Here is a 144179-nt window from a genome sequence, read left to right as displayed (position 1 = left end):
GTGGAGTACATCAGGAGGACAGGCTGGAACACAAACAAAGATAAATTAACACCGCCAAACAACAAGTGTCCTCTCCCCTCTTTTCTTTGAGCTCACATGGCAAACAGGTATACTCTCGTCAATCAGCTACAGCTGCCAGGACTCCGGACCGAAGCCATGCCCACCATCGTCAGCCGCAACTCAGCACACCTGTAATGCCCAGAACACACAAACACACTACAAAGGAAAAATGGGGAGAAAGATAAATACGTCACACGTAACAGGGTCCCAAATGGAATAAGGTCCCAAATGGAATAGGGTCCCAAATGGCACCCTATTCCCTATATAGTGCACTGTCAAAAGTACTGCGCTAATAGGGTCTCATTTGGGACTCAGACTCACTCACAGAAAGCCAGCCTCAGGGAGATGTTGAGAGTGACTTATAGAACACACAGCACTCCAAAACACACGGCAGCCAGGCTGTAGAGTCTTGGTTTTCCATCTGCAGAGGAACACACACACACACACACACCATCATCTATAATGATTTAGATTAAAACAGAACACACATCATCCCACAAAACCTTAACTAATTCTGAGAACCTAACATTTCCAATGTGTCATTGGTTGGGAGCAACAGTTTGCTCAAGAGTGTGGTCATCTCAAATCTGATGAACAGGAAGCTACTGTATGAAGAAATTAACAAAATTACACAATATAGCTGTCTCATGATTTAAAGAGGCTATCTGCGATTGCTGCATACATTTTTAGGATTTTGAAATGTATGATATTTACCCATTCATTCTTGAAGTATGTAACTTATAAATGACCCCATCAGGACCCAAAATACACACTGAGTGGAGAAATGTCATCACTCTGAAATTCATAGACAGAGCTATGTATGCAAGGACTGCCCATCCATAAGCTCAAAATGATTGTTTTAACCATTTAAAGATGCTCTATGTAGAAATTGCTCCACCATTTCCTCGTTGCTAAAATTCTAATATGTTATGTGAAAAAACAAGCAGTCATTGTGTAAAATAAATATTGTATATTCAGCTGTTTGAAGTTGCTGTACAAAACCTAAAGTAAAAGACGCAAAAATGAAACTTCATAAAGGGAAGCATAGTATGGTATCTGAAGATTATGCCTTTGTTAAATGTTTTTCATGAAGAAATAGAATGTTGTTTATGGTAGTATCAAGGGGGAATGTTTTAGGTGTAATACCACATATCACAGACAGGGGCTGGGTTGGAGACAGGAAGTGTATTGTAAAACTGGCCAGAAGAGGGAGCCCATCTTGTTGCATTGGTTATAAATAGGGGTACACGAAGAAGATAGGGCAGAGCAGACATTAGAATGGGAGGACACTGCTCTCCGGATACGCGTGTCTGTAAACTCATGCTGAAGCTTTTGATCTGAATAAACCTTATGATCAATGTTCAGTATGAGCAGACTCCTTTTGTTCATAAGCCATGACGACCACCATTCATCATATACTACATAATGGCGAGCTTGCCAGGAGGGATGATGAAATCCTTCTTTGCTGCATTTGGAGTCATCAAGCTAACTCAGGCTGACTTTGGTCTGGAGTCATGACCCGACTAGACACAGCTAAGTTGTTGGTTTTGTTACTGCTTATGTACACTGGAGGAATGTACCCTTACGACCGTGTTTCGGGTGGCGTTATGGCTGTTAACTGGGAGTCTGAACGAAAATAGTCTAAATTTGGTTGATGTGTAAACGCTGTTTACAACAATGGATTGTACAAATGGATTGGTAGAGAATATGTTGGGAGATGTCTGCATAATTAGGGCACCGGGGGATCTGGAAAAGCCCTCGAGGAGGCGATTCTTTAGGAATGGGCTACAAATCCAGACTTAGTTAGTATTGGGTCAGGTTGATTCCTTAAGCGGGAATTATGAAGTGAATTGGTGTATTTATGTTATTCTCCTCCTCTGGCCGACGGGAAATTGGTTTGGGGGGTAACCTCTTGATATGAGATTCATCTTTCAAGGCAACACAAAGTTAGAAGGAGATATTATTGATAATCATGGAAAATGATTGGGCCACGGTGCAGGATATTGATTTGTGTAGTATATCGCAGTTGGCTAGAGGCTACAGCTCATTCTTCATTGTTTCAGGTCACGTGGTACATCGTGGCTAATGCTAACGGCTAATGCTAACGGCTAAATGTGTGTTGTGTCACCATGTACTTTAGGCTAAGCTAAATGCTAATGCTACAGGCTAATTGTGTTGTGTGCTACATGTTAACGTATCCTTAGAGATTCCGTTGCGACGGGTGAAAGTCTCTTAAACTTGTTTATGTGTTTGTAAGTCAGGTTATATGTTTTGTGAGCGCTGGTAAATGTTGTTTGACTATAAGGGGGAAATGGGGAATTACAGCTGGACTGGTATTCTGTTTGGAGAGAGAGTAGAGAATCTTCCTTTCACGGTGAAATTGTATTGAGGAATGATATTTGCGCATGCGTTTAATTTTGCGACACTACAGTACCAAACGTGGGAGTTGGAGTTTATGACACGAGATTAGGACACGTTTTGGTTTACGGCACTAAATCTACGACATGCGGTCGTGCTGAGGCGACGAAACAAAATGGTGGCTTAAGGTCGGAGGTCTTTGGGGTTTCTTGTAGGGTTTTTGCAGGGGTTTAATAGTTACCGAGAGGGAAGGTGGACATAAATCTTTTAAAATCGTTAAAGTAACTGTTGTTCGAACGGGAAACTATTTGGCGATATGTAGTAAAGTTATAAATCAAATATATGTTGACGGAGTATAATTAATTGAAGTAAATGACGATTAAAATTAAATGAAATGTTTTGGAGCGATCTATGTAATAAATGATATTTGCGCATGTGTGGGATTCTGCAAAACAACACATTGGTTAAACTGCAGGGGGAGACAGAGAAACACAGACGAGAGAACAAAGAGGAAAGATTTGAAAATGAATTAGATCTTCTAGTTGTTACATCGGCGGATGGTTAAAGATGAAACTTGTTTTGTGACCTATTGAATTGATAAATGAGAGAGATGTTGACGGATTATAATAAATTGAATTAGAAGACGATTAAAATTAAATAAAATGTTTTTGAGCGATCGATAATTATTCCTGAGTTAATTCTTAGAGCGAATGTAAAACGAAGGAATATTGAATATGGTTGAAATAACTCAGTGATTGCATTAACTGCTAAAATCTGTTTCTGTGTGTTTGTTCCCTTGTCATATGAGAGACGAGAGAGAGAGAGAGGAGATACAGGAAGTGCTGACGTGACATCACGTGACGCGGCAGAGGATCGGATCAGATATCAGGCTAGTTCACAAAATCTTCCCCATACAGGATATGTGATGTTATGACAATTTCGCATAAGCTTGGCAAACTGATTAATTAAAAATTGCATTTTGGAGGCTATGTGCATCACGGGGGTTTAATTACAGTTGGGTTGGGAATCAAGGACTGACATTATTCTTTAAATTTAAGATAATTAGGTGCTTATAGTGCAAGGGCCTATAGAGCAAGGGGGTTTATGGGGATTGTAGTATTGAAGGGTTAGAGGCTTTGTTTTTGGGATTGCTTTGGAGTTGACTAATTTACTTGCATTTGATGGGTTGTGGTAATATAGTCAACACTAATGGATAAATTAGGGACATAGGATATAGGAATACAAATTGGTTTTAATTATTTGGAGTTGTTTAGGTTATATTAATAATTAGAGGGGGGGAAGCCTTAAAATAAGCTAATTTAGAAAAACTAATGGCAGAAGTTAGTACACCTTTCTCACATACGGATTCAGAAAAAGACACCCACCTTATGAGAAGGAAGCTTACAATAATCATCCAGGAGTGATTATGGCATCAGAGATGAAAACGAATACGAGCAGAAACGACGATGAAGATGAATTCAAAACTCCAGAAGGAAGGAAAACCGGGATGTCTGGGAACTTAAGGAGATGAGGATGATGAAGATGAGAGTGATTGAGAGAGGTCATGGGTGGATATGACTCTGTGATCAGAAGGAAGTTGGCAAGAGAGAAACGAAGAAGGGTACAACGAGATTTGATCTCTGATGGAAGTTGAAGATGAAGAAAGTGATGAAGATTTGGAGATTAAAGGTGTTGTATGTTCAAGAGGATTTTATCCTACAATGACTGGCAAAGAAGAAATAGGAGATATAGACCGAGGCGTATCAGGCCTGGAGGAAGAGACGACTTTGGGAGAGGTAAGGGAGCTAGAGGAACAGCTCGAGACGCTGAAGATACAGAAGAGACAAGGAGAAAACCTGCGGAGAACATTTTTAATCCCAAGAATTGGAGGAGAAGAAGAATACATTGAGGCAAAGATGCTGAAGAAAAGTAAGAAGATGATGGAAGATGATATTTTGAGGACAGAACTTAGAACTAAGATTGAAGAATACTGATATGTCAATGACGAGAAGGAACAGGACCAAGAAAACTGCTGAGAGAATCCCAAGAACAGGAGAAAACAACAGAGGAAGATGAAGGAGCAAGTGAAGATCACCTGTTCTAGAGAAGATCCGGGAGGGGGGTGCATTGCTGAGAGCCTCGATTAGAGGAGAAGAGAAAATAGCTAACAGTTGAAACAACCGACCATTAGAAGTGATAGTGAATAGGGGAAAAACTTATCTGGGTTCAGCCTAAAGAGGTTAAACATATCACTCTGTAAAATAAACTAATTAGGTTAGGATAGGGATTTGAAGTAGTAAAACAGTTTACTCTTCGGGAATCAATTGAGCTCTGCTATAGAAGTCAAATAGGAATTACAATAGACATACTAATATTAGGACAATATATTAAGGATATTGTGGGAAGAGATGCATGGTTCAGAGGCACACTAAATGACTGACTGTCTGATAGAATATTTTAAGAAGTAGGGTTTTTGGGGAATCATTTGCTTAAAAGATAAATATCATAGGAAGGATGGGTTACATTCTTACACTAAGAGATTTGAGGTTAGGCTAAAAGGTGTTTAGTCGGTTTTGCCAAGTCTGTGTGTAATGAGTCAGAAGCAGGTGGGGAATTCCCAATCACGTATTCTAAAAATTGGTGGGGAAGGAATTTTGTCAATAAATCAGTGGGAAAAGGTTTTAAAGGTTAGGAGAAGATTCGATTAAAATAAGTTAGGAGAACTAGGGGTGAAGGAACTCTGAGACAGTGAGCTAAGTTCAAAGTTAGTAGTAAGAGAGAGAGAGAACAGTAATGAATGACACTTTAGAATAGGAAGATCAAGGTAATTGTGGGTACTTTTTGTTATAATCAAAAGGTTTAAAGTTTAGAGGTAGAACTGAAAGGGGGAAAAAGTGACACTAGTGGTGATGGATGGAAGTACAAGTAAAGAGTTCAGAGCTTTGGGATGAAGTAGTAACAATAATGACATCACCACGTGAGTCTATTAAAACAACAGTGAGAAGTAATTTAACTCTTTCAACATTGATAGTTATTAAAGCCATAAATATAGCGCATTTGATTATAAGGGTCCAGCACCAATTATAGGGGGAAAATACTGTTATTAGAGTTAGGATAATAATAATAATAATATGCCATTTAGGATGATGACGTTTCTTTCACAGAGAGAGAGAGATAATTAGGGAGAATAAGTATGGTTAGCAGGATCAGAAGTAGGAGCTGTTGCACCTACTCAAATAAGGGATTATTTTGTGTAAGGTTACAGATAAAGATCAGGGAGAATATGTGTACTTATCTAGTGAAAGCATTAAAATTTGTTTTGGTTAAGAATTATTGGTTAAAGGACTATGTAATTTGTAAGGTGATGCTTATAATGGAAGATTTGAAGTCTGTAAAACTTTCCACAGTCACAGAGGGAGTTAAGGATAAGTTTATTACAGTAGTCACTCCAACAGGGAATAATCGAATAGGATGTTGGTAGTTTCCCACTAGAGGGAATTAAGGGTTTTAATTCATCAACTAAATCAACAACGTTAATGGTAACTTTGGGAAGGGATTAATGATACGATGGTAATAGCAAATGTAGGAAGGATGACAACAACTTTTCTGAAGTTAAAGGAGGCAGCAAGAGAGACTCAGGGGTTTAGGTTATAGGTTGGAGGAGTGGTGCCTGGAGGCAACACTCAGATGCCATTGTTGACTGTTCCGGATCTGGACGAAGAGGGACAAGTGGCCTACTGATGGATAAATATCATTTTGGATTATTTGATGATTTTTCAAGTTGTTTTTTCAATATTAGTATGATTTTTAGTATGATTTATGAATCAAAGGGGGGGATAGGTTAATGTGATTCATACATCATTTATAGGTCTTAAATTGATGTTGAGGTTTAATTTGAAAATGTGGTTTTGCAAAATATACTGTTTGGTCGTTTATTTTCTTGTCATTCCAGAAGCATTTGGGAGAACATGTGGAGATTGGAATACTCAAACAAAGACAATATGAAGGGACAATATGACTGGAGGAGATGAAACAAGGAGGGTGTGGCTGATTCCATCATCAACAAGTCCATTGGAGGAGGAGACTACGGAGGAGATGAAGTGTAGTGGACTACATTCCAGTGTCTGCAATGAAATATAGACATATTTGATGTGTGATACATAATTGTGTCATATTCTTAGGTATTGATTTTAGTAGAATGATGTTTGATGTTATTGAATGCAGATGAGGATCTTAGATGCTTTTGTTTATTTCGATGGGGTTAGGGAAAGGACGGTTAGGTAGGGAGAGATTCCCTTTCAAGTTCTATGGGTTGACCAGCTTGAGAGTGGATGTTTCTGGATAGGATTTTGTTTGCAGGGGAAACATGTGTATTTAATGGCATCATAGTTTCAAATGTCTTTACATGATTTATGAGTTTATCTGGAGTACCGCGGTGGTTGCCTGGGGCAGAGGGACCGTGAGAGAATTTTACTGTCTTGATTGATGGATGGATTATGGCTGCCGGACAGTTTTTCGCTCTTACACTCCATAGAGATTTATTCATGATTCATAGTAATGTGTTAACATTTCATCAACAGTTATTCATATTTTATAAGAAAGGTATTTACACTCTAGAGGAGAATGGTTTGGTTTAAGGTTAAAGATATTCAATAAGATAAGTTGTTACTAGTCATAATCCTATTCTGTTTGGTTTCGAGACGTTTGGGTTGTCTCGAAAGGGGGGAATATGGTATCTGAAGATTATGCCTTTGTTAAATGTTTTTCATGAAGAAATAGAATGTTGTTTATGGTAGTATCAAGGGGGAATGTTTTAGGTGTAATACCACATATCACAGACAGGGGCTGGGTTGGAGACAGGAAGTGTATTGTAAAACTGGCCAGAAGAGGGAGCCCATCTTGTTGCATTGGTTATAAATAGGGGTACACGAAGAAGATAGGGCAGAGCAGACATTAGAATGGGAGGACACTGCTCTCCGGATACGCGTGTCTGTAAACTCATGCTGAAGCTTTTGATCTGAATAAACCTTATGATCAATGTTCAGTATGAGCAGACTCCTTTTGTTCATCAGCCATGACGACCACCATTCATCATATACTACAATAGAAATAGCACACATAGAACAGATCTACCACTTCTTAGACTTGCTTTGGATGGGGATGAAAGATCTATAACATTTAAGTGAATTTGGTCGGGTCGCCCCAAAAATGTACTGTAGCTTTAAGGCAATACAAAGTTTGTACAATTCCATAATTTACAATTCCAGAGTAAAACAAGCTGACACCGAGCATTCATAGCTCTGTCTATGAATTTGAGAGTGCTTACACAATAGATCATTCTTAGTTCTTACCTGAGCGAAGGGTCTCAGTCTTCACGCTCCTCATTGCTCTGTTCCGGTTTTCTTCATTAATATTGTTTAATTCAATAACTTGTTTGTTGACATAGTTGGCCATCTTAACTAACCGTGCCGAATATATCAATGATTACCCCAATCAATCAATTAATCAACTAATTCAGTATGTCTGACCTCTTATTGTAATATCTATGACTCTAACTTACTTTTACTTATAGTATTTACTTACTGTATGATTACCTTTCTAACTGACTGAGCAGTAGTTGGCCTGATGTGTCTAAACCCTGTACTTCTCTGTTCTCTGTCTGTGTCCAACAGCTGGATGATTCAAGGCTCTATCCACCAATAAGAAGGCTGTAGGTGTCAGGATGTTTCAAGGCTCTTCCACCAATAAGAAGGAGACTCTTGAGATGTATCTCAAATGGCACCCTAATCTCTATACAGTGCACTACATAGGGAAATAGGGTACCATTTGGGACACATCATTTTAGACCAGACAGTTTTTTGTAACACCCTGTTCATCCCCCTTGTTCATTCTGCTCTGTGGTACATTTTTTCCTCTTTATAAAGTGTTTTTTTTTTTTTTTTTCGATGTTAAGATTTATAATTCATTATGTAGCATTGCATCTATCATGGGAAACATATGTTAACATTGCCAAAGCAAGTGAAGTAGATAGTAAACACAAGTGAAATAAACAATAAATATTATATATTATCTCTCTCTCTCTCTCACTGCTGAGTTGTTAAGTGATGTTGTCACCTAGTGGTTAGAAAGAGAGATAGAGAGAGGGAATAGTAGTGGAGACTATATTAACAATGTTGTTTTCTGTCATAACAGACATTTATCAATGGGATTGAATCAGTCAGTTATGTCTGGATTGATCTGATTGACTCTGTTACTGAGGGTACCTAGAAATGGGTGGACGGCACCCCACTGACCACCCCAAGGTAATATACTACTGCTCTAATAACTCTGACCACAGTGTAAGGAGTAGGACGGATTCTCTGTGTTGTGGTCTGTCGTACGGCAATTTGGTAAAAAGCCAATTTGACATTTACTCAGTACATTGTTTTCACTGAGGAAATGTACGAGTCTGTTGTTAATGATAATGGAGAGGATTTTCCCAAGGTTGCTGTTGTCACACATCCCACGGTAGTTATTGGGGTCAAATTTGTCTCCACTTTTGTGGATTGGGGTGATCAGTCCTTGGCTCCAAATATTGGGAAAGATGCCAGAGCTGAGAATGATGTTAAAGAGTTCAAGTACAGCCAATTGGAATTTGTTGTCTATATATTTTATCATTTTATTTAGGATACCATCAAGACCACAGGCCTTTTTGGGTTGGATGGTTTGTATTTTGTGCTGTAGTTCATTCAATGTAATTGGAGAATCCAGTGGGTTCTGGTAGTCTTTAATAGCTGATTCTCTACACATATTTACTAGCTAAAACACCAGGTAAATAGGCCTAGTAACAGTGGCGGCTCCTGAAAAAATTCTCAGGGGGGGCAATTTTTCTGATGATTTAGGTGACCTACACACATTTAAAAAAAGATATGTCCAGCAACAACATGAAGACAGGGGCAGCATATAAGTCAATACTGATATACACATTACTTGCTTCAAAAAGGCCTCATGGTTGAATTGGAAATATGTGCACCTGAGCATAATTCACAACAAGCAAGCAGGAGCTTTTGATAGAGGCTACTGAAAACATTGATGCAAGTTATTGGTAATAAGAAATTTTTATAGACTTCCATATTCTGCCCTCTTGTATAGATTTGTGAAAATGAACAGTGATAGACATTTTGCCTGAAAACAGAATTTGAAAATAATTTCTAGAAAAGGTAAACACAGCTATCTGTATGGCTTTGTAAAAATGAACAACCATATTCTGGCCAATTGTATAGATTTGTAAATATGATGATGTCTCCTTTCATGCATACATTTTCAAATAAAGCTCTGCTTTGAGAAAGATCGAATGATATTGTTTCATCTTACCTTATGGCCTGCACACTGCTTGTGAAGCTGTCGAGGGCACGTTTGATGAAGACAGCATCGATGTCCTTCTTCTGTGCCCTTGAAAACTTTAGCATTTTTAAGATGGTCATCAAACACCTCATCTAATTGTGCCACAAAGTTGACAAGTCCAAGAAAAATACCAGGGTTGGTGGAGCCCTCCGTTTCATCTTTGCCTCGCAAAGCTAACTCAAACACTCCGCAAAACTTCACACACTGGATTAGCCGGCTGAGGATGTGGCGGTTCTTGCTAACCTCATCGTTGTGGCGGCGGACAGCTAGCCTGTATCCCTCATCCAGTTGAGTGACAATGTTCACTCTCCCCAAAGCAGACAATCTCAAACAGCTATCCATGTGGGTCTTTGACAGCTCATGTTTCTTAATCTTTTCTGAAAGATGGTGCATGTCGGTTACACCAGTCGCTGTCCAATCCGTGCTGTCTGCCGTGCCGCCTTCAGGGTGAAAGAGTAAGCAGGGGTAGCAGAAAACTGCATTAGCTACATCGCAGCCTGCTAGCCAGATTTCTCGTTCATACCAATTTTTGGAAAATCCTCGGGTGTAGGACTTTCCCCCTTTAGTAGAAACCTGTTGAATTATTAAATTTGGTCTGGGAGGTCCTAATTGTTTCGTTGCCAATTTATCTTGATTTGTTCGCCGACAAAAAGGAACTTCTTTCAAAGAGACAATCGAGTTGCACTGAAGGGTAGCCATGTTGACAGTAGTAATGAATTGATTGACGTGGCTACCCGCTCTTTTCTTAGTTACGTTCATGGTTATGTTACGTATGACGAAAGCGCGTAAGTGCAAGCCCTCAGAATCCCATAGAGATTGTATTGAAAGCTCTGATATTTGAAAAAAAAGGATTTTACATTAGAGGCTATGAGAGACTTCTGGGCGATTTTCAACCTGACTGAAATCGCCCCAAAACGGGCGGGGACATTTGAAGCACGACTTTAGCCTGATTGGACATTTAGTGGCAGATCAGACGTCTAGATTAGAACACTGATAACTACTGTTGCCGTGATATAATTGATTAGAAAAAAAATCCCTTCCTTTTCCCGTTTGGCAGTGCGTCGCCCATATCGCCCTAATGAACACACCGCCCCTGCCTAGTAACCAGCACTTCTTACAACTAGGTGATAAGCTAATTACCTGGACAGAAACTCACAGTAGACAGACAGGCCTATGATCCCAGCCAGTAGGAGAACACAGAGCAGCACCAGACACACTGCAGCAACTCTGGAGGATCTCTTCCCTGAAGAACATCTCTTCCCTGAGCTATCAGGCTCTGTGGACACATCAAATATACTTTTACGTGAGTCTATGTGCTGATGTGTGTCTTGCTGATGGTCTCACCGTCTCTCAGGGTGTCTGCACTTATGTAGATATCCACAATCCTCTCCTCAGCTTCACCTCTGTCAATCTTGAATGTATACAACAGTTACGATAACGGCTGAAAACTCCTTATGAGGGGTATCTTGTCTGAAAGCCATGTTTCTGAAAAAGCAGAGAATATTGCAGTTACCTGAGTCCCGTTCGTAGCAAATCCGCCATCGGTGGTCATCCATCTTATTATCAAGTGACTGAATGGAGGGAAGAGTTGGCCGGTTTTCCCTTCCCCTTAATCCCACCAGGACTCCCCCTCTCTTGCCTCTGTATCGCCGGCGTTTCCTCTTGGATATCCTGAAAGTTGGGTCGGAATTACATAAAGAGCCCAGGGCAGATGAGTCAAAGTTGAAAATGGAATTGAGGTTACTAACTCCCGATCTGATGTTCAAAAGTTATTGTCTATCATAAGAAACTATAGTGGATACATTTAGTGAAAATAAAGAATCACTAAACAGCAAAGTTGGGTCGGAGCTCACACAGTGTGTGTGTGTGAGTGTGCAATCTTATCTGAATGTTGAGCAACAACTCTATCTCTTGGACTGGGCTTGAAGGCTCTTACGTTGCCATATAATTGGCCATCAATGTCCGTGTTCTTCATTGCATTAGGTTTGTCGTCTTCAAATCCATCTGGGATTTCATAGACTCTTAACACACTTGTGCTCAAATACAGTAACTTCTACTTCTAACCTCAGCTCTAATGTACTTCTGTACCTGTGTCTTCTCCCTGCACTGTACTGCCTCTGTGTGATTTATGGTAGTGAAACTCTTTATCAGTCAACCACAGTGGATTAGAAACACTGGCCACCACGTGACTCCCACCAGCCTTAGTTTGATAATATAATACATGATATGACTCTATACCATGCTATATGATGTATATCTGAATTCAAAGGGTCCCAATTTTAGATCTGCTAACATAAATTGGGATTGACAAAAATGTTAATTGACATATAAACTACATATATCCTTACTGAGTTTACAGCACCACCAGCCTTGCGTCTATGTGACTTACTGTATTGACACTATTTTTTTTTGTCTTGGGTCAGTTTTGCATTTCCACCACAAATAGTTAAGGTTAAGATTGGGGGAGGGAAAGCTGATCCTAGATCTGTACCTAGGGGAAACGTCACCACACAGTGTGACCGGCCACCGATGACCACATAGATATTTTTTTGTATTGATGCTGTCTCTGAAGAGTTATTCAGAATGAAACTCTGGTGGTCAACTTGGTTTACAGGGGAATTTCACCAAAAGCAGAAGTACTAACAAGATCGCCATGGTTTCAGTTTGACAGATTTAAGAGAATAGAAAGAAGAATTAAAACCCTTCACATGTATTATGACAACAAGTTCATATTTCCACCCTGTCTTTTAGTACAACATCACCAGTGGAGGCTGGTGGGAAGAGTGATAGGAGGTTGGGCTCATTGTAATGGCTGCAATGGAATGAATGGAATAGTATCACATGCATCAAACATATGGAAACCACATGTTTGACTCCGTGCCTTTTAATGCCATTCCAGCCATTACAATGAGCCTGTCCTCCTATAGCTCCTCCCACCGGCTTAGACAGGTCTTAGACTGTACAAAAAATGAATCAACACTATTTCTACAGATCTTTCTGATATCTCTGACACTTCAGAACAAACTTTAGATTTGGGGACTATGTGTTGTTCCATGTAGTGAATCTGTTATTCAATGTATAGGCTAATAGCAGTAAGGCCAAAACACATTTTTTATGAAATATTTTTTACATTTTTTTTTTTATACTTCTAGGGGTCTGAAAATTCAAAGTCAAATATCCAAATGATTTTTGGTATGACCTTCTTTAAAGAAATTCCATATAGCTTAGTAGTCTGTCTGCTCTCCTCCCAGGTTTTAGTCTCCGTAGAGGGGAAGTAACAGCTGCAGTAAAGTTCTGCCAGCTGTTAGGACAAGGTTGTTCTGCAAGATGAACACATGAATTGCCTTCAACTTATCACACTGTACACTTAAAGAAAGAATACAGACTTATGATCAGGTGTGTGTGTGATTAATGACATCATCATTTATTCCTGTAGCTTTACTCACTGAGATTTGTAAGACTCCCACCCAGTAAAACACATATCAGCCCCATACAGACTGCAGCAACTAGGAAGGGTCTCTTCCCTGAGCTATCAGGCTCTGTGGACACATACACATACACTGCTCAAAAAAATAAAGGGAACACTAAAATAACACATCCTAGATCTGAATAAATGAAATAATCTTATGAAAGACTTTTTTCTTTACATAGTTGAATGTGCTGACAACAAAATCACACAAAAATTATCAATGGAAATCAAATTTATCAAACCATGGAGGTCTGGATTTGGAGTCACCCTCAAAATTAAAGTGGAAAACCACACTACAGGCTGATCCAACTTTGATGTAATGTCCTTAAAACAAGTCAAAATGAGGCTCAGTAGTGTGTGTGGCCTCCACGTGCCTGTATGACCTCCCTACAAAGCCTGGGCATGCTCCTGATGAGGTGGCGGATGGTTTCCTGAGGGATCTCCTCCCAGACCTGGACTAAAGCATCCGTCAACTCCTGGACAGTCTGTGGTGCAACGTGGCGTTGGTGGATGGAGCGAGACATGATGTCCCAGATGTGCTCAATTGGATTCAGGTCTGGGGAACGGGCGGGCCAGTCCATAGCATCAATGCCTTCCTCTTGCAGGAACTGCTGACACACTCCAGCCACATGAGGTCTAGCATTGTCTTGCATTAGGAGGAACCCAGGGCCAACCGCACCAGCATATGGTCTCACAAGGGGTCTGAGGATCTCATCTCGGTACCTAATGGCAGTCAGGCTACCTCTGGCGAGCACATGGAGGGCTGTGCGGCCCCCCAAAGAAATGCCACCCCACACCATGACTGACCCACCGCCAAACCGGTCATGCTGGAGGATGTTGCAGGCAGCAGAATATTCTCCACGGCGTCTCCAGACTCTGTCACGTCTGTCACGTGCTCAGTGTGAACCTACTTTCATCTGTGAAGAGCACAGGGCGCCAGTGGCGAATTTGCCAATCTTGGTGTTCTCTGGCAAATGCCAAACGTCCTGCACGGTGTTGGGCTGTAAGCACAACCCCCACCTGTGGACGTCGGGCCCTCACACCACCCTCATGGAGTCTGTTTCTGACCGTTTGAGCAGACACATGCACATTTGTGGCCTGCTGGAGGTCATTTTGAAGGGCTCTGGCAGTTCTCCTCCTGATCCTCCTTGCACAAAGGCGGAGGTAGCAGTCCTGCTGCTTGGTTGTTGCCCTCCTACGGCCTCCTCCACGTCTCCTGATGTACTGGCCTGTCTCCTGGTAGCGCATCCATGCTCTGGACACTACGCTGACAGACACAGCAAACCTTCTTGCCACAGCTCGCATTGATGTGCCATCCTGGATGAGCTGCACTACCTGAGCCACTTGTGTGGGTTGTAGACTCCGTCACATGCTACCACTAGAGTGAAAGCACCGCCAGCATTCAAAAGTGACCAAAACATCAGCCAGGAAGCATAGGAACTGAGAAGTGGTCTGTGGTCACCACCTGCAAACCAGTCCTTTATTGGGGGTGTCTTGCTAATTGCCTATAATTTCCACCTGTTGTCTATTCCATTTGCACAACAGCATGTGAAATGTATTGTCAATCAGTGTTGCTTCCTAAGTGGACAGTTTGATTTCACAGAAGTGTGATTGACTTGGAGTTACATTGTGTTGTTTAAGTGTTCCCTTTATTTTTTTGAGCAGTGTATGTGCATATAGTATTTCTGTGTGTGTTTGTGTTACCTGAGTGTTGGTCTCCTGGTCCATTATTAGGAGCAGTGTCTGCTGTCTCTTCTCTCTTGGTGCTGGTCAAACCGTCTCTCAGGGTGTTTGCAATATCAACAATTCTCTCCTCCATCTCACCTCTGTCAAACTTGACCTTCTTGGTCATATCTGGCTTGACATAGAAGGCTTCAGACATCTTCAACAATGTTTTCTGACTGTAGCTACGGTGCTTTAATGTACGCAAGACAAATCCACTGGTTCAGGAGAGTATCTCTGCCCTGTGTCTTTGTCCGAAGCTGACTGCTTTTGACCCTGTTGTAGGTGGGGGTTATCCCCAGCACACAGGAAGTATAAAATATCAAAAGAGGAAGATAACACCAACATTTACATGGATTTGTGGAACAGAAACATGTCCTGGCTGGTTTTAGTTGGGACACTTTCTTCTTCTTCTTTTCACCTTTTTATCTGATTCCTGAGTAACTTCCTGGTCTACTGGGGGAAGTTCCACCCACATACACCAGGTACACACACACTCTAATACTGTCTCTTGCTGCTCTATATCACTGATTAACATATTGGATGTATACTGTACATGGGAATTGATTTACCTTCTGTTTATCTTAATAATGCCTTGTTATTTGATGATTGTTTTTACTAATAAGCAGACTGTGGTTTAAACACTTTTTGAAATATGTCATGCTTTGAGCATTTGGGACTATTCTATTGGTTTCATTAAGCCAGGTAAGCTCAATCAAGCATAGCTAAAGTATTTTGGTCGTATTCATTAGGCACCAAACGGAAGAAACTAAAGTGAAACAGGGAGGGACTAACTATACCTGTCCAATAAGAATAACGTGTTTTCATTTTGTTGTAAAACATTTTGCTATGGTGTGCCCTAATGAATACGTGGCCCAGGTCTGCTACTAACCAGCAACCACTGACAGACATACAGACAGACAGACAGACAGGCAGGAAGCTGTTATTAAAGGAAGTCAGTGTTATGGCTAAATATGTGTTGGCACAGCAACGCATGCGTAAATCAACTGAAATTACAATTCAATAGGTGCTCCAGCAATAACTTCCCTAAACTTACTGTGTCCCAGATGGCACCCTATAGTGATCGGCCAAAGGTAGTGTACACTATGTAGGGAATAGGGTGCCATTTGAGACGTACGCTTAATGTCAATAGTTTACATTCTATGTAGGCCTTATGCACTCTACCTGTATTATAAACACAGGTCATTTTCCATCCATGGATATAAGGTTATCACAAATACAAGAGGACATTTATAAAGAGAAATCCTTATTTTGAAACTTGAAGAATATAATGTTATTTCATCATACATACATCACGAAGCTAGCTAGCTAAACCACTACCTGGACTAGCTAGGAATCCTCACCTCTCCCAAGTGGACATTCTCTATTTTTCCCCTAACCCATCTGTCTATCTCCTCATTTGAATTCCATGCTGTCACAGTCACTAGCCCATTTAAGCTTAATATCCTTGTCATCTATCGCCCTCCAGGTTCCCTTGGAGAGTTCATCAATGAGCTTGACGCCTTGATAAGTTCCTTTCCTGAGGATGGCTCACCCTTCACAGTTCTGGGGGATTTCAACCTCCCTACGTCTACATTTGACTCATTTCTCTCTGCCTCCTTCTTTCCACTCCTCTCCTCTTTTGACCTCACCATCTCACCGTCCCCCCCTACTCACAAGGCAGGCAATACGCTTGACTTCATCTTTACTAGATGTTGCTCTTCTACTAATCTCACTGCAACTCCCCTCCATGTCTCCGACCACTACTTTGTATCCTTTTCTCTCTCGCTCTCCTCCAACACTACTCACTCTGCCCCTACACAGATGGTAACGCGCCGCCGCAACCTTCTCTCTCTCTCCCACTACTCTCTCCTCTTCCATCCTATCATCTCTTCCCTCTGCTCAATCCTTCTCCCTCCAATCTCCTGATTCTGCCTCCTCAACCCTCCTCTCCTCCCTTTCTGCTTCCTTTGACTCCCTGTGTCCCCTATCCTCCCGGCCGGCTCGGTCCTCCCCTCCAGCTCCGTGGCTTGATGACTCATTGCGAGCTCACAGAACAGAGCTCCGGGCAGCTGAGCGGAAATGGAAGAAAACTAAACTCCCTGCCGACCTGGCATCTTTTCACTCCCTCCTCTCTACATTTTCTTCATCTGTTTCTGCTGCTAAGGCCACTTTCTACCACTCTAAATTCCAAGCATCTGCCTCTAACCCTAGGAAGCTCTTTGCCACATTCTCCTCACTGCTGAATCCCCCCCTCCTCCCTCTCTGTGGATGACTTCGTCAACCACTTTAAAAAGAAGGTTGACGACATCCGATCCTCGTTTGTTAAGTCTAATGTCACTGCTGGTCCTGCTCACACTGCCCTATCCTATGCTTTGACTTCTTTCTCCCCTCTCTCTCCAGATAAAATCTTGCGACTAGTGACTGCAGGCCGCCCAACAACCTGCCCGCTTGACCCCATCCCCTCCTCTCTTCTCCAGACCATCTCCGGTGACCTTCTCCCCTACCTCACCTCGCTGATCAACTCCTCCTTGACCGCTGGCTATGTCCCTTCCGTCTTCAAGAGAGCAAGAGTTGCACCCCTTCTCAAAAAACCAACACTCAATCCCACTGATGTCAACAACTACAGACCAGCATCCCTTCTTTCTTTTCTTTCCAAAACTATTGAGCGTGCCGTCTTTAGCCAACTCTCTTGCTATCTCTCTCAGAATGACCTTCTTGATCCAAACCAGTCAGGTTTCAGGACTGGTCATTCAACTGAGACTGCTCTTCTCTGTGTCACGGAGGCTCTCCGCACTGCTAAAGCTAACTCTCTCTCCTCTGCTCTTGTCCTTCTAGACCTGTCTGCTGCCTTTGATACTGTGAACCATCAGATCCTCCTCTCCACCCTCTCCGAGCTGGGCATCTCCGGCGCGGCTCACTCCTGGATTGCGTCCTACCTGACCGGTCGCTCCTACCAAGTGGCGTGGCGAGAAGCTGTCTCCGCACCATGTGCTCTCACCACTGGTGTCCCCCAGGGCTCAGTTCTAGGCCCTCTCCTTTTCTCCATATACACCAAGTCACTTGGCTCTGTCATATCCTCACATGGCCTCTCCTATCATTGCTACGCTGACGATACACAACTAATCTTCTCCTTTCCCCCTTCTGATAACCAGGTGGCGAATCGCATCTCTGCATGTCTGGCAGACATATCAGTATGGATGACGGATCACCACCTCAAGCTGAACGCTGGCAAGACGGAGCTGCTCTTCCTCCCGGGGAAAGACTGCCCGTTCCATGATCTCGCCATCACGGTTGACAACTCCGTTGTGTCCTCCTCCCAGAGTGCGAAGAGCCTTGGCGTGACCCTGGACAACACCCTGTCGTTCTCCGCTAACATCAAGGCGGTGACCCGATCCTGCAGGTTCATGCTCTACAACATTCGGAGAGTACGACCCTGCCTTACACAGGAAGCGGCACAGGTCCTAATCCAGGCACTTGTCATCTCCCGTCTGGATTACTGCAACTCGCTGTTGGCTGGGCTCCCTGCCTGTGCCATTAAACCCCTACAACTCATCCAGAATGCCGCAGCCCATCTGGTGTTCAACCTTCCCAAGTTCTCTCACGTCACCCCGCTCCTCCGCACACTCCACTGGCTTCCAGTTGAAGCTCGCATCCGTTACAAGACCATGGTGCTTGCTTATGGAACAGTGAGGGGAACGGCACCTCCGTACCTTCAGGCTCTGATCAGTCCCTACACCCAAACGAGGGCATTGCGTTCATCCACCTCTGGCCTGCTGGCTCCCCTTCCTCTGCGGAAGCATAGTTCCCGCAAAGCCCAGTCAAAACTGTTCGCTGCTCTGGCACCCCAATGGTGGAACAAGCTCCCTCACGACGCCAGGACAGCGGAGTCACTCACCACCTTCCGGAGACATTTGAAACCCCACCTCTTTAAGGAATACCTGGGATAGGATAAAGTAATCCTTCTACCCCCCCCCCCCCCCAAAAAAAAAAATAAAAAAATAAAAAAAAGGAAAGTGGTTATCCCACTGGCTCTAGGGTGAATGCACCAATTTGTAAGTCGCTCTGGATAAGAGCGTCTGCTAAATGACGTAAATGTGCCCTTGAGCAAGGCACTTAACCCTAATTGCTCCTGTAAGTCGCTCTGGATAAGAGCGTCTGCTAAATGACTAAAATGTAAAATGTAATTACAGTGAAATGCTTACTTACAGCCCTTAACCAACAGTGCATTTATTTTAAACAAAAAAAGTAAAAATAAAACAACAACAAAAAAAAGTGTTGAGAAAAAAAAGAGCAGAAGTAAAATAAAGTGACAGTAGGGAGGCTATTGTAGTGTATTAAGATTATGACTGTTTTAGAGGAACAAAGAGGGTATGTTTATCTTATTTCAAATGTAGCCACTTGTAGGGTGACGCCCCAGGGGAGTCGGGTGATTGGACAGCAGAGGGAGCCACCCATATCTTGGCATTGTTTATAAGTATGGTCTAGACAAAGCGGGGGTTAGAGCAGCCATTACAATTCGAGGACACTGCTCTCCGGTGTCATGACACCTGTAACTCATGCTGAAAGCTTGTGATAATGAATAAACTTATGATCACAGGTTCAGTATGAGCGGACTCCTTTGTTTATCAGCAATAATTGCCAGCATTTACTCGACACTACAAATGGCGTCACGAAAAGGGAAGGACTTCATCTATTCTTTGTTTCATTCAGCCGCCAAGCTAACTCCTTCTGAAGTCATGGCCAGAAAAGGGTGAGTTTTTTTCTCACAGCTTTGGGAGGTTGTTAGTTTGGATGCTGTTTGTGTACACTGGAGTGATGTACCGTTAGGACCGAAGTGTGCTTTGTGTTGCTTTATTGCTGAGAACTGGGAGTCTGGCTAACCATTCAAAAAAAAATTGCACTGGTAAACAGCGCAAAAGGGGGGGAGAGCCTATAGATTGGCTATAGAGATGTGTTGCTTGAATAGTAAGTCAAGAACAATCGATGAAAGTGAATAAGGCCAAGATATGTATACAAGTTAGGACATTGCAGGATTTGATAAGCCCTCGGAACAAACGAGGCGACCCCTATGGTGGGCCATAAATCCTAAAAACGCATTCGGTGTGATTAGGTGTGTTCTGGGAACACGGGGTTTTGGAATATACATTCTATTGATGTTATCTCTCAGCTGGTGGTTGACGAAGCATTTGTCTGACGTAACCTCTCATAGAATATTCATAACTCACGGCAGCCTAAAGTTATAGGAAAAAGGAAAAATTAATTAAAGACGCAATGTCGGGTGCATTGTTTTCATGCCACATGGTACTTACAGGCTAATGCTAAATGCTAAGGCTAAATGCTATCTGCTGCATGCGAACATGTGACCGTAGAGGTCCACTGCGATGGGATAAAGCCTCTTAAATTATGTCTGTGTGTGTAGAATTTCGGTACTATGCTCTGTGAGCTCTGTTAAATGTTGTTTGACAGCAGGACTGTTAAACTGTCTGTTTGGGTTTGGGGAGAGAGTAGAAAATCGCCCGTCCACGGTGAAATTGTATTTCTGAATGTAATGCGCATGCGTGTGATTTTACTAAACTACAATGCGTTTAATTTTACGACACTACACTACAAAACGGGGGAGTTTATGGCACGAGATTAGGACACGTTTTGTTTTACGGCACTAGACTACAACACGAGGGTATAGTAAAACTACAACACGGGATTGTGGGTAAATTGGTCATATTTCTGTTAGACTGGGCTGCAGGGGGAGACAGAGAAACACAGAAAAAGGGGAGATTTGGACACGAATCTTCTAGTTGTTAAAAGCAGCTGTGGTTTGAAAATGAAACTAGTTGTTAGGATGTAGTGAATTTATAAATTAGATATATGTTGACGGATTATAATAAATTGAATTAAATGACGGATTAAAATAAATAAAAATGTTATTGAGCTATTTAGTCCTGAGTTAAATCTTAGAGTGAATATGAGTGGGGGAATATTGAATATGGATAACTCATGACTGCTAAAATCTTTTTCTGTGTCTCTGTTCTTTTGTCATATGAGAGGAACAATAGGACGAGACGACAGGCGAGAGAGGGAGAAAGAAAGAGATACAGGAAGTGCTGATGTATACATCACGTGACGCGACAGAGGATCGAGTCAAGAGGTTTCTTTTGGTACTGTTCTGTTCACAAAATCTTCCCCTACAGGATATGTGATTTTATGACAATTTCGCAGAGGCTTGGCAAAATACTCATTCATTAAAATTTGCATTTGGGAGTTTCTGTGCATCACTTGGGTTGATTACAAAAGCAAGGGGGTTTTGAGGATTGTAGTCTAAAGTTGACTACTTGCATTTTCTTTCCTGATGGGTTGTGGTAAGATAGCCACTAATTGCTAAATTGGTAAGATAGGATAAGGAAATAAAAAATTGGTTTTAATTATTCATAATTTTAATTGATTTTTTTAATTGAATTAAATATATTTTTTAAATAAAATTTTGAATTGAATATTTTAATATTCATATTTTAGTTGATTGATTTAAAAAAAAAATTTTTTTTTTTTTTTTGGGTTGTTTAGTTTATATTAATAATTAAAGGGGGGAAGCCATAGGCTATATAGTCTAAAATAAGATAATTCACAATAAAGGAATATAAAAGAGTTGGTACAATGGGAAAAAGATATCAGGACTATGAAGGTGATTACACCTGTTGATATAGTACAAAATAATAATCCTTTAACTAAAGTATTGCTAGGTTATCCGGCAAATGAAACAAAAGTTGCCCTTCAATCTCAAACAAAAACTGATAAAAGATTCCAGCGATAAGATCAACAAAGGTATAAAGAAAATTGTGAAGGAAGAGAAGGCGACAGAAAAACTAATGGCAGAAGTTAGTACACCTTTCTCACATACGGATTCAGCAAAAAATCCGTCACCTTATGAGAGGGAAGTAGAGCTTAGGGATGTTTATCCTCAGCTTCCAGTGATCATCCAGCAGGGTGATTATTGCATCAGAGATGAAGATGAACAAATAATAGATAGACGACAAGCAGAAACGACAATGAAGATGAATCCAAAACTCCAGAAGTAAGAAAAAACCGAGATGTCTGGAAACTAAGAGAAGAATGAGGTTCGGAAAGATGAAGATAAAGATGAAGAGAAGAAAAAACTGCTGAGAAAAGGATCCCAAGAATTGGAGGAGAAGAATACAGTGAGGCCAAGGGAAAAGGCCACTAGTAAGAAGATGATGGAAGATGATATTTCGGGGACAGAACTTAGAATATAAGCTGTTGAAGAATACTGATATGTCAACAGCAAGAAAAAACAGGATCAAGAAACTCTCAGAAAACTCAATCAAATACAACTTACAACTGGTGGAGAAGAGGAGCTTTGGTTATGAAGAATCAGAGTGAACCAAATCAACAATCACTGCTACAGCTTCAACTGAACAATATCAAATGCAATTGTACCAGCCACCAAGGGCGGTACCAGGTGTTGCATATCCACAGCCAGTTTCTGGACAGACACAGAATTGGAGAGGAAGAGGACGAGAAGGCTTAGAAGGAGGAGGAAGATTCCAGCTACACTTCCAGCAACTTTCAGAAGAGTGTTATACTTATGGACAGGTGAACCCCTACAGGGGTCCAGAGCAAGGATTCTAGAGTGCCTAGAAGATACGAAGGGGGGTGTCAGCTGATAGCACCGATTAGAGAAGAAGGGAAAATATCCAACAATTGAAGTGAAAACAGAGGACTATGAGAAATGATGGTGAATAGTGGAAAAACTTTATCTGTGTTGAGCCTAAAGAGGTTAAACATCTCACTATGTAAAATGAACTAATTAGGATAGGGATTTGAGGGAGTAAAACAGCTAATTACTCTTAAGGAACCAATTGAGCTCTTCTATAAAAATCAAAGGCAAATTAAAATACCCATACTGGTATCAGAACATATACCTATTGCATTGTTGGGAAGAGATGCATGGTGTAAATTGAACTGTACAATAAGATGTACACTAAACGGCTGTCTGGTAGAATATCTTAAAGAATAGGGGTTTGGGAATCATATTTGCTTAAAAAGATAATATCATAGGAAGGATGATACTCTATTAGACTGCCTATTAGACAATCTGTCTGAAAAATAAAGTTAAAAGGGGTGACTTTTATTCTGGGTTACATTCCTACACCAAGAGATTTCAGGCTAGGCTAAAAGGTGTTTAGTCGTTTGCCAAGTCTGTGTGTGAAGAAGTCAGAAGCAGGTGTGGACTTCCCAATCACATATTCAAAAAATTGGTGGTAAAGGGATTTTGTGAATAAATCAGTGGAAAGGTTTTTAAAGGTTAGGAGAAAAGATTAGATTAAAAAAAAGTTAGGAGAACTAGGGTTGAAGGAACTCTAAGACAGTAAGCTAAGTTTCAATGGTAGTTAGTAGTAAGAGAGAGAGAACAGTGGTGAAGGACATTCTAGAGTTTAGTGGGAAGATAGATATGGTAGGAGTTTAGATCTGTTAGGAGCAGATGCATTGAGAAAGTATGCGTTGCTGAATGATAAGAGAAGATTGAGGGTGATTGAGTATCTATATTTACAGTTCCCAGCAGGAAGATCAAGGTAATTGTGGGTGTATTTTGTTATAATCAAAAGTTTGAAAGTGAGGGTTTAGAGTAGGAAGAGAGAGTGAATGTAAGTTACTTTACGTCATTTGACACTAGTGGTGATAGATGGAAGTACAAGCAAAGAGTTCAAAGCTTTGGGGAAACTAGATGAAGTAACAATAATGACATTAACACGTCAGTCTATTAAAACAACAGTGAGAAGCAATTTAACTCTTTCAACATTGATAGTTATTAAAGCCATAAATATATCGCATTTGATTATAAGGGAAGCAATAGCTCCAGCACCAATTTTAGGGGAACGCTGTTTTTATGATACGGATGGAGAGTGCTGTCAATGGTAGTAAGATAGGGTTAAAATAGGAGAGCAGATAGTGGTAGAGAACAATATAGATTCATCTGAAATAGTGAAGGATACTATCATGGAGGTACAGGATGAGGTCTTTGATTTTAATGACAGACAGGGAGAGGTATCTGATCAGTACCGCTCGTTAGGGAAGAGAGAAACTAAATGCATATGGGTTTGATTCTTCTGTTGTGAAATTAAAGATAGATGGGCAGGTAGGAATCTTTGGTTCCAGCAGCTAGCTCATTCTGTAAGATCAGTGAGGAATCTTGAGGGTCCATGTCTGTTGAGAATTCCAGCACCAAACATTTTAGAGACGGTCGCTCGACCTCTATCAAGTATGTATCAATCTTATGCTTTGTCATAGCTATTGTATCAACAACAATCATTAACAGATAAAGTAATGTCGTTGTCAAAACATTTGTTTAAGCCTAGGTTTAGGTGTTCTTTGTTAAATGAATTACCCTATGGGAATTTGTTAGATGGGAAGGAAAATCAGGTGACAGCGAACCCTGATGCATTGGAGGTGAAACCATTGAGGGTTAAAAGTTGTTTTTGTTCTAATAAAACATATGATGTAAGGGGTATGTTTATGGGAATATCAGATTGTGATGATTATATGATAACTTTGGGTATGCATGACCTTAAGGGTAGTAATGAGAAATACAATGTTACTTTTTATGTTCCAGTTAGTAAGAAGAGCAGGACTTTGATGGTTAAAAGATTAGCTTTTGACTGACAATGTGACTATTGGGAATTTTAGAGATATTTGGAGGGTTTGTGGTGATAAAGCGTATATATTCTTACCCTATGGATGGACAGGATGTTGTTACATGTCAACGTTGAAGTTTCCATATGAGGCTTTTACCATTAAAAGAGGGGTAGCACCGGACACAGATAAATCTAGATTTGGAAATAGGGTGAAAAGGGACATGGCGACATTTCATAGTCTTGAAGCATATCATTGGAGTATAAGTCTAAGAGAGAAGGGTGACTTTTTCCATGGTATGGTGTAATATTTGGGAAGATCATATTGATAATATTACATATACTTTGATTCCAGATAGTTATAGATGCATTGAAGAATATAAGGGATGCGTTTGGTAGATCTGAAGGAGCTGGATGGTCAGCGAAGACTTGGTTGCAAGATCAGTTAGGCCAGTAGGAGCAGTGATGGATTACATTTTAATAGCAGCTTTGATAGCACTGTGTGTGATGTTTGTAATTTGTTACTGACCTTTGAGAAAGCTATGATATTGAGATAGGTTGGAGTTGTGATGCCTGGAGACAACACTCAGATGCCGTTGTTGACTGTTCCTGATCTGGATGAAGATGGACAAGGGGGTCTGGATGGAGTATTAATGGATAAATATCCTTTTTGATTATTTGATCATTTTTCAAAAAAAAAATCAATATTAGTGTGATTTTAGTATGATTTTATGAATCAAAGGGGGGGATTGGATTAATGTGATTCATACATCATTTATATATAATTTGTATATTCTTAGTTGATCTTGATGTTTAATTTGAAAGTGTTGTTTTGCAAAAGATACTGTTTGGTCTTTTCTTTTCTTCCAGAAGCATTTGGGGGAAAATGTAGAGATTGAAATACTCAAACAAGGACAATATGAAGGGACAATATGAAAGGAGAATGACTGGAGGAGATGGAACAAGGAAGGTGTGGCCGATTCCATCATCAACGATGCATTGGATCGACACTGCTGAGGAGATGAAGTGTAGTGGACTACATTCCAGTGTCTGCAATGAAATATAGACATATTTGCATGTGTAAATACTTAATTTGTGTCATATTCTTAGGTATTACTTTTTGTAGAATGATATTTGATGTTATTGGATACATGTGGGGATCTTAGATGTTTTTGTTTATTTCGTGAATGCTTAGGGACATGGAGTCTAGGCAGGGATAGAGGTCCACTATGGGGTCCGATGGGTTGACCAGCCTTGGTGTGGACATTTTTTGGATAGTATTTTGTTTGCAGGGGCTTACATGTGTATTTAATTGCATCATAGTTTCAAATGCATTTATAGGGATTTATGAGTTTATCTGGAGTATCTAGGTGGTTGCCTGGGGCAGAGGGACCGTGAGAGAATTTTACTGTCTTGATTGATGGATGGATATCTGGAAAGATGGCTGCCAGACAGTTTTTCGCTCTCACACTCCATAAAGATTTGTTCATATTTCATAGTAATGTATTCACACTTCATAAACATTTGTTCATAGTTCATAGAAAGGTATTTACACTCTAGAGAATAATGTTTTTTTGGTTTAATGTTAAAGATACTCAATAAGATAAATTGTTACTTGTCATAATCCTGTTCTGTTTGTTTTCGAGACTTTTAGTTAGTCTAGAAGGGGGGAAATGTAGTGTATTAAGATTATGACTGTTTTAGAGGAACAAAGAGGGTATGTTTGTCTTATTTCAAATGTAGCCACTTGTAGGGTGACGCCCCAGGGGAGTCGGGTGATTGGACAGCAGAGGGAGCCACCCATATTTTGGCATTGTTTATAAGTATGGGCTAGACAAAGCGGAGGTTAGAGCAGCCATTACAATTCGAGGTCACTGCTCTCCGGTGTCATGACACCTGTAACTCATGCTGAAAGCTTGTGATAATGAATAAACTTATGATCACAGGTTCAGTATGAGCGGACTTCTTTGTTTATCAGCAATAATTGCCAGCATTTACTCGACACTACACTATATATACAGGGGGGTACCGTTGCAGAGTCAATGTGCGGGGGCACCGGCTAGTTGAGGTAGTTGAGGTAATATGTACATGTGGGTAGAGTTAAAGTGACTATGCATAAATAATTAACAGAGTAGCAGCAGCGTAAAAAGGATGGGGTGGGGGGGCAGTGCAAATAGTCCGGGTAGCCATGATTAGCTGTTCAGGGGTCTTATGGCTTGGGGGTAGAAGCTGTTGAGAAGTCTTTTGGACCTAGACTTGGCACTCCGGTACCGCTTGCCGTGCGGTAGTAGAGAGAATAGTCTATGACTAGGGTGGCTGGAGTCTTTGACAATTTTTAGGGCCTTCCTCTGACACCGCCTGGTATAGAGGTCCTGGATGGCAGGAAGCTTTGCCCCAGTGATGTACTGGGCCGTACGCATTACCCTCTGTAGTGCCTTGCGGTCGGAGGCCAAGCAGTTGCCATACCAGGCGGTGATGCAACCAGTCAGGATGCTCTCGATGGTGCAGCTGTATAATTTTTTGAGGATCTGAGGACCCATGCCAAATCTTTTCAATCTCCTGAGGGGGAATAGGCTTTGTCGTGCCCTCTTCACGACTGTCTTGGTGTGTATGGACCATGATAGTTCGTTGGTGATGTGGACACCAAGGAACTTGAAGCTCTCAACCTGTTCCACTACAGCCCCGTCGATGAGAATGGGGGCGTGCTCAGTCCTCTTTTTTTTCTTGTAGTCCACAATCATCTCCTTTGTCTTGGTCACGTTGAGGGAGAGGTTGTTGTCCTGGCACCACACGGCCAGATCTCTGACCTCCTCCCTATAGGCTGTCTCATCGTTCTCGGTGTTCAGGCCTACCACTGTTGTGTCGTCGGCAAACTTAATGATGGTGTTGGAGTCGTGCCTGGCCATGCAGTCATGGGTGAACAGAGAGTACAGGAGGGGACTGAGCACGCACCCCTGAGGGGCCCCCGTGTTGAGGATCAGTGTGGCAGATGTGTTGTTACCTACCCTTACCACCTGGGGGCGGCCCGTCAGGAAGTCCAGGATCCAGTTGCAGAGGGAGGTGTTTAGTCCCAGGATCCTTAGCTTAGTGATGAGCTTAGAGGGCACTATGGTGTTGAATGCTGAGCTGTAGTCAATGAATAGCATTCTCACGTAGGTGTTCCTCTTGTCCAGGTGGGAAAGGGCAGTGTGGAGTGCAATAGAGATTGCATCATCAGTTCTATATTCAGTTCTAATGTTGGCTTCCTAGTACACTCTGGAATGTTTCCTCCAATCTCCATGTCAAACATACAAAGAGAAGCTATTGAAGTGTAAAGGAGCTGTTGGCTTCCAGGCAAGTGTCTGAGGGAGAGCTGTCTGGCCCATTCGGCTGGACTAGATATTGCATGTATCCAACTCCAGCTCCCTCCAACTTATGCTGGGTGACAGAAAGAAAGCCTGAGAGTCTGATGCACCCATGCGTCAATCTAAGTAACGTAATACAAAAATCCCCATCAAAATCCATCAGTTTAACTTAGAGATTGGCTGCGTCTCAATCCACCGCATCCGCCTATGTCAGCCTTCCGCATCTGCGGTGGAAGGTGGCAGAGCTACAGTGGTGTTTGTCAGACCATGAGACATCCCGAAAATCGCTCTTCTTACGAAAACGTCTGTAGGGTCCGAACGGTTTGACCGACAAACTATTATGACCCAACTATGGAAAGGGGTATTCAAGGCTTGTATTCTCCAATGTATTTTGAGAAGGAGGCGAAGAGAGAGAGGATGCGAGGAGGAATTGAGGAAAGATGAATTGAGAAAGAGACCATTGGCGAGTCTTTAATAACCCTATTTAACCACTATGGTGAGTTCATCGCTCACTTTAACCACTACAGTGCCTTCAGAAAATATTCATACCCCTTGACTTATTAAAAATGCTGTTGTGTTACAGCCTGAATTTAAAATTGATTAAATTGATTTTTTTTTCTCTCACCCATCTACCCACAGTACCCCACAGTGACTAAGTGAAATAATGTTTTTAGGAATTTGAGCAAATTTTTTGAAAATGAAATATATATACGTATATCTAATTTACATAAATATTCACACCCCTGAGTTAATACTTTGTAGAAGGACTTTTGGCAGTGATTACAGCTGTTAGTCTTTCCACACCTGGATTGTGAAACATTTGTCCATTATTCTTTTCAAAATTCTTCAAGCTCTGTTAAATCGGTGGTTGATCATTGCTAGACAACCATTTTCAGGTCTTGCCATAGATGGTCAAGTAGATTTAAGTCAAAACTGTAACTCGGCCACTCAGGGACTGTCTTCTTGGTAAGCAACTCCAGTGTAGATTTGGCCTTGTGTTTTAGGTTATTTTCTTGCTGATAGGTGAATTCATCTCCCAGTGTCTGGTGCAACGGAGACTGAACCAGGTTTTCCTCTAGGATTTTTCCTGTGCTTAGCTCTATTCCGTTTATTTTTTATCCTGAAAAATTCCCCACTCCTTAACGATTACAAGCATACCCATAACATGATGCAGCCACCACTATGCTTGAAAATCTGGAGTTTGGTACTCTGTGATGTGTTGTATTGGATTTGGCCCAAACATAACAAACATAACACTTTGTATTCAGGACAAAAAGTGAATTGCTTTGCCACAGTTTTTGCAGTATTACTTTAGTGCCTTGTTACAAACAGGATGCGTGTTTTGAAATATTTGTTATTATGTACAGGCTTCCTTCTTTTCACTCTGTCAATCAGTTTAGTAACTACGATGTTGTTGATCCATCCTCAGTTTTCTCCTTTCACAGACATTCAACTCTGTAACTGTTTTAATGTCACCATTGGCCTCAGGGTTTTCTTCCTCTCCGGCAACTGAGTTAGGAAGGACACCTATATCTTTGTAGAGACTGTGGGTATTGATACACCATCCAAAGTGTAATTAATAACTTCACCATGCTCAAAGGGATATTTAATACCTGCTTTATTTTATTTTCTTACCCATCTACCAATCAATGCCCTTCTTTGCGAGGCATTGGAAAACCTCCCTGGTCTTTGTGGTTGAATCTGTGTTTGAAATTCACTGCTCGACAGAGGGACCTTACAGATAATCGTACATGTGGGGTACAGAGATTAGGTAGTCTTTCAAAAATGTTCATGTTAATTAAACACTAGTATTTAACACAGAGTTAGTCTATGCAACTTATTATGTGTCAAGGTTAAGCAAATTTTTTTCTCCTGAACTTATTTAGGCTTGCCATAACAAAGGGGTTGAATACTTACTGACTCAATACATTTCAGCTTGAAATCTTTTATTAATTTGTTTTAAAAAATTGAAAAACATATTTCCACTTTGACATTATGGGTTATTGTGTGTAGGCCAGTGACAATAAAATCTTAATTTAATCCATTTTAAATTAATGCTGTAACACAACAAAATGTGGAAAAGGTCAAGGGGTGTGAATACTTTCTGAAGGCACTGTAGTTGGCATCATGACGTTCAGCACGACCATCAACATGATAACTACGAGAGAGCGAGAGATAACTATATCTCACATATCCAGCATCTGTTATAGGAACATGGATAGTCCTGCCATGTTCCTTGGCCTGATGACCTGTGGCCAACACACAATTCTCACGTACACCACCACTAGGATCTCCTCTCTCCCAATACCTGCAGTAGAAACAACAGAGTTAGACTGGCCTCTCTCTCAGAACCTAGAGTATGAACAATGCAGAGAATCAGTCCTACTCCTTACACTGTGGTCAGCGTTATTAGAGCAGTAGTCTCTTGCCTTGGGGTGGTCAGTGTTATTAGAGCAGTAGTATATTACCTTGGGGTGGTCAGTGGTGTGCCGTCCACCCATTTCCAGGTCCCCTCAGTAACAGAGTCAGTCAGACCAATCCAGACATGACTGACTGTTTTAAGCCTATTGATTAATGTCTGTTGTTGTGATAGAAAACAACATTATTAATTATCTCTCTCTCTCTCTCTCTCTCTCTCTCTCTCTCTCTCTCTCTCTCTCTCTCTCTCTCTCTCTCTCTCTCTCTCTCTCTCTCTCTCTCTCTCTCTCTCTCTCTCTCTCTGTCTGTCTGTCTGTCTGTCTGTCTGTCTGTGTCTCTCTCTCTCTCTCTCTCTCTCTCTCTCTCTCTCTCTCTCTCTCTCTCGCTCTCTCTCTCTCTCTCTCTCTCTCTCTCTCTCTCTCTCTCTCTCTCTCTCTCTGTCTCTCTCTCTCTCTCTCTCTCTCTCTCTCTCTGTCTGTCTGTCTGTCTGTCTGTCTGTCTGTCTGTCTGTCTCTCTCTCTCTCTCTCTCTCTCTCTCTCTCTCTCTCTCTCTCTCTCTCTCTCTCTCTCTCTCTCTCTCTCTCTCTCTCTCTCTCTCTCTCTCTCTCTCTCTCTCTCTCTCTCTCTCTCTCTCTCTCTCTCTCTCTCTCTCTCTCTCTCTCTCTCTCTCTCTCTCTCTCTCACCTGTTCCTTATCACTGTTTATGATGACCAGGTCTGCTCCTCTCTCCAGACAGTCCTGTCTGCTCTCCCTCCAGGTTTTAGTCTCAGTAGAGATGAAGTACCAACTGGATCCAAACTTCTGCCAGCCTTCAGGATAGGTTTGTTCTACAAGACAAACACATGAATTTCCATCTTATTATTCTGCACCTATTATTGAAGAATACAAACACAAGTGAGACGTGATGTTATGATCATTTATTAGGTGAACTCACTCAGATTAGAGAACTTTCTCTTGAGATCATCTCTCTCCTTTTGTATCTGGTCTCTCTCTTTAGTCAGGTTGTTGTAACTGGTCTGTAGCTGGTCTCTCTCTTTAGTCAGGTTGTTGTAACTGGTCTGTAGCTGGTCTCTCTCTGCAGTCACTTTGGTGATGCCTCTGTTATCTAGAAAGGATTGATACATATACTGTAGCTACTGGTGAAAAGGCAATTTCTTACTTCTACTGTAATTGGCAGGTGTTAAAAACTGAAGGTCTATACAGTCTGCTAAAAGTGGACAGAATATCTGGGATGTGTTTTGTTAGTTCCTTGAACATGTCTAACAGAGGAGAAATTTAGTTACACAGATAACAACATTCATCTGAATTTGGGACCTTGTGAAAGTCTGATATAGTGTAATGATTAGATAACAATACACTCACAGACTGGTCTCAGGGAGATGTTGAGAGTGACTTGTAGAACACACAGCATCCCAAAACTCACAGCAACCATCCTGTAGAGTCTTCTCCCTGGATCCTCATGTCCTGAGGAAAGACACTCTAATGTGAGAACACACTTACACAACGTACCCATTCACACATACCCACACACGCACACTCACACACACAAACAAACACACGTAGAAGAGGGTGGGGTTTGTACATGACCAGCTACAAGAGGACTGTTTCTCAATGCTGTTTTAGAGGAGGTTACCATATCAGTATGACATGTTAGAAGCACATAATTACATTAATACATCAAAAACACTGAACACATACAGCTATTTGCATATTTACATTCAAGGTAAAATCATTATAAAAAACTTTCACGGGGACTTGCTATGAATTAGCATTTTTCAGTGTTTTTGTGTCATGTGTAAGTCTTTGTCTTTGTTTGTGTGTGTGTGTGTGTGTGTGTGTGTGTGCGTGTGTGTGTGTGTGTGTATGTGTCTGTATGTGTCAGACCTGAGATATCTATAGTTTTAATTATACTTTGTGGAAAGTAACTACAGTGAGGAAAAAAAGTATTTGATCCCCTGTTGGTTTTGTACGTTTGCCCACTGACAAAGACATGATCAGTCTATAATTTTAATGGTAGGTTTATTTGAACAGTGAGAGACAGAATAACAACAAAAAAATCCATAAAAACGCATGTCAAAAATGTTATAAATTGATTAGCATTTTAATGAGGGAAATAAGTATTTGACCCCTCTGCAAAACATGACTTAGTACTTGGTGGCAAAACCCTTGTTGGCAATCACAGAGGTCAGATGTTTCTTGTAGTTGGCCACCAGGTTTGCACACATCTCAGGAGGGATTTTGTTCCACTCCTCTTTGCAGATCTTCTCCAAGTCATTAAGGTTTCGAGGCTGACGTTTGGCAACTCAAACCTTCAGCTCCCTCCACAGATTTTCTATGGGATTAAGGTCTGGAGACTGGCCTGTCCACTCCAAGACCTTAATGTGCTTCTTCTTGAGCCACTCCTTTGTTGCCTTGGCCGTGTGTTTTGGGTCATTGTCATGCTGGAATACCCATCCACAACCCATTTTCAATGCCCTGGCTGAGTGAAGGAGGTTCTCACCCAAGATTTCACGGTACATTGCCCCGTCCATCGTCCCTTTGATGCGGTGAAGTTGTCCTGTCCCCTTAGCAGAAAAACACCCCCAAAGCACAATGTTTCCACCTCCATGTTTGACGGTGGGGATGGTGTTCTTGGGGGACCTTGCGGGCGCTGCAGGATTTCAGTCCTTCACGGCGTAGTGTTACCAAATGTTTTCTTGATGACTATGGTCCCAGCTGCCTTGAGATCCTCCCGTGTAGTTCTGGGCTGATTCCTCACCGTTCTCATGATCATTGCAACTCCACGACGTGAGATCTTGCATGGAGCCCCAGGCCGAGGGAGATTGACAGTTATTTTGTGTTTCTTCCATTTGCGAATAATCGCAACAACTGATGTTGTCAGGGTTGAGTGTAGAGGGAACGTGGAATCACACGCAGGACACAGAGATTCAAAAAACAGATGTCTTTAGTGAAGTCCGACAGTACAAGCCAACACGGCAACAGGCCACAGGCGAAACATACGCACACTGGAATATCCAAAGTAAAATGCGCACAACGTGCAGGACTCTCTCAAACAAAACGAAATACAGAGAGCACAGAACAGCGGACCAACATCTACACGTGACATCGAACAATTACACACAACACCTGACCAAACACAAGAGAACTAAATAGGATGCCTAATGAACACTTAACAATGAACAGGTGTAACAAACAGACAAAACCAATCAAACATTAAACATCGAACGCTGGCAGCTAGTACTCCGGAGACGACGACCGCCGAAGCCTGCCCGAACAAGGAGAAGGAGCCGCCTCGGCCGAAACCGTGACAGTACCCCCCCCCTTGACGCGCGGCTCCAGCCGTGCGCCGACCCCGGCCTCGGGGACGACCAGGAGGATGCGGAGCAGGGCGCGTAGGATGACCACGATGGAACTCGGTCAGAAGAGACGGGTCTAGGATGTCCCTCCTCGGCACCCAGCACTGCTCCTCCGGGCCGTACCCCTCCCACTCCACGAGATATTGGAGACCCCCCATCCGGCTTCTCGAATCAAGGATGGCCCGAACAGTGTACGCCGGAGCCCCCTCGATGTCCAACGGGGGCGGAGGAGTCTCTTCTATCTCAAAGTCCTGGAGTGGACCAGCTACCACCGGCCTGAGGAGAGACACATGGAACGAGGGGTTAATATTCTTGTAATCAATGGGCAGTTGTAACCTGTAACACACCTCGTTCAATCTCCTCAGGACTTTAAAAGGCCCCACAAACCGCCGACCCAGCTTCCGGCAGGGCAGGCGGAGGGGCAGGTTTCTGGTTGAGAGCCAGACTCGATCTCCAGGTGCGTACACTGGCCCCTCACTGCGGTGGAGATCGGCGCTCGTCTTCTGTCGACGGATGGCTCGCTGCAGATGGACGTGTGCAGCGTTCCACGTCTCCTCCGAGCGCCGCACCCACTCATCCACCGCAGGGGCCTCGATCTGGCTCTGATGCCAAGGTGCCAGAACCGGCTGGTACCCTAACACACACTGGAAAGGGGTTAGTTTAGTGGAGGAGTGGCAGAGAGAGTTCTGTGCCATCTCGGCCCAGGGCACATATCTCGCCCACTCCTCCGGCCGGCCCTGGCAATATGACCTCAGAAACCTACCCACATCCTGGTTGACACGTTCGACCTGCCCATTACTCTCCGGGTGGTAACCCGAGGTAAGGCTCACCGAAACCCCCAACCGTTCCATAAACTTTCTCCAGACTCTGGAGGTAAACTGGGGGCCTCGATCAGACACTATATCCTCGGGTACCCCGTAATGCCGGAAGACGTGAGTAAATAGAGCCTCAGCGGTCTGTAGGGCAGTAGGAAGACCCGGCATGGGAAGGAGACGACAGGCCTTCGAGAACCGATCCACAACGACCAGGATGGTGGTATTCCCCTGTGAGGAGGGAAGGTCGGTAACAAAATCCACCGAGAGGTGAGACCAGGGTCGTTGTGGAACAGGCAGGGGTTGTAACTTACCCCTGGGCAAGTGTCTGGGCGCCTTACACTGGGCACACACTGAGCAGGAGGAGACATAAATCCTCACATCCCTGGCTAACGTTGGCCACCAGTACTTTGTGCTAAGGCAGTGCACCGTCCGGCCAATACCTGGATGCCCAGAGGAGGGTGACGTGTGAGCCCAATAAATAAGCCGATCCCGGACCTCGAACGGGACGTACGTCCGACCCACCGGACACTGTGGAGGGCTAGGGTCGGTGCGTAATGCCCGCTCGATCTCCGCATCGACCTCCCATACCACCGGTGCAACCAGACAAGACTTAGGTAGTATGGGAGTGGGCTCCACGCACCTCTCCTCCGTGTCATACCACCGAGACAGGGCATCTGCCTTCCCGTTCTGGGACCCAGGGATGTAAGTGATCTTAAACACGAACCGGGCTAGAAACATAGTCCACCGAGCCTGGCGAGGATTCAGTCTCCTAGCTGCCGAATGTATTCCAGGTTACGGTGGTCAGTCAGAATGAGAAAAGGGTGTTGAGCCCCCTCAAGCCAATGCCTCCACACCTTTAGGGCCTGTACCACGGCTAACAGCTCCCTGTCCCCTACGTCATAATTATGCTCCGCCGGACTGAGCTTTTTCGAATAAAAGGCACAGAGGCGGAGTTTAGGTGGTGTGCCGGACCGTTGTGAGAGAACAGCCCCGATACCGGCTTCAGACGCGTCCACCTCCACTTGGAATGGTAAAGTGGGATCCGGGTGCGCCAGCACTGGAGCCGAGGTAAACAGGTCCTTCAGTCTCCCAAAAGGACTGTCCGCCTCAGCTGACCACCGCAAGCGCACTGGACCCCCCTTCAGAAGGGACGTTATGGGAGCTGCCACCTGTCCAAAACCCCGGATAAACCTCCGGTAGTAATTCGCAAAACCCAAGAACTGCTGCACCTCTTTAACCGTGGTTGGGGTTTGCCAATTACGCACGGCTGACACACGGTCAACCTCCATCCTCACCCCTGACGCAGACAACTGATAACCCAAAAAGGAGACCGACTCCTGGTAGAACAGACATTTCTCGGCTTTGACATACAGGTCATGCTCCAACAACCTCCTCAATACTCTGCACACCAGGGCTACATGTTCGGCCCGGGTAGAACTGTACACCAGAATATCGTCTATGTACACCACTACTCCCTGCCCCTGCATGTCCCGGAAAATCTCATCTACAAAGGATTGGAAGACTGATGGAGCATTCATTAACCCGTATGGCATGACGAGATACTCGTAATGACCGGAGGTAGTACTAAATGCTGTCTTCCATTCATCGCCCTCTCTAATGCGCACCAAGTTATATGCGCTCCTGAGGTCCAATTTTGTGAAGAACCGTGCACCGTGTAATGACGCCGTCATAGTCGCAATCAGCGGAAGTGGATAACTATATTTCAGAGTAACCTGATTTAGACCGCGGTAATCAATACACGGGCGCAAACCTCCATCCTTTTTCTTCACAAAAAAGAAGCTCGAGGACGCGGGTGAAGTGGAGGGCCGTATGTATCCCTGTCTCAGAGACTCGGCAATGTATGTCTCCATTGCCCTCTTCTCCTCCTGTGACAATGGATACACATGGCTCCGCGGGAGCGCAGCTCCTGCCTGGAGGTCTATCGCACAATCCCCCTGTCTATGAGGTGGCAACCGTGCCGCTCTTGTCTTGCTAAACACGAGTGCCAAATCCTCATACTCGGGGGGAATGTGCAATGCGGGCATCTGGTTCGGACTCTCCACCGAGGTCGCCCCTACGGAAACACCCAGACATAGCCCCTCACACTGAGCAGACCACCCTTTAAGAGCCCTCTCTCGCCACGAAATAGTAGGATCATGGGTAATCAACCAGGGAAGCCCCAGTACCACCGGATACGCAGGAGAGTCGATCAGATAGAGCTGAATCGTCTCCTCATGACCCCCCTGCATCTCCATCCTAAGTGGCGCTGTGACCTCCCTAGTCAACCCGGATCCTAACGGACGACTATCTAGGGCATGTACAGGGAAAGGATTATTTACCGGAAGGAGGGGAATCCCTAACTCTACACAGAATTTGCGATCTACAAAATTCCCAGCTGCGCCTGAATCTACTAGCGCCTTATGCTGGGAACAAGGTGCAACCTGTGGAAAACAAACAGGTATGGTTATGTGTACGACAGAAAGCTCTGGGTAAGTGGGGCGCCTACTCACCTGGGAGGACTCCCCAATGTGTGGCCTGCCTTCTCCTCCACCAGGGGACCCTCCCCAGCACCTAGCCGCGGTGTGCCCTCCACGGCCACAGTTGGTGCAGGGGACGGCCCCCCTCGGGCTCCTTCTTCTCCTTCCTCTAGCGCCAGCACCTCCGAGCTCCATCGGGCTCGGCTCGGAGGTGCTGGAGGGTGGAATGGGCGACCCCCACCTGGGACGTCCGCGGGTAGCGAGCAGGGTGTCCAGCCGAATGGCCATGTCAACCAACTGGTCAAATGAAAGCGTGGTATCCCTGCACGCGAACTCTCTGCGGACGTCCTCCCGGAGGCTGCAGCGGAAGTGGTCTATGAGTGCCCGCTCATTCCACCCTGCATCTGCCGCTAGAGTCCGGAACTCCAGTGCAAACTCCTGAGCGCTCCTCATCCCCTGCCGGAGGTAGAATAGACGCTCCCCCGCCGCCTTCCCCTCTGGTGGATGGTCGAACACTGCACGGAAGCGGCGGGAGAACTCCGCATAGGTGATAGTAGCGGCGTCTATTCTCCTCCATTCGGCGTTGGCCCACTCCAACGCCTTGCCGGTGAGACAGGAGATGAGGCGGGAAACGCTCGTGTCCCGAGGGCGCCGGGTGTACGGTGGCGAGGTAGAGTTCAACTTGTAACAGGAACCCCTGACACCCGGCAGCGGTGCCGTCATACGCCCTCGGGAGCGAGAGCCGAATGCCACTGGGTTCCGGAAGTTGGACGGGCGGGCTGACCGATGGTGATGGTGCGGTAGGTGGGGGTGTGGGTACCCCGCTGGTCTCCCATCGATGGAGGGTGTTCATCACTCGGTCCAGGGCGTGCCGATTTGGTTGATTCTGTCCTCCTGACCACGAAGGCGCTCCTCAATGATCTCAGTGAGTGCGGGTGCTCCTGCTGATTCCATAGAGATGGTGTGTAATTCTGTCAGGGTTGAGTGTAGAGGGAACGTGGAATCACACGCAGGACACAGAGATTCAAAAAACAGATGTCTTTAGTGAAGTCCGACAGTACAAGCCAACACGGCAACAGGCCACAGGCGAAACATACGCACACTGGAATATCCAAAGTAAAATGCGCACAACGTGCAGGACTCTCTCAAACAAAATGAAATACAGAGAGCACAGAACAGCGGAACAACATCTACACGTGACATCGAACAATTACACACAACACCTGACCAAACACAAGAGAACTAAATAGGATGCCTAATGAACACTTAACAATGAACAGGTGTAACAAACAGACAAAACCAATCAAACATGAAACATCGAACGCTGGCAGCTAGTACTCCGGAGATGACGACCGCCGAAGCCTGCCCGAAGAAGGAGAAGGAGCCGCCTCGGCCGAAACCGTGACAGATGTCACCTTCTCACCAAGCTGCTTGGCGATGGTCTTGTAGCCCATTCCAGCCTTGTGTAGGTCTACAATCTTGTCCCTGACATCCTTGGAGAGCTCTTTGGTCTTGGCCATGGTGGAGAGTTTGGAATCTGATTGATTGATTGCTTCTGTGGACAGGTGTCTTTTATACAGGTAACAAACTGAGATTAGGAGCACTCCCTTTAAGAGTGTGCTCCTTATCTCAGCTCGTTACCTGTATAAAAGACACCTGGGAAACAGAAATCTTTCTGATTGAGAGGGTGTCAAACACTTATTTCCCTCATTAAAATGCAAATCAATTTCTAACATTTTTGACATGCGTTTTTCTGGATTTTTTTGTTGTTATTCTGTCTCTCACTGTTCAAATAAACGTACCATTAAAATTATAGACTGATCATTTCTTTGTCAGTGGGCAAACATACACAATCAGCAGGGGATCAAATACTTGTTTCCCTCACTGTATTTTTCCGGGGGAAGAAATAGTTTATTTGGAGGTCACTACAACAGTTTATATACAGATCCCAAAAAATGACAACTCTTTAAAACTATTTGAAAACAGATCTGAGAAAGCAACCACTCAGTCGGGGTCTCAACTTAGTAGAGAATACACAATGTGAATACACAATGGGCAATTTGGAAATTTGGTTGTGCATCAGCAGTTTTTCTCTTGTTACGTCAGTCACTCTACTAGCCTTGTCTGCTAACAATTTTTAGATTGTCAGTTAGTCTAGCCAGCTATCTAAACTCTTTGCAATCATGGCCGAATACCGACCGGGCACATAGGATATGTTCCCAGGGGCCCTGGCCTCCCGGGGGACCCCATTTACTTATTTTGTCACTCTCACTCATATATCATTAACATGTCATAAGTCTTGACAAAATGTGTAGAATTGCAGGAAATGTGCTTTAAAAATGCAAAAATGTCTCTCTAGTCCATGGCAAAATGGTTAGAATTGCAGAAAGCTTGCTTTACACGGCAACATTTTCTCTACTCCTTATGGCAAAATGTGTAAAATTTCAGGAAATTAACCCCTCTCTCCCCGGGTCACCCCCCTCTCATGCTCACTTTTTGTACCCGAGCGCTGAGACAAAACAGCTCCTATCCCAGCCCCGGACGCATCTACCTCTACTATGAATGCCAAGGAGGGATCAGGATGCGCCAGCACGGGAGCCGAGGTTAACAGAGCCTTCAGGTGACCAAAAGCCCTGTCTGCCCCAGCTGACCACTGCAGTCGCACTGGTCCCCCTTTCAGCAAGGAGGTAATGGGAGCCGCTACCTGACCAAAGCCCCGGATAAACCTCCGGTAGTAGTTGGCAAACCCTAAGAACCGCTTCACCTCCTTTACCGTGGTTGGAGTCGGCCAATTACGCACGGCTGCAATGCGGTCATTCTCCATCTCAACCCCTGACGCAGACAGGTGGTACCCTAGGAAGGAGATGGTCTGTTGGAAGAACAGACATTTCTCAGCCTTGACGTACACGTCATGCTCCAACAGTCGACCAAGCACTTTGCGGACCAGGGACACATGCTCTGCGCATGTAGCGGAGTATATTAGAATGTAATCTATATACACCACTACACCCTGCCCGTGCAGGTCCCTGAAAATCTCATCAACAAAGGATTGGAAGACTGCAGGAGCATTCATCAACCCGTATGGCATGACGAGGTACTCATAGTGCCCAGAGGTGGTACTAAATGCCATCTTCCACTCATCCCCCTCCCGGATACGCACCAGGTTGTAAGCGCTCCTGAGATCAAATTTGGTGAAGAAGTGCGCCCCATGCAATGACTCTGTCACACTGGCTATAAGAGGCAGTGGGTAACTGTACTTTACAGTGATCTGATTAAGAACTCGATAGTCAATGCACGGGCGTAAACCTCCATCCTTCTTCACAAAAAAGAAACTCGAGGAGGCAGGTGAAGTGGAAGACCGAATGTATCCCTGTCCCAGAGATTCGGAGACATATGTTTCCATAGCCATAGTGGAGACCTGGTTTGGACTTTCCACTGTGGTTGCACCTATGGAAACACCTACACACCTCCTTGAGCACTGACGTGACCATCCCTTGAGAGCCCTCTGTTGCCACGAAATAGTGGGGTCATGAGCGGCCAACCAGGGAAGCCCCAACACCACAGGAAACGCAGGAGAATCGATCAGGAAGAGACTAATTCTCTCCTCATGACCCTCCTGCGTTTTCAGGCATAGTGGATCTGTGACCTCCCTGATCAGACCCTACCCTAAAGGACGACTATCTAAGGCATGTACAGGGAAGGGCACATCAACAGGATCAACAGGGATCCCTAATCGACAGGAAAATGAACAGTCAATAAAGTTCCCAGCTGCTCCTGAATCTACTAGTAACTTATGATGGGAATGCGGGGAAAACTCAGGAAATTCTATGCTTAACCACATGTGCGTAACAGGGAGCTCTGGGTGAGTCAGGTGCCTACTCACCTGGGATGATCCACCAGTGCCCTGCCTGCTGCCTCGACTCCCTGGGGAACCCCCCAGCAGTGTGCCCTCTGCTGCCACAGTTGGTGCAGGAAACGGCCCCCCCTCCGGTCACCCTAGGGGCAGCACCTCCGAGCTCCATAGGTGTAGACATGGAACGGACAGAACCAAATTCGAGCATCCTCGGGTGGCCAACAGGTTATCCAGCCGGATGGATAAATCCACCAGCTTGTCGAGGGTGAGGGTGGTGCCCCTGCAGGCCAGCTCCCGACAAACGTCCTCACGGAGACTGCACCGGTAATGGTCGATCAGGGCCCTCTCGTTCCATCCCGCGCCATCCCCAGCCAGGGTCCTGAAGTCCAGGGCGAAGTCCTGTGCGCTCCTCATCCCCTGTCTGAGCTGGAACAAGCGTTCCCCCGCCGCTCTCCCCTCCGGTGGATGATCGAATACCGCCCGGAAGCGGCGGGTGAAGTCCTCGTAGCGAACCAACGTAGCGTCTATTCCTCCTTATTCGGCGTTGGCCCACTCCAGCGCTTTCCCCGACAGACAGGAGATGAGGGCGGACACGTTCTCGTATCCCGAGGGAGCCGGGTGGACGGTCGCCAGGTAGAGCTCCACCTGGAGCAGGAACCCCTGGCACCCGGCAGCCCTCCCTTCATATGCCCTCGGGAGCGAGAGCCGAATCCCACTGGGTCCAGGTAACGGAGGGGTGGACAGCGGTGTGGGTGGAGGTGAAGTAGATAGGGGTGTGGGATAACCCCCCTCTCCTATCGCTCCATCGTGTGCAGCACGCGATCCATGGCTGTGCCAAGCTTGTGTAGCATCGTCGCGTGCTGCTGGACGCGCTCCTCCACCGGTAACGGAGGACTGGATGCACCTGCTGACTCCATAGTAGGTGCATGTTTCTGTCAGGGTGTCAGTGTAGCGGGAGGACGGAGTCTGGTGCAGGACACAGAACTGAGTAAAAACATACTTTACTCTAAAAAGGAAATAGGACATCACTTTCCACGCAGCGAAAACACACCAGCTCACAGACGTCTGACACGAAACATAAAACAAACACGCACAAAATCATGAGGGAACCAGAGGGTTAAACAGGGAACTGATGACAACATAATGGGAACCAGGTGTGTACAATACAGACAAAACAAATGGGAAAAGAAACATGGATTGGTGGCAGCTAGAAGACCGGTGACGACGAACGCCGAAACCTGCCCGAGCAAGGAGGAGGGGCAGCCTCGGCTGAATTCGTGACATCATCTCAATCATTTTCATGGGAATATGCATTTAGATCTTCTTGAATTACTGTTTTGTGAGGTAATCAACCCTGATGGTGTTAACATCGTGGTCCTCTGTAGCTCAGCTGGTTGAGCACGGCGCTTGTAACGCCAAGGTAGTGGGTTCGATCCCCGGGACCACCCATGCACAAAAAATTTATGCACGCATGACTGTAAGTCGCTTTGGATAAAAGCGTCTGCTAAATGGCATATTATATTATTATTATTATTATTATAACATAACTATTAGCCTTTCTTGTAGGCCTATTTTGTTTCAATCAAAGCATATATCCTGCCTACAGTGCTGTTGAGTTCTTCAGATAAGAAATGACTGAGGAGGTGTTTTTGGTGTAACATATTAAATCAAATCAAATCAAATTGTATTTGTCACATACACGTGTTTAGCAGATGTTATAGCGGGTGTAGCGAAATGCTTGTGCTTCTATCTCCGACAGTGCAGTAATATCTAACAAGTAATATCTAACAATTTCACAACATATACCTAAAACACACAAAACTAGTAAGGAATGGGATTTAAGAATATATACACATATATGGACAAGCAATGACAGACTAAGATACAGTAGAATATTATAGAATAGAATACAGTATATACATATGAGATGAGTAGTGCAAGATATGTAAACATTATAAAAGTGACTAGTGTTCAATTTCTTAAAGTGGCCAGTGATTTCAATAGGCAGCAGCAGCCTCTAATGTGCTAGTGATGGCTATTTAACAGTCTGATGGCCTTGAGATAGAAGCTGTTTTTCATTCTCTCGGTCCCAGCATTGATGCACCTGTACTGACCTCGCCTTCTGGATGATAGCGAGGTGAACAGGCAGTGGCTCGGGTGGTTGATGTCATTGATGATCTTTTTGGCCTTCCTGTGACATCGGGTGCTGTATGTGTCTTGGAGGGCGGGTAGTTTACCCCCGGTAATGCGTTCGGCAGACCGCACCACCCTCTGGAGAGCCCTGCGGTTGCGGGCGGTGCAGTTGCCGTACCAGGCGGTGATACAGCCCGACAGGATGCTCTCAATTGTTCATCTGTAAAGGTTTGTGAGGGTTTTAGGTGCTAAGCCGAATTTCTTCAGCCTCCTGAGGTTGAAGAGGCTCTGTTTCTCCTTCTTCACCACACTGTCTGCGTGGGTGGACCATTTAAGTTTGTCGGTGATGTGTACGCCAAGGAACTTGAAGCTTTCCACCTTCTCCACTGCGGTCCCATCGATGAGGAGTGGCGGGTGCACCCTCTGCTGTTTCCTGAAGTCCACGATCATCTCCTTTGTTTTGTTAATGTTGAGTGAGAGGTTATTTTCCTGGCACCACACTCCCAGAGCCCTCACCTCCTCCCTGTAGGCGGTGTCATCATTGTTGGTAACCAAGCCTACTACTGTTGTGTCGTCTGCAAACTTGATGATTGAGTTGGAGGCATGCTTGGCCACGCAGTCATGGGTGAACAGGGAGTACAGGAGGGGGCTGAGCACGCACCCTTGTGGGGCCCCAGTGTTGAGGATCAGCGAAGTGGAGATGTTGTTTCCTACCTTCACCACCTGGGGGCGGCACGTCAGGAAGTCCAGGACCCAGTTGCACAGGGCAGGGTTCAGACCCAGGGCCTCAAGGTTAATGATGAGCTTGGAGGGTACTATGGTGTTGAATGCTGAGCTATAGTCAATGAACAGCATTCTTACATAGGTATTCCTCTTGTCCAGATGGGATAGGGCAGTTTGCTGTGTGATGGCGATTGCATCGTCTGTGGATCTATTGGGGCGTTAAGCAAATTGGAGTGGGTCTAGGGTGACAGGTAAGCTAGAGGTGATATGATCCTTGACTAGTCTCTCAAAGCACTTCATGATGACAGAGGTGAGTGCTACAGGGCGATAGTCATTTAGTTCAGTTTTCTTTGCTTTCTCGGGTACAGGAACAATGGTGGCCATCTTGAAGCATGTGGGAACAGCAGACTGGGAAAGGGAGAGATTGAATATGTCCGTAAACACACCAGCCAGCTGGTCTGCGCATGCTCTGAGGACGTGGCTAGGGATGCCGTCTGGGCCGGCAGCCTTGTGGGGGTTAACATGCTTAAATGTCTTAATCACATCGGCCACGGAGAAGGAGAGGCCACAGTCCTTGTTAGTGGGCCTCGTCAGTGGCACTGTGTTATCCTCAAAAAGGGCAAAGAAGGTGTTTAGCTTGTCTGGAAGCAAGACGTCGGTGTCGTGGCTGGTTTTTATAGACCTACTATGCTACAGGACAGTGCTTATAGAAAGTCTACACCCCCTTGATATTTTTTTCCACATTTTGCTGCCTTAAAATGACATCTTCAAAGGGTTTAATTCGATTTCTTTTCTACAGATCTACACAACATACTGCACATTTTCTAAGTGAAAGAAAGTTAGAGAACAAAGAAAACTGAAATATCATAATTGGATACGTCTCCACCCCTCTGAGTTAATACTTGGTGGAAGTACCTTTTGCTGCAATTACAGCTGTGAATCATTCGAAATCGGTATGTTTTCTTGCGTCACTATGAGTAAACATTAGTTGTGGCTCTTCCACAGTATTGAGTCACTTCCACAAGTCCATTTCCTCCTACACTGAACTTTTAAAAAAGTAAATGATGCTTCTATTTATCTGAAACCCACAGCATGGATGATTCAGCGATGCTTTGATTTCGTAACAGTGATGTACACATGATCCTGCTTGTTGTTCCCATCTTCTGACAGATCTCTTTGTCCTTTGTCTTCTTTCTGTTTTCACTCAACAACTGTAGTTTAGACATGTTTGTGATCTAACTAACCCACAATCCTAATATTTGTGTAAACACTTCACAGTTGTGTTCTGTGTGTGTAACTGAGTAGACTGACACCCCCTTTCATTGATCCACAATCCATAGGTAAGGCTGTACAGTGAAATACAAGTATGCCCAGAGTCGTGGCTGAACAAGTACATGGTAAATATGAATCCAGCAGTTTTTTCTATACACCGGCAGGACAGAACGGTGGCGGCGGAAAACTGAAATCTGTTTTACCTCATTTCTACCAGCACGTCACCTGTGCAACTGAAAGTGAAAAAAACTCTAAATCACCTTTACTCCACACACAGAGACACATACAAAGCTCTTCCTTGCCCTCCATTTGGCAAATCTGACCATAACTCTATCCTCCTGATTCTTGCCTACAAGCAAAAACTAAAACAGGAAGTACCAATGATGCGCTCAATACAGAAGTGGTGCAATGAAGTGAATGTTAAGCTACAGGACTGTTTCTCTACAACAGACTGGAATATGTTCTGGTATTCATCCTATGGCATTGAAGAATTTACCACATCCGTAACCGGCATCATTAATAAGTGCATCGACGACATCTTCCCCACAGTGACCAGACGTACATATCCCAACCAGAAGCCATGGATTACAGGCAATATCGGCAGTGAGCTAAGGGCTAGAGCTGCCACTTTCAAGGAGTGGGACACAAATCCAGACCTTTATAAGAAATCCTGCTACCCCTTCGGATGAACCACCAGGCAAAGCTTCAATATAGGACCAAAATCGAATCCTACTACACAGGTTCTGACGCTCGTTGGATGTGGCAGGGCTTGCAAACTATTACAAAGGGAAACCCAGCAGCGATCTGTCCAGTGACGCGAGCCTACCAGACTAGCTAGTTACACTATATATACAAAAGTATGTGAACACCACTTCAAATGAGTGGATTCGGCTATTTCAGCCACACCCGTTGCTGACATGTGTATAAAATTGAGGACACAGCTATGCAATCTCCATAGAAACGTTGGCAGTAGAATGGCCTTACTGAAGAGCTCAGTGACTTTCAATGTGGCACCATCATAGGATGCCACCTTTCCAACAAAACAGTCACATTTCTGCCCTGCTAGAGCTGCCCCGGTCAACTGTGAGTGCTGTTATTGTGAAGTGGAAATGTATAGGAGCAACAACAGCTCAGCTGCAAAGTGGTAGGCCACACAAGCTCACAGAACGGGACCGCCGAGTGCTGAAGCGCGTAAAAATCGTCTATCCTCGATTGTAACACTCACTGCCGAGTTCCAAACTGCCTCTGAAAGCAACATCATTACAATAACTGTTCGTCGGGATCTTCATGAAATGGGTTTCCATGGACGAGCAGCCGCACAGAAGCCTAAGATCACCATGCGCAATGCCAAGCGTTGGCTAGAGTGGTGTAAAGCTCGCTGTCATTGGACTCTGGAGCAGTGGAAACGTGTTCTCTGGAGTGATGAATCACACTTCACAATCTGGCAGTCTGACTGACGAATCTGGGTTCGGCGGATAACAGGAGAACGTTACCTGCCCGAATGCATAGTGCCAACTGTAAAGTTCGGTGGAGGAGGAATAATGGTCTGGGACGGTTTTTTATGGTTCGGGCTAGGCCCCCTAGTTCCAGTGAAGGGAAATCTTAACGCTACAGCATACTATGACATTCTAGACGATTCTGTGCTTCCCACGTTGTGGCAAAAGTTTGGGGAAGGCCCATTGCTGTTTTAGCATGACAATGCCCCTGTGCACAAAGCGAGGTCCATACAGAAATGGTTTGTCGAAATCGGTGTGGAAGAACTTGACTGGCCTGCACAGATCCTTGACCTCAACCCAATTGAACACCTTTGGGATGAATTGGAACGCCAACTGCGAGCCAAGCCTAATCGCCTAACATCAGTGCCTGACCTCACTAATGCTCTTGTGGCTGAATGGAAGCAAGTCCCCGCAGCAATGTTCCAACATCTAGTGAAAAGTCTTCCCAGAAGAGTGGAGGCTGTTCTAGCAGCAAAGGGGGGACCAACTCCATATTAATGCCCATGATTATGGAATTAGATGTTCGACGAGCAGGTGTCCACATACTTTTGGTCATATAGTGTACCTTTTATGCTTGCTTTGAGGCTAGCAACACTGAACCATGCAGGAGAGCACCAGCTGTTCCGGACAACTGTGTGATCACGCTCTCCATGACTAAGACCTTTTAAACAGGTTAGCATTCACAGACGAATTACCAGGACGAGTACTCAGAGCATGCGCTGAGCAACTGGCAAGTGTCTTCAACAACATTTTCAACCTCTCCCTGACCCAGTCTGTAACACCTACATGTTTCAAGCATACCACCATAGTCCCTGCGCCCAAGAATGCCAAGTTAACCTGTCTAAATGACTATCGCCCCATAGCACTCACACCTGTAGCCATGAAATGCTTTGAAAGGCTGGTCATGGCTCATATCAACACCATCATCCCAGACACCCTGGACCCACTCCAATTCGCATACCTCCCCACAGATCCACAGATGATGCAATCTCTATGCTGTTCATTGACTACAGCTCAGTGTTCAACACCATAGTGCCCTCCAAGCTCATCACTAAACTAAGGACCCTGGGATTAAACAACTCCCTCTGCAGCTGGATCCTGGACTTCTTGATGGGCCGCCCCCAGGTGGTGAGGGTAGGCAACAACATATCCGCCACACTGACCCTCAACATGGGGTCCCTCAGGGGTGCATGCTTAGTCCCTTCATGTACTCTTTGTTCACCCATGACTGCGTTGCCGCGAACAACTCCAACACCATCATTAAGTTTGCTGACGACACGACGGTGGTAGGCCTAATCACCGACGACGATAAGACGGCCTACAGCGAGGAGGTCAGAGACCTTTACAACACTCTACCTTTCGATAAACACCAGTCCACGGTATGAAACAGCAAAATGTCATGTTCTGAAGACAGCATATATCCAGTGGAAATGTCATAAAATACCTGATCTCCCTTTGCATGAAAACAGCTGTATCTGTCCCGAGCTCAGTAGCACAAAAAACTCTGAGGGCCCGGAATAGGCTAGTTTATTAAATGTTGCAAGTTCTCTAGCGTCAGCTTCCGGCCGGACCTATATACAGTGGGGAGAACAAGTATTTGATACACTGCCGATTTTGCAGGTTTTCCTACTTACAAAGCATGTAGAGGTCTGTAATTTTTTATCATAGGTACACTTCAACTGTGAGAGACGGAATCTAAAACAAAAATCCAGAAAATCACATTATATGATTTTTAAGTAATTCATTTGCATTTTATTGCATGACATAAGTATTTCACACATCAGTAAAGCAGAACTTAATATTTGGTACAGAAACCTTTGTTTGCAATTACAGAGATCATACTTTTCCTGTAGGTCTTGACCAGGTTTGCACACACTGCAGCAGGGATTTTGGCCCACTCCTCCATACAGACCTTCTCCACATCCTTCAGGTTTCGGGGCTGTCGCTGGGCAATACGGACTTTCAGCTCCCTCCAAAGATTTTCTATTGGATTCAGGTCTGGAGACTGGCTAGGCCACTCCAGGACCTTGAGATGCTTCTTACGGAGCCACTCCTTAGTTGCCCTGGCTGTGTGTTTCGGGTCATAGTCATGCTGGAAGACCCAGCCACGACCCATCTTCAATGCTCTTACTGAGGGAAGGAGGTTGTTGGCCAAGATCTCACGATACATGGCCCCATCCATCCTCCCCTCAATACGGTGCAGTTGTCCTGTCCCCTTTGCAGAAAAGCATCCCCAAAGAATGATGTTTCTACCTCCATGCTTCACGGTTGGGATGGTGTTCTTGGGGTTGTACTCATCCTTCTTCTTCCTCCAAACACGGCGAGTGGAGTTTAGACCAAAAAGCACTATTTTTGTGTCATCAGACCACATGACCTTCTCCCATTCCTCCTCTGGATCATCAACTTCAGATGGGCCTGGACATGCGCTGGCTTGAGCAGGGGGACCTTGCGTGCGCTGCAGGATTTTAATCCATGACGGCGTAGTGTGTTTCTAATGGTTTTCTTTGAGACTGTGGTCCCAGCTCTCTTCAGGTCATTGACCAGGTCCTGCCGTGTAGTTCTGGGCTGATCCCTCAACTTCCTCATGATCATTGATGCCCCAAGAGGTGAGATCTTGCATGGAGCCCCAGACCGAGGGTGATTGACCGTCATCTTGAACTTCTTCCATTTTCTAATAATTGCGCCAACAGTTGTTGCCTTCTCACCAAGCTGCTTGCCTATTGTCCTGTAGCCCATCCCAGCCTTGTGCAGGTCTACAATTTTATCCCTGTGTCCTTACACAGCTCTCTGGTATTGGCCATTGTGGAGAGGTTGGAGTCTGTTTGATTGAGTGTGTGGACAGGTGTCTTTTATACAGGTAACGAGTTCAAACATGTGCAGTTAATACAGGTAATGAGTGGAGAACAGGGGGGCTTCTTAAAGAAAAATAACAGGTCTGTGAGAGCCGGAATTCTTACTGGTTGGTGGGTGATCAAATACTTATGTCATGCAATAAAATGCAAATTAATTACTTAAAAATCATACAATGTGATTTTCTGGATTTTTGTTTTAGATTCCGTCTCTCACAGTTGATGTGTACCTATGATAAAAATTACAGACCTCTACATGCTTTGTAAGTAGGAAAACCTGCAAAATCGGCAGTGTATCAAATACTTGTTCTCCCCACTGTATATACATTCATTTGGCCGGACCCAGTTGATTGATTTGATACAATGTTGCCCTTCACTAACTGATTGCTGATTGATTTGATACGACGTTGCTCTTCACTAATTGATTGATTTGATACAACGTTGCACTTCACTAACTGATTGATTTGATACAACGTTGCACTTCACTAACTGATTGATTTGATACAATGTTGCCCTTCACTAACTGATTGATTTGATACAACGTTGCACTTCATTAGTGATAGCGCAAGTCAAGACCGAAAGGGAGGCAGACAGGTAGAGTAAAGAGGAGAATGAGATTGAAAGAACCTGCATTTTCATCAGGATATTTTCTGTTTGTATTTGTGGGGTTTATGCATTTGTACTTAGTTGACAATGGAAGTTATACTACTGCTACATTGGCCTATAGGCTATATTGCTTAGTTCCATGCGTTAATTTATTAAGCCAATCAAGGTGTATCAATGTGTCCATTTGGCAGAGGCTGGTTGATTTTGAGAAACAAAAACGTTACTGAAATTAAACTGTTCCACGAAAATACACATGAAAATCATAACTGGCACGCAGATCAATAGAAATGCTAGGGTGAACTTCCCCAAACTTGAAACTCACGCGCCACAAAAGAATAGACCATTGTGAACAGGGTGCACATTTCTTTGTGCTACTTAATTACAATGGGTGTGTTTTTGTGTGTCAAAAAATATTGAAACATTTCTGGAATTGTGATACTTGCTTTGTCATCACTTAACTACATTGTGATAATAATAGTCCCGTGTAGCTCAGTTGGTAGAGCATGGTGTTTGCAACGACAGGGTTGTGGGTTCGTTTCCCACAGGGGGCCAGTATGAAAAAAAAACAAAAAAAATGTATGCACTCACTAACTGTAAGTCGCTCTGGATAAGAGCGTCTGCTAAATGACTGAAATGTAAAATGTAAATAATAAAACATATACAGTATATCTGCTCCATGGGCCCTGGGCAAAAATAGTGCATTAGAAAAGGGGAAGTCCCAAATGGCACCCTATTCCATATATGGTGCACTACGTTTGAACAGAGCCCTGTGGGCCCTGGTAAAGGCAACTGTGCTAATAGGGTAGCATTTGGGACTATATTGAGATTGAGGGTTGGCAGCAACAGTTTGCCCAAGCTTGCAGTCATCTCAAATATGAAAAACAGGAAGCTACTGTATGAAGAAATTGCCAAAATTACACAATATAGCTGTAGCATGATTTAAAATGCGCAATCTGTGATTTCTATATAAAAAATATATAAAAAAATGCTTTACAATTTATGACATTTCCCCACTGATTTTTGAAGAATATAATTTATACTGTAAATGACTCATGAGCTTAGTTTAACCGTCTAACCCCAACACAACCCAAAATGTCAGCTTGTTTCACGATGGAATTGTAAACAAACACCATATAGCCTCAGATGGTTAAAACTATCATTTTGATCTTGTGGATGGTCAGTCCTTGCATACATATCTCTCTCTATGAATTTGAGAGTGTTTACATTTTTCCAGCCCCGTCCCTCAGCTGTTTACCAAAAACAGTGGCGTGGTGTCCACTGTGTTGTTGTTTAAAAAGGTTATTTTCAATTGATCATCTTTAAATAGTTCCAAATAGTTTCAAAAATGGAAGTAAAAAAAATTAAATTGAATTGATACATTTTTGTGTACGTGACCCCAGCAGGTTTTGAACCCCACGCTCCGTACCAACTGAACCACACAGAAGACTCTGCACCGGTAACCCCCTGTATATATAGCCTCCCTACTGTTATTTTATTTGACTTCTGCTCTTTTTTTCTCAACACTTTTTTTGTTGTTGTTTTATTTTTAATTTTTTGTTAAAAATAAATGCACTGTTGGTTAAGGGCTGTAAGTAAGCATTTCACTGTAATGTCTGCACCTGTTGTATTCGGCGCATGTGGCCAATAAAATTTGATTTGATTTGATTCGATTTGATTTGACAGAACCAAAAACGTGTGTTTTACTATAATGTGTGTGTGTGTGTGTGTGTGTGTGTGTTTTTGTGTGCGTGCGTGCGTGCGTGCATTCATACCTGCCTGCATCCGCGTGTGAGAGAGAGAAAGATAGAGATCATTCTTTGTACCTGAGCGATGGGTCTCAGTCTTCACGCTTCTTGTTGCTCGGTTCCGGTTTTCTTCAGTAACTTTGTTTAATTCAATCAGCTGTTTGTTGATGTAGCTGGCCATCTTAACTAACTGTACCTAATATCAATGATTACCCCAATGAATCAATTAATCAACTAATTCAGTCTGTCTGACCTCTTATAGTGTTAACTTACTTATGATTACCTTTCTAACTGACTCGTAATGGTAATATCTACTGAATGATTCTAACTTCAATGACCAGTAGTTGAGTAGCTGCTCTGATATGCGTCTCTATTGGTTCCTCTCTGATGTCTGTCTGTGGTGCACTGCAGTTGATAGAATGTTTTAAGTGTCCAATCACTTTCAAGCAGGACGTAATATTTGGCAAGGCCTGTCTGTGGCATTTTTCATAAGGAAGTGACGTTATGCCTTGTACTCCATGACTGCCCATCAATGGCCAAATAGGGGCCCAATCTCACTCACAGAAAGCCAGCCTCAGGGAGATGTTAAGAGTGACTTGTAGAACACACAGCACTCCAAAACACACGGCAACCAGGCTGGTTTTCCATCTCCAGAGGAACACACACACACACACACACACACACACACACACACACACACACACACCATCATCACTAATGATTTAGATTAAAACAGAACACACGTCATCCCACAAATCCTTAACTAATTCTGAGAACCTAACATTTCCAATATGTCATTGGTTTTCCCCCAATTGTGGGTTGGCAGCAACAGTTTGCTCAAGAGCGTAGTCATGGCAAGTCTGATAAACAGGAAGCTACTGAATGAAGAAAAAAGGACCAAAGATACAAAATATAGCTGTAGCATGATTTAAAGGGGCAATCTGCAATTGCTATATCCATTTATTAAACATCAATTTAAATTAGTGATATTTACCTATTGATTCTTGAAAAAATTAACTTAGAAATACCTCATGAGCTTAGTTTAACTATCTAACCCCATCAGAACCGAAAATATAAGCTTGTTTTACGATGGAATTATAAACAATGGAATTGTAAACAAGCACTGTATAGCCTCAAATGGTTCGTACTATCATTTTGATCATGAATGGTGTTAGCAGTTGATGTTATTCTTCAATAACACTGACCCCAAAGCAAATCAGGGGGAGAAAAATATATTTATTCAAAGAGAACAAATCATAGTCGTTATGCTGGAAAGTAGATGGCAGATGTTCATTCTTCCCTGTCCTCAGTGTTTCTCCACTGAACAAAGAGACAGGATGAGGTTTATAGCCTCAATCCTAGCATGTGGCTGACCAATTAGAATTCCTTGCAATAAAATTGGGCCAATGGCCAAATACCAAGAATCCCGTTTCAGGCTCAATGTATAGACAACTTGGACCAATGAGAACTTGCCACATGTAGCTGTGAGTCCCTGGTTGGAACCCCTACACAGATTCTAAACAACAACAACTCTTTCCATTGATTCCCTCTTGACCTCTAGTCCTCTGTGTTGTGTATTTATCTTAGAATATTCTTATAATGGTCAGTCTTGCACACATACTGTAGCTCTCTCTATAAATTTGAGAGTGGTTACATTTCTCCAGCCCCGTCTCTCAGCTGTTTAGCAAAAAAAGTGGTGAGGTGTCCCCTGTGTTGTTGTTTAAAATTTTTATTTTAAATTAATCTTATTTAAATAGTTCCAATAACTAAAGTGAAAAGATACATTAAATGCATATATTTTAGTGTACGTGACCCCAGCAGGTTTTGAACCCCGCGCTCCATACCAACTGAACCACACAGAAGACAGAAACCCCAAAAAATGTACAAGTGTTTTTCCATTATGTGGTATTAGTGTGTGTGTGAATGTGTTCCATTTGTACGTGGCAGACCTGCCTGTGTGCCTCAGCTCCTGTGTTTGAGAGAATAAGATGCACAGAATTCTTAGTTCTTACCTGAGAGATGGGTCTCAGTCTTCACGCTCCTCGTTGCTCTGTTCCGGTTTTCTTCAGTAACTTCGTTTAAATCAATCACTTGTTTGTTGATGTAGCTGGCCATCTTAACTAACTGTGCCGAATCTATAAATGATTACCCCAATCAATCAATTAATCAACTAATTCAGTCTGTCTGACCTCTTATAGTGTTAACTTACTTATCATTACCTTTCTAACTGACTCGTAATGGTAATATCTACTGTATGATTCTAACTTCAATGACCAGTAGTTGAGTAGTGTAGTAGAAATATTTAACTCAAAAGTAATCAACTCAAAAATATCTCTCAAGAAACTGGAGCTTGTGAATCCAAAAATTTGACCTTTATTATCTAATAACAGATGCCGAGATGTTCCATGGAACAACTGTCTCTCTCTGGCTTAGACATCCCTTTTATACACACACACAAATACACAAACATGTGTACATGGCATATTAGGTTACCCCCTTATGGCAAATTCCTAACTTATTTTAGTTCTACACCATCCTTCTTTTTCAACGTCCAGCTGTCACACAATGTCCACTCCAAAAGGTCATGAATGCTTTTTTCTATATGAAGCCTCTCATTCTATCATTCTATTGGCTGCGTGGCTTAGGCCCCTTCTTAAAAAATAACTAATGTAACGCATACTGTTGAGAGCTTTCGTGAAAGAGCACATACATTCATTTAAAACACAGCATATACTACATGGCTATATTCCTTATTTAAGCATGTATCTGGATTATAAAATATCAAACATGTTTATTATATTTTACCTTTGGCATCTCCCTACATTTGTCTTAATGATACATAAAATATTCCTATATAATCCCCCCTTTTGGGACTTCCAACAAGTCCCAAAAATACAAAGACTAATTTTAAAAATGAATGTAAGCATGTGCATTTACTTATTCTTAGCCTTGCCATATGTGGTTACATTTTACATGCATATATTTAAACCAATATATCTTTCTCATTACTTGACCCATCCTGATGAGGACCCAGAGCCCAGTCAGGAATTGGTTACAAGTCTGGAAGGTTTTCCTCTAAATTAACCTCCAAATTGTTATATTGGGCTTTGTAACCATGGCAAGCCCACCCACCCCCAGGAACAACTCCATACAAACATTCAGGATTCCCAAATGGACAGTCCATTGGTCCTCCTTTAACATTACAAAACTTCCCATATTCATTTACATACTGTCCTGGAGCTCCCTGAACTGGGTGTATTTCTTTGGCTGAACTAGTAACAATGGTCTGTACAGTCATTTGTTTTACTGTGGTTTGAATCAAAAGTGATTTTAACAGAGGTAGTATACAACAAAACACTACTCCCATCACTACAAGTGACATTCCTATCATTATTGCCATTTTTGTAAACATTGCACCCCATTTTCCCAAAGTTAATTCCATCCAGTCCCAAACATGAGTATCATACCCAGCATTATCCTTAACCTCTTTTCGTAGTCCTTTGAGCTTAGTCATTGCTTAAGTGAAAGAACCATCCGGGGCAGTATTATTGGGGATAAAAGTACAACATTCATCTCCAAAAAGAACACAAACTCCACCTTTTTCTGCTAATAGCCAGTTTAGAGCCTGTCTATTCTGCCATGCTATTCTACTAGTAGCATGTACTTGCTCTCCTAGAGCTGATAATGCAGAGTATGTGTAATTAATAAACCTTTGTTCATTATAATAAATATAATTGATCCATTCTAGGTTTTTGTTGATTCAAATCCTGCTTTAATTGAATCTCTTGCCTCATATTCATTTGGAATTCCTCTGGGTTTACCTATTCCATCTAAATATACACTGGGGTCATGTTCATATGATCTTTTTACCCTTTTATTATTATTCTGTGCATCCCTATTTGTTATTTTGTCTACCTCCCACTCTGATATAACCACCTCCTGAAGCATTTGTACTCTAGAACATACTCCCTTCCATCCTTTAGGCAAAGTAGCTCTAATCTTTTGTTCTCCACATACCCAAAAGAAATCTGCCACTGCCACCGATTGATCCTCATAAGGAAAAATTAATGGCATTGCCAGTGTTTGCTTCTCACATTCCTCAGGGTCATCCGGCCCTCCAATTGTAGCTATTACCCCAGTACTTGATCGTGCTGCCTGATAAACCGCTCTGTGGGGGGTATCTGCATTCCAGGATATATCTTTATTTAGGTGCCATGTGGTCTCACACTTTCCCTTACATTTTACATTTAAATTTAAATTTACGTCATTTAGCAACGCTCTCCAAGCAACAACTTCACCCTATAACCAGTATAACCACTTTACAAATTTATTTTTACTTATTTATTTATTTTTAGGGAGAAGGATTACTTTATCCTATCCCAGGTATTCCTTAAAGAGGTGGGGTTTCAAATGTCTCCGGAATGTAGTACTCCGCTGTCCTGGCGTCGTGAGGAGCTTGTTCCACCATTGGGGTGCCAGAGCAGCATTTATGGGCTGAGCGGGAACTATCTTCCGCAGAGGAAGGGGAGCCAGCAGCAGAGTTCGCATTCCCAAATCATGCTCCCCATCCGTTTTATTGTAGCATTCATCATTTAGATTATAGTCTATATGGTATTTTTCCGGTGCTTCCATTTTTCTGGGCTCTATTCTGATATCAATTTTTTTACACCACTCTCCCCATCCTACTTGATTATAGAATCTGTAATGATAGGGATTTCCCAAAAATGATAAACATTCTGCAGGACAGTGTCAGAGCGGGCGTAGGTGTGGTGTAGGAATCAGAGGCAGGACACAGATGCTAGTCCAAAAATACTTTAGTAAAGTCCACAAAAATGAACGGCTACAACCAGAGCCGGAGGCACGAGGAAATATAACGCACACAGCGTACAAATGCAAAACACTGAGAACACGCACAACAAGTGCGGACTCTCTATCTCATACAAAATAGAGCATAAACTGACTGGAAGCACCAGCTGACAAGGAACAACTACACACAACCACAAAAAAGAAACAACAAGAACTTAAAGGACACATAATCAAGACAAAATGAGAAACAGGTGTACCAAAACAGACCAAACCAAACAAACACAGAAAAAACGAACGGTGGCAGCTAGTACTCCGGAGACGACGACCGCCGAAGCCTGCCCGAACAAGGAGGAGGAGCAGCCTCAGCCGAAACCGTGACAGTACCCCCCCCTTGACGCGCGGCTCCAGCCGTCCGCTGACCCCGGCCTCGGGGACGACCAGGAGGACGCGGAGCAGGGCGCGTGGGATGACCACGATGGAACTCAGTCAGAAGGGACGGGTCTAAGATATCTCTCCTCGCCACCCAGCACCGCTCCTCCGGACCGTACCCCTCCCACTCCACGAGATATTGGAGACCCCCCATCCGACGTCTCGAATCCAGGATGGACCGAACTGTGTACGCCGGAGCCCCCTCGATGTCCAGCGGGGGCGGAGGAGTCTCTGCTATCTCACAGTCCTGGAGTGGACCAGCTACCACCGGCCTGAGGAGAGACACATGGAACGAGGGGTTAATATTCTTATAATCAATAGGTAGTTGTAATCTGTAACACCTTGTTCAACCTCCTCAGGACTTTAAAAGGCCCCACAAACCGCCGACCCAGCTTCCGGCAGGGCAGTCAGAGGGGCAGGTTTCTGGTCGAGAGCCAGACTCGATCTCCCGGTGCGTACAACGGTCCCTCACTGCGGTGGAGATCGGCGCTCGCCTTGTGTCGACGGATGGCCCGCTGCAGATGTACGTGAGCAGCGTTCCACATCTCCTCCGAGCGCCGCACCCACTCATCCACCACAGGGGCCTCGATCTGGCTCTGATGCCAAGGTGCCAGAGCCGGTTGGTACCCTAATACACATTGGAAAGGAGTTAGTCTGGTGGAGGAGTGGCGAAGGGAGTTCTGGGCCATCTCGGCCCAGGGAACATACCTCGCCCACTCCTCCGGCCGGCCCTGGCAATACGACCTCAGAAACCTACCCACATCCTGGTTTACCCGTTCAACCTGCCCATTGCTCTCTGGGTGGTACCCCGAGGTAAGGCTCACCGAGACCCCCAAGCGCTCCATGAACGCTCTCCAGACTCGAGAGGTAAACTGGGGGCCTCGATCAGACACTATATCCTCGGGTACCCCGTAATGCCGGAAGACGTGGGTGAATAGTGCCTCAGCGGTCTGTAGGGCAGTGGGGAGACCCGGCATGGGAAGGAGACGACAGGCCTTCGAGAACCGATCCACAACGACCAGGATGGTGGTATTTCCCTGGGAGGGGGAAAGGTCAGTAACAAAATCCACCGAGAGGTGAGACCAGGGTTGTTGTGGAATGGGCAGGGGTTGTAGCTTACCCCGGGCAGGTGTCTGGGTGCCTTACACTGGGCACACACCGAGCAGGAGGAAACATAAACCCTCACATCCCTGGCTAACGTTGGCCACCAGTATTTTGTGCTAAGGCAGTGCACTGTCCGGCCAATACTGGATGTCCAGAGGAGGGTGACGTGTGAGCCCAATATATAAGTCGATCCCGAACCTCGAGCGGAACGTACGTCCGACCCACAGGACACTGTGGAGGGCTAGGATCGGTACGCAACGCCCGCTTGATTTCGGAATCGACCTCCCACACCACCGGTGCCACCAGGCAAGACGGCAGTAGTATGGGCGTTGGCTCAACGGACCTCTCCTCCGTGTCATACCGCCGGGACAGGGCATCTGCCTTACCGTTCTGGGACCCAGGGATGTACGTGATCTTAAAAATGAACCGGGCCAGAAACATGTTCCACCTAGCCTGGCGAGGGTTTAGTCTCCTAGCTGCCCGGATGTACTCCAGGTTTTGGTAGTCAGTCAAAATGAGGAAAGGGTGTTGAGCCCCCTCAAGCCAATGCCTCCACACCTTTAGGGCCTGTACCACGGCTAGCAACTCCCTGTCCCCCACGTCATAATTTCGCTCCGCCGGACTGAGCTTTTTAGAGTAGAAAGCACAGGGACGGAGTTTCGGTGGCGTGCCAGACCGTTGCGAGAGCACGGCCCCTATACCGGCTTCAGACGCGTCTACCTCGACCTGGAATGGTAGCGCGGGATCCGGATGCGCCAGCACCGGAGCCGAAGTAAACAGGTCCTTCAGTCTCCCAAAAGCCCTGTCCGCCTCGGCTGACCACTGCAAACGCACCGGACCCCCCTTCAACAGAGACGTTATGGGAGCTGCCACCTGTCCAAAACCCCGGATAAACCTCCGGTAGTAATTTGCAAACCCCAAAAACCGCTGCACCTCTTTAACCGTGGTTGGAGTTTGCCAATTACGCACGGCTGACACTCGGTCAACCTCCATCTTCACCCCTGACGCAGACAACTGATAACCCAAAAAGGAGATCGACTCCTGGAAAAACAGACATTTCTCTGCCTTGACATACAGGTCGTGCTCCAACAGCCTCCTCAACACTCGGCGCACCAGGGCTCCATGCTCGGCTCGGGTAGAAGAGTACACCAGAATGTCATCAATGTACACGACCACACCCTGTCCCTGCATGTCCCTGAAGATCTCATCTACGAAGGATTGGAAGACTGAAGGAGTGTTCATCAACCCGTATGGCATGACGAGATATTCGTAATGACCTGAGGTGGTACTAAATGCTGTCCTCCATTCATCGCCCCCTCTAATGCGCACCAAGTTGTATGCGCTCCTGAGATCCAGTTTTGTGAAGAAACGCGCCCCGTGCAATGACTCCGTAATAGTCGCAATCAGCGGGAGTGGATAACTGTATTTCACCGTGATCTGATTGAGACTACGGTAATCAATGCACGGGCGCAAACCTCCATCCTTCTTCTTCACAAAAAAAGAAGCTTGAGGACGCAGGGGAAGTGGATGGCCGTATGTATCCTTGTCTCAGAGATTCGGCTATGTAAGTCTCCATAGCTCTCTTCTCCTCTTGAGACAGAGGATACACATGGCTCCGTGGAAGCGCTGCTCCTGCCTGGAGGTCTATCGCACAATCTCCCTGCCTATGAGGAGGCAACTGGGTCGCCCTCGATTTACTGAACACGATTGCCAAATCCTCATACTCAGGGGGAATGTGCAGTGCGGGCACCTGGTTTGGACTCTCCACCGAGGTCGCCCCCACGGAAACACCTAGACATCACCCCACACACTGGGCAGACCACTCCTTAAGAGCCCTCTGTTGCCACGAAATAGAAGGATTATGGGTAATCAACCAGGGAAGCCCCAACACCACCGGATACGCAGGAGAGTCAATCAGATATACCTGAATAGTTTCCTCATGACCCCCCTGCGTCCTCATCCTAAGTGGCGCTGTGACCTCCCTAATCAACCCCGATCCCAAGGGACGGCTGTCTAAAGCATGGACAGGAAATGGGGCGTCGACTGGAAGAAGGGGAATTCCTAGTTTTAAACAAAACTGTCGATCAACAAAATTCCCAGCTGCGCCTGAATCTACTAGCGCCATATGCTGGGAATGAGGTGCAACCTGTGGAAAATGTACAGGTAAACAGACGTGCACTACAGAGAGCTCTGGGTAAGTGGGACGCCTACTCACCTGGAATGACTCCCCAGTGCGTGGCCGGTCGTCCTCTCCCCTAGGAGACCCTCCCCAGCACCGAGCCGCAGTGTGCCCTCCACGGCCACAGTTGGTGCAGGGAACAGCCCCCCTCTGGCTCCTCCTCCTCCTCTCTCTAGCGCCAACTCGGTGCGTCCGCGGGTGGCCAACAGGGTGTCAAGCCGGATGGACATGTCCACCAGCTGGTCGAAGGTAAGATGGGAATCCCTGCAGGCCAACTCTCGACGGACGTCCTGCCGCAGACCACATCGGTAGTGGTCGATGAGGGCCCGCTCATTCCACCCTGCATCCGCTGCTAGAGTCCGGAACTCCAGGGCGAACTCCTGTGCGCTCCTCCTCTCCTGTCGAAGGTGGAACAGACGCTCCCCCGCCGCCTTCCCCTCTGGTGGATGGTCGAACACGGCCCTGAAGCGGCGGGAGAACTCCGCGTAGGTGATGGTGGCGGCGTCAATTCCCCTCCATTCGGCGTTAGCCCACTCTAACGCCTTGCCGGTGAGACAGGAGATGAGGGCGGAGACGCTCTCGTATCCCGAGGGCGCCGGGTGTATGGTGGCCAGGTAGAGTTCCACCTGCAGGAGGAACCCCTGACATCCGGCTGCAGTACCATCATATGCCCTCGGGAGCGAGAGCCGAATACCGCTGAGTTCCAGTGCTGGAAGAGGAGGACTGGTCGATGTTGATGGTAAGGTGTGCGGAGGTGTGGGCACCTCTCTGGTGACCGAACGGTGCAGAGTGTTCGCCACCTTGTTCATGGCGGCCTCAAGTCGCCAGATCATGGTGTCTTGATGGCTGATCCGTTCCTCCAGCGACTTGGGTGCCGCCGCTGCTTCTGCTGACTCCATGGGGGTGTGTTATTCTATCACAACGGCTGATGTAGATGTGGTGAAGGAGTCAAACGCAGACACAGAAGCTCAGTCCAATATTTTACTGAACACGACCAAAAATATACAAAACACTGGCCTCAAAACAAACAAGAGGCGGACGATGCGCAACAATGCGCAAAAGGCTAGTATTCCAAGGCGCACGAAAACAGTACAGTGCGACGACAGGGAAAACAACAAACAAACAACGAGCCGACCTGATGACAGGCGAACAATAACACACAACACAAGACTAACCAAACAAGAAACTTATAGGAGACATAATTAACCAAACAGGAAACAGGTGTACACAATCAGACAAAACCAAACAGACATTGAAAACATCAAACGGTGATAGCTAGTACTCCGGGGACGACGACCGCCGAAGCCTGCCCGAACAAGGAGGAGGAGCAGCCTCGGCCGAAACCTTGACAGCGGTGAACTGAAGTTGATAGAATGTTTAAAGTATCCAATTACTTTCAAGCAGGATGTAATATTTCGCAAGGCCTGTCTGTGGCATTGTTCATAAGGAAGTCACGTTATGTCTTGCACTCCGTGACCGGCCACCTGATTATTATTTGACCATGCTTGTCACTTATGAACATTTTTGAACATCTTGGCATGGTTCTGTTATAATCTCCACCCGGCACAGCCAGAAGAGGACTGGCCACCCCTCATAGCCTGGTTCCTCTCTAGGTTTCTTCCTAGGTTTTGCCTTTCTAGGGAGTTTTTCCTAGCCACCGTGCTTCTACACCTGCATTACTAGCTGTTTGGGGTTTTAGGCTGGGTTTCTGTACAGCACTTCGAGATATTAGCTGATGTAAGAAGGGCTATATAAAATAAAATTGATTGATGGATTGATCGATGGCAAAATAGGGTCCTTTTTTTTCTATATATGCTGTCTGTGTGTGACATCAGTGTGAGGATATATTCAGAAGTGTGTGTGAGAAATCTGTCTGCATCTTATCAGTGGTTTTGAAGGGGAACTTCAAAGACGTAGGTGCGGTCTGCCTGCGAACATTGTGTGTCCTCTAAGTTCTGTTCTGCCCTCTGCTTGTGTCCAACTGCAGGTCACACTTTTTTAAAGATCCAATCACATTCAATCAGGAAGCTGGTAGACCTCAGAGGACATTGTTCCTTTATTTTTATAATCTGTGCTTCTGTTCTCTTATTATAAAAATTATTTATGATAATTGATCATGTAAAAAATCAAGAAAATTTTTTAATAAACTTATCAGAAGCCCACATGGCAAATCACATGACATGTTCCTAATTAAAAGAGGTAGAGGTAGAGAGAGATATTTGTGTAAGCCTACATGCAATGTTACATAATGAACTGTAAATCTTAACATTGACAACAACTATTGAGTGATATATATCTAATTTGTTTTGTGTGCGTGCGTGTGTGTGTGTGTGTGTGTGTGGGTGTGTGTGTGTGTGTGTGTGTGTGTGTGTGTGTGTGTGTGTGTGTGTGTGCGTGCTTTTCTCTCCTACGTCTAGTTCAGAGTGCCATTTTAAGATAATATATCATCAGTCTTCAGAGTTCCTTAAACAGCAGTACCTACAAAGAGCCTTTTTCACAGATCCAGTTTTCTGCATTGGAACACCCATAGTCCCACCAATATCTATCGCCTGATGAACTGGAAGGTACCACAACACAGTTCTCCACTCCACCACCGTTAGGCTCTCCACTCCTCCAATAGCTGCAGTAGAAACAACAGAGTTAGACTGGCCACTCTCTCAGAACCTAGAATATGAACAACTCAGAGAATCAGTCCTACTTCTTACACTGTGGTCAGTGTTATTAGAGCAGTAGTATATTACCTTGGGGTGGTCAGTGGGGTGCCGTCCACCCATTTCCAGGTCCCCTCAGTAACAGAGTCAGTCAGACCAATCCAGACATGACTGACTGTTTTAAACCCATTGATAAATGTCTGTTGTTGTGACAAAAAACAACATTGTTAATCTCTCTCTCTCTCTCTCTCTCTCTCTCTCTCTCTCTCTCTCTCTCTCTCTCTCTCTCTCTCTCTCTCTCTCTCGCTCTCTCTCTCTCTCTCTCTCTCTCTCTCTCTCTCTCTCTCTCTCTCTCTCTCTCTCTCTCTCTCTCTCTCTCTCTCTCTCTCTCTCTCTCTCTCTCTCTCTCTCTCTCTCTCTCTCTCTCTCTCTCTCTCTCTCTCTCTCTCTCTCTCTCTCTCTCTCTCTCTCTCTCTCTCTCTCTCTCTCTCTCTCTCTCTCTCTCTCTCTCTCTCTCTCTCTCACTCACTCACTCACTCACTCACTCACTTGTTCCTCTTTACTGTCTATGATCACCAGGTCTGCTCCTCTCCTCAGACAGTTCTCTCTGGCGTAATCCCATGTGTTCTTCTCAGTGAAGATGTAGTAACAGCTACGTTCAAACCCCATCCATCCATTAGAACAACAGGTTTGCTCTGTTGAAGAATACAACACAATAAATAAATACAATTACTTGGGGTTATCCTAAAAGTGTTACCTAAAGGTTTTATACAGTTGACATGATTGAAAAAAAAATGTTTCAGTTACTAAAGGCTCTATGGTTGCCATTTTGATGAGGATTGACATCAAAAGGAATACCAGTTCCGTCACTTGCCTTCAAACTTCTTCTGATAGTTGTCTCTCTCCCTTTGTAGCTGGTCTCTCTCTTCAGTCAGCCTGCTGTAACTCATCTGCAGCTGGTCTCTCTCTTTAGTCACATTCGTTTTATAAAGTTTCATAGAGTCTCCGATGTTTCTGTTATCTGGAAAGGATTGATATATATACAGTACCAGTCAAAGGTTTGGACACACCTACTCATTCAAGGGTTTTTCTTTATTTTTACTATTTTCTACGTTGTAGAATAATAGTGAAGACGTCAGAACTATGAAATAACACCTATGGAGTCATGTAGTAACCAAAAAAGTGTTAAACAAATCAAAATATATTTTATATTTGAGATTCTTCAAAGTAGCCACCCTTTGCCTTGATGACAGCTTTGCACAATCTTGGCATTCTCTCAACCAGCTACACCTGGAATGCTTTTCCAACAGTCTTGTAAGAGTTCCCACAAATGCTGAGCACTTGTTGGCTGCTTTTCATTCACTCTGCGGTCCAACTTATCCCAAACCATCTCAATTGGGTTGAGATCAGGTGATTGTGGAGGCCAGGTCATCTGATGCAGCACTCCATCACTCTCCTTGGTCAAATAGTCCTTGAGGTGTGTTTTGGGTCATTGTCCTGTTGAAAAACAAATGATAGTCCCACTAAGGGCAAACCAGATGGGATGGTGTATCGCTGTAGAATGTTGTGGTAGCCTTGCTGGTTAAGTGTGTCTTGAATTCTAAATAAATCACTGACAGTGTCACCAGCAAAGCACCCCCACACCATCACACCTCCTCCTCCATGCTTCACATGGAAAATACATATGCAGAGATCATCCTTTCACATACTCTGCTTCTCACAAAGACACAGTGGTTTGGAACCAAAAATCTTATTTGGACTCATCAGACCAACGGACAGATTTCCACGGGTCTAATGTGCATTGCTCGTGTTTCTTGGCTCAGGTAAGTCTCTCTTATTGGTGTCCTTTAGTAGTGGTTTCTTTGCAGCAATTCCACCATGAAGGCCTGATTCACACAGTCTCCTCTGAACAGTTGATGTTGAGATGTGTCTGTTACTTGAACTCTGTGAAGCATTTATTTAGGCTGCAATCTGATGTGCAGTTAACTCTAATGAACTTGTCCTCTGCAACAGAGGTAACTCTGGGTCTTCCTTTCCTGTGGCGGTCCTCATGAGAGCCATTTTCATCATAGAGCTTGATGGTTTTTGCGACTGCACTTGAAGAAACGTTCAAAGTTCTTGAAATTTTCCGGATTGATTGACCTTCATGTCTTAAAGTAATGATGGACTGTCATTTCTCTTTGCTTATTTGAGCTGTTCTTGCCATAATATGGACTTGGTCTTTTACCAAATAGGGCTATCTTCTGTATACCAACCCAACCTTGTCACAACACAACTGATTGGCTCAAACACATTAAGGAGGAAATAAATTCCACAAATTAACTTTTAAGAAGGCACACCTGTTAATTGAAATGCATTCCAGGTGACTACCTCATGAACATGGTTGAGAGAATGCCAAGAGTGTGCAATGCTGTCATCAAGGCAAAATGTGGCTACTTTGAAGAATCTCAAATATAAAATATATTTTGATTTGTTTAACACTTTTTTGGTTACTACATGATTCCATATGTGTTATTTCATAGTTTAGATGTCTTTACTATTATTCTACAATGTAGAAAATAGTGAAAATAAAGATAAACCCTGGAATGAGTAGGTGTGTCCAAACATTTGACTGGTAGTTTAGCTACTGGTGAAAACATCATTTTATACTGCTACTGTAAGTGGCAGGTGTTAAAAACACACGGTCCTCTGGGACCCCCAGACATTTCACAATGTTGTTGTTGCCCTAAACTAGGTCATTTCACCTAGTCAAGGAATTTATGATTAGTTGACAATTGGAATCATCTGCTAGCCCTGAAATACACAAGGAACAGCTGGGGGTCCCCAAGAAGAGGTTTAAAAAACACTGGTCCTAGGGACCCAAAGGGGTGCACATTTTTGTTTTGACCTTAGCATTACACACCTGATTCAAATCATTAAAGTGTGATGATATGTTGATCATTTGAATCAGCTGTGTAGTCCCTAAGGCAAAAATAAAAATGTGCACCCCTTTTTGGTCCCCGGGACCAGGATTGAGAAACACTGCTCTAGAATGTCTGCTGAAAGAGGACACTATCTTGGATTTGGTTTGCAAGTTCGATAAACATGTCGAACAGAGGAGGAACTAAGTGAAGTTAGGACCTTGTTGTGAAAGTCTGATATAGTGTAATGATTAGATAACAATACACTCACAGACTAGTCTCAGGGAGATGTTGAGAGAGACTTGTAGAACACACAGCATCCCAAAGCCCACAGCAACCATCCTGTAGAGTCTTCTCCCTGAATCCTCAGGTCCTGAGGAGATACACACTGATGTGAGAACACACATATACCCACTCCCCCGATGTGAGAACACACATATACCCACTCCCCCGATGTGAGAACACACATATACCCACTCCCCCGACACACAAACACACACACACACACACATATACCCCCACACACACGTGCACATGCACAAACACCCACACGCAATCACACGCACGTGCACGCACAACCACACGTATAAGAGCGTGGGGGTGTGACATAATCAGCCACAATAGGAGCGTTTCTCAGAGCTGTTTTATGATATAAAGTCTACCAATCCAATCTTAAAGATGATAACTTATAAATGCCTCATGAGCTTAGTTCAACAGACGTACCCCATCAGAACCCAAAATGAGCTTTTTATTATTTGTTTGTAAACAATATTGTTAACAAACTGTATGTATAGCCTCAAAACTTGGTTAAAACTATATTTTGCTGGTTAGCATTTTTCAGTGTTTTTATTCATGTGTTTAAGTCTTTGTCTGTCTGTCTGTGTGTGTGTGTGTGTGTGTGTGTGTGTGTGTGTGTGTGTGTGTGTGTGTGTGTGTGTGATAGAGAGCTTTCTTAGTTCTTACCTGAGCGATGGGTCTCAGTCTTCACTCTCCTCGTTGCTCTGTTCTCATTTTCTTCAATAATCTCATTTAATTCAATAACCTGGTTGTTGATGTAGTCATCCATCTTAACTAACTGTATGATTACCCTTCTAACTGACTCCTAATGGTAATATCTACTGTATGATTGTAACTTTACTGACAAGGAGTTGAGTAGTTGGTCTGATATGCGTCTCCACCAGGGACCTTTCTGTTGTCCACTGCAGTTGATAGAATGTTTTAAGTATCCAATCACCTTCAATCAGGAAGTTAAACATGACAGGATATTCTAAACACAGTGATATAACATGATAGCTGCATGACAACAAGTAGTGACGAGTGCAGCCTTTCAGCCTATCACTTCATAAGGCCTGTTTGTGGCATCATTCATAAGGAAGTTGCTTGTACTCTGTGACTGGCCATCGATGGCCATATAAGGTCCTTTTTTTCTATCTATGCTGTCTGTGTGTTACAGCAGTGTGAGGAAATCTATGTCTTCATCTTTACCAGAGGTTTAAAATGGGAACTTCACGTGTGTGTGTGTGTGTGTGTGTGTGTGTGTGTGTGTGTGTGTGTGTGTGTGTGTGTGTGTGTGTGTGTGTGTGTGTGTGTGGCATGTGTGTGTCCTCTCAGTACTGCCCTCTGTCTGTGCCCAACTGCAGGTGACACTCTTTTAAGTATCCAATCACATTCAATCAGGAAGCTGGCAGACCTTGTTAAAGGACATTGTTCCTTTATTTATTCATATGTGTCTTTATTCTTCTTATTATTAAAGTGATTTTCGCTAATAATTATTCATTATTCATAATTAAACTAAGCCTATGGCAAATCACATGACATGTTTCTAATAAAATAATGAAGAGTCATTTTCCAGAGTAAAGTATGTCTACATCCTCTCCTCTAAATCTAAACACAACTATTATTTGTCTTGTTTTTTCTCTCTTCCTCATTCTCTTAATGTTCTTCTTCCTCCTCTATGTCTCTCTGACACTAAGGCTCTATCTCAATTAGTCTTTCCTAGATTACTCTCCTCCTTCTCAACCCTATCTCCTCTCCTCCTTCTCAAACCTACACACTTAGAAAAAAGGATTCCAAAAGGGTTCTGTGGCTGTCCCCATAGGTATTGGTTCCAGGTAGAACGCTTTTGGTTTTCATGGAGAACCCTGTGTGGAAAGGGTTCTACAGGGAATGCAAAAGGATTCTACCTGGAACCAAAAGGGGTTCTTCAAATGGTTCTCCTATGGGGACAACTGAAGAACCCTTTTCGGTTCTAGATAGCAAGAGTGTAGAGAGAGGCTAAAGTAGGTTATTATAAAATCATTTTCTCACGGATCCAGTTATGGTTTGTGCCACAATTGTCATCATGCCATGTCTTTACAGAGTCGTCTTGTCCATAGTATATCTCAACACATTCCCTCTTGCCCCGAGAACTGACCACTATCATCAGGCTGTCCTGCCCCCCAGTACCTAAACAACACAGAGAACCAGACAGTCAGACACTGTGGTACAAACATCCTCCTCAATTAGATTAGATTACAGTTGAATAGTCACATGTACAGGGTTGCAGATGTAATTATAGGGTACAGTGAAATTATTGAGCTCCGAGCTCCAACAATGAAGGACAAAGTGAAATAAAACAGTAAAATAATACAGTTTTTTTCAATTGTTTAAGCACAATTTTGAAAACAGGGCCGATTTGTCAAAACACTACACACAATTAGCACAACCCTACACCAAAGTAGCACAACACTTCAGATCATTTGCAAAATGGAACACTTTTGTCAAAACTATACACAACTTCATAACAACAATATTTTGTTACCATACGAAACACACACATTTCATATGACTTCAATCTTTTTGAACCAGTTACACACTGCTGTTGCTAACCTAAAACACTTTTAGCAAGTCTAATTCTCAGTGATTAGAGTACTGTAAATGAAGTACACAGAGAAAGTGCAACTATACAAACACTACACAAGACCAATGCTGCAGACTGAGGAAAATATCATTTATTTCTCTCCATATACCCAAATCAGTCAACATGTCAACATGGAGAATCACAACAAAACATGTCCCAGTTTTCATGCTACTACAGTAGTGTGCATAACACTGTTAGCTCACCAAACAACAGACAAACGTAAAATACTGTATCCAGTACAGGTTACAATTACAGTAAATAACAACAACAACAAACATAAAAAATAATCTGAAAAAAACTGACAATATTGTACAGAAAATACTACAGTTAACATACTATACATTATCTCTTCGCCTAGCTGGATCTGGCCAGAGAATTTAATCAACATCACAAGCAATATCCTCATTAGCAAGACAACGCGGGAAGAACCGTCTTGAATGTCGAATCCATCCTTGCACAGCTGCGGCGTGGACTTGGTCACAGGCATCCTCCATGGCCTGAATGAGGGGTACCTGAGCCTGGGGCTGGAGATCGTAAACCTTCCACCGCCATGCAGAGAAAAACTATTCGATAGGGTTTAGAAACGGAGAGTATGGTGGAAGGTATAGTACTGTCAACTGTGGATGGTGTTGAAACCAGTTCTGGACCAAAGCAGAGCGGTGGAATGACACATTGTCCCAGATGACAGTGTATTGCATCTGGTGCATTTCATTACCTGCTGTGACGATGTGGTGCAATCGGTCCAAAAATGCGAGAATGTGAGGTGTGTTGTAAGGGCCCATTTTGGCATGACGAAGGAGAACCCCATGCTGTGAAATGGCAGCGCAAAGGGTGATGTTACCCCCACGTTGCCCTGGGACATTGATTATAGCCCTGTGGCCAATGATATTTCTGCCTCTCCTTCTTGCTTTTGTGAGGTTGAACCCTGCCTCATCAATATATATGAATTCATGCAGGATTTCATCAGCATCCATCTGCAAAACTCTCTGAAATACAGTGAAAGACAAGATTGTGTAGTTCAGGATAGGTCTAGTATACAGTCAATGTAAAAAAGTCATGTGTGCAGTATGCAACATCACAGTGCTAAAGTGAACAATACAAACCTCCACATACTAATGCCGCAGCCGTTTGACCCTCTCTGAATTCCGCTCAAAAGGCACTCGATAAAGTTGTTTCATTTGAACCTGATGACTTTTCAGGATGCGTGCCACTGTTGACTGAGAGACCTGATGGACATTATTGAAAATGGCCTGGTCACCGATAATGTTGGCTTGTAGTTCTCTGAGCCTGATAGCATTATTGGCCAAAACCATGTTTATTATCTCTCTCTCTTGTTCTTGCGTGAATATGGGCCCCCTTTCTCCTTGTCGTTCCCGACCCTCAATCCTATGTAGAGAATAATACATGTAACTTACTGTACAATGTCACAGGAAGGGGTATCACAAGTGCTGATATGGTGCATACAATTAGCGGCTGATTACTGTAACTGTAGACAGATCTTCTTTCACCTGTTTTCCTGTCGAAAAGTCCTTATGACAGATGCCACTGTATATCTGCTAAGATTTGGCTGAACTCTCAGTCCAGCCTCCCTCAGCGTCAATCCGTGGTTCACAACATGGTCCACTAGTGTTGCACGAATGTCATTTAATAAGTTTGGTCCTCTTCTTCTTTGTGCACGTTCTCCTCCTGCTTCAGGTCTTCCTCGACCTCTGGCTCGGCCTCTGCCTCTTCCTCTACCTCCTTCTCCTCCTCTGTGTACTCCTCCTCTCACCCTCACTCTTCTTCTGACTCCTTCCATTTTGGTTGAAGGCAGGTGAACCTACCAGCTGCATTTTTATAGTGCTTAAACCTGATTGGTGTGTCTACAATTTAGCAATCATGTGTTTGTGCACCTGATGGCTGTGTTTAACAGATTGGCTCATAGGTGTGGTAATTTGACAGTCAGTGCTTTGGAATTGCAAGGAAGTGACATCATGATATACTTCTGTGTCTGATGTATACAAGTGTGTTTAGTGTTTTGCAAATCACTGTGTGTAATGTTTTGCCGATAGTGTGAAGCTGACAATGTGCTTACAGTTGTGCAAATATAGCCTTGTGTTTTGCTCCTTGAGTGTAAGGTTTTGCTAATTGTGGGAAAAGTAAAATTTTAGTGTGTAAGCAATCGTAAAAAACTGTAATACAAATTCAATTTTAAATCCTCAGTCTCTAAGATGTGCATCCATTATCCAAAGTGGGCCATCAACAAAATATTATTGTTATTTCCATGACATTTTCATTTTTCAAATAGCTATTGGTTGATACATCTATAGTTCTCATGGAATGACATCTATGAGGGGAAACATAACTTTTTATGAACATGATTGGAAGCAATATATCATTTGTTTTCAAAATCTCCATATCACAAGGTAAAATGGTCAAATCTCTCATCCTGTGGTCAGTGGTGTGCCATTCAACAATTTCAAGGTTAATTAACAGAGTCAGTCAGACCAATCCAGACTCTCAGGTGGAGATTGAAGAGAAATGTCTGTTGTTGAGAAAGATAAAGATGATGTCATGTACAGTATATATAATTATATGGATTATTAATTTATAATAAATATATATTAGTGTACTGATAAATGATGCTTGCTCCACCTCCCTCCCTTAGGCCTCTGTGTCTCTCTCTCTCTTTCTCTCTCTTTCTTCCCGATAGCGATGGAATTTAGGCTTGCGAGATTTTCTGTGTGTAAAGTGACTCGGGAGGGCAAACGGTGATCTAACGACGCCCTTAGCTGTTCTAGGAGTGGTCTGAGGCAAAAGTTAGATTACGAGCGATTTCAAGTGCAACGTTAATAAAGGCGGTTTTGGGAAACGGCTCGGAAATGTTAAGATGCTCGTACGAAGCTTCTAACGATTAACTTAGCCTTAAGGTGATTTTTGTGAAACTGGGTCTTGACTGCTCTTCTCCCAGGTTTTCTCCTCAGTGGGAGGAAGTAGAAACTGGAGCCAAAGTATCTTCATTAGGGTTGGGCGGTTTCCAGATGTTCATATCGGCATACGTCCTTCTCTCAAGACAGGCAATCCAGCTTATGAATTGTTGGAGGAGACTTGTTCCAATTGTACAGACTTTGGTAAATCAGAGGTTATTGTTACTGGTGATTTTAATACAGATATGATCAAAAAGGGCCATGCTACTTTTAAAGCTCTTAAGAATTTTTGTAAACTGTTTGCTTTATACCAGCTGATTAATGAACCCACTTAAAAAAGAGCTGCCAATATTAAAATGTATTGAAAAACTTAAAATAAATAGTTTTTACGGTATTGAAAAACCATCCAGTGGCTATTTCCAAATACCCCAGTGTACCGCCCAAGCCTAATCTGACACAACTGTGGGAAGCATTGAAGTCAACATGGTCCAGCATCCCTGTGGAACGCTTTCGGCACCTTGTAGAGTCCATGCATGAACTATGATTAAAGAGTAACATGGGTGGTTGAGGTTAGCACATTTTCTTCTCTTTTTCACCGGTCTTATCTTTATCTTTAATATTTTACAAATATTTGTATCTTATTCCTGAGTACAGAGTGTGGAAATCATCTAAAATATTATAGCTGTGCTTGATTGAGTTTACATTTTGCAATAGGAAAGTCTCAAAAGTGCAAACCCCGCCCATCTGACATTCCAGCAGCCTACAGCAAATGCTCAAAGTATTTGAAAGATTTCAAATAGTATTTGAACCCAGGTCTGGCACTTATCCGATGTGCGCTTATCAGGAGTGGACTGTACTAACTTATTAACCACATGGTGTTCCCTTCAATCTGTTCTAATGCAGCCATGTCATTTTAGTGTTGTTGTGTGTCATTCATTGTCTGTGTCTGGTGATGTGTCCATCATGTAACTACTGAAGACAGGAAGCTACTACTGTATCTCAGGAAGTAAACAGGAATTGTATTAATTCATGAATATGTTCGTGAGATAGAGAGAGAGATAGAGAGAGAGATGTTAGAGTAGGCTATTGTTAAAACACTTTCTTGGTCGTCACAATTTACAGTTTTGTCCACCAACATATATCTCAGCACAGTCCTCCTCTCCTATGTGTATTATAGGACCATCCCCATTATCAGGCTGGTTTCTCCCCCAGTACCTAGAGGGAAAACAACACAGAGAACCAGACAGTCAGACACTGTGGAAATCCAGTGATGCAATAGAGCCTGAGTGCATGTAGACATGTAGTGTTAACAAACCTATTATGTTCAATAAATAAAAACATTCACATTTATTCACCTTTTAGTCTACTAGCTAGCTAAACATTCATCCTAAATTATATTTTTTGAAATGTCAGTCGATCAGAATATAATCAGTGGTGTGCCGTCCACCCATTTCCGGGTCCCCTCTTCATCGATCTCAGTCAGACCGATCCAGGCTGTCTTGTTGAATTCTGTGAGAAATACCTTTGGGAATGATGAAGATGTTGTCTATATATTTTAAATTTTTAATTGAAATATCAGTGTCGTCATCAAATTATCTCACCCTCATCAGCCCTCCCCCTCTCTCTCACCCGTTCCTCCTTGCTGTTTATGATCACCAGGTCTGTTCCTCTCCCCAAACAATCCTGTTTGCTGTCATTCCAGGTCTTCGACTCAGTAGAGATGTCGTAACAGCTGCAGCCAAACTTCCTCCATCCGTCAGGACAACAGGCGTTCTCTGTGTGGTGACACAGTTCAACACAATATACGATCCCAGCCAGTAGGAGAACACACAGCAGCCCCAGACACACTGCAGCAACTAGGAACGAATTCTTCCCTGAGCTATCAGGATCTGTGGACACATAAAATAACTTTTATGTGTGTGTGTGTGTATATGTGTGTGTGTGTGTTTGTTACCTGAGTGCTGGTCTCCTGGTCGATTATTAGGAGCCGTGTCTGCTGTCTCTTCTCTCTTGGTGCTGGTCTCACCGTCTCTCAGGGGGTCTGCACTGATGTAGATATCCACAATCCTCTCCTCCATCTCACCTCTGTCAAACCTCTTGGTTATATCTGGCTCAGAATAGATGGGCTCAGATATCTCCAGAAATGTACTGTTTTTCTGTCTAACAGATGTATGTTTAGTCTCCCCAGGTTCTTTAGGTATCGTTACCTCTGCCCTGTGTCTGTTTCTGTTCCATACTGTAAGTGACACTGTTTTAACTGACAAGAAACTGTCAAATCACCACATCATTGGCCACCACGTGACTTCCCCCACTTTAGCTTCTAACATATATATTTTTTTATTTCTGTCACACCCTGGCTATGGGACTCTAGTTGTTGAGCCAGGGTGTGTTTGTTCTATGTGGTGTGTTTCTATGTTGGGGGTTCTAGTTCATCTATTGCTATGTTTTGCCTGAGTGACTCCCAATCAGAGGCAACGAGTGTCAGCGGTTGGCTGGTTGTCTCTGATTGGGAGCCATATTTAAACTGTATGTTTTCCCTTTGGGTTTGTGGGTTTTTGTTCCGTGTTGGTCTTTGTTACCAAGGACGTTACGAGTCGTTTGTTGTTTTGTTTCGTGCTTTATTAAATAAAGTAACATGTTCGTTCATCACGCTGCGCATTGGTCTACTTCTCTCCCTGACGATCGTGACAGAAAAACCCACCAAAACTGGACCAAGCAGCGTGTCCAGGAGCCATCGCCAGGGGAATCGCTTGCAGATCTCCGTGGCAACCTCGACTGGGTCCAGCCTTGTAAAGAGCAGAGTGGATGGACTTGGGAACAGTTGAGGAAGAGCTTCGACTGGGTCAAGCCCATTGAGGAGCAGAATGGCTGGAGTTGGAAGCAGGAGAGCGAGAGTTGGGCGAGAAATATAGAGGCCTGGCCCACGGGGAAGAGAGACCCCCAGAAAATTTTTAGGGGGGGGCAAACACCGTGGACGACGGGCCAGCAGGAGACCGCGGCAGAGCGGCCCAGCGGATTGGCAGAGGAGGCCTCCAGGTTACGGGGGCCACTGGTCGAAGAGGGGGTGGAAGATGTAGAGGCACGGCGAGAGGTACGGGTGTGTGTTGCCAGTCCGGTCCGGCCTGTTCCTGATCCCCACGTAGGGCCAGTGGTGTGTGTTCCCAGTACGGTCCGGCCTGTTCCTGCCACTCGCACCAAGTCTACGGTGCGCATCGCCAGCTCGGCCCGGCCCATTCCTGCTCCCCGCACCAAGTCTGGGGTGCGTTTCGTCAGCCCTGTCCGGCCCGTTCCTGCTCTCCGCACCAAGTCTGTGGTGCGCGTCGCCAGCCCTGTCCGGCCCGTTCCTGCTCTCCGCACCAAGTCTGTGGTGCGCGTCGCCAGCCCAGTCCGGCCCATTCCTGCTCCCCGCACCAAGTAAGTGGTGCGTTTCGTCAGCCCTGTCCGGCCCGTTCCTGCTTCCCGCACCAAGTCAGTGGTGCGCGTCGTCAGCCCGGCACGGTCCGTTCCTGCTCCCCGCACCAAGTCAGTGGTGCGCTTCGTCAGCCCGGTTCGGCCCGCTCCTGCTCCCCGCACCAAGTCAGTGGTGCGTTTCGTCAGCCCGGCTCGGCCCGCTCCTGCTCCCCACACCAAGCCAGTGGTGTGCGTCGTCAGTCCGGCACGGCCCGTGCCTGTTCCACCAGTGGCGGGTCTGGCACCGGTCAGGTGCTGCGTCACGCCGGAGCTAGAGCAATCCGCTCCACCAGTGTTCAGTTCAGCTCTGGTCAGCAGGGCCAGACCGGACCAGGGGTACTTTGGGGGGTTAGAGAAGGAGTGGGGGTCAAGCCCGGAGCCAGAACCGCCGCCGAGGAGGTATGCCCACCCAGCCCTCCCCTGTTTTGCTCTTTTTGAGGCGCGGTCGCAGTCCGCGCCTTTAGGGGGGGGTACTGTCACACCCTGGCTATGGGACTCTAGTTGTTGAGCCAGGGTGTGTTTGTTCTATGTGGTGTGTTTCTATGTTGGGGGTTCTAGTTCATCTATTGCTATGTTTTGCCTGAGTGACTCCCAATCAAAGGCAACGAGTGTCAGCGGTTGGCTGGTTGTCTCTGATTGGGAGCCATATTTAAACTGTATGTTTTCCCTTTGGGTTTGTGGGTTTTTGTTCCGTGTTGGTCTTTGTTACCAAGGACGTTACGAGTCGTTTGTTGTTTTGTTTCGTGCTTTATTAAATAAAGTAACATGTTCGTTCATCACGCTGTGCATTGGTCTACTTCTCTCCCTGACGATCGTGACAATTTCCCACAGTGCACATCAGTTTTTAAAATAAGATTCAACAAGCGTTAATTGAGGTGAAAATATATTATAATGGATAAAGATTTGTCCCTATGAATTCATCACATACATCACCAATGGCCTCATAACGTATAGGGGTTCTGTTTTCTGTCTATGCTGTCTGTGTGTGACATCAATGTGAAGAGTTATTCAGAATGAAACTGACGGTCAACTTGGTTTAGAAGGGAATTTCACCAAAAGCAGACGTTTTGACAAGATCTTCATAGTTTCGGTTTGACAGATTTAAGGTAATATAAATAATAATAATAATAATAAATGAAAAAGTTTCCACAGTGTATTATGACAGAGATTCCACAGTGTATTATGACAGAGTTTCCACAGTGTATTATGACAGAGATTCCACAGTGTATTATGACAGAGTTTCCTCAGTGTATTATGACAGTTTCCACAGTGTATTATGACAGAGATTCCACAGTGTATTATGACAGAGTTTCCACAGTGTATTATGACAGAGATTCCACAGTGTATTATGACAGAGTTTCCTCAGTGTATTATGACAGTTTCCACAGTGTATTATGACAGAGATTCCACAGTGTATTATGACAGTTTCCACAGTGTATTATGACAGAGTTTCCACAGTGTATTATGACAGAGTTTCCACAGTGTATTATGACAGTTTCCACAGTGTATTATGACAGAGTTTCCACAGTGTATTATGACAGAGTTTCCACAGTGTATTATGACAGTTTCCACAGTGTATTATGACAGAGTTTCCACAGTGTTTTATGACAAAGAGTTCATATTTCCACATGTTCATTACATATTCCACTTGTCTCTTAGTACAGCATAACATATACATACCAGTTACGTCTGATGACATGATTCTCTTTGCACTGATTCCACATTAACTCTACAGTACCTACATTAACTATTATACAACTCTATAGCTCTACTCTATTCCACATGAGGAGAGAAAGCATCACACAGATCATTAGATACAGGGACAGAGTCAAAGGTGGTCCTCCGGAGGATGTAGTACTAACTACAGGTACAGCTGTAGTGTTGGTGACAGAGACCTGTGCTGTAGAGCTCACAACCACCCCAACAGAGTCCTTCACTGAGCCCAGACACACACCCACGTTGCCTGCCTTGTCCACAACCACCAGTTCTACCTTCTTTGAACAGCAGGAGGCGCTGTAGGCCACCCAGGTCACGTTCTCGCCTCCGGTGCCCACCGCAGTAGAAGTGTTCAGGGTCCCGTTGCCCTGGCGCAGGGTTACTCGGTCAATGCCCGTCCCGTTGACACTGTCGGTCATGGTGGCAGAGAGCTGCCAGTAGGAGGCACTGCAGTCAGCCGGGCAGTTGGACGAGATGCTGACCACCCCGCACTGGGGAGGGGGTGAAATCTGTCACCTGGAGGAGGGGGGGAGACAGAGACACAGAGACAGATAGAGAGCTTAGTCAGACAACTGAAGTAGTGGTAGAACCATCTCTGACCAGTAGAGCTGGTAGCGTTCAAACCAGGGGCCATAAGGGAGAGAGGAAATGAGGAAAGGAGGCCAGGCCCATGTTAGAGTTTTGGAATACGACCCTTACCTTGCTGACAACAGAGAGACGCAGGATGGAGTAGTTCAAGTCTGCGGCTCCAGCGGACTCTGCCTCGATGGTCAGGGTGACGTCCGTTCCCGACGGGGTGCTGGCGGGCGCCGTGAGGGTCACTGTACCATTGGCCAAGCCGCCCCTGGTCACAATGGAGACGCTGGCAGGGAAGGAGGAAGGGAAGCCACGGTCGTTGGTTGCTCGGACGGTAAAGGTTCCTCCGGTTCCGTTGACCATCGTCACGGTGAAGAGGACGGAAATGGTAGAACCGGGTTCTAGAGTACTGTCAGCCTGGGCCTGGGGAGATAAGAACTTCACTTTTTAACAATAAGACAGGGTCTGTCCAAAATGGCATCCTATTCCTTATATATAGTGCACTACTTTTCACCAGAACCCTAGTGGCCCTGGTCCAAAGGAAAAGGGTGCAATTTCAGAGTTCTACAAGAGGAAACCAACTGACCATAACAGAGATGCTGGAAGTCTTTATCTGAGTGGAGGCCTGTCTCTGGAAGAGGCTAGGTGATGATTTGGTGGTGGCGCTGCTGGTCTCTCCCCTCAGACGCACCACAAACTCCCCCTGCGGGACTCTGGCCATGGTAACCAGGAAGTCCCCGCTGCCGGTGCCGCCTAGCGACTGCAGGGTTCCATTGACTTCTGATCCTGACCCCGAGGCCTCGACCAGGGCCACCTCCGTCACAGTGACAGAGTCACCCCCCGTTACAGACACCAGCAGGGTTATGTTACCGCCTGGGAGGGGGTGGGGGGAGAGGGATAGAGTGGGTAGAGAGAGGTAGAGAGAGGTGGAGAGACAGGGGATGAAAAGAGAGAGAGAGAGGGTGTAGAGACAGGGTGGTGAAGAGAGACAGAGGGAGAGGAGAGAGAGAGTGTAGAGACAGGGTGGTGAAGAGAGACAGAGGGAGAGGAGAGAGAGAGTGTAGAGACAGGGTGGTGAAGAGAGACAGAGGGAGAGGAGAGAGAGTGTGTAGAGACAGGGTGGTGAAGAGAGACAGAGGGAGAGGAGAGAGAGAGAGTGTGTAGAGACAGGGTGGTGAAGAGAGACAGAGGGAGAGGAGAGAGAGAGTGTGTAGAGACAGGATGGTGAAGAGAGACAGAGGGAGAGGAGAGAGAGGGTGTAGAGACAGGGTGGTGAATAGAGATAGAGGGAGAGGAGAGAAGTGAAAAGAGGAAGAGAGAAATAATGAAAGAGGGAAAAGAGCGAGGGATAAAATGAGGCAGAAACAGAGGGAATGAAGAGAGGAGGAGGAAGTTACTATTTTGTAACATTATTTTAAACTACTCTGCTGTGATGCTATGGAAGATGAAGATGACAAAGTCGGTACTGTAGGCGGTTACTTTTGTTCTTTATTGTTACCTGTGAGAGGACGGCCCTCTTTGAGACCAAAGTCTCCATGAGCCCCCCCGAAAGCCTCCACGAAATGGTAGCCAAAATTAACAGAGCTCTGACCTGAAACACACACACAAACACACACAAACTTTAGCTAATCCCTTAAACAATTCTTACATAGAGAATAAAGATAGATATCTCAATGCTGTGATGAGAAGGGAAGGTTTGCACAATCGACTGCCTCTGAAATGGAACCCTATTCCATATATATAATGTACTACTGTTGACCAGGGATCAGAGCTCTCCACTTTACACTGTACTGACCTATGACCTTCAGTGAGTAGAACTCTATGGAGTTCATACTGATTTCCCATAATCCTGTATGGTTGTGTGAGGTCAGAGAGATGCGGCGTAGGTTCCCCACGGTCTGGATGGTCCCCAGGGGACCGTTGGCCTCACTGTCACTCTGGGACACACCTGGAGGGAGGAGAGGGACATCTGATTATACCAAACTTACCTGGACAGGTGACGTGTACAGTAAATCCAGTTACACCTGGCTGTCAAACACACACACACACCTGAAGGGCTGGTGAGAGTGAAGGAGAGGGATCCTCCTGTGATGTAAGCATTCAGGTTTCTCATAGACTCGTCTACTGTGAATGAGAAATTATCTGCCTTTCCTGGGCTCCTTACCTCCTGTAGAACAGTCACCTGGAGGAGGAGGGGTTAATAGACAATACACTAGATACAGTGCATTCGGAAAGTATTCAGACCCCTTGACTTTTTCCACATTTTGTTATGATACAGCGTAATTCTAAAATTGATTCAATAAATGTTTTTCCTCATCAATCTACACACAATACCCCCATAATGACAAAGTGAAAACAGGTTTTTCGAAATCTTTGCAAATGTATTACAAAGAAAAAACAGAAATACCTTATTTACATAAGTATTCAGACCCTTTGCTATGAGACTCGAAATTGAGCTCAGGTGCATCCCGTTTCCATTGATCATCCTTGAGATGTTTCTACAACTTGATTGGAGTCCACCTGTGTTAAATTCAAATGATTGGACATGATTTGGAAAGGCACACACCTGTCTATATAAGGACCCACAGCTGACAGTGCATGTCAGAGCAAAGACCATGAGGTCGAAGGAATTGTCCGTAGAGCTCCAAGACAGGATTGTGTTGAGGCACAGATCTGGGGAAGGGTACCAAAAAATTCTGCAGCATTGACGGTCCCCATGAACACAGTGGCTTCCATCATTCCTAAATGGAAGAAGTTTGGAACCACCAAGACTCTTCCTTGAGCTGGCCGCCAGGCCAAACTGAGCAATCTGGGAAGAAGGGCCTTGTCCAGGGATGTGACCAAGAACCCGATGGTCACTCTGACAGAGCTCTAGTGTTCCTCTGTGGAGATGGGAGAACATTCCAGAAGGACAACCATCTCTACAGCACTCCACCAATCAGGCCAGATGGAAGCCACTCCTCAGTAAAAGGCACATGACAGCCCACTTGGAGTTTGCCAAAAGGCACCTAAAGGACTCTCAGACCAAGAGAAACAAGATTCTCTGGTCTGATGAAACCAAGATTGATCTCTTTGGCCTGAATGCCAAACGTCACGTCTGGAGGAAACCTGGCACCATCCCTACGGTGAAGCATGGTGGTGGCAGCATCATGCTGTGGGAATGTTTTTCAGCGGCAGGAACTGGGAGACTAGTCAGGATTGAGGGAAAGACGAACGGAGAAAAGTACATAGAGATACTTGATGAAATCCTGCTCCAGAGGGTTCGGGACCTCAGACTAGGGCAAAGGTTCACCTTCTAACTGGACAGCGACCCTAAGCACAAAGCCAAGCCAATGCAGGAGTGGCTTCGTGACAAGTCTCTGAATGTCCTTGGGTGGCCCAGCCAGAGCCCAGACTTGAACCTGATCGAACATCTCTGGAGAGACCTGAAAAAAGCTGTGCAGCGACGCTCCCCATCCAACCTGACTGAGCTTGAGAGGATCTGCAGAGAAGAATGGGAGAAACTCCCCAAATACAGATAGAGTGCCAAGCTTGTAGCGTCACACCCAATAAGTCTCAAGTCTGTAATCACTGCTAAAGGTGCTTCAACATGGTACTGAGTAAAGGGTCTGAATACTTATGTAAATGTGACATTTCATTTTTTCTAAAATTGCAAACATTTCTAAAAACCTGTTTTTGCTTTGTCATTATGGGGTGTTGTGTGTAGATTGATGAGGAAGAAAAACTATTTAATCATTTTTTTAACAAGGCTGTAACGTAACAAAATGTGGAAAAAGTCCCCTGTAGCTCAGTTGGTAGAGCATGGCGCTTGCAACGCCTCTCCTCTCCTCTCCTCTCCTCTCCTCTCCTCTCCTCTCCTCTCCTCTCCTCTCCTTCTCCTCTCCTCTCCTCTCTCTACCTCTCCTCTATACCTCTCCTTTCCTCTCCTCTCTCTGCATCTCCTCACCTCTCTCTGCCTCTCCTCTCCTCTCCTCTCTCTACCTCTCCTCTCCTCTCCTCTCCTCTCCTCTCTCTCCTCTCCTCTTCCTCTCCTCTCCTCTCCCTCCTCCTCTCCTCTCCTCTCCTCTCCTCTCCTCTCCTCTCCTCTCTCCTCTCCTCCTCTCTCCTTCCTCTCCTCTCTCTCCTCTCCTCTCTCCTCTCCTTTCCTCTCCTCCCTCCTCTCCTCTCCTCTCCTCTTCTCCTCTCCTCTCCTCTCCTCTCCTCTCCTCTCCTCTCTCTGCCATACCTGTGCTGCAGCGGAGGCGTCCTCGATGACGCTGGTGGCCCGGTGTAGGTCGACCTTGGTGACCTCAATGGCCTGACCTGGAGGAAGGAAACACAGTATGTTCTAATATTTCTATAAGAAGCTGTATAGCACTTTGGGACAACTGCTTTGTGAATAAGAATGATTGATTGATTGGTTGACCTCCAGAGGCCTGGGCAAGGTCATGGTACAGCTGAGCGTCTGATTGGGCCATCCGGTTGGAGGCTCCACCCTGACTGGGCCATACAACTGAAGCCCCGCCCACGGAATGCCTACGGCGACGACTTGAGCGGAGGTTGTCAGTCAACATGAAGGTCACCTGACGAGAGGAGAGAAGATGGCAGAGGAGAGGTAGAGAGGAGAGGTAGAGAGAGGAGAGGAGAGGAGAGGAGAGGAGAGGAGAGGAAGAGGGAGGAGAGGAGAGGAAGAGAGGAGAGGAGAGGAGAGGAGAGAGAGGAGAGGAGAGGAGAGGAGAGGAGAGGAGAGGAGAGGAGAGAGAAGGAGAGGAGAGGAGAGGAGAGGAGAGGGAGAGAGAGGGAGAGAGAGAGAGGAGAGGAAGAGAGAGGAGAGGAGAGAGGAGAGGAGAGGCAGAGAGGGAGAGGAGAGAAAGAGAGAGGAGAGGCTGAGAGAGGAGAGGCAGAGGAGAGGAGAGAGAGAGAGAGAGAGAGAGAGAGAGAGAGAGAGAGAGAGAGAGAGAGAGAGAGAGAGAGAGAGGGAGAGGGAGAGGATAGGAAAGAAGGGAGAGGCAGAGAGAGGCAGAGAGAGGAGAGGCGAGAGGAGAGAGAGAGAGAGAGAGAGAGAGAGAGAGAGGAGAGGAGAGGAGAGGAGAGGGAGAGGAGAGGAGAGGAGAGGAGAGGTAGAGAGGAGCGGTAGAGAGAGGAGAGGAGAGGAGAGGAGAGGGAGAGGAGAGGAGAGGAGAGGAGAGGAGAGGAGATGAGAGGAGAGAGAGGAGAGGAGAGGAGAGAGGAGAGGAGGAGAGGAGAGGAGAGGAGAGGAGAGGAGAGGAGAGGAGAGGAGAGGTGAGGGAGATGAGAGGAGACGCGAGGAGAGGTAGAGAGAGGAGGAGAGGTAGAGAGAGGAGGGGTAGAGAGAGGAGAGGCAGATAGAGGAGAGGAGAGGTAGAGAGAGGAGAGGAGAGGCAAGGTAGAGAGAGGAGAGGAGAGGTAGAGAGAGGAGGAGGAGAGGAGAGGTAGAGAGAGGAGAGGAGAGGTAGAGAGAGGTTGATGACAGAATGAAGGATTAAAGGAAAGTCAAAGTAAGGAAAGAAGAAGATACTTTGAGATGCAACATAATGGCTGGCATTTACATCACACTCAGACACCTTGTGAGCCCACAAACAGTAAACTGTGTCTCAAAAGGGGGAGAGACAGAGTGAGAGAGACAGAGACAGAGACAGAGAGAAACTGTAGTGAAAACTACTAACCACAGACTTGGTGCTCTCTATGAGGGCGGTGACAGTGCTCTTCAGTGCGGTGTCTTTAGCAGGAGCATCAGTGAACACAAAGATCTCAGAGGAGGGTGGCACGGTCGTGAGGGCCAGCTGGGAATTACAACACATACACACCAGTCAGACCCCCCCCACACACACACACACACACACACACACACAAGCACACACACCACATGATTTAATTGGACGTAAAAATTAATTGTTATTCCACACATGTAAAAAGATAAGTTTGTGTTAAAACAGTCATTCTGCTCCCAGTTTCAGTGGAGGCACTTGGCATGTGACGTGACAATAATGTTGGAGTGGGACAGCACTAACAGATCTGGGACCAGGCTAACACCCACCTGGGTCGTTGAAGGGGACCAGGATGTATGATGAAGGTTCCTGCTGGGTTCCTCTCTTACTGTCGATGATGGAGAAGGACACTCTCTTAGCCTCAGTGATGTCATCACTCATACTTCCTGTGGTGTCGATGACAAAACACAACACTGATGACTGGGTGATGCCAATTAACCTGGGAGAGAGAGAGAGAGATTTTGGAGTAGGAATTATGAACCAAAAACAACCTTTGCTATCCTAGCTCATCCCAACAGTTTACAATGACAGCTCCCTCATCATACAGCAGCCTAATCCTTACCCATAGTACTGATCAAATCCTACAATTTAACACAAAACGTCACAAATAAACACCTCTTGCCTAAACATCGCCCACCTGCTTCAGCCTCTCTCTCTCACCGTAGGAAGTCCTTGTCCCCGGCAGCTCCTCTGATGTCCTCCAGTAGTTCCATGGTAGCGTTGACCGCCACATCGGCTGCGGTGTGGTGGAGGTGACCGTGACTGGACCCCACGTCGTCCTTATTGATGCCCCCTACCGGATCCCGACCGCTGGTCCGGTCAAAAAACCCGCCGTGGCTACACTTACCTAGGGGAGGGAGAGATGAGTGTGTGAGTTAGTTTGCATCAGTGTATTTAGTATTTTTTAGGATCCCCATTAGCTGCTGTCAAATATAAAGAGGAAGTGTGTGTGTGTGTGGTGTGTGTGTAGTGTGTGTGTGTGTGTGCGTACCTGCAGGTTTGTTGGAGGAGAACAGGTTGAAGTATCCAGAGGTGAGCAGGCCCTGCTGTAAGACCTCTGGTAGGATGTTATCAGTACAGTTACCTCCTATACAGTTCCTACAGGTCGGAGTGCTGGGTCCTGGAGAGGGAGAGGGGGTTAGAATAGGAGTACTGGGTCCTGGAGAGGGAGGAGAGGGGGTTAGAACAGGAGGACTGGGGCCTGGAGAGGGAGGAGAGGGGGTTAGAACAGGAGGACTGGTGCTGGAGAGGGAGGAGAGGGGGTTAGAACAGGAGTACTGGGGCCTGGAGAGGGAGGAGAGGGGGGTTAGAACAGGAGTAATGGGGCCTGGAGAGGGGGTTAGAACAGGAGTAATGGGGCCTGGAGAGGGAGAGGGGGTTAGAACAGAAGTACTGGGGCCTGGAGAGGGAGGAGAGGGGGTTAGAACAGGAGTACTGGGGCCTGGAGAGGGAGGAGAGGGGGTTAGAACAGGAGTAATGGGGCCTGGAGAGGGGGTTAGAACAGGAGTAATGGGGCCTGGAGAGGGGGTTAGAACAGGAGTAATGGGGCCTGGAGAGGGAGAGGGGGTTAGAACAGGAGTACTGGGGCCTGGAGAGGGAGAGGGGGTTAGAACAGGAGGACTGGGTCCTGGAGAGGGAGAGGGGGTTAGAACAGGAGGACTGGAGCCTGGAGAGGGAGGAGAGGGGGTTAGAACAGGAGTACTGGGGCCTGGAGAGGGAGGAGAGGGGGTTAGAACAGGAGGGGGTGTTGGAGGTGGTGAAGGTGTGTGTTTGTGGTAGTAGCAGTAGTAACGTTCACTCAACAATGACAGACAGACAATCCACTGTAGAGTTAGACAGTGATGTAAAAATACTTTAAAGTACTACTGAAGTAGATTTTGGGGGTATCTGTGCTTTACTGTACTATTTATATTTTTTACAACTTTTACTTTTACTTCACTACATTCCTAAAGTAAATAATGTACTTTTTACTCCATACATTTTACCTGACACCTAAAAGTACTTGTTACATTTTGAATGCTTAGCAAGACAGGAAAATGGTCCAATTGACACACTTATCAAGACAACACATGTTCATCCCTTCTGCCTCTGATCTGGCAGACTCACTAAACACAAATGCATCTTTTGTAAATGATGTCTGAGTGTTGGAGTGTGTCACTGGCTATCCATACAATTTAAAAACAAGAAAATGGTGCTGTCTGCTTTGCTTCATAGAAAGAATTTGAAATGATTTATACGTTTACTTTCGATACTTAAGTATATTTTAGCAATTACATTTACTTTTGATACTTAAGTATATTTAGAACCAAATACTTTTAGACTTTTACTCAAGTAGTATTTTACTGGGTGACTTTTACTTTGACTTGAGTAACTTTCTATTAAGGTATCTATACTTTTATTCAAGTATGACAATTGGGTACTTTTTCCACCACTGGAGTTAGAGTACAGAATGTGGATTGGGTGTGAAGTATGTGTAGAGGTGATGAAATCTATACTCTCCAGGCTGGTTGGTCGACTGATACAAGGAGGGAGTGGTTTAGTGTTGACATTGGCACACACCCAAATACTTATTTTATGAACAAATGCCTTTATAATGTATGTGTTTTAGCTACATGTTTGTGTTGCATGTAGTTAACTGTATTGTGCCGATATAGGTGGGTATATATCTGGGTGTGGTTTAAATAAACTACAGAGAGTTTCACACACAATACCTGCCAGGTTCACCAGTTGCAGGTCAGGTCTGATCAGAGTGCTGTAAGGCTGTCTGTTCCCCATCTCAACCCAGTTACTGTGGCTGTAGAAATCCTGGAGAGACAGTCACAATCAACTCAACAGTATCAGTACAATCAACTCAACAATATCAGTACAATCAACTCAACAGTATCAGTACAATCAACTCAACAGTATCAGTACAATTAACTCAGTCTTCATCATCTCCCTCTCTCACCTGTAGTTTGTGTGCATGCGTGCTTGTTTCTGTGTCACCTGTACTGTGATAGACACCTTCACCTGTAGTGTGACAGACCTTCACCTGTTTTGTGATAGACACCTCACCTGTATTGTGATAGACACCTTCACCTGTATTGTGATAGACACCTTCACCTGTAGTGTGACAGACACCTCACCTGTACTGTGACAGACACCTTCACCTATAGTGTGACAGACACCTTTACATGTACTGTGACAGACACCTTCACCTGTACTGTGACAGACACCTCACCTGTACTGTGACAGACACCTTCACCTGTATTGTGACAGACACCTTCACCTGTAGTGTGACAGACACCTTCACCTGTACTGTGACAGACACCTTCACCTGTACTGTGACAGACACCTTTACATGTACTGTGACAGACACATTCACCTGTACTGTGACAGAAACCTCACCTGTACTGTGACAGACACCTTCACCTGTATTGTGACAGACACCTTCACCTGTACTGTGACAGACACCTTCACCTGTACTGTGACAGAAACATTCACCTGTACTGTGACAGACACCTCACCTGTACTGTGACAGACAACTTCACCTGTATTGTGATAGATACCTTCACCTGTACTGTGACAGACACCTTCACATGTACTGTGATATACATCTTCACCTGTATTGTGACAGACACCTTCACCTGTATTGTGACAGACACCTTCACCTGTATTTTGATAGACATCTTCACCTGTATTGTGACAGACACCTTCACATGTACTGTGATAGACACCTAAACATGTACTGTGACAGACACCTTCACCTGTATTGTGACAGACACCTTCACCTATATTGTGACAGACACCTCACCTGTATTGTGACAGACACCTCACCTGTACTGTGACAGACACCTTCACCTGTATTGTGACAGACACCTCACCTGTACTCTGACAGACACCTTCACCTGTAGTGTGACAGACACCTCACCTGTACTGTGACAGACACTTTCACCTGTAGTGTGACAGACACCTTTACATGTACTGTGACAGACACATTCACCTGTACTGTGACAGACACCTTCACCTGTAGTGTGACAGACACCTTCACCTGTAGTGTGACAGACACCTTCACCTGTACTATGACAGACACCTTCACCTGTACTGTGACAGACACCTTTACATGTACTGTGACAGACACATTCACCTGTACTGTGACAGACACCTCACCTGTACTGTGACAGACACCTTCACCTGTATTGTTAATGACACCTTCACCTGTACTGTGACAGACACTTTCACATGTACTGTGATATACATCTTCACCTGTATTGTGACAGACACCTTCACCTGTACTGTGACGGACACCTTCACCTGTATTGTGACGGACACCTTCACCTGTATTGTGACAGACACCTTCACCTGTACTGTGATAGACATCTTCACCTGTACTGTGATAGACACCTTCACATGTACTGTGATAGACACCTAAACATGTACTGTGACAGACACCTTCACCTGTATTGTGACAGACACCTTCACCTGTATTGTGACAGACACCTTCACCTGTATTGTGACAGACACCTTCACCTGTATTGTGACAGACACCTCACCTGTACTGTGACAGACACCTCACCTGTACTGTGACAGAAACCTTCACCTGTATTGTGACAGACACCTCACCTGTACTCTGACAGACACCTTCACCTGTACTGTGACAGACACCTTCACCTGTACTGTGACAGACACCTTCACATGTACTGTGATAGACACCTTCACCTGTACTGTGACAGACACCTTCACATGTACTGTAATATACATTTTCACCTGTATTGTGACAGACAACTTCACCTGTATTGTGACAGACACCTTCACCTGTACTGTGACAGACACACTCACCTGTACTGTGACAGACACCTCACCTGTAGTGTGTGACAGACCCGTCCCAGCGCCAGCCTGGCCAACAGGAAGCTCTCTCGTTTGACGCTGGCCTTGACCTCCGACACCCCCGCCGTGATCAGGGCCCGCCCCCCCTGGAAGGTCTCACCGTCGAAGTGGTGCGCCTGGCTCACATCATTATCACCATCATCATCACCATCATCATCATCACCACCACCATCATCATCATCGTCATCATTGTCATCCTCACCTTGCTCAGGGCAAACGCCATGTCCACCAGGGCATTACTAAGGTACATCTTGACAATGGTGCTCTGGAAGTGGATGGTGGAGACGAGGGAGGAAGAGGAGTCTGCAGAGCAGGCCTTCTGTAGTTTGAAGATGGACAGACTGTCATCAATCTGTAGAGAGAAAGGGACGGAGCGAGACAGACAGAGAGAAAGGTAGAGAGAGAGAGAGAGAGATTAATTGGTTAGTAGAGGAAACTCACAAGTAAGAGAAACGACGATGTGATGAAATCCTAAAACATTCAGACTGGTGAAAATGTCTTATATACAGTGTATATACACATACATACACACACACACACACACAAACAACCAGTCAAAAGTTTGGACACACCTACTTATTCAAGGGTTTTTCTTTATTTTTACATTGTAGAATAACAGTGAAGACATCAAAACTATGAAATAACACATATGGAATCATGTAGTAACCAAACGTGTTAAACAAATCAAAATATATTTTTTTTATACCCTTTGCCTTGATGACAACTTTGCACGCTCTTGGCATTCTCTCAACCAGCTTCATGAGGTAGTCACCTGGAATGCATTTCAATTAACAGGTGTGCCTTAAAAGGTAATTTGTGGAATGTATTACCTTGTTAATGCGTTTGAGCCAATCAGTTGTGTTGTGACAACGTAGGGGGGTTTACAGAAGCTAGCCCAATTTGGTAAAAGATCAAGTCCATATTATGGCAAGAATAGCTCAAATAAGCAAAGAGAAATTAAAGTCCATCATTACTTTAAGACATGAAGGTCAGTCAATACGGAACATTTCAAGAACTTTGAAAGTTTCTTCAAGTGCAGTGGCAAAAACCATCAAGCGCTATGATGAAACTGGCTCTCATGAGGACCGCCACAGGAATGGAAGACCCAGAGTTACCTCTGCTGCAGAGGATAAGTTCATTAGAGTTACCAGCCTCAGAAATTGAAGCCCAAATAAATGCTTCACAGAGTTCAAGTAACAGACCCATCTCAACATCAACTGTTTAGAGGAGACTATGTGAATTAGGCCTTCATGATCAAATTGCTGCAAAGAAACCACTACTAAAGGACACCAATAATAAGAAGAGACTTGCTTGGGCCAAGAAACACGAGCAATGGACATTAGACCAGTGGAAATGTGTCCTTTGCTCTGGAGTCCAAATTGGAGAATTTTGGTTCCAACCGTCGTGTCTTTGTGAGACGCGGTGTGGGTGAACGGATGATCTCTGCATGTGTAGTTCCCACTGTAAAGCATGGAGGAGGAGGTGTTATGGTGTGTGGGTGCTTTGCTGGTGACACAGTCTGTGATTTATTTAGAATTCAAGGCACACTTAACCAGCATGGCTACCACAACATTCTGCAGCGATATGCCATCCCATCTGGTTTGGGCTTAGTGGGACTATCATTTGTTTTTCAACAGGACAATGACACAACACACCTCCAGGCTGTGTAAGGACTATTTTACCAAGAAGGAGAGTGATGGAGTGGTGCATAAGAGGACCTGGCCTCCACAATCCCCCGACCTCAACCCAATTGAGATGGTTTGGGATGAGTCGGACGGCAGAGTGAAGGAAAGGCTGCCAACAAGTGCTCAGCATATGTTGGAACTCCTTCAAGACTGTTGGAAAAGCATTCCAGGTGAAGCTGGTTGAGAGAATGCCAAGAGTGTGCAAAGCTGTCATCAAGGCAAAGGGTGGCTATTTGAAGAATCTAAAATATAAAACATATGGTTACTAATAGATTCCATATGTGTTTTTTCATAGTTTTGATGTCTTCACTATTATTCAAGGTGTGTCCAAACTTTTGACTGGTGGTGGTTGTAATATATTTCACATACATACATACATACATACATACATACATACATACATACATACATACATACATACATACATATACAGTACCAGTCAAAAGCTTGAGCACACCTACTAATTCCAGAGTTTTTCTTTATTTTTACTATTATCTACATTGTAGAAAGACTGTTGGAAAAGCATTATAGGTGACTACCTCATGAAGCTGGTTGAGAGAATGCCAATAGTGTGCAAAGCTGTCATCAAGGCAAAGGGTCTCCTATAGCCAGTAATCAGTCTCCGATATCTGTTTTGAGGATTTTTGCCCACTCCTCCTTACAGAACTCAGCTATTTGAGTGAGGTTTGAGTGGTGTCTGGCATGAACTGCCCGCTTCAGGTCCTGCCACAGCATTTCGATTGGATTTAGGTCAGGACTTTGACTTGGCCAATCCAAAACACAAATCTTCTTTCTCCTGAGCCATTCTTTGGTAGATTTACTTGTATGCTTTGGGTCGTTGTCTTGTTGGAAGATCTATTTTCAGCCCAGCTTTAGCTTCTTGACTGATGACCTGATGTTCTGTTCAAGAATCTCCTGGTATACCTCAGAATTCATGGTTCCCTTAATGATGTGGAGTCGTCCAGGTCCAGAGGAGGAAAAGCAGCCCCAGATCTTGACATTCCCACCACCATGCTTGACTGTTGGGATAAGGTTATTTGGTGGTAGGCAGTGTTGGCTTTTCGCCAAACATCAATTTTGGACTCAACGGTCCAGAGAATGGACTTCCAGAAACCTTCAGGTTTGTCCAGGTGATCAGTTTGGTTCTTTTTTGACAGCAGAGGCTTCTTCCTAGCAACCCTCCCTTGAATGGCATTTCTTATTGTTAAAGCACACACTTTTACCTGAGATGCAGCAAGGGAGGTCTGCAAATCTCTAGATGTTATGTTTGGGTTGGCTTTTACCTGATTTATTATTGTTCTTGTGGCTCTTGGGGATATTTTGGAAGGGCATCCACTTCTAGGCCAAGTTGCTGTCATGTTAAATGCTCTACATTTGTAAATTATTTGCCTCACAGTGGACTGATGGAGCTCAAATCTTTTAGAGATGATTTTATAGCCTTCCCCAGACTAATGTGCTCTCACTACCCTCGTCCTGATGTCCTCTGAGATCTCCTTTCCTCTCGGCACGGTGTGCTTTGCACCAAACTGACAAGGTTTCTATTTATCAGAGACCCGCCCAAACTCTTTTCTAACGATCTCTCCTTTGATTGGTTAATTTGGTAGCTAATAATTTACCCACCTGATTCTACTTACCTACTTGATTTAACCAATGCAACTTGGGGTTCACTTATTTTTGCACCTGCACTAATTCCTTTTAAATTTTGTTTTTCTACCACACGCATTACTTATCTACACCAACATATGGATTTGGTAAATATAAACCTGTTATGTCAGATCAAAAAGACTGGTTCTAATTAAATGAAGATTTCCTGGTAAAAACTGAAGAAATCTGTAATTGTACAAGGGGTTCACATACTTTCAAGCAGCACTGTATATACTAGTACATTCATTGCTGTCTTATAGAACCAATTGCAAAAACATCAGTTCATTACCTGTCTGTCACAACTTTCACCAATAGCCAACTCACCGGCAGGCTGGAAGTCCCGCCCCTGGGCGACGGCCAGGGCGCGACAGACCTCGGCGGTTTTGCGTAAGACAGCCCTCTGTGTGATGTCACGGTGTGTAACAGAGCCACCTCCTGAGATGAGGGGTTTGAAGGCCTGGGTGCCCCCTGGCAGGGACAGGGACAGCGCCATCAAGAGGAAGGAGGTCTGCATGGCAGCGTACACGGCCTTGAGGGTTCAAGGACAGAGGTGGAGAAGTTCTCTAATTACCACAGCCTAAGAGAGACAAGGCTGTTGGGTAGCTTATGGTTCTACGAGCTAATCTAGGGACTACAACTGTTTTTAGGGGAAAACTATCACCCTTTCTCTTTCAATATGTCTGTCGTTTGGTTCTGTCTATATTATTCTGTCTATATTCTGTCTATATTATCTCTCTCTCTCTCTCTCTCTCTCTCTCTCTCTCTCTCTCTCTCTCTCTCTCTCTCTCTCTCTCTCTCCTTATGTGAGATATGATCAGAGTCCAATATCAAGTATCTTCCTGGTTCTGTGAGCCTGTTGGAACCTACGGACACACAAAAGACCCCAAGGGAGAGGTTACTCAGGGTTAACGAGCTGTAGTGGGAACACCTGGGTGGAGATTGGGAATGAAGGGGGGAGAGAGAAATATTCTCACTTAAGTCCTGACCATAACTCGACTCATATTGTACCATATCTTGAAAATAACTTTTAGTTATCTAAAGAATGCACTTTAAGTAAACTTCAATTTTACGCACAATTTTCCATAAAAATACTTTGCGTAAACAGTGAGAAATTAACTAAAGTAGAAGTCTAGAAAACAAAAATTCAAATTGAAATGTTGACAGTTATAATTCATTAAAATTACATTGTTTTACCTGTGAGTCGTGATCGGTGAGGTCCCGATGTCCAAGTTGGGAGTGCTGGTTGAAGTTCAAGTGTGTGTGTACAGTATTCTCAGTGTGTTGACATTCTCTCGCCTTATCCTTGTTTGTGTTGCCTCATACTGCTCCTTTAAAACTTGCCACGCCTGTTTGGAGTGACGAGGGGAGGGGACGTCACTCATTCAGTGTTCAGGTGGCCGTGACAAGAATTCCCAACCAGAACACTCCTCCAGATACACAGGAGGAGGAGGGCTGTGTGTGTACGTGTTTACTTGTGTGTGTGTGTATGTGTGTGTGTGTCAGAGCAGTGGGAGGACAGTGGGGGAGGCCTTACTGTCAGTATTGAGGACGTCTGACTACAATGCACATGAAGGCTCTGTTCCAAATGGCACCCTTTTCCTTATATATGAGCCCTGGTCAAAAGTAGTGCACTATTTAAGGAATAGGGTGCCATTTGGGACACATGCGAAGTGATGTATCTAATAACAATAAGCTCAATAAGAGAAGCATCATTTAGCAATTCACAGGAGGAGAGTGAATGTGTATTGTGTATGTACCTTTAGATCAGTGGAGGCTGTTGAGGGGAGGACGTCTCATAATAATGGCTGGAACGGAGTCAATGGAATGGTATCAAACACATGCCATTATTATGAGCCGTCCTCCCCTCAGCAGCCTCCACTGTTTTAGATGTCTCATTGTGTGTGTGTGTGTGTGTGTGTGCGAGCCAATGTATCCTTTTCTGGCCTTCCACTGTTTCAACACAGGGTGCGAATCCTAACTTCCACTTAATTCAAATGTTCACTTAGTAACGCATTGATGTCATTGGGAGACTAAGTGGAAATTGAACTTCAGTTGAAGTTAGGAATCACCCTGAAGTGATGTATATGAGAGAGTGAACCAACGGACTCTCATTCTTTGGCCTTCCACTGTTCTGACACAATTACCCAGTCAGGTTACTTATTGATCCATTGTCATTTGCTGTAACCTTCATTTCCATGGCAATCAGGTCACTCCCATTTGTCACCCATTGAGCATATTTGGGATGCTCTGGATCGACATGTACGACAGCCTGTTCCAGTTCCCTCCAATATCAAGCAACTTCACAGAATCATTGAAGAGGAGTGGGACATTTTTCCCACAGGCTACAATCAACAGCCTGAGCAATGTGAAGGAGATGTCGCACAATATGAGGCAAATGGTTGTCACCAGATACTGACTGGTTTTCTGATCCATGCCCCTACAAAAAAAAAAAAAAAAAAGAAGGTATCTGGGACCAACAGATGCATATCTGTATTCCCAGTCATGTGAAATCCATAGATTAGGGGCCTAATGAATTTATTTCAATTGACTGATTTCCTTACATGAACTGTAACTCAGTAAAATGTTGCATTTTATATTTGTTCAGTAGCCATTTAACAACTGCTTTAATTCTAAGCCATTTAAACTACAGTGCGTGCATACATCTTTAGAATAGGTTATGTGACTCCTGAGGGAATCGAACCCACCACCCATACATTGTTAGGGACACATGTGTATCAGCTAAGCGAAACAGGACCTCAGTTCTTAACCCAGGAAGCACTGTCAACGTGTTTCACCTTTGCTAGATTTTGTAGCACTAGCAATACTGTATGATGTGGTATAATTAAGTAATAAGGCCCGAGGGGGTGTGGTATATGGCCAATATACCGTCTCCCGAGTGGCGCAGTGGTCTAAGGCACTGCATCGCAGTGCTAGCTGTGCCACTAGAGATCCTGGTTCGAATCCAGGCTCTGTCATAGCTGGCCGTGACCGGGAGACCCATGGGGCGGCGCACAATTGGCCCAGCGTCATCCAGGGTAGGGGAGGGAATGGCCGGCAGGGATGTAGCTCAGTTGTTAGAGCATGGCGTTTGCAACGCCAGGGTTGTGGGTTCGATTCCCATGAGGGGCCAGTATGAAAAATAAAGTATGCACTCACTAACTGTAAGTCGCTCTGGATAAGAGCGTCTGCTAAATTACTAAAATGTAAATACCACTGCTAAGGGCTGTTCTTAGGCACGACGCAACGCAGACCTTAGCCGTGGTATATTGGCAATATACCACAAACCCCCGAGGTGCCTTATTGCTGTTATAAATTATAAACTGGTTACCAACGTAATCAGAGCAGTAAAAACACGTTTTGTCATACCCGTGGTATACTGTCTGGCGGTCAGCCAATCAGCATTCAGGGCTCGAACCACCCAGTTTATTATGTCATATACCATGGATGTCAGCCAATCAGCATTCAGGGCTGGAACCAACCAGTTTATAACACAACATAAGTTATTGTAACTTTAGTGACACAGGTCAGAAGTACAACAACGGAACCATTTTTTCCAAACACATCATAACGATTGCTGAATGTTGCTGGAATGCAGACATCCAAGATTCTGTTCTCCAGCGTTCTTGAGAGAACATTGACCCCCACATTAGAATCTGTAGAAATCTGTGATTGTGTGTGTGTCTATGTATCCTCCTTCTCTAGCCTCCCGCTGTTTCGACACAGCAACAAGGTGATGGTGGACTAATAAAATGTCAATTTATTGAAGCAGTAACAGGGTGATGGTTGACTAATAAATTGTCCCTGTATTGAAGCAGAAACAGGGTGATGGTGGACTAATAAAATTTCCCTGTATTGAAGCAGAAACAGGGTGATGGTTGACTAATAACATGTCCCTGTATTGAAGCAGAAACAGGGTGATGGTTGACTAATAAAATGTCTCTGTATTGAAGCAGAAACAGGGTGATGGTTGACTAATAAAATGTCAATTTATTGAAGCAGTAACAGGGTGATGGTTGACTAATAAAATGTGTCTGTATTGAAGCAGTAACAGGGTGATAGTAGACTAATAAAATGTCTCTGTATTGTACAGGGTGATGGTGAAACACACCTTTTCTCTCTCCTTTCCTCTCTTGGTAAATAACGAGTGTTGACATTCTGAACGATCTTTATCAATGGCAACTTCCTGCTGAACAAACACTGTTATTCATGTGACTTATTTCCGTGTTATGAAGACAAAAGAGTGTGTGTGTGTGTGTGTATGCATGTGTTCATTAGAATGTGACCTGTATTAATCTGTGTAAACACACATCACTCTACAGATATAACTGTTGGATTAGGTGCCACCTATACAGTGGCTGGACTCAACCATAAACTACACAGTCAGTGGCTGAACTCCACCATAAACTACACAGTCAGTGGCTGGACTCCACCATAAACTACACAGTCAGTGGCTGGACTCCACCATAAACTACACAGTCAGTGGCTGGACTCCACCATAAACTACACAGTCAGTGGCTGGACTCCACCATAAACTACACAGTAAGTAGCTGAACTCCACAGTCATTGGCTGGACTCCACCATAAACTACACAGTCAGTGGCTGGACTCCACCATAAACTACACAGTCCGTGGCTGAACTCCACCATAAACTACACAGTCAGTGGCTGAACTCCACCATAAACTATAATAATAATTGGTTATTTAGCAGACGCTCTTATCCAGAGCGACTTACAGGAGCAATTAGGGTTAAGTGCCTTGCTCAAGGGCACATCGACAGATTTTTCACCTAGTCGGCTTGGGGATTAGAACCAGCGACCTTTCGGTTACTGGCACAACGCTCTTAACCACTAAGCTACCTGCCGCCCACTAAGCTAACTACACAGTCAGTGGCTGGACTCCACCATAAACTACACAGTCAGTGGCTGGCCTCCACCATAAACTACACAGTCAGTGGCTGTAGGTCAAAAACCAAAACAGGCCTTTCAGGTCCCGAGCACCGATCTTGTGAAACCCTGCTTTAGTGTCTTGACATGGTGCATTCCTCACAGCAGCCAGAAGTGGGCAGTATTTCACTCAACCTGCTGAAGAAGTGATTGGCAGTCAAAGCTTAGTCTAGGACAGGGGTAAGCAACACCGTTACTGGAGTGCTGCAGGTACTGCAGGGTGTTGTCCCAACTAGGCTCCACACCAGACCAACTGAACTAAATGATCGGTTCAGTGATTGACAAACTTCAACACACCTGGTCTTCCTGGTCGGTTAAATCCAAAACATAAAGTTCCTGCAGCACTCCAGGACCAGGGTTGTATATTAGGCACACTACTTCCCAACCCTCTCCTCTGGGACCACCAGACTGGCACACCTGCATCAATTAGTCAAGGGGTTGATGGTTAGTAGACTGAATCAGGTGTGCCAGTTTAGGGCTAAAACAAAAATGTGAAACGTCTTGTAGTCCCTGAGGAGAGGGTTGGGAAACCCTGGACTGGGGGCCTCAAGCTTCACTCTAGTGCTGCTTTCCTTTATTCTGGGTGATTGATTGATTATTGGTATATTTGCTATTAGTATTCCAGGCCTGAATCAGTCCCTGATTAGAGGGGAAGGATGATGATGAGGTTTAAGGGTCTTTCTGTACTGTTACTATGGGGAACCTTTTCTCAGTATCAGCAGTGCTGTTGCTGGTGTTAGTCATGTTCACATATAGCTCAGTATGAACGAAGTGTGAACAAACAATTCTCGGAAGTCATTTGGTGTTTCCGTCCTGTGTGTGTGCGTGTTTTCCTGCGTGTATGCATATTTGCATTAGAATGTGACCTGTATTAATCTGTGTGAACATACATCACTCTACAGATATGACTGTTGGATTAGGTGCTGTCTATACAGTGGCTGGACTCCACCGTAAACTACACAGTCATTGGCTGGACCATACCATAAACTACACAGTCATTGGCTGGACTCCACCATAAACTACACAGTCATTGGCTGGACCATACCATAAACTACACAGTCATTGGCTGAACTCCACCATAAACTACAAAGTCTTTGGCTGAACTCCACCATAAACTACACAGTCTTTGGCTGAACTCCACCAAAAACTACGCAGTCAGTGGCTGGACTCCACCATAAACTACACAGTCTTTGCCTGAACTCCACCATAAACTACACAGTCAGTGATTTAACTCCACCATAAACTACACAGTCAGTGGCTGGACTCCACCATAAACTACACAGTCATTGGCTGGACACCACCATAAACTACACAGTCAGTGGCTGGACTCCACCATAAACTACACAGTCATTGGCTGGACTCCACCATAAACTACACAGTCTTTGGCTGAACTCCACCATAAACTACACAGTCAGTGACCCAACCACTAAGGACACATCCTAATAGTCTCAATCTGCATCCTTCCTTTCCTTGTCCCTTTTCATGAACTCCTATCATTTGTAACCACCACAAATCTGACAGACCTCACCACATGAACGCAATATGATGGAACACTATCAACCTTCTCAGTCTCACTTCTCAGTCATAACAAAGGAATGGAACCCTGTTAACCTACCAGGCCTCTCACATCTCAGTCAAAACAAAGGAATGGAACCCTGTTAACCTACCAGGCCTCTCACATCTCAGTCAAAACAAAGGAAAGGTAACAACCATAACCAGCATTATTTGAATATTAGAATACTGCCTAAATCATAACCTGGACATTGGCATGAGAGACCACAGAATAGCAAACACACACTAATGTACCCAGAGGCCTTTAGTCTTGACTGTGCATTCTGGGCAGAAGAGGGCAGTGTTTAACTCAACCAGATAAAGGAATGATTGGCAGAGACTAGGCCAGAAGAAATCAACCCCTATTTCTGGAGGGCATCAGGTACTGCAGGATTTTGTCCCAACTAGGCACCACACTGTATGTGGTTGTGTATGTGAAGGGAAAGGGGGATACCTAGTCAGTTGCACAACTGAATGCATTCAACCAAAATGTGTCTTCCACATTTAACCCAACTCTTCTGAATCAGAGAGGTGCAGGGGGCTGTCCACATTTAACCCAACCCTTCTGAATCAGAGAGGTGCAGGGGGCTACCTTAATCGACGTCATCGGCAACCGGGGAAAATGGCAGATTTTTCCACCTGGCTGGCTGGGGGACTTGAACCAGCAACTTTTCAATTACTGGCCCAATGCTCTTAACCGCTAGGCTGTCTGTCTGTGTGTGTGTGTGTGTGTGTGTGTGTGTGTGTGTGTGTGTGTGTGTGTGTGTGTGTGTGTGTGTGTGTGTGTGTGTGTGTGTGTGTGTGTGTGTGTGTGTGTGTGTGTGTGTGTGTGTGTGTGTGTGTGTGTGTGTGTGTGTGTGTGTGTGTGTGTGTGTGTGTGTGTGTGTGTGTGTGTGTGTGTATGTGTGTGTGTGTGTGTGTGTGTGTGTGTGTGTGTGTGTGTGTGTGTGTGTGTGTGTGTGTGTGTGTGTGTGTGTGTGTGTGTGTGTGTGTGTGTGTGTGTATGTGTGTGTGTGTGTGTGTGTGTGTGTGTGTGTGTGTGTGTGTGTGTGTGTGTGTGTGTGTGTGTGTATGTGTGTGTGTGTGTGTGTGTGTGTGTGTGTGTACTGTGCTAAGGGGTTTGTGGTTTGATGGGTACTTGTGCCTGTAGCAGCCTGTTCTCAGCAAGAGAGGAGGGACTGTGAAAATAATCACAAGAGCACTGGTATAAAAACACTCCCTGAAAGTTAAACATTTCAATGCTGATTCTGTATCTTCAAATAGAGAGAGAGAGAGAGAGAGAGAGAGAGAGAGAGAGAGAGAGAGAGAGAGAGAGAGAGAGAGAGAGAGAGAGAGAGGGGGTATTACAATATTACAGTTTTGTATTACATTTTTGTATTAGATATGTGTTTGTTTATTTGTTCGATTTGTTTTATATAAAATGTGGAAAAACGGAAGGGGTCTGAATACTTTCCGAATGCACTCTATATACAGTATATATATATATATATATATATATATATATATATATATATATATATATATATATATATATATATATATATATATATATATATATATATATATATATATATAACACACAGTGGGGGAAAAAGTATTTAGTCAGCCACCAATTGTGCAAGTTCTCCCACTTAAAAAAGATGAGAGAGGCCTGTAATTTTCATCATAGGTACACGTCAACTATGACAGACAAATTGAGGGAAAAAAATCAAGAAAATCACATTATAGGATTTTTAATGAATTTATTTGCAAATTATGGTGGAAAATAAGTATTTGGTCACCTACAAACAAGCAAGATTTCTGGCTCTCACAGACCTGTAACTTCCTCTTTAAGAGGCTACTCTGTCCTCCACTCATTACCTGTATTAATGGCACCTGTTTGAACTTATCAGTATAAAAGACACCTGTCCACAACCTCAAACAGTCACACTCCAAACTCCACTATGGCCAAGACCAAAGCGCTGTCAAAGGACACCAGAAACAAAATTGTAGACCTGCACCAGGCTGGGAAGACTGAATCTGCAATAGGTAAGCAGCTTGGTTTGAAGAAATCAACTGTGGGAGCAATTATTAGGAAATGGAAGACATACAAGACCACTAATAATCTCCCTCGATCTGGGGCTCCACGCAAGATCTCACCCCGTGGGGTCAAAATGATCACAAGAACAGTGAGCAAAAATCCCAGAACCACATGGGGGACCTAGTGAATGACCTGCAGAGAGCTGGGACCAAAGTAACAAAGCCTACCATCAGTAACACACTACGCCGCCAGGGACTCAAATCCTGCAGTGCCAGACGTGTCCCCCTGCTTAAGCCAGTACATGTCCAGGCCCGTCTGAAGTTTGCTAGAGTGCATTTGGATGATCCAGAAGAGGATTGGGAGAATGTCATATGGTCAGATGAAACCAAAATAGAACTTTTTGGTAAAAACTCAACTCGTCGTGTTTGGAGGACAAAGAATGCTGAGTTGCATCCAAAGAACACCATACCTACTGTGAAGCATGGGGGTGGAAACATCATGCTTTGGGGCTGTTTTTCTGCAAAGGGACCAGGACGACTGATCCGTGTAAAGGAAAGAATGAATGGGGCCATGTATCGTGAGATTTTGAGTGAAAACCTCCTTCCATCAGCAAGGGCATTGAAGATGAAACACGGCTGGGTCTTTCAGCATGACAATGATCCCAACACACCGCCCGGGCAACGAAGGAGTGGCTTCGTAAGAAGCATTTCAAGGTCCTGGAGTGGCCTAGCCAGTCTCCAGATCTCAACCCCATAGAAAATCTTTGGAGGGAGTTGAAAGTCCGTGTTGCTCAGCGACAGCCCCAAAACATCACTGCTCTAGAGGAGATCTGCATGGAGGAATGGGCCAAAATACCAGCAACAGTGTGTGAAAACCTTGTGAAGACTTACAGAAAACGTTTGACCTGTGTCATTGCCAACAAAGGGTATATAACAAAGTATTGAGAAACTTTTTTTATTGACCAAATACTTATTTTCCACCATAATTTGCAAATAAATTCATAAAAAAACCTACAATGTGATTTTCTGGATTTTTTTCCCTCATTTTGTCTGTCATAGTTGACGTGTACCTATGATGAAAATTACAGGCCTCTCTCATCTTTTTAAGTGGGAGAACTTGCACAATTGGTGGCTGACTAAATACTTTTTTTCCCCACTGTATATATATATATATATATATATATATAGTATTATAGCTACTACTTTTATTGTTGTCACTGTTGTTTTCATAATTGTGTGTATCACTTTGCCTTGGCAACATTTACCTTGCTATTCATGCCATTAAAGCATATTGAATTTGAATTAATTAATTAGAGAAAGCGAGAGAGAGAGAGAGAGAGCGGCGAGAGAGAGAGAGAGAGAGAGAGAGAGAGAGGGAGAGCGTGAGAGAGAGAGAGAGAGAGAAAGATAATTTAAATATATATAAAAATCCCTCTCTTTTACACTTTGTACCTGTTTTTTTCTACCAATTCTCTGAAGGTTCATCTCCGTCAACCTGGTCTCAATTCCCCCATACCCTTAGACATGGTCCCTAACTCTCTTGACGACATGTATGACGGCTGCACTGAACAAATTTACAACAAGGTGCAGAAGGAATATCTGGAACATGAAAACAACAGGGAAGGGATCTTCAAACAAGCCTGGATGAATGCAGAAAATGTTTAAGAAAGGCCAAGTCCAATTCTAAAGACAAACTTACACATGATCATATCAAGGCTATCTGTGCTTACACAGCAGGTTCCCCTAAGATATACCCAGTGTTCAACCAAGCAGTCCGGACCAAAAGAACAGAGTACACAACCTCCTTCCAGTTCCACTCCCTACATTTCCTGCTGACTGACGCCATTCACCTCCTGAAACTAAACCAACAGACCTGTCACACCACATACCGGAGAACCAACATGGAGTTTGTCGGTGAAGTTAACAAAATAATCAGATTCGGCTTCTTTGCCTCTAGCTCTCTTGACATAAATACATGTTTTGCCGCTAATCTGAAGTCCTACCCCAACATGGGGAATCATGAAAAGGAGGTGTTGATTCCACCGTATGAAGTGTTCAAAGTTACTGCCGTGATGAAGAAAGAAAATGATGAAAACCTTTGGTGCGATGTTGTGTACAAACTAGAGAGTATCAAACCCCCAAGAGTAACCTGAATTGCAGCATTTTTAAGAAGCCAATTATTAATTAAGAAAATCTATGTTGATCTTGAGTAATTGTCCCTAAATAGGATTTAAATCAAACAGCCAGGCTGCTTATCCTTCTTAAAGTAAATAAAGCCAAACAATGTGTTTTCAGTGTTTAAAGCTTTTATTGTATTAAGTTAATTGGTTCATTGGTGGATGTTACATACAAACCTCATCCTGACTACCTGAAATAGTGATTATTAAGATGTTTGTACTAGCCTTTGTATCAGACTCCATAGGAGACTTTAAAGCACTTACAGTAAATGTCTTCTGCAACTTCTGGCAAAATGAATAAATAAAATCATTGAGCTTGACTACAGTAAGTCTCGTCCATTTTGTTTTCACTTTCACTGTACCACGTTTAGACAAACTAAAGTTACAACATTACATTAAGTCAATTCTGGACGTCTCTTCACAAATCGCCCCGCCCCGATTAGCCCACAGGCATGTCACCCATCACCGGCTGATTCTCATAAGTGGTGGGGCCCTGCCCCTGCCGTCCTTGATTGGCTCCGAAGTTTATACAAGGGGCCTCAAGGTTTGCCGTAGTGCTGTTTTCTTTATTCCCTGATAGCTGATTAATTGATGGGTTAATTGATCGACTGATCGATCAATCAATTGATTGATTAGTGGTATATTGGATATGAGTATTTCATGCCTGAATCAGTCCCTGATCAGAGGGGAAGGATGATGATGAGGTTTAAGGGTCTTTCTGTACTGTTACTATGGGTAACCTTTTCTGTCACAGTTCCCTCAGCCAGAACCCAGAAGCAGACCAGGACAAGGAGAGTTGAACGAAGGTGAGGGTTTATTTAGATACAACAAAAGGTGCAGAGTAATCCAGGGACAGAGCGGGCGGCGTGGATGAGTAGTTGGGGGTGCAGCACTAGGTCCAGTGATGGCTCGGCAGACGCCCGACCATCAGGCAGAGGTGGGGTGAAGGTTCCGGACGTGTGACTGCAGGTGGAACAAAAACGGAGGTAAGGACACAAAAACTCAACAAAGTACAAAACAACAAAACTCACGCTAGAAACTCTAAACTGATACACAGAACACCTACTGTTCATGGCTAACGATCCGGCAGGAACTGGATGTTTGGCCAGAGCCTAAAAAGGGTGATGATGAGGGCCAGGTGTGCAGATTGCTGACGGGATGCAGGTGCGGAAAACCAGAGAGCTCCCCGGAGCGTTCCCGAACCCTCGGGAAACTGGAGACTACGAACCCAAAACACTGGTCACCAGACAGGACCCGACTCAGACTGCCGGGATCGTTACAGTACCCCCCTCCGACGAACGCCACCGGGCGGACCTCCCGGAGCGCCAGGATGGAGGCGGTAGAAATCCCTGATGAGGTCAGCATCTAGGACCTGTCGCCGCGGAATCCAACTCCTCTCTTCAGGACCATACCCCTCCCAGTCCACGAGATACTGGAAACCCCGGCCCCGCCGTCTGGAATCCATGATGCGACGCACCGTGTAGGCAGGACCACCTCCGATCATCCGAGGAGGAGGAGGAGGAGGCGGAGGAGGCAACAGAGGACTGAGGAAGACAGGCTTGAGGCAGGAGACATGAAAGGTGGGATGGACTCTGAGCGTCCTCGGTAGTTTGAGTCGAACTGCCACCGGATTGATCACCTTCTCCACCACAAACGGACCAATGAACTTCGGTAACAACTTCCTAGACTCAGTCCGTAACGGAAGATCCCGTGTGGCCAACCAAACCCTATCTCCGATGGTATAGGTGGGAGCGGGGATCCGGCGACGATTCGCCTGGAGCTGATACCGATCCGAACCTCTAAGGAGTGCCTTTCTGGCCCGATGCCAGGTCCGGTGGCAACGCACGAATATGAGCTTGAACAGAAGGCACTGATAGCTCCCTCTCCTGAGAAGGGAACAGGGGAGGTTGGTAGCCATACAGGCACTGGAAGGGAGACATCCCAGTGGCAGATGTAGGGAGAGTATTGTGGGCATACTCAACCCAAGGCAACTGAGAGGCCCAGGAGGTGGGGTTGGAAGAGACCAGACAGCGTAGCGTGGATTCCATCTTCTGGTTGGCTCTCTCCGCCTGACCATTGGATTGGGGGTGAAAACCAGATGTGAGACTGACTGTAGCTCCAATGGCCAAACAGAAGGACTTCCAGACAGCAGAGGTAAACTGAGGGCCACGGTCGGAAAACGATATCACTGGGCAAACCGTGGACCCTGAAAACCTCCCTAACCAGGATCTCGGACGTCTCCGAGGCAGAGGGAAGCTTGGCAATAGGCACAAAGTGGGCGAACTTGCTGAATCTGTCCACGATAGTCAGAACGACCGTGTTCCCCTCAGAAGCGGGCAACCCCGTGACGAAGTCCAGGGCCAGATGCGACCATGGACGCCGGGGAATAGGAAGGGGGTGAAGTAGTCCAGCGCTGGGCCGATTGGTACTCTTATTCTGCGCACACACTGGACAGGCAGCAACAAAACCCCCGAGTATCCTCGGCCATGGCAGGCCACCAAAAACGTCTGCGAAGAAACGCCATAGTCCGAGCCACGCCAGGGTGACAAGCCATCTTGCTGGCGTGGGACCATTTCGAGGACAGCAGGACGAACCCGACTCAGGCACAAACAACCGACCGGGTGGACCGTTACCGGGACCGGGCTGAGTCCGAAGGGCCGCCAGCACCTCCTCCTCAATCTTCCACATAACTGCTCCCACGACGCAGTTCCGGGGGAGAATAGTCTCGGTCTTGGACCCACTCTCCTCCGTCTTGGAGAACATCCGGGACAAGGCGTCCGCCTTGCCGTTCTTAGATCCAGGTCGGAACGTCAGGGCAAACTTGAATCGTCCGAAAAACAACGCCCACCTGGCCTGACGGGAGTTGAGACGTTTAGCCGATTGCACGTAAGCAAGATTCTTGTGGTCAGTCCAGACAATAAACGGTTGCTCCGCCCCTCCAACCAGTGGCGCCACTCCTCCAAGGCAAGTTTCACCGCGAGAAGCTCCCGGTTACCCACATCGTAATTCCTCTCTGCAGGCGAAAGGCGACCAGAGTAGTAGGCGCAGGGATGGAGTTTACTGTCCGTGGAGCATCGCTGCGACAGGATGGCGCCAACTCCCACATCAGACGCGTCCACTTCAACGACGAACTGACGGGCCGTGTCCGGTTGAGAGAGAATCGGTGCGTTGGTGAATCGCCTCTTCAAATCCAGAAACGCTCGATCCGCCTCCGGATTCCACTTGAAGGTCCTGAGACTGGAAGTCAAGGCAGTTAATGGAGCGGCCACACGGCTGTAATCCCGGATGAATCTGCGGTAGAAATTCGCAAACCCCAAAAATCTCTGGAGTTGCAATCTCGTACCGGGCTGGGCCCATTCCAGAACCGCTCTAACCTTCTCCTGATCCATCCTAATCTCACCCCTGGAGATGATGTGCCCGAGAAAGGATGTAGTGTGGGCGTGAAACTCGCACTTCTCGGCCTTCACGAACAGGCGATTCTCCAACAATCGCTGCAGAACCTGCCGGACATGCTGGACGTGGTCGGAAGGTTCCTTCGAGAAAGATCAGAATGTCATCCAGGTAAACAAACACGAAGAGACCGATCATATCTCTCAGGACGTCGTTCACCATACTCTGGAATACCGCTGGAGCATTGGTCAGTCCAAAACGGCATCACCTGATACTCAAGTGACCCATCGGTGTATTGAAACCCGTCAACCACTCGTCCCCCTCTCTGATCCGGACCAGGTGATACGCATTGCGTAGGTCTAACTTGGTGAACACCGTAGCACCCTGTAAGGAGTCGAAGGCAGAACTCATCAAGGGCAGGGGATACTTGTTCTTGACCGTGATGTCATTCAACCCCGATAATCAATACACGGTCGAAGAGAGCCATCCTTCTTTCCCACAAAGAAGAATCCTGCCCCCAGGGGGTGATGACGAGGGACGAACGAGACCAGCAGCTAGGGACTCCTTGATGTAGGTCTCCAACGCCTCACGTTCAGGTCGGGAGATACTGTATAACCTTCCCTTGGGGTAGACAGCTCCAGGAACCAGGTTGATGGCACAATCATTATGGTCGGTGGGGAGGAAGTGACAGAGCCTTCTGCTTACTGAAAACTTCCCCCAAATCGTGATATGTCTCGGGAACCAGGGACAAATCTGGGGGTTTAGCCTCAATCACCTGACTGGGAACCGAATGGGGGCAGGCAGTCTTGAGACAGTTAGCATGACAATCAAGGCTCCAACTCGTTACCTTGCCCGTCACCCAATCGAACGTGGGATTGTGTTCCTTCAGCCAGGGGTATCCAAGGACCAGAGGAACATGGGAAGACGGCAGAATGAAAAATGAAATCATCTCAGAATGATTCCCCGACAACCGCATCTTAACCGGTTCAGTCCTCATCGTGATACGTGCCAGACTACTGCCGTTCAGAGTGGTCGCCTAATGGCTTCCGGCAATTGCTCCTTGGAAAGCCCCAGCTGTTCCACCAACTCGGCATCAAGAAAGCTTCCATCGGCACCTGAATCGATAAAAGCGTTAAGCGCTAAGCTCTGATTCCTGTTCACAAGGGTAGCCGGAAGCGGGTCTGACAGAGGTACTGAGAGGTTGAAACTGGCTCGCTAAAAGTCCTCCCAACTTTAGCGAGCCGGGCAGTTTGACGACCGCCGGGGAACAAGTGGAGATGTAATGTCCCGAGCGACCACAGTAGAGGCAGCAGTTGGTCTTACGTCTATGTTGACGCTCCTCCTTGGTTAACCCGTGCCGCCCCACTTGCATGGGTTCAGAATCGGGAGAGAGGTCCTCTCCACTAATCCTTAGTGGTGGAGAATGATCGGCGTGTTCTGATCCACCACCCGACCCGACTGGGAACTGAGAAGCTGATCGACTGGACGGACCCCCATTGCTTCTCCCTCCTTCGCTCTCGGACTCGATTATCCACCCGAATAGACAAGGCTACCAAGCTGTCCAGGTCACTAGGCTCCGGATAGGAGATCAACTCATCCTTGAGCTGCTCCGACAGGCCCTGGTAAAAGGCCGCTTGCAAAGACTCCTCGTTCCATCCACTCTCCACAGCCAACGTCTTGAACTCGATCACGAAGTCGGCCACGCTGCGAGTTCCTTGGTGAAGAGAAAACAGACGCCTAGCTGCGTCCCTCCCTCGGACGGAATGGTCGAAGAGCTTCCTCATCTCGGCCGTGAACCCCTGGTATGAAGCCATGCAGGGATCCTGTCGTTCCCAAACGGCTGAAGCCCACTCCAGCGCTCGACCACGCAGCAACTCAATCAAAAAGGCTATCCTAGCCTTGTCAGTGGCATAAGAGTAGGGCTGTAGATCGAACACTAATCCACACTGCATAAGGAAGGAACGGCATCTTCCCAGCTCCCCTCATATTTATCCGGCGTCGGAACCTTGGGCTCACGGAGGGACACAACTTCAGAAGCGGCAGGCGAGATGGGTGAAACCGGTAGTGGGTCCTCCACCGGACACTGGCGTTGGTTCTGGACCTCCGTCAGGCCGGTAGAAAGGTTCCGAACTGACAACGCGATCTCCTGTAGTACCATGCTATGATGGCCCACATCTTCTCCTGCTGGGTAATGGCATGGCGAACAGAGTCCAGGTCCGCTGGGTTCATATTTGGCCGGATCGTTCTGTCACAGTTCCCTCAGCCAGAACCCAGAAGCAGACCAGGACAAGGAGAGTTGAACGAAGGTGAGGGTTTATTTAGATACAACAAAAGGTGCAGAGTAATCCAGGGACAGAGCGGGCGGCGTGGATGAGTAGTTGGGGGTGCAGCACTAGGTCCAGTGATGGCTCGGGCAGACGCCCGACCATCAGGCAGAGGTGGGGTGAAGGTTCCGGACGTGTGACTGCAGGTGGAACAAAAACGGAGGTAAGGACACAAAAACTCAACAAAGTACAAAACAACAAAACTCACGCTAGAAACTCTAAACTGATACACAGAACACCTACTGTTCATGGCTAACGATCCGGCAGGAACTGGATGTTTGGCCAGAGCCTAAAAAGGGTGATGATGAGGGCCAGGTGTGCAGATTGCTGACGGGATGCAAGTGCGGAAAACCAGAGAGCTCCCCGGAGCGTTCCCGAACCCTCGGGAAACTGGAGACTACGAACCCAAAACACTGGTCACCAGACAGGACCCGACTCAGACTGCCGGGATCGTTACATTTTCTCAGTATCAGCAGTGCTGCTGCTGGTGTTAGTCATGTTCACATATAGCTCAGTATGAAAGAAGTGTGACATTTTTTTTTATCAGAAGCCATGTGGTGTTTCCTGCCTGTGTGTGTGTGTGTGTGTGTGTGTGTGTGTGTGTGTGTGTGTGTGTGTGTGTGTGTGTGTGTGTGTGTGTGTGTGTGTGTGTGTGTGTGTGTGTGTGTGTGTGTGTGTGTGTGTGTGTGTTAGCATTTATGCATATGTTCTTTAGAAAGTGACCTGTATTGATCTGTGTGTACACACATCACTCTACAGATATAACTGTTGGATAGGGTGTCACCTATACAGGGGCTGGCTATAAACTACACAGTCAGTGACTGGACTCAACCATAAACTCCACAGTCAGTGGCTGAACTCCACCATAAACTACACAGTCAGTGGCTGGGCTCCATCATAAATTACACAGTCATTGGCTGAACTTCACCATAAATTCCACAGACATTGGCTGAACTCCACCATAAACTCCACAGTCATTGGCTGAACTTCACCATAAACTCCACAGTCATTGGCTGAACTCCACCATAAACTACACAGTCAGTGGCTGGACTCCACCATAAACTACACAGTCAGTGGCTGGGCTCCATCATAAACTACACAGTCAGTGGCTGAACTCCACCATAAACTCCACAGTCATTGGCTGAACTTCACCATAAATTCCACAGACATTGGCTGAACTCCACCATAAACTCCACAGTCATTGGCTGAACTCCACCATAAACTACACAGTCAGTGGCTGGACTCCACCATAAACTACACAGTCATTGGTTGAACTCCACCATAAACTACACAGTCAGTGGCTGGACTCCACCATAAACTACACAGTCAGTGGCTGGACTCCACCATAAACTACACCGTTAGTGGCTGGACTCCACCATAAACTACACATTTAGTGACTGAACTCCACCATAAACTACACAGTCATTGGATGGACTCCACCGTAAACTACACAGTCATTGGCTGAACTCCACCATAAACTGCACAGTCAGTGGCCTAACCACTAGGGCCACATCCCAATAGTCTCAATATGCGTCCTTCCTTTCCTTGTCCCTTTTCATTATCCCCTATCATTTGTAACCACCAAAATCACCATAAGAACGCAATATGATGGAACCCTGTCAACCTACCAGGCCTCTCAAATCTCAGTCATAACAAAGGAATGGAACCCTGTCAACCTACCAGGTCTCTCACATCTCAGTCATAACAACCATAACCAGCAGTATTAGAATATTGGAATACTGTCTAAGTCATACCCCTTGACACTGGCATAAGAGGCCACTGAAAAGCAAACACACGCTATTGTACCTAAAAGCCTTTAGTGCAGCGTTTCACAATCTCGGTCCTCGGGACCCCAAGGGGTGCACGGTTTGGTTTTTTGCACGAACAATACACTGCTGTTTCAACTTATCAAAGCCTGATGATTATTTTAATCAGCTGTGTAGTGCTAGGGGCAAAAACCTAAACGTTCACCTTTTGGGGTCCCAAGGACCAAGTTTGGGAAACACTACTATAGTGTCTTGACACGGTGCATTCCTCACAGCAGCCAGAAGAGAGCAGTATTTCACTCAACCAGCTGAAGGAACGATTGGCAGACTAAGCTTAGTCTAGGCCAGGGGTAAGCAACCCCGTTACTGGAGTGCTGCAGGTACTGCAGGGTGTTGTCCCAACTAGGCTCCACACCAGACCAACTGAACTAAATGATCGGTTGAGTGATTGACAAACTTCAACACACCTGGTCTTCCTGGTCGGTTAAATCCAAAACATAAAGTTCCTGCAGCACTCCAGGACCAGGGTTGTATATTAGGCACAGTACTTCCCCACCCTCTCCTCTGGGACCACCAGACTGGCACCACCTGCATCAATTAGTCAAGGGGTTGATGGTTAGTAGACTGAATCAGGTGTGCCAGTTTAGGGCTAAAACTAAAATGTGAAACGTCTGGTAGTCCCTGAGGAGAGGGTTGGGAAACCCTGGACTGGGGGCCTCAAGCTTCACTGTAGTGCTGCTTTCCTTTATTCTGGGTGATTGATTGATTATTGGTATATTTGCTATTAGTATTCCAGGCCTGAATCAGTCCCTGATTAGAGGAGAAGGATGATGAGGAGGTTTAAGGGTCTTTCTGTACTGTTACTATGGGGAACCTTTTCTCAGTATCAGCAGTGCTGTTGCTGTTGTTAGTCATGTTCACATATAGCTCAGTATGAACGAAGTGTGAACAAACAATTCTCTGAAGTCATTTGGTGTTTCCGTCCTGTGTGTGTGCGTGTTTTCCTGCGTGTAGGCATATTTGCATTAGAATGTGACCTGTATTAATCTGTGTGAACATACATCACTCTACAGATATAACTGTTGGATTAGGTGCTGTCTATACAGTGGCTGGACTCCACCATAAACTACACAGTCAGTGGCTGAACTCCACCATAAACTACACAGTCAGTGGCTGGACTCCACCATAAACTACACAGTCAGTGGCTGGACTCCACCATAAACGACACAGTAATTGGCTGAACTCCACCATCAAACTACAAAGTCTTTGGCTGAACTCCACCATAAACTACGCAGTCAGTGGCTGAACTCCACCATAAACGACACAGTAATTGGCTGAACTCCACCATAAACTACAAAGTCTTTGGCTGAACTCCACCATAAACTACGCAGTCAGTGGCTGGACTCCACCATAAACTACACAGTCAGTGGCTGAACTCCACCATAAACTACACAGTCAGTGGCTGGACTCCACCATAAACGACACAGTAATTGGCTGAACTCCACCATAAACTACACAGTAATTGGCTGGACTCCACCATAAACGACACAGTAATTGGCTGAACCCCACCATAAACTACGCAGTCAGTGGCTGAACCCCACCATAAACTACACAGTCAGTGGCCCAACCACTAAGGCCACATCCCAATAGTCTCAATCTGCATCCTTCCTTTCCTAGTCGGTGGTAACTTGTGGAATAGACACCGGCTGGAATGCGCTTTTAACCAATCAGCATTCAGGATTATACCCAGCCGTTGTATAAACATATATAACTGTTAGATGAGGTGCTACCTAAACAGTGGCTGAACTCCATCATAAACTCCAGCAGTCAGTGGCCCTATGTTACCAAACAATCTGTTTCCTTCCTTTCCTTGTCTCCTTTCCTTGTCTCCTATCATTTGTAACCACCACATATCTGACAGACCTCACCATTTGAACGCAATATGATGGAACTCTATCAACATTTACATTTACATTTTAGTCATTGTAGCAGACGCTCTTATCCAGAGCGACTTACATATATATATATTTTTTTATACTGGCCCCCTGTGGGAATTGAACCCACAACCCTGGCGTTGCAAACGCCATGCTCTATCAACTGTGTGTGTGTGTGTGTGTGCGTGTGTGCGTGTGTGCGTGTGTGCGTGTGTGCGTGTGTCTAACCTGCAGTAACAGCAGTGTGAGGTTGTCTGGGATCATAAGGACACTTCCCCTTCCCTTGGTCACCTCCTTCCTTCACTAGGGCAAACGTCACTGGGTCCTGAACACACACACACACATATTTAGTAGTTCACTACCGTTCAAAAGTTTGGGGTCACTTAGACATTTCCTTGTTTTCCATGAAAACATACATGAAATGAGTTTGAATAGGAAATATAGCAAAATGAATAGGAAATGTAGTCATTGACAAGGTTAGAAAAAATCCTTCAAACTTTGCTTTCGTCAAAGAATCCTTAATTTACAGCAATTACAGCCTTGCAGACCTTTGGCATTCTAGTTGTGAATTTGTTGAGGTAATCTGTAGAGATTTCACCCCATGCTTCCTGAAGCACCTCCCACAAGTTGGATTGGCTTGATGGGCACTTCTTACGTACCATACGGTCAAGCTGCTCCCACAACAGCTCAATAGGGTTGAGATCCGGTGACTGTGCTGGCCACTCCATTATAGACAGAATACCAGCTGAGTGCTTCTTCCCTAAATAGTTATTGCATAGTTTGGAGCTGTGCTTTGGGTCATTGTCCTGTTGTAGGGAAGAAATTGTAGCTCAGTTGGTAGAGGATGGCGTTTGCAACGCCAGAGTTGTGGGTTCGATTCCCACGGGGGCCAGTATGAAAAATGTATGCACTCACTAACTGTAAGTCACTCTGGATAAGAGCGTCTGCTAAATGATGTAAATGTAAATGAAATTGGCTCCAATCAAGCGCTGTCCACAGGGTATGGCATGGCGTTGCAAAATGGAGTGATAGCCTTCCTTCTTCAAGATCCCTTTTACCCTGTACAAATCTCCCACTTTACCACCACCAAAGCACCCCCAGACCATCACATTGCCTACACCATGCTTGACAGATGGCATCAAGCACTCCTCCAGCATCTTTTCATTTGGTCTGCATCTCACAAATGATCTTCTTTGTGATCCGAACACCTCAAACTTCGATTCGTCTGTCTTTCCAATCTTCCTCTGTCCAGTGTCTGTGTTCTTTTGCCCATCTTAAAAATATTTTATTTTATTGGCCAGTCTGAGATAAGGCTTTTTCTTTGCAACTCTGCCTAGAAGGTCAGCATCCCGGAGTCGCCTCTTCACTGTTGACGTTGAGACTGGTGTTTTGCGGGTACTATTTATTGAAGCTGCAAGTTGAGGACCTGTGAGGTGTCTGTTTCTCAAACTAGACACTCTAATGTATTTGTCCTCTTGCTCAGTTGTGCACTGGGGCCTCCCACTCCTCTTTCTATTCTGGTTAGAGCCAGTTTGCGCTGTTCTGTGAAGGAGTAGTACACAGCGTTGTACGAGATCTTCAGTTTCTTGGCAATTTCTCGCATGGAATAGCCTTCATTTCTCAGAACAAGTATAGACACGAGTTTCAGAAGAAAGTTCTTTGTTTCTGTTGATCCTGTAATCGAACCCACAATTGCTGATGCTAGTCTCAAGAAGGCCAGTTGTATTGCTTCTTTAATCAGCACAACAGTTTTCAGCTGTGCTAACATAATTGCAAAAGGGTTTTCTAATGATCAAATAACCATTTAAAATGATCAACTTGGATTAGCAAACACAACGTGTCATTGGAACACAGGACTGACGGTTGCTGATAATGGGCCTCTGTAAGCCGTTTCCAGCTACAATAGCCATTTACAACATTAACAATGTCTACACTGTATTTCTGATCAATTTGATGTTATTATAATGGACAAAAAAATTGCTTTTCTTTCGAAAATAAGGACATTTCTAAGTGACCCCAAACTTTTGAACGGTAGTGTATATGAACATCATGTGTAAGCGTATCAACTAAATAGATTAATTGAATTATTTCACCACAACAGTAAAAGAGTATCTAGCAGGTGTATTATAATAATAATAATAATAATAATATGGCGTATAGTATTATAATAATAATAATATAGGTGTAGAGTATTATTATAATAATACTATAGGTGTAGAGTATTATAATAATAATAATACTATAGGTGTAGAGTATTATAATAATAATACTATAGGTGTAGAGTATTATAATAATAATATTATAGGTGTAGTGTATTATAATAATATTATAGGTGTAGAGCATTATAATAATAATATTATAGGTGTAGAGTATTATAATAATAATACTATAGGTGTAGAGTATTATAATAATAATATTATAGGTGTAGAGTATTATAATAATACTATAGGTGTAGAGTATTATAATAATAATACTATAGGTGTAGAGTATTATAATAATAATACTATAGGTGTAGAGTATTATAATAATAATACTATAGGTGTGGTGTATTATAATAGACAGAGGAGAGAGAATGTGACTGACTATGAAAGCACACTGGGGGTTGTAGGCGTAGGAGCCACAAACGTAGATCCTTCCATCCTTCAGAACCTCCAGCAGACAGATGTAGTTATAACAGTCATCCTGTAGAGGGAGACAAAGAGACATGTATCAAACGGCATCCTATTCTCCCCTACAGGCCCTAGTTAAAAGTAGTGCACTGAATAGGGAATAGGGTTCTATTTGATATTCAACCAGAGAGCTGAGTAGCAGAGGGAAAATGTAAGCCTGTTTGTATCCCGAAAATCTTTACGATCTATTTAGAAACAGTTGAAGTGTCCTGGGATATTTTTGGGGATTTTGACGTCCCTGATTCCCTTTGAGTTTAAGCTAGGCTAAAGCGCATTTGGCAACACCTTCTTAGCACAAGGTCATAACAGAGTAGGATAAAGTTGCCTCTAGACACAGATCTCAAGTTAGTTTGCATTCCTCACCATAATGGCTAAGGTTAGGATTTGGGGTGGATAACCTGATCCTAGATCAGGAGAACCTAGTTCTACACAGAACAATAAAATATGGTTCAAATCAAATCAAATCAAATTTTATTTGCCACATGCGCCGAATACAACAGGTGTAGACATTACAGTGAAATGCTTACTTACAAGCCCTTAACCAACAATGCCGTTCATAAGAAAAAAAAAAAGTGCTAAGAAAAAAAAAAAGATAAGTAAAAAAAAATTATAATAAGCAAATAATAAAATAACAGTAGGGAGGTTATATACAGGGGGAACTGGTACAGAGTCAATGTGTTAGTCAAGGTAATAACAGTAGGGAGGTTATATACAGGGGGTACTGGTACAGAGTCAATGTGTTAGTCAAGGTAATAACAGTAGGGAGGCTATATACAGGGGGAACTGGTACAGAGTCAATGTGTTAGTCAAGGTAATAACAGTAGGGAGGCTATATACAGGGGGAACTGGTACAGAGTCAATGTGTTAGTCAAGGTAATAACAGTAGGGAGGCTATATACAGGGGGAACTGGTACAGAGTCAATGTGTTAGTCAAGGTAATAACAGTAGGGAGGCTATATACAGGGGGTACTGGTACAGAGTCAATGTGTTAGTCAAGGTAATAACAGTAGGGAGGCTATATACAGGGGGTACCGGTACAGAGTCAATGTGTTAGTCAAGGTAATAACAGTAGGGAGGCTATATACAGGGGGAACTGGTACAGAGTCAATGTGTTAGTCAAGGTAATAACAGTAGGGAGGCTATATACAGGGGGGAACTGGTACAGAGTCAATGTGTTAGTCAAGGTAATAACAGTAGGGAGGCTATATACAGGGGGTACTGGTACAGAGTCAATGTGTTAGTCAAGGTAATAACAGTAGGGAGGCTATATACAGGGGGGTACTGGTACAGAGTCAATGTGTTAGTCAAGGTAATAACAGTAGGGAGGCTATATACAGGGGGGAACTGGTACAGAGTCAATGTGTTAGTCAAGGTAATAACAGTAGGGAGGCTATATACAGGGGGTACCAGTACAGAGTCAATGTGTTAGTCAAGGTAATAACAGTAGGGAGGCTATATACAGGGGGTACTGGTACAGAGTCAATGTGTTAGTCAAGGTAATAACAGTAGGGAGGCTATATACAGGGGGAACTGGTACAGAGTCAATGTGTTAGTCAAGGTAATAACAGTAGGGAGGCTATATACAGGGGGTACTGGTACAGAGTCAATGTGTTAGTCAAGGTAATAACAGTAGGGAGGGTTATATACAGGGGATACTGGTACAGAGTCAATGTGTTAGTCAAGGTAATAACAGTAGGGAGGTTATATACAGGGGGTACTGGTACAGAGTCAATGTGTTAGTCAAGGTAATAACAGTAGGAGGTTATATACAGGGGGTACTGGTACAGAGTCAATGTGTTAGTCAAGGTAATAACAGTAGGGAGGTTATATACAGGGGGTACTGGTACAGAGTCAATGTGTTAGTCAAGGTAATAACAGTAGGGAGGTTATATACAGGGGGGTACTTGTACAGAGTCAATGTGTTAGTCAAGGTAATAACAGTAGGGAGGTTATATACAGGGGGTACTGGTACAGAGTAAATGTGTTAGTCAAGGTAATAAGAGTAGGAGGCTATATACAGGGGGTACCAGCACATAGTCAATGTGTCAGTCAAGGTAATAACAGTAGGGAGGCTATATACAGGGGGGTACTGGTACAGAGTCAGTGTGCGGGGGCACCGGTTAGCATTACATAATTAGTAGTATAATGCCGGGTTTCTCAACTCAGGTGCCAGGAACCCAATGTATACCAGCCAAGGTTGGTTTTCATATCAACCAATTACTCCCATTGAAGAAATGCTAATGAGGTAGCGATAACAATAACTCTAACTCACTGACTCTTTAAGGTAAGTCATGCTTCTGTTTATCAGTGTTTGAAGATGACCAGATACAAAGTGAAAAGTCATCTGAAAGCCACACATACAGGATGTGGAGAGTTGTTAACAGGAAGCTGGAGAGTCAGCAAAGCAGTCGTTATGGTAACGGTACTATACATCATGCCATAGATGAGTATGACTAAAGGCGAAGGTGATGGTGTTTCATTTTGGGTGTGAAGCATAGCATCTCACCTACAGCTTTAACCACTTATATACACTATAGAGCAGTGGAGGCTGGTGGGAGGAGCTATAGGAGGACAGGCTCATTGTAATGGCTGGAATGGAATTAATGGAATGGTATCAAACAAATCAAACATATGGAAACCATGTTTGACTCCATTCCATATATTCCATTCCTGCCATTACAATGTGCACATCCTCCCAGAGCTCCTCCCACCAGCCTCAACTGCTACAGAGACACCTCTTAACACATTCACACACACACACACATACACAGTTTTCTTGCTACTTGAAACACACATCAAAAGCACCCCACGTTGCTCACCTCTGTCTTGCCTTTATACCCACAGTCCTTCCTCTCGTCTTCTGTGGCCTCCCACTCAATCTGCAGAGACAGAGACACCCAGAAAAGAAGAAGGAAGTCAAGGAGAGAACACACAGACGCATACAGTTGCAGTTACAACACACATCACACAGTTCAACATCAGGTTAAGCCTAGTCCTGGACTAAAAAGCACTGTCAGTGGAGCATCTCTATTGAGAATGCTGTTCAGGACTTGGTTTAATCTATGTCTGGCATGGTGTGTTTGTCCCAGGTAAGACAAACACAAAACCACAGAAAAATGTACATGAATACTCCCATCATGAAAACACCGAAACGAATACACTTGAATACACACTCGCACAGATAAACACGCACACACAGTCAAGTGAAGAGGTCTCTCTCCCTCTCCTCCCCCATCTCTCTGTCCCTCCCTCCCTCCCTCCCTCCCTTTCTCGCTCACTGCTGGGTGTTTCCAGGTGAGGTTGGAGGTGTGCAGGGCCAGGATGGAGCCTCTGGCTCCCAGGTAGAGTGTCTCAGAGCTGGGGTCCAGCAGGAGGACGCTGGCGTTGGACACCCCCAGAACCGCATCTACCCCTGAGGAGAACAGGATGTAACATTAAAGATGCACCCTATTTCCTGTAGTGCACTACTTTGGACCAGGGCACCGTAATATATCGACTCCCCTCCTCCACCCCATTTATTTGCTTTTGAGCTCTGAGTGAATGTGTGAAGGATGAGACTGACTGACAGGGCCTTTTATGGAACCATTTCTCAGCATCAGTAATTGTGTCACTTCCTTTGCTGAGAAACACTCTTGTGGTCAGTTGGCTGCTACCCACAGCTGGGGTGTAATCATTAGTCCAAACAAAAAGATAGTTTCTATTGGACACATTCGGGTAGGTCCCTCCCCGTTTGTTTCCGTTTGCTTTTGTTTAAGAAATGTTTTGCAACAGAATTGGCGTAATAAATACGCCCCTGCTTGCCAGTCACTCAATGCTGATTTAGGCAGACAACTTCGGAGCTAAAAAGCCTATTTAGTCCAGGACATAGGCTTAATCTGTGTCTGGTAAACCGCTCCTTGTTGCATTTTGTGCGTGTTAAAAAACAAACACACACACACACACCACAAAGAGTTGGGCATCTCAAACCTCCACATTCTCTGTATTACCGTCTAAGACCTATAGCCTAGGCCTATCTATCCAGGAAATGGCCATGAAAGCAGGCAACATTAGGATAACACTTTATCTCCAGTCTATACTCACTCTGCTACATTCCGGGTGAATAGTGAATACAGTGAATACAGCAGTGAAATGACACACCTGTCTTCAGTCTTGTAAAACAGGTTTTGTTTAATGGGCATTTCTCCACCATGCCTCCATCCTTTCCATCTGGTTACATTTTGGATTAAGTTATTAACCATCCCCATTCCCAGATGAATAAATTAGCCTACCAAAACCACACTGGGTGTTGATAATAGACTTCTTGCAAATGTACTTGTTAGCTAGGCAACATAATTTGCATTGCTATGGCTAATTAGATTGTAGCCTACCTTTCCTATCCATTAGGAATTGCGATACATTTTATATGTAGAGAGAGACCGTTTGTCCAACTGTACTGTACTCACCTCCGTGACCATTGGGAATTGCTGTTTGACTACGAGTTGAATCGGTTGTGAGCCACCAGATCACGGTCATAAAACAGGTGGTCGGCATGTTGAGAAGTGACATCAGGAAGAATGTCGGTTGATAAAGGCAGTTCTCTTCAGCGCGTGTCAGGGTACGCGTCATTGAATGTGCGCTCGAGGCGTTCTGCCAATAAAGGATGGAGAGAGGAACCGCTTACAGAAAACAAGAAAACAAAAAGTACGGTTCAAGTCTATCAAAATACGGCGTATTTTTTTATTCTCACCTACCTATTGGGTGTCCGATTGATGCTCTTTCTAACACGGTATAATAGGCTACTTAGCCTACAGGTCAGGTACAATACAGTATGTAATAAAACTATTACAATGTGTCAAACTAGGAAGCGTTCAAATCGCACAAAACCAAACGTCAAAACACGCCCACAACCACAGAGAAGCCTGAAATGTACAGTAGTCGGCCAATTAACGTTCACATATCCCCATATAAACGCATTGAACTGAACAGTAGTCTAATTTATTGAGAGGCACAATAAAAATGATTTTTAAAAACAATCAATGCACAAAACAAATAGTGGAAGGAGTGTTATTGGATACACACCCATTATTGCTTTATTGAATCATATCAGTAAAACAAAGTCAATTAGGAAAAGGGTGTGAGACTGAGCGGAAGTCATTTGTTTCATCATGTTCAATTCATTACATCTGTTGGGGAGAGAAGGAGGCTAACACTGTTTGTAATATTTACATTTGTATTGAACACTTGGCAGACTTCTGGAAGATCTCTCTCTTCTCTCCCTCTCCCGTGTTCATTACACTGGCGTGCAATATTGATATTCATAAGAGGTAATACACAAAAAAAAAGACAAAAAAAATACACAAAAAAAAGTGATTACATCATAACAAAAAACAATTATACTGTTTGTGAAAACAAGTTCAATAAATAAATTAACTATACTATAACATTGTGAAATGAGTGAATGTGTGGATTGGTCTCAATATATCCCAATGGGCCCTGGTCAATAGCAGGGCACCTTAAAGGACAATACGGTGCCATTTCAGACACAGACCATGAGTATCCTAAATGACCCCCATGTTTTCATAGATGACATCTGGTGACTGGCGTCCAGCAGTGGGCCTCCTGCTGGCCAAGGTCCTGGTGATGGTCAACGATGATGATGAGGAGGAGGAGGAGGAGGAGGAGGCCAGGGATGAAGAGGGGGATGATGATGATGACGAAGATGAGGATGGTGATGAAGAGCCTGGCTTGCAGACCTGGCTGTAAAGGTGGGCGAACGGGTCAGTGTTGGGGCCCTTGGCTGGGGTCCCCACACAGGGCTCACTATAGATGGGTTCCGCTTTTCCAGGTTCCTGCCCTCCCTGGTTCTGGTTCTGTTGTTGAGTCTGGTCAGGTAGAGGACTCACACGGTCGTACACCTCGGAGTAGACTGGTTCAGTCTCGTTGCCGTGGTGATGAGAACAGGAAGAGGAAGTGGGCGGTGGTGGTGGTGTAGATCTTGGGGGTATGAGGGAGAGGATGTCTGCTGGGTCGGCGTACACTGGTTCCATTCGGTTACCATGGTGATTGCGGGGGTATAAAGGGATAGAGGGGGTGAGGGTGGAGGACGTTGGGGGGGTCAGGTAGGAGTTGAGGCCGGGGGCTTTGGGTTTAATGCTGTCTGCTGGCTCAGAGTACAGACACTCCTCAGAGCCAATCAAATTAGGCAGCTGTGAGTACACACACTGCTCTGAGCCAATAGCATTTGAAAATACTGGCCTAAAACTGTAGCTTCCCTCCAAAATGGCTGCGCTATCTGGCAGTGTGGGCAGTGGTGAACGAGCACGAGGCATATTAGGGCTACGCTTAGCAACCACAGTGTCGCCCTCACGGTCATCCCCGACGAAGACGGAGGCCTTCTGTTGCCGTATTGCGGTCTCGATGAGATTGAAGATGTCGTCAGCTTGGCGAGTCTCGAAGGTGAAGGTTCCGGGTCCAGACTCACTGCGCCGGCCCGCCTCGATGGAGAATGTAATCTGTGGGAGAACCAAGAGGAAAGAACCGTGTTACACAATGATTTGAGAGAATTCCCACAGGTGTTCACTGGAAAATTGCATAATTAATTGTGGGCAGAAAATAACCATATGTATTATAACCTGCAACCTCCTTGAATGGACTCTGATGACCATACAATGATCCTTAGACACATCCTTTTTTCGACCCACACTGCCCTACAAAGGCAAAAATATTTGATCTGTTGTAACGGCCAGGTATATTACCTGATTAATGTGGTATTTAGTTTTCAGACACAAGAACAAGCCAGTTGATCAGAACGTATCATGAAGTACCAGAAATTGCTGTCTGTCTAGACAGAAAAATACTTTGAAGTAAAATAAATTACGTAGTTGCTGCGTTTTGCCTTTGTAGGGCAGCATAGTCCCGTACTGTGATGACCATGAAATTAGACACTAGAGAGTAGTATTAGATTAGAACTAATAACAGATTAGAAATCGAATTATATGGCTCAATGAGATTCTACATTCCATGGTTCTATTGACCTTGTCTCTGCCATAGCGTCGTAGCAGCTGATAGGGCCAGTGCTGCAAACTCTTCCTGGTCTCCGCCTCCTTCAGGACCAGCCCCTCCTGGGTCACCTGCAGCCAATAGTACTCCCCCTGGAGGCCGCAGCGCACCGCTGCGTCCGTCTGCTTCACACCCACCCTGAACTCACTCACTGAGGGGAGAGAGGAGGGAGAGTGAGGGTCACGACCAAAGCACTATGGATGGTGTTCATTTCTATTTTGTGTTTATCTTTCCATTATTCATTCAAATATCTTTGACAAGAGGGACCTGTTCCAAGACAGCAGTAATCATACGCCCATTAGACATAAACAGACAGAAGAATGGTTGTCCATTATAGTTTGTGCGGCCACTAGGATATGTGTGGTGTCTGATGTGCTTCTCACCTTCCTCCCTGGAGACGTATATCTGGTTGTCCTCCATCTGAAGCTGGGGCTGCTGACCAGTGGAGCGTCCCTGGGAGAGAATACATTTATTTAGATTAGACAGTGAGAACAGTCCTCAACCGATACCTACACTCTTAGAAAAAAAAGGTGCTATCTAGAACCTTAAAAGGGTTCTTCGGCTGTCCCCATAGGAGAACCCTTTTCGTTTGCATGTAGAAGCCTTTTGGGTTCCATGCAGAACCCTTTCTACAGAGGGTTATACAGGGATCCAAAAAGGGTTCTACTATGGGGACAGCTGAATAACCCTTTTAGAACCCTTTTTCTAAGAGTGTACACATCCTCTATGTAATAACTGTTTGGTGATGAAAGGGGTTTAATGGTAGAGAGATCAGTGAACAATGGCGTTTGCTGTTAGCCTTCTACCATACCGAGACAAATTCCTATAAGCGTTGTTGAATGCTAATAAAGTCTATCTGATTCTACTTCTGTAACTGTCAAAATGTTGAATAGAGACTGATCCACAACAGTCACAAGACAACAACAGAAGCTGCTATTCTCACCTGGAAGGTGATGTCACACATCCTCTCCACCCACTCCACGCAGTCGTCCTTGTCCGCCGCGAAGACGTACCTCCTGCCGTCTGTCTCCACACAGAATGCGGCCATGTTGTCTTTGGGGCAGGCCTCAGCGTGTGGGGGCAGTCTCAGGACCCTGATCACCTACATTTACATTTTAGTCCATTAGCAGACACACTTATCCGGAGACTGTAATAAATTGGACTCGGTGCGTCTCTGCTTGGCACTCAGCATTAAGGAGATAGATTGGGGGTAAGGCTCGTGCGAGCCCAAACTGCTCATAGGAGCAGCATGTTTCTGTAGCGCGAGGCAGCTTGATGTACAAGTACGCCCGCTGGACAGGACGCTAGTCTATCGCAGGGCCTTAGGCTACAAACTTATCCATATCCAGAACGACTTATAGTCAGTGCATTTAACTAAGGTAGGTAAGACAACTACATATCACAGTCATTGCCAGTAATACAAATCCTCAATAAAGCAGTTATTAGCAAAGTCAGTGCTAGTAAGAAAGACAAGTACAGCAGTAAGGTGTACCTCTGACAGGCGGATCACCCTCTTCTCCTTAACCTTGTCCTGGTGCTTCCAGACCACAGAGGCACCGGCCCGCTCTCCTCCCCCCATCTCCTGGCGCTCTAGCCTGGCTACACCGCAGCGGCTGGAGGGGTAGAGAGCCAGCCACAGCTGCTTCCACTTCTGGATGGAGGGGAGGAGGGGGGGAAGGAAGGAGGGAGGGAGGATAGGGGATGAGGACAGAGAGGGAAGAGAGAAATAATGGGGAGAAAGAGAGGGATAGAGAGAAAGGTGGAGAGAAAGGGAGGAAAATGAGTGGGTGAGAAAGAGAAATAAAGAAAAAGTGAGTATGTAGTTTTCCCACTTCCCTGACAACTATTGATAGACGGTTTCCTGACTCCAGCGCTCATGACACACATTAGTAATATGATAAACTCAGAATATCACCCACCCTTTCTCCAGCACTTCCGCCTCTTTTTAAATAAAGGTGCAGTGGTAGATGAGGTATGTGTGCTCAGGTACAGTACCTGCCCTGGCCCCTCCCTCTGTTTTAAGTGTGCCTCGCAGTGTTTCAGTGTACGTCCCAAATGGTACCCTATCCACTATATAGTGCACTACTTTTGACCAAAGTCCTATGAGTCCTGGTCAAAAGTAGTGCACTAAAAAGGGAATAGGGTTCCATTTGGGACAAACAGCTTTGTTGGAATGTGCTGTGAGGAATGTGCGGTGAGGAAACTGGGAGCGGAGTACTGTGTCTGGGCACGCATGTGAGGATCCGTTCTCCCCTCATACCTTTACACACGCACCATTACCAACTTAGCCTGACTCTGCAAGTAAGACTTCAACGTGTAGGCTACAGTAAAGGTCCTCGTATACTGCAATCATATACATTCAATTGTAAAGTGGAATGGTATCGGGATTAGATTACTGTCATACACAGTACATGCAGCAAAACAATGGGACGGCAGTTTACATGATAACATCAATAGCCAATTTCAATACCCTCGGAATAAACAAAAATAAAAACTCTCATCTTACATTACAAGACTTATAAAGCTGCATTAAAAATCTAAATGCATTCAATATGTTCCTATTGGCTATCATTGTCATTCTACACAAACAAGATAGATAAGTTACCAGAATGTGTGCAATTAAGTGAGCTAAATAAAGTTAGGTTCTTACCTTTTCTACATTTCGGTGTTGAAGGTAAACTTGTCCTGCCTTCGCATGAGTGTCCATTATGTTCCAAGAGACTCTCCGCATACAAGTGAATTAACCAATAACTTGAACCTTGGACTTGACTGTGACCGATTTTCTCTTACGGTATCCTAATCCTACAATTGTGATTAATGTATAGCCAAACACTCCCCCTGACAAACGTAGGCTAAGCAATTAAGAGGTGTGCTATTATTTCGTTGAGTCAGCGGCAAATACTACAGTGAAATATGACTGCGTCCACACCTTTCTCACACCCCAAGGCTGCAAGTTCTGGTCCAGGGCGTTAGATGACGTTCCTCTAACTAACTGAATCTAAAAGACCAACCCTTGTGATGTCACACAATGAATAATAGCCTACACAGAGAACCATACAGTGAATAAGACATGTATTGTGAAGAATGAAGGAAGTGAAACCGCCCACTCTTGGTTGATTTTATTACGAGAATTGAATTGTTCATTTTTCTGTTTTCATTAATGACTTTTGGTTTTAGAACGGTTATGAAGACTCAGATTTTTTGGGAATGCTGTGACATCACCCTATTTATGATATCACTGCGTAACTATGGAATTGATTAAAATTATGTTATTGTGACTCAAACGTTCCAACGTTCTATGGAACATAGACTATTATGTGTTTTCCAACATACATTTAACCAGTGTTCCATGTAGCCAGTTTTAGTTTCGCTAGCGTTCACACCGATTTATCTTTGATGAATGACCAACTTAAATATCAGGGAACAACAGCAATGTAATGCACTCTTTTAGGCAAATTCAGGTATGTCTAGTATAGTTTATCATTGCCATAATTGATCATTTTCATAACATAAAAACTAGGCTATTCAACTCGTAAGAATAGGTCATCAATGAGATTGTCTCAAATCTTACGAGAATGAAGACTTTTCACTGATGCTTTTGGCTGGTTGAAGGTGAGGCCGGTTCATCCATCTAGCTCCACTCTTCTCTCCTCCAGTCCTGGGGCCCTCAGGCCAGAGTGGGGCAGCAAAGCACCTATGGGGCTGACTACAAGCCCCCCAGTGATCGGCCCCTCTCGCTGTTCCGGCTCCATGCAGAGCCCTCTTGCACCACACACCAGAAGGTAGCATACAACTAACTCTCTCTCTCTCTCTCTCTCTCTCTCTCTCTCTCTCTCTCTCTCTCTCTCTCTCTCTCTCTCTCTCTCTCTCTCTCTCTCTCTCTCTCACACACACACCAACACTTTTCTACACTTGTATACTAATGCCATACATACATACTGTACACATTCACACTGCCCTGATTTGGCCTGCCTATCTGTCTATCTGTGTCTGCCTGTCTGTCTGTCTGTCTGTCTATCTGTCTGTCTATCTGTGTGTCTGTCTTCCTGTCTGTCTGTCTATCTGTGTGTCTGTCTGTCTTCCTGCCTGTCTGTCTGTCTATCTGTGTGTCTGTTTGTCTTCCTGCCTGTCTGTCTATCAGTTGGTGGATGTGTGGGCTCAGTACCACAGACAGTGTTTCCAGACCAGTACCAACGGCCCACGGAACCCCGCCTCTGCCTTCACTCAGGTGAGTCCATCAGCCTCAGGCACAAGAACTAACTTACCTGTCCCTTGACTGGCATACCTTAGGGGCATTTCATGGTAGGCTGCTCACCTGCACATACTTCGCCTCCTTTTAGAAGTAAGACTTATTTTGTACCTCCAGCCAATCGCAATCACTCTGTTGAGATATATTGCAGACTCCTTGAAAAAGATGTTGGTAATCTCCTTAAGAACAAACATGAGTACATATCTTTCCATAATTTACCTAAGGATGAAAAACAAGCTTTGCTTGATTTACAATCCGATACGTCAGTCCTTACCCACCCTGCTGATAAGGGTGGGTCGGTTGTACTCATGGATAGGACAGTTTATGTAAATGAGTGTCATAGACAACTGCTTGACAACACCTTTTACAAGAAACTCAGAAGTGACCCCACTTCCCAATTTCAGAACACTATCTTTACTGTCCTAGATGGGTATTTAAGTTCTGGTCAAATCACCAAAAAATAACATTACTTTTTGGCTATTCAACACCCTAAAATTGCCACTTTCTATACTTTGCCGAAATTATACAAGAATGTTGCAAAACCTCCAGGGCATCCTATTGTAGCGGGCATTGATGCAGTAACAGCCCCTTTATTGACTTTTGTTGACTTTTTTATTAGACCACAGAACAGCTCCCCTCCTTTGTAAAGGACACCAGCAGTATGGTCTCTATTATTGAATCTCTTGATCCTCTCCCTGAGAATACTTTGTTAGTTACTTTTGATGTTGAGTCGTTATACACAAATATTCCACACGAGGGCGGTATTGAAGCCATGGAACATTTTCTTCTGCAACGTGACCCAAATGAACTCTGATTTACCATCCCAAAATATCCCTGCACAACGTCTATTTGCGCCTCTACAGGATGGAAACTACAAGTGTAATGGCTGCGCTCAATGCAATGGCACTTACAAATGTAGATCCTTCAAACACCCCCAAACAGGGAAACACATCCCAATCAAAGGTGTTATCACGTGCTCCACTAAGGCAGTTATTTATCTTATAACTTGTCTTGTGGTAAAAAATTATGTGGGTAAAATGAAGAGCGAATTAAAAGTATGAATCTCGGAGCATCGTAGCACCATTAGGTGCAAAAACTCGACATTTGCGGCCCACTTTTTGGAAGCGAACCACTCGATTTTGTCCCTACGTTATATCGGCATCGAACACATCACCCTCCCTAGGAGGGGATGACCTCGACAATTTATTATTAAAACGAGAGGCTGCCTGGATCTTTCATTTAAAGACCCTTGCTCCCTTCGGTCTCAACACAGACTTTGATCTGAAGGCATTCTTGTGATTATTGTGATTTTGCTATTCATTATAAATGTTTGTTGGCCTTTGTAGTCAAATTGTATCTATGATCGTATGCTATTCATTTGTTTTTTATATGTTCTATTTATATCTGTAAATTAACCAATGATATCAAGCCACACCCGGCCATGATTACAGACACCTGCGTGTGTCCTTTGACACTATATAAACTAGTGACCCGCAGTGTTTGTCATTATACCCTGATGAAGACAGCTTGTCTGTCCAAACGTTGGTTATTAGGTTATTAAATTATTGCATCTGAGCTCCTAGAGTGTGAGACTCTCCTTTTCTTTTTCAGATGCATTGATATTATCTTATCTTAGTCAGTCTCAAACATCTCTATCCTCTCTCTCTCTCTCTCTCTCTCTCCTCTCTCTCTCCACCTCTCGCTCTCTGTCTCCCCTCTCTCGCTCTCTGTCTCCCCTCTCTCTCTCCCCCCTCTCTCTCTCCCCTCTCTCTCTGTCTCCCCTCTCTCTCTCTCTCTCTCTCTCTCTCTCTCTCTCTCTCTATGTCTCTCTCTCTGTGTCTCTCTACAGAAGGGGAGAACAGTGAGGGCAGCTATGTTGGAGAGTGAGAATTTCAGTAAGATCCCAGTGGAGAGGACAGCTCCTCGAGAAAAGGGGCAGAGCCAGATACCACCAAAGCGTTCGAGCTTCGACTCTGGGGAAAGAAGGTCAGTCTCCCCCTCTCTCTCCTGGACCTCAGTTCATAACTCCGGCCCGTCCCGCCCTGCCCGGAAAGAGGCATGGATGCAGGCAACAGGGGACCCGGCACTGGGGGTCTCAACCAAAGCCAAGGACGGGGTGGAGCTGCCTCACATCGGCAGTGGAGAAGGTAGGAGAGGGAACACCCTGTTTATTATATGTTTTTCTTTGAGGCTTTGAAGGGCCTTATAACTCCACAGTTGATCCGTTTTGGTCTCCTTTAGTGCAAGATGATAGACCAGCACCCATAATGTACGTGTGTGTACTACCTGTTCCTGTTATCACAGGAAGTGATGCGGAGCCCCCGCTGCAGTTGGAGGGGTTGAGGGCGGAGCAGTTCCGTCGGGACATGACCCACTCATCTAGGCTGGAAGGCCAGATCAACCAGCGCATAGCCACCCAGTCTAACCTCATGCACCTAGGTAGGTCCTATAGAGATAGAACAATATATTCAACACTGTTCTATACCCATAGCCACCCAGTCTAACCTCATTCATCTAGGTAGGCTTTCTAACAACAGCCTAGTGTCCCAAATAGCACCCTAGTCTCTATATAGTGCACTACTTTTGGCCAGAACCCTATCAGCACTATATAGAGAATAGGGCTTTGGTCAAAAGTAGGGCACTATATAGCGAATAGGGTGCCATTTGGTACGTACAGCCTTTATGCACCTAGGTAGGTCCCATAGCCACCCAGTAGGGGGAGACATAGTACTCAACACTATCCACCCTGATCCTAGATCAGCACTCCCTACTCTGAGACGCTTTAATACGGGCGAGCCACCACCATCCACCCTGATCCTAGATCAGCACTCCCTACTCTGAGACGCTTTAATACGGGCGAGCCACCACCATCCACCCTGATCCTAGATCAGCACTCCCTACTCTGAGACGCTTTAATACGGGCGAGCCACCACCATCCACCCTGATCCTAGATCAGCACTCCCTACTCTGAGACGCTTTAATACGGGCCAAACCACTTACTTTGTTGAGAGCCTGCTGGCCAAAGCTCATTGGCAATAACATGTTAAACTTGTGACGTAGGTGCAGTATGATGCTATATGTGGGTTTATTCATGATAACTCTCATTTGTGTGTGTATAGGGCTGCCATTCGACGGCGTGACCACCTACAGCCAGAGCTACACACTGGGACAACCCCCCACCCTGAGAGGCCCGCAGCGCATCCTGCCTGAAGCCACACTCAACTGGTACAGTAGATCACATCCACGGATTGAAAGGAGGGATCTGTTCATACTTACTTACCTAAGTCTTTGGAGCATAGGCCATGGACCACTCCTCTCTATTGCACTCAGTTCTGGAAAGTCTCCTCCAGCCTTTCCACCCTGTGCCAGTTTTCTTTGCATTTGTCTCAAGCTCCTGCAATCTGTTCACTGCGATAGATAATAACTACATTTACATTTTAGTCATTTAGCAGACGCTCTTATCCAGAGCGACTTACAGTTAGCGAGTGCATACATTTTCATACTGGCCCCCTGTGGGAAACGAACCCACATCCCTGGCGTTGCAAGCGCAATGCTCTACTAACTGAGCTACAGGGGACAGACTACTACAGAGCAGATTACATAGTGACTCACACATACAGTGATTCATAGCAATCCCCTTCACCCAGCAACCCATTAACGGTCAAGTGGTGCTGCAGAGGTTATGTCCATCATATAGTCTGGTGTCTGTAATAGCCAGAGGTAAAAGTGATATCCCAATAAACACAGTCGGGTAGTATTGTGGAATTCTAACAGCTTTATAGCTGTCCTCCAGACCTCCAGCTCTGCAAACATAGCATGGTTAGGGCCAAGGGGAAGGACTTTAATATGCTCCACCATCCATCCAGGAGGGCCTGGGAGTCAGAGTACCAGGACCGGTACCAGGGCCCTGATCGCTACGTCCCTGGGCAGAGGAAGCCCCCTAGCGGCCTGGACCAGACCCGAGGACACATCCGCTCAGAGTACCAGAGGCACTTCACCAAGAAGGTAATGCCCCAAATGGCACCCTATTCCCTTTGTAGTGCACTACTTTTGACCAGAGCCTTATGGTGCACTATCAAAAGAATGGGGTGCCATTTGGGATGAAGACCCAGTTTCAAGGCTCCCTAGTAGAGTAAATGTAAGGCTGCATTTACACACCACTAGACACACTGTAGAGGCTGTGACTTTCACCTCGTGGTGCACAGAGGGCTCTGCACAGAAATTGAGATTTACATGCCATTTACATAGACCCTTGCTATCCGGGATCCAATGGACATCCCTACCCTATTGAAGTTTAAATTATTTAAAATGGTTAAGGGTTAAGGTTAGGGACATCAAGTATCCCAGATAGCACTAACCAATTTGGTCCTATATACAGTACCAGTCAAAGGTTTGGACACACCTACTCATTCCAGGGTTTTCTTTACTTTTACTATATGCCAAGAGTGTGCAAAGCTGTCATCAAGGCAAAGGGTGGCTATTTGGAGAATCTCAAATATAAAATATATTTTGATTTGTTTAACTTTTTTGGTTACTACATGATTCCATGTGTTATTTCAGTTTTGTTGTCTTCACTATTATTCTACAATGTAAAAAATAGTAAAACTAAAGAAAAACCCTTGAATGAGTAGGTGTGTCCAAACCATTTGACTGGTACTGTATATATACACTGCTCAAAAAAATTAAGGGAACACTTAAACAACACAATGTAACTCCAAGTCAATCACACTTCTGTGAAATCAAACTGTCCACTTAGGAAGCAACACTGATTGACAATAAATTGCACATGCTGTTGTGCAAATGGAATAGACAACAGGTGGAAATTATAGGCAATTAGCAAGACACCCCCAATAAAGGACTGGTTTTGCAGGTGGTGACCACAGACCACTTCTCAGTCCCTATGCTTCCTGGCTGATGTTTTGGTCACTTTTGAATGCTGGCGGTGCTTTCACTCTAGTGGTAGCATGAGACGGAGTCTACAACCCACACAAGTGGCTCAGGTAGTGCAGCTCATCCAGGATGGCACATTTTTTAAATTTTTTTAATTTAGCAGACGCTCTTATCCAGAGCGACTTACAGGAGCAATTAGGTTAATGCCTTCTCTTTTCCACCTCTCCACCAATGCGAGCTGTAGCAAGAAGGTTTGCTGTGTCTGTCAGCGTAGTGTCCAGAGCATGGAGGCGCTACCAGGAGACAGGCCAGTACATCAGGAGACGTGGAGGAGGCCGTAGGAGGGCAACAACCCAGCAGCAGGACTGCTACCTCCGCCTTTGTGCAAGGAGGAGCAGGAGGAGCACTGCCAGAGCCCTGCAAAATGACCTCCAGCAGGCCACAAATGTGCATGTGTCTGCTCAAACGGTCAGAAACAGACTCCATGAGGGTGGTATGAGGGCCCAACGTCCACAGGTGGGGGTTGTGCTTACAGCCCAACACCGTGCAGGACGTTTGGCATTTGCCAGAGAACACCAAGATTGGCAAATTTGCCACTGGCGCCCTGTGCTCTTCACAGATGAAAGCAGGTTCACACTGAGCACGTGACAGAGTCTGGAGACGCCATGGAGAACGTTCTGCTGCCTGCAACATCCTCCAGCATGGCCGGTTTGGCGGTGGGTCAGTCATGGTGTGGGGTGGCATTTCTTTGGGGGGCCGCACAGCCCTCCATGTGCTCGCCAGAGGTAGCCTGACTGCCATTAGGTACCGAGATGAGATCCTCAGACCCCTTGTGAGACCATATGCTGGTGCGGTTGGCCATGGGTTCCTCCTAATGCAAGACCTCATGTGGCTGGAGTGTGTCAGCAGTTCATGCAAGAGGAAGGCATTGATGCTATGGACTGGCCCGCCCGTTCCCCAGACCTGAATCCAATTGAGCACATCTGGGACATCATGTCTCGCTCCATCCACCAACGCCACGTTGCACCACAGACTGTCCAGGAGTTGGCGGATGCTTTAGTCCAGGTCTGGGAGGAGATCCCTCAGGAGACCATCCGCCACCTCATCAGGAGCATGCCCAGGCATTGTAGGGAGGTCATACAGGCACGTGGAGGCCACACACACTACTGAGCCTCTTTGACTTGTTTTAAGGACATTACATCAATGTTGGATCAGCCTGTAGTGTGGTTTTCCACTTTAATTTTGAGGGTGACTCCAAATCCAGACCTCCATGGGTTGATCAATTTGATTTCCATTGATAATTTTTGTGTGATTTTGTTGTCAGCACATTCAACTATGTAAAGAAAAAAGTATTTAATAAGATTATTTCATTCATTCAGATCTAGGATGTGTTATTTTAGTGTTCCCTTCATTTTTTTGAGCAGTGTATATATATATATATATATATAAATAATCACAGGAGGTTTGTGGCACCTTAATTTCTCCAAGGACGTTTTGTTATGGTATTTGGTGTACTGCGAGTGCCAGTCTTTTTGTACCATCGTGCAAACTCCTTGTCACTCATAGTCATACCATGTTTTGGCTTCACAATGACAATGGAGTTGACAAGACGACAAACAGATCTAGGACCAGGTTACGCTTGGTGGAGTATAAACCCAGCCCAACAATGAACAACTGGTAACTTCAATAATTTCAAGAGACAGTTGAGCAAAAAGAGGAAATATAATACAAGTCATTATGTTGCTCCTCTGGTTTTGCTGCAGAACTACCCTGGCCTGGCCAGAACCAAGACCAGCCCTGCGTACAGAGACGACTGACTGACCTGAACAATCTCCAGCACGCAGGATCAGATCTGCATTTTCTCTATTCGATGTTCAACCTGACAAAATGCTCTATTTTAATACAGAAATATCAGTATTTAGACAATTCAGAGGTACTTGTGTGCCTACATTTTTATCAAATAAAACTTTGCATTAATACCCACAGCGTGGTCTTTTGAGGGGTCTTTTCATTATGTGGTACAACTGTAGCTATGGTAACGACAGGTTACTAGACACGTAATAACAGAATCAAACATGTATATAAAACAATGAACAAGACAAAAGTCCCCGAGAGGGTACCTGATCTTTATTCCATCATACTTTTTTGTCCTCATTTTGTTAATGCAAGTTGCACACTGTGACAGGATTTCAACTGAAGTTTTTACAAATCAACCAAACAAAAATAAAACTAATTGTTGCCACAGAAATCCCTCACAGGTTCCAAGTTGCCTGCCGTCAGCTCCGCCCTCGCAGCCAGATTCCATCCAATCCTTCTGTACACTGCCATCTGTCCATAATCTTTTGCCCAGCCCACTTCCCCCCTACACACCTGACACTACCTACCCTAAAACCAGCCTCTGAGGAATTGAAAAACATGAAGAAAAAAAGAAACTGCAACAATGACCAGGGGAGATACAAATCTCCATCCACGATCACCACGGTGACAGAGACTCGCACGGCAGCACTTAGAGATCGAAGATAAAGAAAGAACAAAAATAAACACCAAACTTCCTACGCGGATCTGACCTCCAGTTCTGCCGTCTGTCTGTCCAATAAGAACATCTTATACTGATGGCCCCTCCCATCCAATAGGATTATTTTATACTGATATGGCCCCTGCCCACCCTGCTCCCATCACAGCCCCTGGCCTAGTTTACCACATAGGAACAAAACGGAAATAAAAGGTTGTGTTCCCCTGCTCAGACGGTGCTGACGCATTCCAGATCTTACAACGCCTGATAGGTATTTTATGTATCAGCTAATTACAGCAATCTGGTGCCTGACGGCACAGTCGATGACTTGGCACGTAACCATAGGTTGATGCATGCAACGTCTGAGCAGGGGAATGCGACCAAAAGCTTATTGAAGAGTATACCCCAGCCCACCCTCCAACCCCGCCCCATGTACCCCACACAGCCCAAAAGCAGGCGAGTGTAAGGGTGTCTGCTGGGAAGCCAGCAGTCACAAAGAGTCTTTATGAGGGTTCCCCCTACTGGCGGGAGGACCCTAGTATTTCATTCCCGGAACAAACTCCTTCGCCTCTGGGTTCAAGCTGCTCTTGCGCTGTAAAAAGAGAAGAGAGATTTAGTATAGGAGTACATCAAAAGGACCTAAACCTGTATGAACAGGTAAAAATAACAGGGCCTCAACATTAAAAGCTGATAGATAAAGAGCAGACACCGAACAAATAGTTTGGATTGTAACGCATCACAGGATAGTTTCTCGAGCGAATGGTCGGTTCCCTGACAGATTAAGCATACTCCTGGACTAATGGAGAATTTCCATTGAGCATGGTTTTTAGTCTAGGACTAGGCTTAATCTTTTTCTGGGAAACCGGTCTAAGAGTAGGAGCGGTATGGTGTCTGATCAAACAACTGGAGAAGATGGACCGTCCCTAAGGTATCTAGGTACTGAATGTGGATGACACTCCACAGTAAATACTGAACTTTTCAGGCTTTTAACTCTCAGGTGAACACTAAGGGCAGGTTTCCAGGACAAAAGATGAATCCTTGTCCTGGACTGAGAATAACTTTCAATGAAGTATTGCCATTGAATATGCTTTTTAGACCAGGACTAGACTTAATATGTGTCTGGGAAACTGGCCCTATAAATAGTGACGTTTCGGTCGACGACGCTCATCAGACATGCTGCTCATGTCTGCTAAATGACATAAATGTAAATGTAGAGAGTAAGCAGACTATGACACATTCTGACGCACAAACATTCTGACGGTACTCACCGCGAGTTCATCAGCATTGCCGTTGGAGACAGAAAGCCCATTGAGCTGTTGCTGAATCTGTCCCACCCCCGGGGCGAGGTCTCTGGCGGGGATGAACCAATCCTGATCCTCCTCTTCCAGCATTTCCTGGAAACAGCGTTCTAAGAACTCCTGCTCCAGAAGCTCCTCTTCCACCTGGGATGACCACACAATAGGGAAAGAAGGGGGGGGGGATTACAACCAGCAGCAGTTGATTATTTCTTAATATTTATTTCCTTGATTCCTCATGTCCTCTATCCTTGCCTCCTTCTCAAAGAGCACTGGGGTGGTCCAGGTCTGAGGGGAGTGTACAAAAAAATTAAGAACAACTTCCTAATATGGAGTACCCCCCTCCCTCCCCCCTCGCCCTCAGAATGGCCTAAATTCGATGGAGCATGGACTCTACAAGGTGTCGAAAGCATTCCACAGGGATGCTGGACCACAACGCTCCAATGTAATATGGGTCCTTTCTTTTTGCCGTTTGAGCTAGAGACAAGCCGTTTTCTTTGCTTTAAAAGCTGAAAGCATGCCTGTCGCGAAGCCGTTTTCCCTCTCGATTGACAGCGAACTTGCAAAGCCTACTCAGACTGGCCTATGCTCTTGGTTATACCAGGGATAAAATGATACAATGTATTAACTTTGCTCGCTCTGCGGGCTGCTCCAATGTATGTAATGTACAAATGTAACAGAAGACTGAATTTATAAACAAAACTGACTTCATACGCATTTTGTAAACAGGCGCCAGCGGGTTCTTTAAATCGGTGGGGCCGAAAATGTTGTATTATCATATGAAACAGTACTACGGTATTCTCAAATGTTGATGTCATAAGTATCATAACGTTTTGGTACCGTGATACCAGTATATAACACTACTCTGAATGGCACACATACACAACCTATGTCTCAATAGTCTCAAGACTTACAAACCCTTTTTTAACCTGTCTCCTTCCCTTCATCTACACTGATTGAAGTGGATTTAACAAGTTAAATCAATCACCTGGTCAGTCTATGTCATGACAGTGCATGTCAGAGTAGAAACTATAGCATGAAGTCCAAGGAACTGTCTGTAGATCTCCGAGATAGAATTGTGATGAGGCATATATCTGGGGAAGGGAATATGGAACTACCCAGACTCTGCCTAGAGCTGGCCGTCCGACCAAACTGAGCAACCGGGTAAGAAGGGAGAACCTGCCAGAAGGACAATAGTCTCTACAGCACTTTATGGGAGAGTGGCACATGACAGCACGGCTGGAGTTTGCAAAAAGGCACGTGAAAGACAGAGCATAAGGCAAATGATTTTGTGGTAACTATTTCGCTACCGCTCCCCATCTAACTTAACAGAGCTTGAGAAAATCTGCAAGGAAGAATGATCATGCCCCTTAATCTGGTTGAAGGTCCCCTAATGGTTGGGACTGAGTAAGGTAACCTAATCCTAGATCTGTGTACAAGGCCTGGCAATATCTACCCAGGGCAACATTACTCACCTTTTAGTGTGTGGTCTGTACATCTGTGTGGGTGTCCCTCTGTCTATCTGGTGTGTGTGTGTGTGTGTGTGTGTGTGTGTGTGTGTGTGTACATAATGAGTGGTCCTAAATCACTGACCTGTCTGTTGTAATCCTCCTCGTTCTCCATCCACATGTAGTCAGCGAAGGGGTTGTTGTTGCCCCCCTCTCCCTCCTTGTGCCCGTTGGCCACGTTCTCTTTCCCGGGGGCACTGCTGCCGCCTGGTGTTTTTGCCATCTCAGGACTGTTCATCTCCGCAGGCTCTGTAGGGTTAACGGTTTCACACAGGCATTAATGGCAGCCCACTTGAAAAATTAGGCAAATGCTTATAAAATTGACAGTAATGCTCAGTTTGCATATACTGAATAAATGACGTGTTTAATAAACATGAAGGTCAAAAAACGTACCTAAACATAAGAGCAGAAAGTTAAACCATTATCTACCCACACAGTACTGTACTGTCATGAAAATGTATCTTGCCAAAACGCAAATAACAAAGTGCAGATGTAATTATTTTACTTTATACTTAGCTAGTTAGTAGTATCACAGATAAAAGTGTTAGGCTAGTTATCATAACCTTTACTAGTGTCATTCCAGTTAGAGTAGAGAGTCAGTGGCTGCGCTTCCAGCTGACGTGGCTACAACTACTAGCTAGCCAGCTGCTACCGTTATAAAGGAAGCGCTCGACAATACCTAGCTAACGCGTTACCTGTATCGTCAGCATTGAAGGATGCACATGTCATGAGACAAAATAGTGATGATGACAAACACCACATGGCGCTCGAGGCCTACCTGCAACAAGCCAGCCAGACAATTTGCTAACTGGAGTACCGTTAGTTACAGCTAACATTACCGTTCGTCGCAGCACAACTCCGATTTTGAGTATTGGCACAGTTTGCTAGTGAGCTAGTTACAGTAGATGGTAAACAATGTTAGCTAACTAACTACGTAGCTAGCAAGTGTGATAGCTAGCTAGCGAACTTAGAAAACTAGCATGGACTAGCTAGCTAACAAACAATAGCTAGCTAACTAGCTAATTTAAGCCGTCTGAAAATAATTTGTGATAAAAGGGTTGTAGTTTCGACTAAATTTACTGTAGCCAGCAAGTCACCTGATTGAACAAGTTAGCTAGCTAGTTAAGTTAGCATTCGCTAGATAACTAACACAGCGTGCAATCACCCTACGAAAAAGGCTTCGGGTTACTACTAGCGAGCTAGAAAGCTACTTGGCTAGCGCGAGCTCGCTAACTAACTTGAAATATTTAAAAACACGCATATTGGATGACACATGGACTAACTTGGCTAGCTAGCTGTTTTTGATGTACAGAGTGGATGTTACGTAATCTGTAACTAGCAAAGCCTTCTCCCTACCTTGGGTTGTCTTTATAGCTAGCTATAAAACTGTTGGCAGGTAGCTAGCTGGTAGTGGTAGCAACAAACTAAACCAAATTTAGCTTACTTAGCTCAAAGGCTAACTGCGTAACATGCACACACAATTCAGGTCAAATTGTATCTGGAATGCACACTAGCCAGTAGCGCAACAAAAACGTAGCTACCTGGCATCGTTGGATAATTATTTCAAGACCACCCGATATTTCTCCAATGTTTGACAGGGCAATTCGTCGACTTTTTAAGCTAATTTGCTATCAAGCTAGCCAACTCCCTACATTCCACCAAGACGCTCACGGGGGACTTCCGTTTCGTCGTTGCGTTCCCCCAACCCGCTTTATCAGTCGTCATATACCTACCTCAGCGTATCAACTGAGAGGTTGATGTCATGGGCATGCGATTATGTGGTTACTTCATACACTGTATGTATAATATTCAGAAATCTAGGAAAACGTTATCTTGATAAAGATGTCATGTCAATTTTATTTTAAGGTCACATAAATGTATTTTGCTTTTAACCCAGCCCCCTGACAAACACACACACCTGGCTGTGACGCACATTGAAGCAACTTAAGGGTTAATTGCCTTGCTCCAGGGCATAACGGCAGGAGATAGATTGGGATTTGAACCAATGACCCTCTGGTTGCTGTCCCTCTTCTCTCTCCAACCTAGGCTACCTGCCACTGAGCATTTGCAACTACCTGCATTTGCCTACTGCCTCCCCTCTTTGTCCCTGGCTCTTCAAATGTCACCTCACCCTGTCTGTTGACAAGGCAATGGAAATGCCACGACACTGCAAAAACGGGCTGTTAGCGCAAAAAAAAATGCATTAATTCAATTGAATTCATTGCAGGCAAAGGTTTTCTTTGTCATCTGCCATTTACAAACTGCGCTGGCTGTTTATCGGTGTTATTAGACTAATCATCTGGATCAGCCCAATACTTTAAAAGTACAACATTTTAGTAGACACTCTTATCCAGAGCAACTAGGGTTTAGTGTCTTGCTCAAGGGCACGTCAACAGATTTTGTAATTAGCTTGGGGGATTCAAACCAGCCACCTTTCAGTTATTGGCCTACCGCTCTTAACCGCAGGGCTACCTTCTGCCCTATAGAGGGTTATCCACCTCAAAAAGCACAAGAAAGAGGATTTCGACACCGACGATCTTGTCGTTCTGAAATCGTTTCTGTAGTTATAAACAAATAAGATAAGCATTCCTGCCACATTATTTTGTTGAAAGACAAATTAAATGAATTGATTGCACCCAAATTGGCCATTTCAATTGATAGGATTCATATAATATTCATTAAACATAGTACCCAACATCGGACTTGGACCAAACCTCTTCTTAACAATGATTAAAATAAATGGTAAAAAAAATGTATTACCAAATAAATGGTAAAAAGCCACCCAAGGAACCCCGCCAAACCCCACACCAAGCCCACCCCAACGGCCAGTATACATGATTAGTTCTCTATGTCTGACAAGTAGTATGAAGCTGTGGCTAGGAGTATTGTTTCTTCATACTATGTTATGTATTCTCTGTGATTTTGGTGATGGTTATTTTCCCCGGTTCAGAGAAATCAGTCATTGAGGTTTCTAGGTTTATGTAAAATCAGGTTATGACCAGCAGATGGTGCTGTTCCTGATATTGGTTGAAAAAAGTGTGAAGAACCCCCCACCCCTCCCCAATCAATGTTAATTCAAGACTGAACCTTCAAATGATAATAATTTATAAATGCAGAGTGAATAGTTAAAATTAGAACAATGTATTTGCCCAAAGAAAAATCATAAGAAAACTAAAAACTGCGTTGAGGACTACTCATTGCTCATTTCATTCTTTCACTTTCTTTTCTTTCTTCATTGCATCTTCTATTGCAGTGATGTCGCTACATCCCAAATGATATTGGCAACCAGTTGCAGTGGTTGATTCCTTAATGGTGCAGATGATGCTTGTTTTTCATACACAACATGTGTTCTCCCTGTTTGGCCAAGAAAATGATCTTGCTGGATAACTTGAGGGGATGAATTTCAACTATACGTCCATGTTTTCTATAATCCACAGCATTGGCAATTCCAATCCAGCACTCATCATCATAGCAGCAAACTAGAACATCAGCTGTAGGCTCATCTATGGGTTTCCCACGGACCAAATCAAACTTAATGGCATAATCTGTGTCACTACAAACTCTCTTTGCACCTATGAGGCTTTTGAAGAGTGTAACAAAGTGATGGAAGCTGCTGGTTCCTGGCAGAATAATTGTGTTCTAGTTTGTTGCTATGATGATGAGTACTGGATTGGAATTACTGACTCTGTGGATAAAAAACATGGAGGTAAAGGTGAAACTCCTGCATCCAATAAGGCAATTTTCTTGGCCAAACAGAGAGGACACGTCTCTCTCTCTCTCTCTCTCTCTCTCTCTCTCTCTCTCTCTCTCTCTCTCTCTCTCTCTCTCTCTCTCTCTCTCTCTCTCTCTCTCTCTTTCTCTCTCGATAACAATCCTCCTCTCTCTCTCTCTTTCTCTCTCTCCCTATCTCTCTCTCTGTCACAACTACACCCCCACCAAGTCACCCGTGTTTCTCCCTTCTGTAAACTGATGCTGCCCATCACCTCACTTAATGGACCACACCTGAAATGCAAATGTTTTCCACTGGTTATGACAACCCTAAGTGATGTTTAGTATGATTGAAGAGAATATGCCATGGTGTGTAGAATGTGTTATGGATGGATAGGCCCCTGAGTTTTTCCAGACCAGGTCAGGTCAAAAGATCAGGGAAAACTCCAGGACCTAGTTACACAATATGGTGATCAGTGTATTATAGCTGGAACAGCCCTCTAATTATAAGGATAATTATATTGAAATATGATTGTTGCATTGTTCCCCACAATTAAAACAGGGAGGGGACTATGGATCTGTGTCCGTCCATCCTTCAGTTAGTCACACGCGGTATCTCAGACAGCACTGGTGTCATGACTTCGGCCGAGGCTGCCTCCCCTCCTTGTTCGGGCAGGCTTCGGCGTACGTCGTCACCAGCTTACTAACCACTGCCGCCCCCAATCATCATTACCTTTGTCTTGTCTTGTCAATCACACACACCTGGTTCTAATCCCCTCATTAGTCTGTGTATAAGTGTTCCCTCTGCCCCCTTGTCCTTGTGGATGAGTGTTATTTGTGAGTGTAGTGTAGTGTAGTGTAGTGTAGTGTAGTGTAGTGTAGTGTAGTGTAGTGTAGTGTAGTGTAGTGTAGTGTAGTGTAGTGTAGTGTAGTGTAGTGTAGTGTAGTGTAGCGGAGCTACTCGTACATTTTGTTGCCAGGGTAGAGTTTCCCCTGTGCCTATGTATTATTGGATTCTACCGTTACAGTGTATTTGCCAGGGATGAGAGTTTCCCCTGAGCCTGTTTCGTTGATCTCTATTTGAGCGCATTTGTGTGTCCACGAAGGAATAAACTCTGTATTCAGTGATTACCCTCCTGCGCCTGACTCCTTCCATCACACTCATCACAACTTGCCCGATTTTTATGAAAATTGGTTAAAAGATGCGTCTTGCCATAGAGATCCGTCATTTACTTTTACTATTATACAGTAATCTCCTGTCTCGTTTGAGCTTCAATTGTTGTCACTAATTGGCCCAAGTGGGGGCGGGGCGCTGCATCATTCGTGCGGGACAACATGTTTACTGTTGCCTTGTTAGTTATTATAATTATTGTTATTATTTATTATAAATATACAGACATACTTTGTTTATCATCTTTAAAAAAGACAGGGAGTTCCTTAATAAGTACAGTATTTATTGAATCATCATCCCCAACAATATCTACATTGTAACTTTCAAGCACAACCATCATCTATAATTTCAAGAGAAAACACATGTACATGTTTAGTGCCAGTCTGTTTCTGCGTTAGTCAGCTGAATGGTCTGTCTCTCTACCAATAAAATATCATGCTAAAGTTTAAACAGAATGACACAAGGTCTATTTACAAACAAGTACATTATAGCCGGGATTCAATACGAAACCACGCTATATCACGCTTGACATTTAAAGGTAAATTCAAATTGAGCCGACATGTGCAGCGTTTACCTTCAAAGTCTTCTCCGCGAGCGCGGTACTATTGACTTTAAAAACTGCATTGTTTACAAGTGCGATCGGATTGAATCCCGGCCTGTATATCACAATTTTCTTTCTAAATATGAAAGATTTGAGAAGTGCTTGGGCTGGTTTACACTCTATGTGGGTACATAAACTGCAGACCCAATATTACTAAACAAAATCGACAGGGAGGGGAATCAAACCATCACTTTCTACGCTACTGATTACATTGGAAAAACATTTAAACATCATGAATTGGAAAACAGTAACTCCATATTGAAGAAAATCACACATTTTTATTCACAAATTAATATGAAAAAACATAGAACAGAAATATAATGAAACTGTACATTTTTTAAAGCACTAATGGTTGAAGAGATTTTGACTTTATGTCTTAGAGACCTCTGATACAGGGCAGCTTCCCAACCCTGTGGAGGTAGAGGAGGGGCTGCACAAACCCAGAGATTACAACAATGCACATACAAATAGACATGCCTATGAAAAAGTAAAGGAAGGCAATGTAACTTTTAGTCTGTGCCATCAGTGCCAGTGGGAGTTGAGACACCACAGCATACACCAGGATAATCAAAATGATCTTAAAGGCCTTCATCTTAATGCTGTTTGTCCCCTCCCTGTCCCCATCCCCCGGCCCTGGACGTTTCAGAGCCCAGAGAACTGCGAGGCAGCAGAATGACATCAGCAAAAAATAGATCATTGATTGGGCAAATATAGAGTAGAAGAACACTGGTGAATATTTAGCAAACAAAGATAGACAGCAGTACCCAAGAACCATCAGCCAGACAACACTACAACACCCCACCCTGTATCTCAGGGGTTTGTACTTCAGGAAGACCACAGGGTGGACCACCGCCAGGTAGCGCTCCACACAGATACAGGACAGGAACAGGGGACGGCCAGTGAAAAGAAACCCATATGAAAAAGCAGCAACTTTTGCGATAAAATCAGACTGGACGTAGAGTTCAGCCAGGCTGGCGGTATTAAAGAGACAGTAGAGGATCTCAGACACGGTCAGGTTGAGAGAGAAGAACTCTGTGGCCGTCGTCCCTCCAGCTCCGGTCAGTATCAGCCACAGGATGTAGACATTGGTGGGGAGACCCAGGATGATGTTGATTGAAAAGGAAGCAGTAAGAAACGGGTATAAGTATGCCACAAGGACATCCAGTACACCCTGGTTAATGAGGGAGATAGGAGGAGGGGTGGACGTTACATTGACTTTTGTTAAGTTCATGTCAACGACACATGCAACTGTAATGTGTGAAAGTTCTTGAGATCTGTAGTAAAAGAGAGAGAGAGAGAGAGAGAGAGCCAAAGAAAGAGAGGGAGGAGGGGGGGAGAGAGAGAAGAAGGGAGAGATGAAGAAACAGAGAGGGGAGAAGGATTGTCTTACAAGCAACAGGATCATGAGTATTTATTTAGCTATAACTGCTGTCTTTACTTATCTTATATACTGTTTGCACATGTAATCATTCTGTAACCACGGCGATAGGATGTTAGGTACTACTCTGGTACTGCTGGTGAGCAACTAGGTGTGCTAAAAAGTAGAACAAAAACTAACGAGGCTAAATTAAGATACTCTCTCACAATCTTTTATAGGTCATATATGCACTAGCGATGATCACTTTGTGAACATGACGAAATATCAAAATATGTCGATATATTTGCATAAATTGTCAATATTCAGATTACATTTTTTTTTCTTTTTCTTACATCTAATTTGGTCATAAGCTACATAAATCTATTTCAACTGAAGTTTAAATTATAATATTTTAAATGATTATTTTGTAAATAAAAGACAAAGGTTTGGCTAACCTGTGTAGACGCAGCGTCCCTCTCCCCTGGGGTGTGGTGTGGTTGTGTCTATCACTGGTGCTGGAGCTAATACTGTATATACAAATCTCTGCCTGACCCTGCCCTGCTCTGCCACACCTGAGTGACACGTCAACCTGGTGATTTAGACCACAGTGCATCCAAAATAGCACCCTATTCCCTATGGGCCCTGATCAAAAGTAGTGCACTATATAAGGTATAGGGTGCCATTTCAGACGTCGACCAGAGCACCGACAAGAGGAGTGTCAGTTTGTAGGCAAATAAGATGCACTCTTGGTTTAAGAGCGTCTGCTAAATGACTTAAATGTAAATGTAAATGTAAAGCAGTGATATGACAACTTGGTCGGCCACGTCCCTCTTAAAAACCTACAAATAATAATAAACAAAAAAAAGAAACAACCCATTTCACTCCAATTAACAAAGTAACAGTTAACAAAATATTTTATACAGAAAGAGGAATCAAGGAAAATCCTGGAGGTAACAAACTACTGTGAAATTAAATTGATAAAACAAGATGATAAAAATCTGATCAAAAGTGCTTTACAATCAAAGATTAAAGATGCAATTTAAGTTTCTGTCTGCTCTAGAAGGACCCCTGATTGGAGATCAGACACAGCTTTTCAATAGGCCTGTGGTCAAATCCTATTTGAAGTCTTTTAAATGCTTTGAACTTTGCTCTAGACCAGGGATGTTCAATTCCGGTCCTGGAGGACCAAAACCCTTCTGTTTTTTTGTTCTACCTGGTAGTTAATTGCACTCACCTGGTGTCCCAGGACTGAATGTGTCTCTTATTATAAGGAGAGGATGAAAAACAGAATAATTTAGTCCCTCCAGGACCGTCATTGAACAGGCCTGATCTAGACTGGGTCGGGAGTAGGGTAAAGTTGCGATCATGAATCAGGGATGAGGTCATGGATGGGATCATGGATCAGGGATGAAGTCATGGATGGGATCATGGATCAGGGATGAGGTCATGGATGGGATCATGGATCAGGGATGAGGATAAGAGCATCTACCAAATGACTAAAATGTCAATGTAAGATGGAGAGAGATAGCCAGTGAGAATTCTATACCATGATCTATTATTGTGAATTTCTATTACTGACATTATTTACAGTGGGGAAAAAAGTATTTAGTCAGCCACCAATTGTGCAAGTTCTCCCACTTAAAAAGATGAGAGAGGCTTGTAATTTTCATCATAGGTACACGTCAACTATGACAGACAAATTGAGAAGAAAAAAATCCAGAAAATCACATTGTAGGATTTTTAATGAATTTATTTGCAAATTATGGTGGAAAATAA

The 144179-nt window shown here is 44.7% G+C and overlaps 5 protein-coding genes, 3 long non-coding RNA genes and 1 pseudogene across 10 annotated transcripts; 2 read left to right on the top strand and 7 right to left on the bottom strand.

The window, feature by feature from the left end:
- Nucleotides 1–31114: 31114 nt before the first annotated feature.
- Nucleotides 31115–66120, bottom strand: LOC121559835. 2 transcript variants are annotated; one of them, XR_006658529.1, is made up of 3 exons: nucleotides 66064–66120; nucleotides 31333–31503; nucleotides 31115–31225 (listed from the first exon to the last, which is right to left on the bottom strand). It is a non-coding gene; the product is annotated as an uncharacterized LOC121559835 (long non-coding RNA). The 2 variants fall into 2 exon arrangements; XR_006658528.1 differs by lacking the exon at nucleotides 66064–66120 and adding an exon at nucleotides 31761–31826.
- Nucleotides 66121–72788: 6668 nt separating this feature from the next.
- On the bottom strand, nucleotides 72789–83140 carry LOC121559828 (von Willebrand factor A domain-containing protein 7-like). Its single transcript, XM_045214793.1, has 12 exons — nucleotides 83006–83140; nucleotides 81745–81901; nucleotides 81565–81641; nucleotides 79389–79521; nucleotides 79135–79287; nucleotides 78838–78930; nucleotides 77926–78212; nucleotides 77463–77762; nucleotides 77002–77272; nucleotides 73552–73704; nucleotides 73227–73372; nucleotides 72789–72812 (listed from the first exon to the last, which is right to left on the bottom strand). The coding sequence occupies exons 1-12, from the start codon at nucleotides 83138–83140 to the stop codon at nucleotides 72789–72791; spliced, it is 1929 nt and encodes a 642-aa protein (XP_045070728.1).
- Nucleotides 83141–83365: 225 nt separating this feature from the next.
- LOC121559498 (von Willebrand factor A domain-containing protein 7-like) lies at nucleotides 83366–91816 on the bottom strand. The gene is made up of 7 exons (XM_045214792.1): nucleotides 91592–91816; nucleotides 88176–88325; nucleotides 87949–88089; nucleotides 85819–85912; nucleotides 84099–84227; nucleotides 83768–83954; nucleotides 83366–83546 (listed from the first exon to the last, which is right to left on the bottom strand). The coding sequence occupies exons 1-7, from the start codon at nucleotides 91814–91816 to the stop codon at nucleotides 83366–83368; spliced, it is 1107 nt and encodes a 368-aa protein (XP_045070727.1).
- Nucleotides 91817–92523: 707 nt separating this feature from the next.
- LOC121559500 lies at nucleotides 92524–102002 on the top strand (annotated as a pseudogene).
- Nucleotides 102003–111646: 9644 nt separating this feature from the next.
- Nucleotides 111647–116910, bottom strand: LOC123484431. The gene is made up of 3 exons (XR_006658527.1): nucleotides 116894–116910; nucleotides 113989–114087; nucleotides 111647–111730 (listed from the first exon to the last, which is right to left on the bottom strand). It is a non-coding gene; the product is annotated as an uncharacterized LOC123484431 (long non-coding RNA).
- Nucleotides 116911–117396: 486 nt separating this feature from the next.
- On the bottom strand, nucleotides 117397–119028 carry LOC123484432. The gene is made up of 3 exons (XR_006658530.1): nucleotides 118805–119028; nucleotides 118517–118700; nucleotides 117397–117486 (listed from the first exon to the last, which is right to left on the bottom strand). It is a non-coding gene; the product is annotated as an uncharacterized LOC123484432 (long non-coding RNA).
- Nucleotides 119029–119151: 123 nt separating this feature from the next.
- On the bottom strand, nucleotides 119152–124073 carry LOC121559503 (docking protein 1-like). Its single transcript, XM_041872739.2, has 6 exons — nucleotides 123763–124073; nucleotides 122605–122763; nucleotides 122056–122214; nucleotides 121496–121565; nucleotides 121088–121263; nucleotides 119152–120565 (listed from the first exon to the last, which is right to left on the bottom strand). The coding sequence occupies exons 1-6, from the start codon at nucleotides 123841–123843 to the stop codon at nucleotides 119612–119614; spliced, it is 1599 nt and encodes a 532-aa protein (XP_041728673.2). The 5' UTR covers nucleotides 123844–124073; the 3' UTR covers nucleotides 119152–119611.
- A 413-nt stretch (nucleotides 124074–124486) lies between these two features.
- Nucleotides 124487–132778, top strand: LOC121559488. Its single transcript, XM_041872726.2, has 8 exons — nucleotides 124487–124573; nucleotides 124769–124894; nucleotides 125254–125340; nucleotides 127211–127508; nucleotides 127666–127800; nucleotides 128481–128586; nucleotides 129228–129366; nucleotides 132015–132778. The coding sequence occupies exons 1-8, from the start codon at nucleotides 124550–124552 to the stop codon at nucleotides 132066–132068; spliced, it is 969 nt and encodes a 322-aa protein (XP_041728660.1). The 5' UTR covers nucleotides 124487–124549; the 3' UTR covers nucleotides 132069–132778.
- On the bottom strand, nucleotides 132357–137271 carry LOC121559489 (polyadenylate-binding protein-interacting protein 2B). 2 transcript variants are annotated; one of them, XM_041872727.2, is made up of 4 exons: nucleotides 137108–137271; nucleotides 135652–135815; nucleotides 134032–134205; nucleotides 132357–133355 (listed from the first exon to the last, which is right to left on the bottom strand). In XM_041872727.2, the coding sequence occupies exons 1-4, from the start codon at nucleotides 137112–137114 to the stop codon at nucleotides 133299–133301; spliced, it is 402 nt and encodes a 133-aa protein (XP_041728661.1). In that variant the 5' UTR covers nucleotides 137115–137271; the 3' UTR covers nucleotides 132357–133298. The 2 variants fall into 2 exon arrangements, with proteins under 2 accessions (XP_041728661.1, XP_041728662.1); XM_041872728.2 differs by lacking the exon at nucleotides 137108–137271 and adding an exon at nucleotides 136923–137020.
- Nucleotides 137272–144179: the final 6908 nt, after the last annotated feature.

This window comes from Coregonus clupeaformis, unplaced genomic scaffold (genome assembly GCF_020615455.1).
Source record: "Coregonus clupeaformis isolate EN_2021a unplaced genomic scaffold, ASM2061545v1 scaf0314, whole genome shotgun sequence".
Classification (NCBI taxonomy): Eukaryota; Metazoa; Chordata; class Actinopteri; order Salmoniformes; family Salmonidae; genus Coregonus; species Coregonus clupeaformis.
Note: the sequence above shows the minus strand (reverse complement) of the source record. Positions and strands in the feature narration are given on the sequence as shown.

Coding starts and splice junctions, on each gene's coding strand:
- LOC121559498 (XM_045214792.1), bottom strand. CDS start 91,816: ATGCAGACCTCCTTCCTCTTGATGGCGCTGTCCCTGTCCCTGCCAGGG. Junction 88,090..88,175: donor TGGCGTTTGCCCTGAGCAAG/GTGAGGATGACA, acceptor GATGTGAGCCAG/GCGCACCACTTCGACGGTGA. Junction 83,955..84,098: donor CTCCTCCAACAAACCTGCAG/GTACGCACACAC, acceptor TCCCTCCCCTAG/GTAAGTGTAGCCACGGCGGG.
- LOC121559488 (XM_041872726.2), top strand. CDS start 124,550: ATGCACTCTTTTAGGCAAATTCAG. Junction 125,341..127,210: donor CCGCCTCTGCCTTCACTCAG/GTGAGTCCATCA, acceptor GTCTCTCTACAG/AAGGGGAGAACAGTGAGGGC. Junction 127,509..127,665: donor TCACATCGGCAGTGGAGAAG/GTAGGAGAGGGA, acceptor CTGTTATCACAG/GAAGTGATGCGGAGCCCCCG.
- LOC121559828 (XM_045214793.1), bottom strand. CDS start 83,140: ATGTGTTGTAATTCCCAGCTGGCCCTCACGACCGTGCCACCCTCCTCT. Junction 79,522..81,564: donor ACGCCTCCGCTGCAGCACAG/GTATGGCAGAGA, acceptor CTCCTCCTCCAG/GTGACTGTTCTACAGGAGGT. Junction 73,373..73,551: donor ACCAGGAGACCAGCACTCAG/GTAACAAACACA, acceptor GTCACCACACAG/AGAACGCCTGTTGTCCTGAC.
- LOC121559503 (XM_041872739.2), bottom strand. CDS start 123,843: ATGCGGAGAGTCTCTTGGAACATAATGGACACTCATGCGAAGGCAGGA. Junction 122,215..122,604: donor GGGTGATCCGCCTGTCAGAG/GTACACCTTACT, acceptor ATGTAAATGTAG/GTGATCAGGGTCCTGAGACT. Junction 120,566..121,087: donor GACGCTATGGCAGAGACAAG/GTCAATAGAACC, acceptor GTTCTCCCACAG/ATTACATTCTCCATCGAGGC.
- LOC121559489 (XM_041872727.2), bottom strand. Junction 134,206..135,651: donor AGGAGGATTACAACAGACAG/GTCAGTGATTTA, acceptor TGGTCATCCCAG/GTGGAAGAGGAGCTTCTGGA. Junction 133,356..134,031: donor GCAATGCTGATGAACTCGCG/GTGAGTACCGTC, acceptor CTCTTTTTACAG/CGCAAGAGCAGCTTGAACCC.